At 33.8% G+C, this 121,896-nt stretch overlaps 5 protein-coding genes across 13 annotated transcripts; all 5 read right to left on the bottom strand.

Moving 5' to 3' along the window:
- Positions 1-430: 430 nt before the first annotated feature.
- LOC129913215 (putative uncharacterized protein DDB_G0286901) lies at positions 431-58,301 on the bottom strand. 2 transcript variants are annotated; one of them, XM_055991778.1, is made up of 14 exons: positions 57,941-58,301; positions 42,310-42,463; positions 41,832-42,197; positions 20,401-20,473; positions 20,017-20,342; positions 19,889-19,964; positions 19,683-19,827; positions 15,316-15,798; positions 15,075-15,244; positions 10,267-10,456; positions 10,085-10,203; positions 1,134-1,208; positions 878-1,083; positions 431-814 (listed from the first exon to the last, which is right to left on the bottom strand). In XM_055991778.1, exons 1-14 carry the CDS (start codon positions 58,079-58,081, stop codon positions 609-611), a joined length of 2,730 nt encoding a protein of 909 aa, XP_055847753.1. In that variant the 5' UTR covers positions 58,082-58,301; the 3' UTR covers positions 431-608. The 2 variants fall into 2 exon arrangements, with proteins under 2 accessions (XP_055847753.1, XP_055847759.1); XM_055991784.1 differs by having other exon boundaries at positions 878-1,065.
- A 363-nt stretch (positions 58,302-58,664) lies between these two features.
- Positions 58,665-60,792, bottom strand: LOC129913229 (uncharacterized). Of its 6 annotated transcripts, none has more exons than XM_055991808.1 (2): positions 60,583-60,792; positions 58,665-59,056 (listed from the first exon to the last, which is right to left on the bottom strand). In XM_055991808.1, the coding sequence occupies exon 2, from the start codon at positions 58,933-58,935 to the stop codon at positions 58,774-58,776; it is 162 nt and encodes a 53-aa protein (XP_055847783.1). In that variant the 5' UTR covers positions 58,936-59,056; positions 60,583-60,792; the 3' UTR covers positions 58,665-58,773. The 6 variants fall into 6 exon arrangements, with proteins under 6 accessions (XP_055847783.1, XP_055847799.1, XP_055847774.1 ...); XM_055991824.1 differs by having other exon boundaries at positions 60,602-60,792; XM_055991799.1 differs by lacking the exon at positions 60,583-60,792 and adding an exon at positions 59,683-60,557.
- A 30,250-nt stretch (positions 60,793-91,042) lies between these two features.
- LOC129906754 (phenoloxidase 2-like) lies at positions 91,043-93,612 on the bottom strand. Its single transcript, XM_055982651.1, has 7 exons — positions 93,372-93,612; positions 93,139-93,311; positions 92,886-93,069; positions 92,380-92,823; positions 92,029-92,322; positions 91,640-91,973; positions 91,043-91,583 (listed from the first exon to the last, which is right to left on the bottom strand). The coding sequence occupies exons 1-7, from the start codon at positions 93,561-93,563 to the stop codon at positions 91,090-91,092; spliced, it is 2,115 nt and encodes a 704-aa protein (XP_055838626.1). The 5' UTR covers positions 93,564-93,612; the 3' UTR covers positions 91,043-91,089.
- Positions 93,613-96,909: 3,297 nt separating this feature from the next.
- Positions 96,910-100,991, bottom strand: LOC129907066 (probable inactive tRNA-specific adenosine deaminase-like protein 3). Of its 3 annotated transcripts, none has more exons than XM_055983108.1 (2): positions 100,759-100,991; positions 96,910-98,063 (listed from the first exon to the last, which is right to left on the bottom strand). In XM_055983108.1, the coding sequence occupies exon 2, from the start codon at positions 98,050-98,052 to the stop codon at positions 96,937-96,939; it is 1,116 nt and encodes a 371-aa protein (XP_055839083.1). In that variant the 5' UTR covers positions 98,053-98,063; positions 100,759-100,991; the 3' UTR covers positions 96,910-96,936. The 3 variants fall into 3 exon arrangements, with proteins under 3 accessions (XP_055839083.1, XP_055839085.1, XP_055839084.1); XM_055983110.1 differs by lacking the exon at positions 100,759-100,991 and adding an exon at positions 98,187-98,205; XM_055983109.1 differs by lacking the exon at positions 100,759-100,991 and adding an exon at positions 98,124-98,142.
- A 2,407-nt stretch (positions 100,992-103,398) lies between these two features.
- Positions 103,399-104,573, bottom strand: LOC129921285 (E3 ubiquitin-protein ligase RNF113A). Its single transcript, XM_056003038.1, has 3 exons — positions 104,445-104,573; positions 103,676-104,384; positions 103,399-103,615 (listed from the first exon to the last, which is right to left on the bottom strand). The coding sequence occupies exons 1-3, from the start codon at positions 104,533-104,535 to the stop codon at positions 103,447-103,449; spliced, it is 969 nt and encodes a 322-aa protein (XP_055859013.1). The 5' UTR covers positions 104,536-104,573; the 3' UTR covers positions 103,399-103,446.
- Between the last annotated feature and the right edge of the window lie 17,323 nt (positions 104,574-121,896).

Here is a 121,896-nt window from a genome sequence, read left to right as displayed (position 1 = left end):
AATAAAATATTTAATGCAATTATACTTGTACATTTGGTCTGCCTCATTTTTTATTTCTAATCAATTAATTATAATAATATATTTTTTTATGTTAATATAGAAATATAGTAATTCATTGAATTTAATAATTATTTGTAATAATATTTAGATAATATATGTAATTTATTTATAATATTTTATTTAGAAAAGATTTTTTTTTTAATTTGTAAATATGCGCTTGTATAAAAAAAAATTTGCACTAAAACAATAAATTCTCCTTCACCTTGATTTTTTTGCTTTTGCTTTATTTTAGTTTACAAATTGTTCCGTATATAATATTTTTAGCTAAAATGCAAATCTGAAAAAAATAATAAGTTTAATTTAATTTATATGAAATATGTATTCGAATTTTTTTGAACTCTTTTCCATACAATTTTTTAAACTTTTAATCTTTCTTTTTTTTAGTGTACAGCGAATTGTAGTAATTTGTAGGCATATATTTTTTTTATGGTCCATTGGTTGAATATGCATATCATCATCTTAAACATAATTTTTTATATAATTTTTTTTTGGTTAACTTAGAAATAATTTATTTTTTTTTTCTTTTTTTTTTGTTTTATTTTTTATATTTAATTATCATTTTTATTAACGGCCTTCATAAGTACTTTTCCATTTTGTACTTCAAGTGCAAAAAGACTTCCATCTTTGATTTCGTTGTTTAGAACCTCATCGGTTATGGTGACATGAACGCCGGAAGGTCCAGTTATATAAACTGGAGTTTTAGATGCATCATTAAATATATTTGAACCACTCCCTGAGTATTTTGATTGCATACCTTTTTTTTAACAAATAAACATTTAATGAAAATTGGAAATAAAGAAAATTGTATTCAACTTACCCCAACCTGGATAAACACCCCCATCAACTCCACCATTCATATTTGAGCTGTTGGCACTCAACTCATAAAAACCAGGCAATTTGAATATTTTTTGAGAGAGTTCCTTGGATAAATTTGATGTTAGATAAATGGCATTATAGCTGTTGCCATCTAAGCTAATGTAAATGGTAAGACGTGGGGCTATAGCTCTGAAATGTTTCGGAAGTCTAAAATAAGATTACAAATGATAAAAAAAATACACCACAGCGATCCTTACTTGGCATGAAGAATGTTAAACATACGAATACCGTCGGCAAGACCGCATATTTGGATTAAATCCTCTTTGGACATTCTGAAAATAAAAAGATTGATAGTTTAAATGATAATTTCAAAGCTTTTATAGACATGGCCAATTGAAGTAACAAATGTTAAAAATGTATTAGTACTTCTTAAATTTTTTTGCAATAGAAATACATATTTAAATTAGCCAAATGGTCAATAACACCTATTACGTAAGTGGTTTGTACTAAAACAACAATTTGTGTTAAATTAGAAATCTAACTTCGCAGTTCCCTTCGAACTTCACCCCTCTTCCATGTGACACGGTAATTGCTTTACTCAAGCCTCAATTTTGGCGTTGGAGCGATTCGTTTTTTTTTTGTTTCGTGTACCTACAAACGATTTACGTAATAGGGCTAAATATTTACCTACTTTTATTTTGTTTTCAAAAACGTAATAGAACTTTTTTTAGAATTTTACTTTATTTCGATTAAGGGACTGAAATAATGCCTTTTTTGGCACAAGATAAACTAATTACACGTTTCTGTAAACTTGGAAAATCTAAAAAAATACTGTTACAATTTACCGATTTGTCAAAATGCATTGAAACAGATATTATAGACTTAAAGTCCAAATTCTTGGAAATGCGCATGGGTGACTCATATTGAGTCACGATATGAATCCTATTGTAATTTTTACGGTTGCTTTTATTTTTTAATAAAATTTGATTTATTTTGCTTAAAAAATAAAAAAAATGTAATGTAACTCGAAATTAACCATCACTTCCACACACCATTTTAAAGCGAAATGAACTCATATTAAGATTGCCCTTTTCTCACAACTTTAAAAAAAAAAAAACAAAAACTGTTCTATAGCAAGTACCGTTACAATGATTTTCGAAAAAATTCATTAATTTCAACCAGTTATGTGTTTGTTGAGATATGTCACTACTTTTTGCAAGGAATTGCCGTCAAATTTTGAATCTATTGATTTTTGGATATTTCCTAGCATTTTAAAGAAGTTGTGAGATTGTATTATGTACCTCAAAGTAAAGTAGGTACTAACATTGATTTGAAATGTACCGATACCCTCCCTCTATAACCTCCCGCTAGGTCGCTGTCTTATTCAAAACGTTAACTGCTATCGTTGGCCCGCGCAACCAAAATATACGATATATGTACTATTATTGGAATTGGTTCAAAATTGACTTCCAAGATTTAATTATTTTGCTAGTTAGTTTGTTAGTAAGTTTGTATGTTACAAGTTACAAACTTGCTTACTTTTTTACATAAGTGCTCAAATACGTTAGAAAATGGACAGGAACTTGACTGTATCTTTACGGACTATTCTAAGGCTTTTGACCAACTCTCCCATGATATAATCAAATTTAAATGAAAAACTCTAGGATTTCTTCTTATCTTGAAAATAGATCTTATCAAGTGAAGTTCAGAGACGCTCTCTCAAAATCATTCATCGCAAAATCAGGTGTTCCACAAGGAAGTCATTTAGGACCTCTTCTTTTTATTCTAGCTATAAATGATGCCCCATTATGTATTCACCATAGCGAAATTCTCATTTTTGCAGATAACATGAAAATTTATAAAAGTATCAAATCGGTTAATGATCGGAGGCTTCTGCAAGAGGACATTAATCACACTGTGCAAGTTTTTTGAAAAAAATTTTTGAGACAGGCGCGCGATTAACTGTTTCGCCCTATTTCGGACCCGAGAAATCCATTGGCATCATTAGTTTTTCGAACAAATTTTTTTTTGAAAGTTTTTTCAATTATTTTGAGATTTTTCCACTGTTTTTAGTCATTTTTCAATCAAAAACAATGTTTATATTGCTAATAATTCTGCTCAAACGTTATTTGCTACATTGTAAACAATTTTGAACAATTTATTTGAAAGTTTAGTGATTTTTTTTGAATTTATTTTAAAAAAATCGAAATTTTTTACATTGTTACCGTTTTTTCGCTGTTTTTGTTCTCTTTTGCACAAATACATAGCATGTTTTCCATTAAAAATTAATTTAACTGTTAATTTAGTGTTGGTTAAACTTTGACATACTATCGATAGCATCGATAACAAAAAAATATCGAGTATATCGATACTTCACAAAACTATCGATAGTTTCAATACTTCCAAATTATTTTACCACAAGGCTACCGATATTATCGATAGCTTTGAAATTAATTAAACACAATTTGAACTACAAGTTAAGTTTTCGTTTGACATTGGATGTAAACAACGAATTAACATAGTGTTTGGTAGATATCGATAGTTTCCATTGCCGATTGTATCGATAGTTTAAAGAAAAAACTATCGATAGTATCGGTAGCCTTGTGGTATAATAATTTGGAAGTATTGAAACTATCGATAGTTTTGTGAAGTATCGATATACTCGATATTTTTTTGTTATCGATGCTATCGATAGTATGTCAAAGTTTAACCAACACTAAATTAACAGTTAAATTAATTTTTAATGGAAAACATGCTATGTATTTGTGCAAAAGAGAACAAAAACAGCGAAAAAACGATAACAATGTAAAAAATTTCGATTTTTTTTAAATTTTTTCAAAAAAAAATCACTAAACTTTCAATAAAAATTGTTCAAAATTGTTTACAATGTCTTTCTACTGGTAGCAAAAAACGTTTGAGCAGAATTATTAGCAATATAAACAATGTTTTTGATTGAAAAATGACTAAAAACAGTGGAAAATTCTCAAAATAATTGAAAAAACTTTCAAAAAAAATTTTGTTCGAAGTCGTACCGATAAATCGAAAAACTAATGATGCCAATGGATTTCTCGGGTCCGAAATATGGCGAAACAGTTATTCGCGCGCCTGTCAAGAATTTCGACTTGCACAGTGTCATTAATCATTTTTCTATATGGTGTAGTAAGAATAGCTTAGTTTTGAATCCAAAAAAATATCAGACAATGACTTTTTCTAAAAAACGTGCTCCTAGTTTGTATGAGTATAGCTTTAAACACCTAGGGACTAATTTTAGTTATAATCTTGATTTTTCCGAACATATCAACGTCATCGTGAATAAGGCCTTCTCTATGCTAGGTTTTGTGAAGCGTTGGTCAAAAGAATTTCAAGATCCTTATGTGACTCTTTCCCTCTACAATTGTTTAGTACGCCCCCACCTTGAGTACGCATCGCAAGTCTGGACTCCTTTTTACGAGACCCATAATGTAAGACTGGAATCAGTACAACGTAATTTCATTCGTTTCGCCTTAAAAGGACTGCCATGGTCTGATCCTTATAATCTTCCTCCTTATGAACATCGGATTAATCTCCTTCAGATTCAAACTTTGGCTCAAAGGAGGTTTAAAAATGACATAATCTTCATTCACCAGTTAATCACAGGCGTAATTGATGCACCAAATTTACTTAATTCTGTTGGTTTTAACTATCGAGGGGGTGCTTATCATTGTATATATATTTCTATAGTACTATCATGAAGTCGAATTTAGTATTAGTTCAAGTCACCACTATTTTGAGGTGGCGCTCAATGTATTTATTTCATACAAATTCTGCTTTTTTAAGTTACCAGCAGAGTTCCTGAGATCGTTTCACTTCATGATAGTACTATGTAAATATATATACAATGGTGCTTATAGCCTCCGATGCTTGGATTTAATGAATATTCCACCACACCGAACAAATTATGGCTTGCATGAACCTTTAACACGCATGTGTAAACTTCTAAATTTAAATTCAAACCTTTTTGGTTTAAACTTTAATAAAAATAGATTAAAAACTGTATTAAAAACCAGTGTACCACGCTCATAAATGTTTGTGTTTATTTTTATGTCTTTTTTGTTGCTCAAGTAATTATTTTGTTTGTATTTTAGCTCAGGGCAATTAGTCAAAATATGGGCATGAAATCGCATTTTTCGCGGGACAAAATTTTTTTCATGGAATGTGTTCGGGTGGTTGTCCTTATCATAAAAGTCAATTTGTTGGGAAAATTGGAGGTTGGGAACAGCCGCCATCTTGGAAAAGAGATTGGTAGCGTTTTTATTGAATAGCTCCATTGTTATTCATTTTAACAGAAAATGACAAAGGTAGGACTTATTAACAATAAAATTATCTAAACAATGATATACAAAACAATTCCGTGAGTTGATTAAATAAAATTTTATAGTTGGTCAAAGTGCGGGTTTGTATCGCAAGGTTGGGACAAAATGACATTTTTTCATATATCTGACGAACTTTTGATTTGTTTGGATAATTCTTCAAGAATGAATTATAGTACTTATAATTACCTATAAAATGAGCCCACAATCGTTATTGTCACCATCGTATTGTAGAAGTAATCTAACTCCGAAACTCTCCATGTACTAGTCAAAAGTGAGAAAAAAGCTAGTTTTTTGCTAGTAGGCCGAGAAAATTTTGGGAGTAGAGGTATAACCAAAATATAAGTACGCAGTTTTGCTGCCATACTCGTGTTAATGTCGATTTCAAAGGTCTGACAACTCTAATTTTGGGCTTTATACGGGTTTTGGGGGGTTAAATAACGTAAGTTTTCCAGTTAACGTGAATGGGCTAAATTTATACTATTTGAAATTATAAATATACAAGCTGATTCCCTATTATTTTTCCTAAATCTAGACACCCCAATCTTGAGGATGTGACCAATAGAACTCAAGATATAAGCCGTTTATACGATTATGTTTTAGAGGCTTTTTTGTTTCGATTTTTGTTTGTTTATTTGAATTGAAAAGCCTGATATGGTTAGTTAAAAAAGCTTATATCGTGAGTTCTATTAACCCCATAGCCGAGATTAAGGTGTCCAGATTTAGGAAAAATAATAGAGCATCAGCTTTTATATTTATAATTTCAAATAGTATAAATTTAGCCCATTCACGTTAGCTGGAAAACTTACGTTATTTAACCCCCCAAAAACCGTATAAAGCCCAAAATTAGAGTTGTCAGACCTTTGAAATCGACATTAACACGAGTATGGCAGCAAAACTGCGTACTTATATTTTGGTTATACCTCTACTCCCAAAATTTTCTCGGCCTACTAGCAAAAAACTAGCTTTTTTCTCACTTTTGACTAGTACATGGAGAGTTTCGGAGTTAGATTACTTCTACAATACGATGGTTACAATAACAATTGTGGGCTCATTTTATAGGTAATTATAAGTACTATAATTCATTCTTGAAGAATTATCCAAACAAATCAAAAGTTCGTCAGATATATGAAAAAATGTCATTTTGTCCCAACCTTGCGATACAAACCCGCACTTTGACCAACTATAAAATTTTATTTAATCAACTCACGGAATTGTTTTGTATATCATTGTTTAGATAATTTTATTGTTAATAAGTCCTACCTTTGTCATTTTCTGTTAAAATGAATAACAATGGAGCTATTCAATAAAAACGCTACCAATCTCTTTTCCAAGATGGCGGCTGTTCCCAACCTCCAATTTTCCCAACAAATTGACTTTTATGATAAGGACAACCACCCGAACACATTCCATGAAAAAAATTTTGTCCCGCGAAAAATGCGATTTAAATTACTAATTTCCCTGGGCTATTTCTTTAATGTTTGTTTTATCTAATATTGAATTCAATGTTTTTTTCTTAGTGTACGTTTTTTGTAGTTATTATTTGCTTACTAACTACTAACACTGCACTAAGTGATGAGCCGGATAACACAGTTTTGTGTTGGCAAATGGTCGCAAGACGGTGCTTGCTATAAGCGCTCTTCGGCTATGAACTGATAGTGTATTAGAAGCTAATAAAAGCATATTAAAACCAGCATAAATAAAGCGATTTAAATTTTGACACTTTAAGACGGCATATTTCTTCGGAATCATCCGCCTTCACCTCCAAGAACATTACAAGCCTCCGTACCTTTGGACATTTGGGTAATATTTTCGAATTGATCGTCATTTTTCTAAACACCCTTTTTGTTTTTAATAAAGTGGATATAACTCCAGTCTCTTAATAGTGAACTGTTCAATATTTAACTATTTTGTATGTCCCCTTATGCACTCTCTTTGTGAGCAAAATCATTCAATTTCAATGTCCCGTCAGATTAATTTTGCAATTTTTTTGCGAAACGACTGTGAAAAAAGTGCTCCTATTTTTGTTCACTTGAATAGGACACCCCCTTTTTAATTTTTTTTCGTGTGCAAATCAAAGAAGGTGGAAATGCAAAAATGTTTTCCAATGTCTTTTAGTAATTTTTAGCTAATTTCAATTTAAATGGGTCACGCGAAATTATTGGCAGAGGAAGAAATAGCGAAAATCTAGAGTGTCACTCGATTTTTCACCAAAAAGGTAAAAAAACGCATCAAAGCCGAAATTTTTTTTCATTTTTTTTACGGAACGTGTCCAACTGTGGAAAAAATATAAAAGGCTTAACAATGAGTGCCGTTACTACAGCTGACAGAAGAGCGATTCAACGACTCGCGTAAAATTTACATGACTTTGCCGCCGAAAAAAACAAAAAAAGTGGTTAAGAAGCAAGTGCATCCGTAGTGAAGCGAGTGATTTCAAAAGCTAAGGACTTGAGGTGATTACACCTTAAGAAAAAACCATAGGTTAACACCTGCGGAAAGGGCAACGCCTTAGTTTCTGTCTGTTTTATGACATGAAATAAAGCATGTTTTCTCCAATGAAAAAAAAAAAATAATTTAGAGGGCCCCATTGACCTCAAGTATTATTTTTATGGAAAAATGGTTAGTCCTTTCTTCGCAAACTATGAAATAAAAAATTAAAGCCAACGGAACCCTCTAAATTATTTTTTTTCTCATTGGAGAAAACATGCTTTATTTTATGTCATAAAACAGACAGAAACTAAGGCGTTGCTCTTTGCCGCAGGTGTTAACCTATGGTTTTTTGATGCGTTTTTTTACCTTTTTGGTGAAAAATCGGGTGACACTCTAGATTTTCGCTATTTCTTCCTCTGCCAATAATTTCGCGTGACCCATTTAAATTGAAATTAGCTAAAAATTACTAAAAGACATTGGAAAACATTTTTGCATTTCCACCTTCTTTGATTTGCACACGAAAAAAAATTAAAAAGGGGGTGTCCTATTCAAGTGAACAAAAATAGGAGCACTTTTTTCACAGTCGTTTCGCAAAAAAATTGCAAAATTAATCTGACGGGACATTGAAATTTAATGATTTTGCTCACAGAGAGAGTGCATAAGGGGACATACAAAATAGTAAAATATTGAACAGTTCACTATTAAGAGACTGGAGTTATATCCACTTTATTAAAAACAAAAAGGGTGTCCTATTCAAGTGGCGAGGAGTGTATGTTTTGGAAAAGTAAGCTTTTAATTCTTTTAAAAAACTGACTTTTTTAAAGTGTAAATAATTCAAGTTAATACGATAGTTATACTGCGTATTCGGATTTTTACAATACACAAAAACTCATTCTAAAATTTGGTGTCGGTCCTTAATGTGAATTTCTCCCAAAGGAAATTTATTTTTACCGACTTCCAAATTCTATATTTTTTTTTTTAATTTTTTTTGTGTTTGTGACATCATAACTTTGGACTGAGTGAACCAATTTTGATGATTCTTTTTGTATTGGAAAGCTGGTGGCTGCAACGTGTCGTTTCAATTCGTTCGCTCAGTTTTAGTCATGGGAACTATTGTTTTTTTTGATAAAAATGATTATTTTAATCAAATTTTCGAAAACGAGACTGACACTGGTCAACAAAATTAAACTTTTTTTTTTGTAACAGAAACCAAGGTATACTTTTCTTAAGGTTTTTTGTGTACTGAGCTTGAATCAAAAAAATTCTATCACATCACGTTTTTGAGATATTCCTGTTAGAAAATCGAAAATGCCGCTTTTTACCAGTTTTCGAGGTTATTTCTTAGCGTTTGGTTATTTGTTTTAAATAAATTTGCAACGGTTTCTAAAAAAAACTAAATTTTGTATTTCTAAATCCTTTTGTTTTTAATCTTTTAAATCTTAATCTTAAGTTGAAATCAACGTGTTTGGTATATCTCATGATTATTTGCTTTTAATAGCAAATCTCGAAAAGTTCTTAGATCCTTAGCCTTAAATTTACGAAGGCTTGGTTTTGGAATGTGTTCGAAGGGTTATTCAATTTGAGATGTTTCAACCACCAGAAGCCACTTCCTCTTAGACTTTCTCACTATCGTCGATACGTACGAGTACATCTGAATCAGATCTAAAGTCATTCTTAAGAAGTTGGCCGACTTCGATCACACAGTCACAGTTCGTCTGTTTTCGGATAAATTGAAATAAAAACTTTAAAACTAGGTACTTTAAAAGAGCATTTAAAACTACTTTAAAATTATTTGTAAGAATAACAAAATGTTTTTTTTTTTATGTTATAGGTAAACCAAAAACATCTGACTTTCTGTCTGTGTAGTTCATTGAAAATCATACCACCGAGTGTTAAAATTGGTATCAATCATTCATTTTCAGAAGGCCTTAAGAGTAAAGGAAGTACATACATAAAAGGTTTTCCCGTTTCCATTTCAATCTTTCGGACATATTTTACAAATTAAACTGATATAATTCGAGTTACATAAAATTAAGATTTTTTTTAGAAATATTGCAAAGGCACTTAGTAAACTCACAAGAACAAATTTGTTAATGCATTATTATTACTGACCACACGTATATCACTGTATATTGTCAAGAGCCTGTTTGTTTTTTTTTTTTTAACCCGACCAGCCACACCTCATACAAATAATCATGTGGTCACTGGTCAGTATTCTACTAACGTTTTTTTCCATCTTAATTACAAATTAATTAAAACAAACCACAATCTCTATAGAACTAGTTTCTAAAAATAACTTCATCTGATTCCCGTAACAAGACTCAATAAATATTACATTGGCAGTGAAATCGCACTATACAAAGTCTCGACATATTCATAACAAACAACAACAAAAATAGAAATAAATAAAAGGAAAAAAAAAAACTTACCGCAAAATATCTGAACCGGAAAAGTGTGCAAAAGTGGAAACATACGTTGTTAATCGATGGTAGGTTAGCCATTGAGTAACCTGAGCTGGTGTTGATTCAGCCATGATATTTGGTGATTGCTAAAAATGTAATTAAAACATTATAACAATAATTATAAATAAAAAAAATATTTATTTTTTTACATAATCATCCATTTCCACTTGTTGTGGTGAGACCATATTTGCGTCCATTAGCTTCAAATTATTGGTATTCGTTGATGTTACACTATTTATTGCTATCGGGCTAGAATTGGCTGTTGGCGAAACATTGGCATATGGTATAATTCCATCGTATTTTGGTATATGTACGGGAGAATTTGGCCAAAGTTTCATACTGAAAGTAAAATTTTTTAAAAATAAAAATCGATAAAAATAAGAAAAATAAATAACAAAAAATGTAATTAAACTAACAACTTTTTATCACCGGCTACTCTGATTCCCCATTGTAAACTGCATCATGATAAATTTCAAGTTAAATTTTGTTTCCACTCAAAGCCACAACCAGACACAAATATTCTGATGTACCTACTTTTTTATCTTTTCTCTTCTTTCTTCGTTATGTTAAAGACGAGTTTTGTGTAGGTACACCTCTTGCCCCGTTTTTAAAAACTTTGTCTGGATGCACGTTGCGTGCAAAAAATTGTAATGTATACAAAAAACTTCCTTCCATGCTTATTAAAAACGCAATTTAGTTACTACATTTCGGTGCAATTGATTAGATACACTCAAAAGCACTTATTTTTTGACAGACTTATTTTAAATTATTTTTAGATATTTTGTTTCACACAATAAAACAAGATTTTTTAAATGCACCCAATCAAGTGATTTGCAGTGTACCTTTAGCGGGGTTACAAATAAGGTTTTTCTTGTTTCTTTTGCACACAGGTTATTACCCCAACTTTGTTTGGTTTTATTTCATTAGTTTGGGATAGCCGGCCAACCAGTTTGCAGAATTTTCTCTTGCGATAAATTTTTTTTTTTTAATTTTGCTGACCCAAATAAAAGTGCAAAAACTGCGAGTAAGGCTTGTGTATGCATGTTGTAGGCAAACTGCAGCATTAAAGTTTAGTTTTTTTTTTTTGTATAGGTTGGTTATTTTTTGTATTCAGAGTAAGAGAGTTATTTTTAGCACGCACGTTGTGGTAACATGATGTTCTTCGAACATATTCAAAAGAGGATTTTGTTTTAAGTCGTGTTTTGCTCCAAAAGGAGAAACTGGATTTAAGAGTAGAAATAAAGCCGGTGAATTGAAAGTAAGGTATCGATGTGGATGGAAAAATTTATTTTATTTACTCTGGCTTACAAATCTGATGCAAAAGTTGAATGACCTATGTCATATTAAACAATCAGATTTACTAATAGATCCAGAGCCCACAGCAAATTTTAAAAGTGAAGGTATACCTAACCAGAATGTGATTGCAGTTTTAAGTGCATTTAAATAACGAACTAAAAAGTCTGGCAGCTTTAAATAGTGGCTTTATATGGTTTTTGGGAAACATCGTGAGTTTTTCAATTAATGTGAGCAGTCTAAACATTTTTTTTTGGGTAGGTATACCACATTCTTAGCCATTCGAAAAACATATGGCTTTTTTTTTGAGATTTTTGAATGCATACTTACATTCTGGTTATACATAATTCCACTCCCAAAATTTTACAGTCGGCTTTAAATTTAAAACTTAAATAGAAGGCCTTTTATGAAAAGCTCTTGCCTTAAAAAATGTTTATATCGAGATTTAGCTACTTTGGCGCAAAATCGATTAAGATATTTCAGCGAAATGAGTAAATTATGATATCTAATGAACCAATGAAGATGTAATGGTTTGATATTTTTTAAAATTTAAATTTCACTAAAATAAAGTTTGAACATCAGCTCTTTTGTTTTAAGTTATTCGAAAGAAATTTTACTAATGGGTTTTTCAATAAATGAATATTTTTTACAGTGTTGTAATAGTTTTTGCTGGCTTTTAAATTTAAGTTTAATATCTAAATATTTTTTCATTAGAAAAAAGACTACTGGAAGTAATCGATTACTGCCAAAACTGTAAAAGTTTCGATGCGTGTAGTATTTTTGTATATCATTAATCTGCATTTTGTTATAAATAAAAGTTATCATTCTAAGAAAAACGTCAATGCATAGTTTTTAAAAGACTCAACTACTAGTTTTTAGAAGAAACAACTTCTTAAATGAAGTTTGGTTCAAAAAAAGTATGCAACTTGATTTCTTTTATTTATGAATTTAAAATAAATTGAAAGTCATTTAAAAAAAACTCATAGATATTTTTACTTGCTCTATAGGGCAAGTATTGGTTTCGTGTAGAAAAAAAAATTCGAGGTTTTAATCAAAACCAACATTACGATGATGGAGAAGATAAAAAAAGTGGTTTTCGTCATGCCGTCCGTCGGTCTGTGCGTCCATCTGTACATCGAGCTAGAACCTAAACGGATGGATGGATTTACTTGAAACTTGGTACAGATGATTTTTGCGTAATACTCTAGGTCAGTTTTTTTTAGTTTTTCAATATCTCCATTTTAACGCATATCTCCCATATAACGTTTTCGAGGTATTGCAATTTTCTCGAAAACGGCTCTAAAGATTTCGATTAAATTTGGTGTACGTAATACTCTTATTGATTCTTGTGTTTTTAGTTTTTCTAAAAAAATGCGGAGAACGGAAATATGGCGTTGCCGTTTTTCAAAAATTGACATATTTTTAAAGTTCATATATTTCTTCAAAGCAAAAGTCAATTTTATTCAAAATTTATAGACATCATTTTGAACTGTCGAATGTAAAAAAAATTTAAAAAGAAGTTTTTGAAAAAAATTTTTTAAAAGGTTTTTGAAAAAAAAAATTAAATGTAATTTTTTTTTTTTACTTTCAATTTTTTTTTTAGTATTTTTTCTCACATTTAACAAAATCTTAAATTTCCAATAGATATTTAAGATAACGATACTTTGAACTACAAGAGCAAGTACGTGCGACCCAGTCGTGCATTTTATTTGGATTTAAAATCAAAAGAGAAAAAAAATTGAAAGCTAAAATTAAAAAAAAAATCGATGTCCCGTTTTCAAACAACTCAACTGATTTTATAAATAAATGTTTCAGATCCAAAAGTAAATTTTTTAAAAAATTTGAATTTTATAGATTAAATGATCCTGAAAATGTCCCTCCATTAAAAAACAAAACAATTTTTTATAATTAATAAGCAACTATGTATATATTAATCAGCATCTAAAATCAAAAATTTTGAAAAATCGATTCTTCAAAAAAAAATTTAATCCAAAATCTAGTTTTTTCAAAATTGTTTCTTTGGCTTAGGTATATTATATTGTATTTTTGGCTTGTATTATATTATAAATGCTTTTGTATAAAAAATTTCATTGAAATCAAACAAGTTTGGGACAAAATCTGATAAAAAAAACGTTAATGATTTTCGAACATCATAAGAATATTTTTTAAATTGATCATGACAAGAAGCTTCTGTGAATGATAATGAATGACAAATATCTTATTAAAAAATTTCTAACTTTTTAGAAATACAAGCTTCCATAGTTTGCTCTCAAACCAAGTTGAAGTTTATTAAAAAGCGTAATAACTTCTCTGTATAACGATTTTTGAACTTATAACTGTACTAAAAAAATCAAATTAAATTATGTAGGTGTGACTTAATTTTTTTTAATTTAAAAAAAAGATTTTTATCGAATTGTATCTTTTTAACTGGATTTATTCTTTTTTTTTTATCAAAAGCTTTTATGTAAAAAATTTTGAAAGATTTTAAATTTTAGTTGGTGTTTTAATATTGAATGCGTTGAATTCACATTACTTGAAGCTCGACACAATCATTCTCATTTTCTTTATAGAGCGAAAAAAAGCTTGTTGCAGACAACCAACCACTTCAAAAAGGAGTGGTGTACGATATTTTAACAAGATTGTATGAGGGCAGAGGCCAAAAATCTTCAGAAAAAAAAAACTTATGAAATTGGAAACTCGTGAATTTTTTTTTATATACATACTTGAACCAAGAAATTTCAAACATAAAAAAAAAACTTAACAAATAAATTAAAAACTCCATACATTTTCTCCAACACAAAAAAAAAGAGAAAAACAGCCCAACCTTTATTCTTGCCCTCGGTGGCCGACATACATCTTAACGTAGTGCTCTTTTTACAAAGCTTATAGTTTAAATTACAAAAAATGCGACAACAGCGTCGATTTTATATCGGTAAAAATTTAATTATTTTTCATTTTGTCAATACCAAAATAAAAAAAATCATAACATTATCCAATAGCTACATGCTTTCATTGCCTATATCTCATTGCCTAGTGGCTCAACAGTTTTTGTATACGTTCTTATTTTATTGAATGTAATTAGTTTATTTAAATCAGCGTGTTATTATTATTAGGTATATAAAAGCAAGATTTTTCTCTACATCTTAGTTGTAGGTATTTAATAATACACTGATTGGTACAAACTGTAAACTGATCTTATGTACTTTAATATTATACGTATTTCTCAAATTTATGATTTGGCTAGTTTCATCAATTCTTTTGAATTGCCATGCAAGCCAAAGGAGAAATATTTAATTATTTCAGAACTACATGGGTTTAAAACATGTCTGTAAGTCATATTTTCAATTTATATACTTTTTAAAACTAGTTTTGGGTTGAAACTTGTTTTTGCGCCATAAAGTTAATTTATTATTGTTGATCATTGTTTGTTTCAATTTGCTTATAAGTTCATAAGTCATAACAAAATGAATTTGCACGTGATCGCCCACGCCCAACATCGTCAGTTTCATTCAACATATACGAGTACATATGTTAGCAATTACTACATCTACTATGAATGTGCTTAATTAATTCAAATTGATAAAAATTGTTTCTTCCACCAATAAAACCCCATCAAATACAAAATCGAAATAAAAATGAAATTCAAACAAACAAAATTACTTACTATTCAGGGCTGTAGCAACCAGCCGAGGAAGGTAAAGTGTCCAATGGTATATCATTCATTATGGTGCACTCATAGCTCGGTTGAAACTTCTCCTGCTCAGACACAGGTCTTCGTTGTATCTTCTCACGATCCTGTTTGTGCTTACGATCGGCTCCTTTCAATTTAAAAACCTGAATCAAGAATTAAAATCTTTGCGTTAGTTTTATTTTTTTAATCGAATCTCAACCATTTCACTTCTCACCTTTATCTGACAAGCTGCCGCGTGTATGGCTTGTTTTCCAATTAAACCACCACTTCCCCCTGCACTTCCACCACCAACTCCACTTGTACCTACTCCTCCTCCTCCTCCTCCTCCTACTACTAAATTATTACAATTCGTTGTACTATCGCCACCTACTGGCGAATTATTTGCATTTTCTATATACGTTTCAATTTGTATCCTGAATGGGACACCCTTTTCGCCACCATGCTTCTTTGGTGTAAACTCTGTCGAAATACAATTGACCTTTATGTAGACACCCACCTCCTTCAGAGGATCCCAAAACACTTCGACGGTATTGAGGAAATTTTGATTCAACGGTTGTGACACGTGGCACAGGCCGTAGGACAATGGGACATCGACTTCAATGATCCTTTCACCTGGACGCGAGGCTTGCCATTGTTGCATTTGCTCACGTTCCATGTACTGAAGACGACGCTCATGAAAACAGATCTTGATGACGCTCTGTTAACAAAAAAAAAAAAAAAAAACGACAAAAAAAAAAGGAATTGTATAAGCCTGACAAATTAATACACAAAAAAAAATTTAATTAACTCTAATTTAAATAAGAAAGATGGAATCATGGTGCATGTTGCATGTGAAGCATGTGTTACATGTGTTGCATGTAATGCATTTATCGTGTGTCTTATAACTTAACCAAAGACAAAACACCAAGAGTTTCTCGAGGTCAGATGGTTGGTTGGTTGGTTGTTTGGCTGATTGGTGTATGTGTTGCGATGGGGATTTTCTATTTCCTTGGATATTGGACATTCTCTTGAATGATTTAATTGGAATCAATTGAACTTAATTGAATGGTATGAGGCATGCAAATTACTTTAGATTGGACAAAATATACTCGCATGCTGGGCTAATTTGTCTGGGAGTATTGCGTTGTTGCTGTCGTTGTCGTTCATAATATTTATCTATACTCAACAAAAAAAAAATGTTGCAATGGAAATGTTTCAGTTTTTGTCTTAAATGAATAGATCCAGTTTGACAAGATTTCATTAATCATATACGAGATGGGAAGTTCATTTAAATGATATCAAGCTTATTTTTTTTACGTCTTTCAATTTGATGAAATTTTCTTGGAATGCTCTTCAATTTCATCTTTTGCATGCGTAAATTACATGCAGTGTCTACTGGATGTATCTTGTTGAATTCACTTAATTTCGTAGTAGCAAAAAAAATAAAATGTAAGACTGGGTCGCACGTACTTGCTCTTATTAATGTTTTACTACCATATTATTGACAAATTTCAAAACAAGTTTTATAGCAAAATATTTATTGTGACTGTTTAAATTTGAAATATCTCGAACAATTGGCAATTAAACTAAAATAGTATTAAAGATTTTGTCTTCTAGATGTCAAATCTCTCGATAATAGTATCAAGTTTTTGGAAATTTGCAACTTCTAACATTCAATAAACATGTTTTGAGATAAAACTTGTTTTGAAATTAGTGACCTATGACCGTAAGCTTTTCAAATAAAAATTTGCAAGTTAATGACATAAGAAAATGTAAAAGAAACATGAATTTCGTTCGTTTAAACAAAATTTAACTACTTTTTACAAATAGGTACATGTTTATTTTTTATCTATTAAACGATTTTTAGACCAGTGCCGATGCCTTCAAAAACATTAAAAAGTACAAAAAAATCATATTAGGATGAAACCCATTGGAAAAGGAGGTGAATATGATAAAAAGTAAAGGAAAAATAAATTACGGGCGAGCCGAGTTCGGGAAATGGGTGGGTTGAGTTTTTAATGGTAAAAAATGGTATATCTCGATTTCCGGCAAAACTACAAGTCCTATAGAAAAAAGTTGTATGACAAAGTTGTAGGTAATAAAAAGATCTACAACTTTTGCATCAACAATTTTTTCACATAACCTCAAAATTTATGTGAAAAATTCAAAAAACCGAGTTTTTGGTTTTTTATTTTTATCTTTTTCAAAAACAAAAATTTTTCTACGAAATTTGGTGAAAACTTACCTTATTATGTCCCAAATACACTTTAATTTATTTGATTTAAAATATTAATTTGTTCACCTTATTTTGACTTAATACCAAAAAAACACCCTAATTTTCAATCGAAAATTCACGTGTCAAAATATCAGCTTTTTTCAAAAAATCGGTGGGCATTTCGTTTGTTAAAATGTCTGTTTTCTGATGGTGTAAAAAAAACATTTACATTAGTTACTATAGAACATGTTCTAGCAAAATGCAAAAAATGAAAAAAGCTGGAATTCGAAAATTTTTTTTATCATTGTTTACAATTTTGGCCTATTTATTCAAATTTACACTTTAATTACTCAAAAAATGTAGGATTTCATGTAATATTGATTAATGTTACAGTTTTTGAGTAATTTAAGTGTAAATTTTAATAAATAGTCTAAAATTTTAAATAATGATAAAAAAATTTTCGAATTCAAGCTTTTTGCTTTTTTTTTTTGAAAAATCAAATTTCCGAAAACGGATAGTCATTTTTTTTGAGATTTTGGTTTTAGGTGTTGAGTAATAATTATAAAAACTAGAGATGCCTCGAACATTGGTTTGGCCGAATACCGAATACCGAATATTCGGCCACGCTCCTCGGCCGAATACCGAATATTCGGCCGCCGAATATTCGGCCAAGGACTCTCAGAAAAAAACGTTGGTAATATCAAAAACTGTAGGCATACTTTGTATAAGAAAATATGTGGCTTAAGAAATTCCCAAAAACATCGTATTGTAACGATGAATAACTAAACTACTTTTAAGATAACTTTCTGAACACACTACCTACTACTGCAAAGGTAGAAGAAGACAACGTATGATCATTAGGCCGTGTGTGAATTGCGTTAAATAGTTAACACCGTGTAAAATTTTTGACACTATTGAGGTGAACAAACAAATTTCAGCTGTATGGCTTATTGTTTAGTATTTTTCTCTGCCTCTTTTTTGCCATGAAACTCCTTTTTACTAAAAAAAAAATCAAAACAAAACCATCTGAAAAAAAATTTAACCTAATTTAACCAGGTCCCAGAGCATTAAATTTTTAACACGTAAACATTTTTTATTCACCTCAATAAAATTTAACACGGTGTTAACTATTTAACGCAATTCACACACGGCCTAAGAGTCGCCATTTTACAAAATAGAGTAATAAATTTTTGATTTTTAATTTGGCAAAGTCAGCAACAACAATTTCCAAGACAAATTTGTTTACAATAACAATTTCAATGGGCAGCTGTCAAAAACTTAAGTAACCATTTTTAAGTTTTGACAGTTCTCGATACAGAGTTTTTTCTAATGATCATACCTTCTCTTTTTATACCATGGACCCATACAAGTGGTGGTCAACACATACTACAAAATTTCCAATTTTGACAACATTTGCTAAAGTCTACCTTTCGTCTCCTGGGACAAGAGTTTACAGTAAAAGACAATTTTCCGAAGGAGGAATAGTCTACGAAGATAAACGTAATCGTTTACTACCAACAAATGCGGAACAAATAGTTTTCATTCACCACAACTGCCTTAGTAGATTATAAGTACTAAAATTACAATTTTTTAATAAAACACACATTTTGGTATAATAAATTTATGTCTTTTTTCTTCTCTATTTGGTATTCGGTATTCGGCCAAATAGTTAAACTATTCGGCCGAATACCAGAAAAATAGGCCGCATAGGCCGAATACCGAATAGTGACCGAATGTTCGCGGCATCTCTAATAAAAACTAATTAATGTCAACCAATTTTATTTATTTTTTTTTTTTTTCAAAAAAAATATTTAAAAAAACTGCTCCAACAATTAGAAACTTTTTTTTCTTAAAATGCATCCATCTTTAAAAGCGAAATCAAACTGCATATTTTTTTAATGAGCCAAAATTCGTTTAAGATATTGTTACTTTTGGCCTTTCACAGCTTAAAATCTCTTAAATTTTCTTATAACTGGAGTCTAAAGTCATCTTTGTGGGAATAATGGTTTCCAAGATATTGGTTTTCAAATTTTATCAGTTTGGTCAGAAATTGTGTCTATACTGTTTTAAGTACAAGCAGTCGAGAGTCGAGTCAAGGGTAAATTTTACCCTTCCAGAAGTAATTCCGTTTCAATTTTTAAACATGTTGTTTTGATCATTTTAAATCAAAAATACACAATACACTAGAACATTTTAAAAACAATGCTATAAGAGCAAAATTGCGTTGGCCAATAATGGTAGGTATATTAAAATTTGGATCTTAAAATAGCAGAAATATTAGCTTACTTGTAGAACCTTGTGTTATTATGCACCATGAATATAATTTTTAAATTTAATGATAAAATTAAGTGTAGAAAATGTTGGTAGGTTACACCAATTTGACATACCTTCAATATCTTATCCCTATAAAAGGATAAATCACCAGTTTTCTTCAATTTAATCTCATAGCTCTGACCCTGATTCAAGTAAGTAAGGGTCTCTTCGTTATTCTTTGTTGCAATCGATGTAGCCGCAGCCAAAATGTACTGGAATCTATAAATTGCAAGAAGAAAGTTCAAAATTTTCGTAAACCGCATAGCGGCAAGGAACTTACTTGTAATCATCCGCCAACGATGAGCTATTTTCACTTTTTGAAGAATCTGCTATTGGTTGGATTGGACTTTTGCGAGCTATTTAAATAAGAATTCAATGTGAAGCTGAGTGCAAAAACAAAATACTTACCATTGATCAATGATTTATCGGTTTGCTGTTGTTGTTGTTGTTGATTGTTTACCGAGAATCCATTGATTGTTATTGGCTTGGAATTATCATAACCGGATTTGGCAGCAACTACTTGATGGGATGATGGAGATCCACATGAAGCATTCGATTCATTTAAATCAGGTGTTGTGCCATTTACTTGATGTTGTTCGGTATCATGATTATCTGAACTTAGAGAATTCTCTTGATTAAGAGGACTTTTGCTACCTTTCAATTGATCAGCTTGTGGCGAATGGATTTCCTGTTTGAGAACCGTCAGTGCCGGAGAAAATGATAGAAATGGTTCACTGGAATAATAGAATTTGTTATTCAAATATTTAAATGGAATTTGGGTGTTATATGTACTTGTTCAAATATCCGGTACTATTGAAATCTCCATTTAAATCAAAATCAATGTCATCAGCCCAACTTCCGCGACCTAGAATGAAAACAAAAATGATTGTATTAATAAATTTAGGTACTATAATAAATTTAATCTCTCCAAAATTTAGTTTAAACGTAGCCCTAATTTTATCGCATTTGGGCCACGTCTTTCGAACAGTAACTTCTTCAAACTCAGAATACTCGCTTGATTTCTAACGCAAACTATTCTGTTATACTTAAAGATTGAATAGAATCCTTCCGACAGAATTTGAGGTCTACGTGGCATTCTTTTTGAAAAGCATAATACGTTTGAAAAGACAGCCGAAAAATGTTTCTTTTATTAAAAAGCTTTTTTCGAGACATATAATGATTCTATATATCAATACCCATCCTACAAAAATTTACCAAACGACATTTTAAAATGTCCTTTGAAAGTAAATTTTTTATTTCAATTAAAATATTTTTTATTAAAAAAATATTTATTGCAAATAAAATTTTTTTCTGGGATTGAAAAAAAAAATCAATGCAAGTATTTTTATTTTATTTTAATATCGTCGAATTTCTTACAATTTTGGACATTTATAGATTAAATACTATGTATAGATAAAATAGCTTATAAGTTATTTTAGCTATAATATTGAACCTAAATTAAGGCCAAATACATAGTCAAAATTGTAATAAATTCGACGAATATTAAAAAAAAAAAAACAAAATACTCAATGCACACATTTTACATTGATTTTTTTTTTTTTCAATGCAGAAATTTTTTATTTGCAATAATTTTTTTTTAATGCAAAATATTTTTATATGCAACAAAAATTTTATTTTCAATGCAAATATTTTTATTTATTTGCAATAACAGTTTTTTAATGCAAAATATTTTTAGTTGCAGCAAATATTTTTTTTTAATGCAAATATTTTCTATTTGCAATAAAAATTTTTAAATTTCAAATGCATTTTTTTAATTGATATTTTTACAACCCTGTTCTGAACACGTCGCACAGTGGGGCAGAATAGGTCGATTTGTGAACTTTTTTTCATTAAAATTTTTATTTTTCTCCAGGAAATTAAGTAAGGGGACAAAATATTAATACATTTGAAAAAACCCATAATTTTGAATTTGAACTTTGTTTTAAGAAATAGTTCTTCAGTTTAACCTAAGAAAAAAATTGTGTGGGAAGGGGGCTGTATCACCCCTCGTTCCGGTGGGAGGGGAAATTTTCTGAAAATTTGACCTTAAATAAAAAAAAATACATAAAATCAAGAAAAAAGACATAGAATACTGTGCAATAGCTTTTTTTAAAGCTTATTTTCCATTCTTTCATATGCTTTTTGATTAAAGTATTTTTCACGAATACTTTTTGTGAAATATAATTTCAAAGTCAAAACTTTGAAAAAAATTGTCAAATTTAATGTTCAAGTTATTTTTTTTTTTCAAATTTGCTTTGTAAGGTGGGACTTTTTTTTTAAAAACCTTATAGCCGCATCAATTTTAATTGCAAAAAAATTAATAATAAATTAAATTAAAAAATATTTCAATAAAAAAAAAAATAAACAACAAAAGCACTAACTTTTTATATCAAATCACCCTGTTTCACGAAACTTCTTATAATAAAATAAAAAAAAACAACTTTTAAAAAGAAAAAAAACATTGTTTATAAGTAATCAGTGTATGATTGTCAAAAAAAAAATGATTTTGTAATTTATTTTAATAAAAACAAAAAAGCACTTTCTTTAAAACAACCGTTTTTTGAAGTTCAAAATTTCATTAAAAATATTTTAGGCAAATATTTAGCAAAAGTGTGTATATGGGCTTATAGAGAAATTGCTTATCATGCTTTCTCCATTTTTAGACTTGCTAAATATTTGCCTAAACAGAAGATTTTGAGAAAAAACTTTAAGATGCGTTTCAAAAAATTCATTATTTTCTCATTCAGTTTTTAAATATATATTTTTTTAAATTTTTTTTGCAGAAGAATAGTAATTTACATACTTTTATCTATGCGAAAAATTTGTATTTTATTTTTTTCTCAAATAATATTGAGTTTAACAAAAAAAACAAAAGAATACCTTTTTTATTACTTATGTATTAAAAACTGAATTTTTGCTCTAAAACTCTCAACTTCAACCGCATGAATAAACATAAATCAAAGACTTTGAACAAAACAAATATGCTCATTTTATCAATTTTACTGTTAAGTTTAGAACTCGTGATCTTTTTTTCGCATAGCTTTAATTTAAAAAATAACCTTTATATAACCACACTATATGGGGCTGCCCCACTGTGCGTCGTGTGTTGGTGACCTGTGAGCAAAATTTCTGAAACAGAGAATCTAGAAGTTGTTTTGAAGTGCACAAATTTCAAATGGACTTGACGAATTATTATGAATGTCACGTAAAGAATTAAAGAAAGAAACGTAAGAGAATTATTTTCGTTACAGTGTAGTCCTACTTTTCTTTTTTTTTCTGTTACATTACATATTTTAGATTTTAAATCATTTAAGCTAAAAATCTACAAAAAAAAATATAAACAAATGTGCCTATCATTTTGCAGCGCAATTTGTCTAATACTTTATAGAAGACAACTTTTGTCTATTATAAAAAATATAAAAAACAAAAGCTGACCGATTTATATTTTCTTAACTAGCCGACCTGCCCGTTGCATAGCGCTTCGCTGCTATGGTTATGAGTGCAATCAAATAGTGTTTTATGTATAGTGTTTAATGTATATAGTTTGTTTTTGATTGTTTGTTTGATTATTTGTTTGATTGTGTTTGATTGTATGTTTGATTGTTTAGTTTGTTTGATTGATTGTTTGTTTGATTGTTTGTTTGATTGTTTGATTGTTTGTTTGATTGTTTGTTTGATTGTTTGTTTGATTGTTTGTTTGATTGTTTGTTTGATTGTTCGTTTGTTGTAAGTGTTTTGTTGTTTGGTTGTATAATGATTTGATTGTTTGGTGGACATTTTGGCCTATAGGAACTTTTATTTTTATTTTTGACTTGTTGACTAACAGTAAGCTATAATGTTTATCGAATAGTCATCTTCATTAACACTTTTATAAGACTCAACAGTCTGCCTTTCCCCTTCATGACATTTAAAGTTAATGAAAGCTTGATATGCAAATTGCATGAAAGAGAAAAAAAAAAATATATATTTTTTCACACTTTACTACCCTCCAATCGAATACTCTTCTCATCATGAATAAACATTTATACAAATATTGAATATTTTCTACTGGCAATAAAACTAATTCACGCTCCAAACACGTGATGACAATAAACGATTATAATTAATCAAAACAAACAATAATAAAGATGAGGGTAAAGAAAAAAAGTTTTATTGTTGGCTAAATTAAACTGACATCGAATTCAATATGGGTCAAATGTGTTGCCCATTGAATGTATCGAAGTTAGCCAATGAATTTCTTGATAAATTTTATTTGTATCACCAATTTTTATTGAAAATCTTAATAAAATAGTTTTTTTTTATGTACCGAATAGCTAAATTGAAAAGTGTTTTTGTTGTTGCGCAACACACTAGGTACATGAAAATATCTTGTAAACATTTTTATTTATAATGTCTGTTAAAAAGTTTTCTCCAAAATGTTTATTATTTTTTATTGGCTTGGTGTTTTCTTTTTTTTAACACACATATCGTGACAGTTTTATTGGGATTGTAATTGCGGTGATTGTGGAGTTGCGCGCTTTATTGACAATACAAACTTCACTTAATGCCCTGTTACTTGGATTGATCAAGGTTGTTTATGGGTGAAATTAATTTGTATTCCAATGGTGTGTAAAAGCGTTGAGTATGACCAATTTAATGTAAATTGATCATCAAAATAAGGCACATCCAATAGTGACAAGTGTTTACGATTTTTGATGTATTTTCTCCAAAAAATTACAGAATGTGGGTTATTTGATAATAAATTTGAATAAGTAAAAAATTACTTTTTTTTTTTTTTTTTTTTTTTTTTTTTTTTTTTTGGAAACTATATGAGTCTTTAAATTAAATAAAGGATAAAGAATTTTCTTATACTCATATATTATATGTTGTTTATTTAACAAACGTTTTCGGGAATTCTTCCCATCTTCAGGTTCAAGCAAATAATAAATATTTTAAATATTTTAAATTTAAATTTACATAAAAATCAATTTCTCAAATCTCTTAAATTTAAAAAATTAAAGTAATTTTTAAAAAATATCAAATAAGAATGTATGAATTTTAATTTGGTTTTAATATAAAATAAGATAAATGAATAAATGCGTTTTAGAATTTTGTCTCAAATATGTCTTTAGTTGTAAAGGGTTTCAAAAATGCATGTAAGGAAGATCGTTCAAATAATTTGTTTTTATTCATATTATTTGTACGATGAATATATATTTCTTCGTATGCATTTAATAATTTTGGGTTATTTATTTGTTTTAATAACCGAAAACCTGCTAGGTTATGATTAAAATTCATACATTCTTATTTGATATTTTTTAAAAATTACTTTAATTTTTTAAATTTAAGAGATTTGAGAAATTGATTTTTATGTAAATTTAAATTTAAAATATTTAAAATATTTATTATTTGCTTGAACCTGAAGATGGGAAGAATTCCCGAAAACGTTTGTTAAATAAACAACATATAATATATGAGTATAAGAAAATTCTTTATCCTTTATTTAATTATTTGATAATATTTATCATACATATTATAGATTTTTAGGTTGAAACATGAATTGCGAGAAGCTCTACAAACTCGGGAGGATAGGGTAAAGGCACTATAGTGCTAGTATCCGGACAGTTAAGGTACGTTTAAACTTTCTCGTCGAATAGTTTTATTGCTGTTCAAGCTATAGCAAATATTTTGGTAGTTTGTTAAAGTTTGTCATTTTTGTAATAATGTTACATTCACATAATTTTTAAATAAAACATTTTATTATTTAAAAATAAAAATAATAAAAAAGTTCGATTTGCACTAGCGTCCGGACGCAAAATCTAGTTTCCGGACAAATTTATTTCAGTATCCGGACACGATAATTTTGTATGAATTTATGATTCTTTTTCCGCTTTTATGAAATAAAACATCTTTTGTTTCTGAAAAAAATATGAAAAAAAAAAACTGTTTGGTAGGTACTATTAAAGGTTTAAAATTGTTTTTAATAAAAGTTATCACTAAGCAATCAACAAAAATTACACACTAACAGCTTATATTTGTTAAAAGAATTAATAATATTTCATTTCAGTTTAAAAAAATCCTATAAGTGCTTTTGTATTGGGTACCTACAAAACAAACGAAAATTAGTTCTTATAATAAGGGTAACAGTCCAATTTTCTTAGTAAACTTTTCGTTAAACTATTATAAATAAGGACTTAGGTACGTTTATGTTAAAACGAGATTCTTGGGATGAAATTGAAACTTCGTTCGGAATCGAAGGAATTGTCAAAATTGGTAGGCTTGGAGATAGATTGAAGCACGGAACGAATATTTCCAGAATTCATAATTACTGAAGGTGACAAAAAAATTTAGGGTTCCTCATTCCTCAATAACATCACATTGTTAACACCATATCCATATTTTTCATTATTGCTTCATTTAAAAGTGGTGAAAAATTTTGTTTGGAAGTGTTTGGCCTACATTTTTTGCATCCTTATCATGAACTGTTATGTCCCAATCAGATTAGGGGGATTTAAAGACACTAACGACAGCCGACAGCATGATGTGGGTTGTCTTCAGTGGCAATGCGTACAAAATTACTAGATTTTTGGAACAAAATTCACTCAACTTTAGTGTTAAATGTGTCCATCACAGGATGTTCCACTTTGTCATGAAGCAAGCGTTTGTGTCCGCAGTTTGCAACATAATCAAAAAAGGTTTCGCTCCTCATCTAGTAGTAGTCTGATAAATATTTATGTAGCCTAAGGAGGCTACACAGAGAAAATAACGAAGGGATGACTTTACTTCTGGTATATTTAACTTTATTTCTGGTGTATTTAACTTTATTTCTGTTACATTTAACTAATTTCTAATATATTTAACTATATTATGATTAAATTTACCAGAAGTTAAGCCTAAAAAAGCGATTTTTCCTTTTCCCTCATATTTTCAGTATCCGGACACTGTGTCCGGGAACTAAAAAAAGTCTTAAATTTTAGTTTTAGTATCCGGACACTAAAAAATATAATAAAAAAAAAAACTTTTTGACTATTTTATTAATAAATTATCAAAATGTATCATATTTACTCAAAACTAACAATTTCCTTTTATAATAAAATTAATAAACAGGTCTCAATTTTCTTAGTTTTTGCAAATGTTTCCACTATTTTTTTCTTACACAAAATCATTTTCACAACCTCACCCCTGATGTCGGACACTTAACTGAAGTATATCTCTTAAACCAGTCAGGTTATCTGCTTGAAACTTTGCATTTATATGTGAAATACATCAGAGAAAGTATATTTGTGGTTATATTCGAATTTATTAGGATGATTTACCTATTGATTGCAAAAATATCACAAAGTGTCCGGATACTAACACTGTCCGGATACTGGTGCCTTTACCCTACGTTGGATTATTATAATAGTGTTACAGAGGGTTTTTCTTTAATTTTTGTAAGGAATCTAGAACGAGGTCCAACACTCATCGTGATTTGAAAAGTGAAAATGTAGTTTTTTTTCGAACAAAAAATTGGAACTATCTAACATTTCTCTCGGTTGAAGGTTAAGTGCGTACATATTCTCTCTATTAACTTCTGAAAAGTGTGGCTATCAATACAGAGAGTCCTAAAGGGATACATGAAACAGTCATTACAAGTTATACTGAATTTGTTCTTGTACTTGAATTATTACAATATGAATTTAACAAAATAGGGGTTTTCAAACCAAAAAAAAACAAACAAAAATAAACACATTTTTTAGAAATGTTGTTTGTTTATTTTAATCCAGTTAAATAAGGGTTTAACCTCGGAATGAATGTTAGTAGAAATTTTTTTTGCTCAATATCTTCCTTTTGCCATTCTATAACATATCTCAAAAGTCTAGAAAAATCTCATGTCCGCTTGTCGCGATTTCAAGGTCATATCGCGAAATGGAGATTTTCAAAATTAGCAAAAATAGGCTATGGTAGTATATACACATATGATACATGATTTCAAGGTATTTTTTAATGCTGATTCCAAAAAATCTAAAATCAAGACAATCTGACGTCTCTGGAAAAAGTTATACCTATTTTTCATCTGTCAACTCATATTATTATAACAGTTGCAAACTTACTGCCGAAAAACCCTTAAAAATTATGGTAGATGAACCAAATTTTGCATGAAGATTTTAGAATCCATCATTATTAGAAATCAAAACAATCCATTACAAAAAATATATATACCTACGAAATAATGGTATTTTTTGATGGAGGAGCAAATTTTAGGATATGCACTAAAGAAGATTCTTGTTCATCTTAGGAATAAGTGCAAATAGGCTAATTTTTTCATTTTAATCTTTGTTTGGATATTCTTTAACTACCCTCAAAAATCTAAAAATATCTCATGTCCGCAAGTCCTAATTTTCTTGGTTTGAAAATAAGGTGCAGATTTTAAAAAATTAATAAGAAAAGTTTAAATTTTTATATGTATACCAACATAAGCGACATGATTTAAAGGTATTTTTTAACACTAATTCCAACAAAACTCACAAACAAGTCAACCTGACCATCCCTGAAAAGTAATGCACCTTATTCATGTTGATCTGACACAAATATCTGAAGTGTAGTTTTCCAATTTTTTAAAATCTGCACCTTATTTTCAAACCAAGAAAATTAGGACTTGCGGACATGAGATTTTTTTAGATTTTTGAGGGTAGTTAAAGAATATCCAAACAAAGATTAAAATGAAAAAATTAGCCTATTTGCACTTATTCCTAAGATGAACAAGAATCTTCTTTAGTGCATATCCTAAAATTTGCCCCTCCATCAAAAAATACCATTATTTCGTAGGTATATATATTTTTTGTAATGGATTGTTTTGATTTTTAATAATGATGGATTCTAAAATCTTCATGCAAAATTTGGTTCATCTACCATAATTTTTAAGGGTTTTTCGGCAGTAAGTTTGCAACTGTTATAATAATATGAGTTGACAGATGAAAGACAAGTATAACTTTTTCCAGAGACGTCAGATTGTCTTGATTTTAGATTTTTTGGAATCAGCATTAAAAAATACCTTGAAATCATGTATCATATGTGTATATACTACCATAGCCTATTTTTGCTAATTTTGAAAATCTCCATTTCGCGATATGACCTTGAAATCGCGACAAGCGGACATGAGATTTTTCTAGACTTTTGAGATATGTTATAGAATGGCAAAAGGAAGATATTGAGCAAAAAAAATTTCTACTAACATTCATTCCGAGATTTACCCCTTTTTTCTCCTTATTTTACTGTATTATTTCTCTTTGAAGAAAAGCCTTTATTTTTGTTTGTTTTTTTTTTTTGCCCTGAAAAACTATGTTTTGTTGAATGCAAATTGTAATATTTTTCGATCTAACTTCAACTTTGAAACTTTTATACTTATTTGAAAACTGCAATATTATTTTTCAAATAATAAACCAGACTCACGCCATACAAATTTTTTTCGGCGTGTTGCTTTGAAATAAAAGTAAGAAATGTAGTTTTCGTAAAACTTGAAACTGTTAATTAATTTTCAGCTAAATGGCGTAAGAAAAACAAAATATTTTGATCAGTTAATTGTTTTTTACTATTTGGCAATATTTTAGTGAAAAAATAGTAAAAAAAAAAAACCAAAATGAATTATGGGCGGAGGAAGCAAAATACTGTTGCAAAGTAGAGATTTTTCGAAACTTCACAAAAACTGCATTGGATTCGGGATGGACAAGTTACTAAATTTTGAGAGCCCTTAATTTGGCCTATCAGTATATTTCATTTGATCCATTACTTTTGGGACACCCTGTATAGTTAACTCGAAGAAAAATTCAGATGGATATTCTACAAACTTTAAATTTTAAAAATGCTCATTAGAGGAAAGAAATTATGTTTTCAAAATTTTCCGTAGCTCCTTTATTGATGCGCCTTTTGACATTGATGAAGACTTCTTCAAAAAACTTTATACCTACTTATTCATAACATGATCTGCAGTCTCCACGCATCAACATGGCCATAAATGCATAAATGGGTCCCGGAAATCCGTCTGTCTGTCTGTCTGTCTGTCTGTATAAGGAGCTACAGCCTAAACGGATGGACCGATTGATGTCAAACTTGGTATGTAGCGTCATTTGGTGACTCTCCAGAGGAATTTTTGGAATTGATTTTTTTGGACCAAAAATAACGGTACTTGTCATATACCGATTTTAGTAAAATTGAAATATCTCAAAAACTGCTCAAACGATTTTGTTTAAAAATTTCAAGTAGTAGTTTTAAGCTAAGGTCTATCTTTTAATGAAAAAATTTTTGTTTGAAAATCATTATTAACGGTACCTGCCATAGAACCGTTTTTTTTTTTTCAAATCCGATTATCTCCGAAACTGCTTATTTGATTTCAACGAAACTTTTTGTGAAGAAGCATTTATATAATTTAAATATGAACCAAGAATAAAATTTCCAAAAAAATAAATTTTTTTTTTTTAAATCAAATTTTCGAAAAAGGGACATTGAATTTTTTTGAAATTTTGTTGTAAGATGTTGATTAGTAATTTCTACAAAATGGCATACCAATTTTATTTTAAAACTCTTTTTCCAAAAAATTACACTGTGTTCGAAAATGGAACTTTTTTTTTTCCGACAGAGGGCTCTCATATCTACTAAAGATAATTCGAGTATGCTGAACACGATGGCGTTCTTAGTTTTTCTGGATTAGGTCAAATAAGAAAGATTTTTGCGTTTGAAATTTTGTTTGCACATGCCAAAACTGAGGGTATAAAACACCATATATTTTCCAATTTTTGATTTTTTATCGATGAAAAATGATGGAAAATCTATTTTTTCGCAAGTATTATTCGTAAAAGAAGTTATTTGAAAAAAAAATCTGCCGAATGACATTTTAAATCATTATTTTATGGCAAAAAAACGTTGATTTTTCTTCAATTTTTCTAATATTTTTCGTATTACTTAAATTTAAATGCAGCACTCGGTGGCAACGATTTGATGTTGTATTTCAGGATAGAATATGGCTTTGTTTACAAATACGAATAGGCAGTTCCTACCTATCTACAATATTGGTTAAGCTTAAGAGTGAAAAAGTAGCAGTAAAACACTGTTTTCTTTTTTTAAAATTTTTAAGTTTATAAAATAAAAAAATTACAAAAAGTTTAAATGCAATACCTACATATGAAGGGGAAGTGGGGGCAAAACGCCCATGGGCTCAAGTAGCATAAAAACCCGCTTAAGAGAAACCCTCTTTAGAGAAAAAACCGCTTATCTGAAACACGTTTCTGATCTTTAAATATTTTCTTCAGTTAAAGTGGGACTGTGACAAATATATTATGTGTTGTGTATGTAAGCTCATATAATGCAGATGGAAGTAATAGTAAATATGTTTTAATTTTAAAACAAATTGAAAGAAAAATGATTTTTTGAACTTAAACAAAAATTAAATAAAAATATTGATACCATGCCTGATTTTTTAATTAAATATCTACATCTACATAATGTATAATATTCCAGAGTACTAACACATACAAGGTGTGTACAAAAAAATGTTGAGTTTTCGCATACATTTGTACCTTTATAGTTAAAAAATGTAAGAAAAATTGAAGAAAAATCGCCGTTTTTTTGCCAAAAAATAATGATTTAAATAGTTATTCGACAGATTTTTTTTCAAATAACTTTTTTTACGAATAATACTTCAAATAGAATAGATTTTCCATCATTTTTTTATCGATAAAAATCAAAAATTGGAAAATATATGGTGTTTTATACCCTCAGTTTTGGCATGTGCAAACAAAATTTCAAACGCAAAAATCTTTCTTATTTGACCTAATCCAGAAAAACTAAGAACGCCATCGTGTTCTGCATACTCGAATTATCTTTAGTAGACATAAGAGCCCTCTGTCGGTTTTTTTAGCTATCACAGTGTTATTTATAAAAAATTAGTTTTTTAAAAAACGGCTCTAACGATTTTGAAATTTTTTTTTCTAAAAATGAATCTTAATATATCAATCAAAACTGCATACTTACTTTATAGGGCAATTTGATTTCAGATTTTATTTTTTTTTAAACAATAAACCCATATTTTTTTTCCAAATTTCTATATAAAAAGTCTTAAAAATTTAAGAAACTTTAACTCTAAGAGCAAGTTCGTGCGACCCAGTCGTGCATTTTATTTTTAAAGCATTTGGACAATTAAGTCACAAAATTATTATTTTTAAACTAAGTCCTTTGGTTTTCCTTCATTAATTATTGAATGCATTCAGTAGCACCGATCATATCAGTAACAATTCAGAAATTTTCTTTTATTTTGAACCCATTCATTGATCATTCAGGTGAACCACAGTGAAGGCATTTGGAATTATTTTAATTCAATATTGCCATAAATCAAAATTGCACTTGAAAAATAAAATCCAAGTGCTTTTGACTATTGCATTTCGCAATAAAAGCTCTGTCATGTTTTAACAAAAAGGACTTGGGTTGTTTTTTTGTTCTAATCTAGAATTCAGTTTAAAAACGACTTATTTTTTTCCCGTCAACTCATCAATGGCCAAATTTATGCTCCAGATTTGTTATCCTGTATCGGCATAAATTAAATTAGCTAAAATAAATTTTGTTGCACGACGTTTTTGGTTTTCCACAAGCAAACAAAATAAAAATACAGTCAATGTTTAGATCAGTAAATTCTGATTACAAGACATTTTCTCTTGGATATTTGAAAATGAATAGAAAATATTAAGAAAATCAATAATTTTGATACTTAATTTTATAAAAAAAGAAGCATAAAATAATTAAAAGAAGCATTTTGATCATTTACTTAATTTATCTTTCTGCCTTCAATTATAAATAAACAATTCAACACATTTTAAAATCAATAAAAATAAAACAAAACACAGAAAAAAAAAAACACAAAATGGGAAAAATAAACAGAGTTTTTGCAACACATACCAACAATATTCTGATATCGGCTAGAACGTCGACTACTATCATTTTGATTTGAAAAGTTTTGCATTTCATATGGCTCACCCACATATACACATAAAAATTAATCAAACATTAATACACACGTGTGGATACTTTTCGCGCTCCAAGCAAATATTTAAAAAAAAATTAAAAACTCACACACAGATGCTCTTAACGTTTGTATCGTATTTTTTGATAAGAGACCTTATCAAACTTGTTCGCGTTTTACTATTTTCGACAGTAAATTGATTACAATTTAACTAAAATGCTTAAGTAAACTAAAAAAAAAAACGAATTATTTTTTGTTTTGTTTTTTGTTTAAACTGCAACACTCTTGCAGTTTTAATACAATTTTTCCTTATTTGTTTATTTTTGTTAGAATTTTTTAAACACTTTAAGTCGTCTACTGTAGATTTTATTTGCTTATATTCCGAGTGTTAGATAATAAGTTGATTGTTGATACACCACCCACAGACAGTATTATTATATGAAAAATAGGTAAACAGAACAACTAAAACGTCACAAATTAGTACATTTAGTTCAATAATTTTCAAAAATTGCCTTCAGACAAAAATTATTCATTTAAGAAATTTCCGAAAATAAAATAAATGCAAACAAACCGGCCGACGACGGGGGTTGTAATAAATTTTCAGAAAAACCTTCGATGAAAAACCAAAATGGATCGGTCTGAAGTTTTTAACCTTCATTCGGAAGTACAAATACTCTCAAATAAAGTTTAGATTAGTATGTGCCACATGAATATGAAGCAATACATTATCTCTATTTTTGTTTTGTATTGACCCTTATAGGTATATTTTCGTATTGAGCATTTTATTATCAGTATCAAGAGAGGATTAAAATTGTGATGTCTCTCGAAAGAGATGATTATATTATACACTCATAATAATGTATGGCTCTTTTTGATTTTTGAAATTTTTTTGGTTATTCGCTGGGAGAGATTTGTTTTGAATTATATTGATTAAAATTATGTGATTTAAAAATTGATGAAGCTAAATGAGTTGGAATAATCGTGTTTTCCGCATAGACGAATTTTATTTAATTTTTAATCCAAGCAATTTTTATAAATTTTAGTTGAAAGTGATAAGTTAAAACCAAAATGATATTAAGAAAAAAAAAATTACGTATACGCCACAGTGTCTGCATTTGAGCGTGATTCAATCACTTACATGACATTGTTGTTTTATATTAATGTTTTTTTTTTTTTGTACATCGAAATAATAAAAGTTATTCATTTTTCAGATAGTTGATCTTCTTCGAGATAGTCTTCTCTGCATGTCTGTGTGTCTGGTAGCTTAGCGATTTTTATTAATGCAGTTCGTAATAAGGTTAACTGTTTTAAAAAAATATTTATTTTAATTTTTAAATAAATTCGTTTGAAGAATAATTCAAAAATATTTAATAATTTAAATAAAAACAAATTGGGCATAATTGGCCGTGTTTCAAAAGTGAGTGAAAAAGTTCATTTATTTAATATGCGTTATTAGAAAATATTTTAAAATTGGAGATTTTGAAACTATGACATGATATTTTTTATTCTTATTTAAGTGTAAAATGAATTATCAAATCTTAAGTTATGTTACGCTAGAGTTTTTTTGATTCTGCTCAAAAGTTTGACATTTTGAAAACAAATGAATAGCTTATAAGATCGATTTGAAACTTTGCAGGATGTTTGTATGTGTATTTAGTTAAAAATGCAAATGCAAGTGGTCATTTAGCGAACTGTGGCAATTCAACCGTTATTTGTTTAAAAGTAAATAATTTTACTATTTTTCGATGTTCTGATAAGATCCAGAGATGATAAAAATACGTGTACATTAGGGTGGTCCAATTTTTTGGTTTTTACATTTGAGTTGTTCCCCACTCAAAAATTGGTTGCATATGTGTTTTGTATTACACACGTGAAATTTCAGCTTTTTAGGTGAAGTGTAAGTGGGCGCTCAACAAGCTCAAAGTTTTTGCTCACATGCTGTTATAACTGGGTCCTCATGCCTAGTAATTAACTCTTGTTTGGATTTATCAAGTGGATTAAGTTATGATGTGGTAAAGTTTTTCATAAAAAACCAATAGTTAAGTGATATTTTCACAGATAATAATTTTTGTTCATTTAAATTCGTCTGTAAGTATTTTTTGCTTAAAGTTAACAAAACAGAATTAATCAATGAAATACGAGCTAGTGACTCAAAACCAAAGAAACATGAAAATCATTTACATGGTTGTCGGGAACATGCGTGCTTCTGCTTATCATGTTTAAGCCAAATTCCAACCTCAAGCCAAGTCCTAATACAATATAATCAGATATTAAGGGTAAGGTAAGGGTAACAAAGTCTAATATTCCAAAGCTAATGAGCGCCCTCTTCCTTTTACTTTTGAGGGCTAAAACTTTCAGCATGTGTTGGTATTGATGTCTGAAGCAAAATAATGCGTGGGGAACTAATGAATTATATGGTTTATTTTTTTGCCTTATAACGTGGACCACACTAGTGTACATGTACTTTAAGGTCACGTTAGTTTAATAGGAAATTTGTTGACAGACAGAAAAAATTCACAGTCAGGTGCACCACCAGTACATTCATAAAACAATTAAAAGTGTCGTCACCAACTTTTGGAAAAACCGACAAAGTTATAAAAACCAGAGTTATGCGCGATAGATTTATTCGCGTCAAAGATGTGAAAAACAGATTCTATGAAAAACCAGATCTATTAATACCAAAGCTATAAAACGTGGTTTTTGGGTTGGCAACAATTGAGAGAACGATATACAGGGTGATTCAGGAGCAATGTGCCAAAAATCTAGAGCTTGTAGGTTGGGTAGAGACAAAAAAAATCGTATGGGCTAGGCTTTTCCCCCCGTTTGAGGGATAGTTGTCGAAAAAATGGGCTTAATTTCGCCACAAAAATTATTAAAAATCAACCGTTACACAAACAATGACGTGCTGTACCTTTTTGTAAAACCAAATTTTGTGTCTTTTATCTTGTTTTTAAATATTATTATCTTTTCTCTCAATTGTTGCCAGTCCAAAAACCAAGTTTATAAGCTGTGGCATCCATAGCTCTGGTTTTTCATAGCTTCGTTTTTTTCATATCTTTACTTTTTCCAACTTTTGAATGTTAGAAAAAGCAACAATTAATTTTATTCCAAAAAGAATTATGCTATTCAAAATTTTGCAAATATTTTTTTAATTACATTTTATTTTAAATAAACATATTCTTCAATTTCTATTTTCTGGCCTAGTTTGCGAGTGTATTATTTTGAGAGTGAGAGCCTTAGTGTCTGACTGATTTTTGAATGCTAGAATTTATTGTTACGAAAACATTTCATTTCGTCAACAGTTTGTTGCATAAATGACATAGGGCAAGAGGGGGCAGTTTTGAACACGGGGCACATTTGAACACTGCATATGAAATTTTAATATATCAATCTTTTTTAGAAGTATTTCGATATTTGAACCCGTCAACACGATATCCATAAATGTCAATGACTTTCCATCGTTATCTCGGCTGACTTTCAGATTTATAGGTGGAAGGTGATTTTTATAGTGGTTTTGCATTATTTCAGTTTTTTAGTTGTAAGAGTTTAAAAAAAAATTGGTACGTGATTTCAAAACGCAATACAATTTTTGTTAATGGTTAATGAATTTTAAAGTAATTGACGGTGAATTTTTGAATGAATATATTAATGTTAAATATTTATTCAACATTTTATGTCGTTGACACAGTTGGGGCAGTTTTGAACAAGTATGGTGGGGCACTTTTGAACATGTTCAAAACCGCCCCGAGCAGTTTGTATCAGACATTTTAAGGACACTTGAATGTGTTTTATTTAATAAATCGTAATGTTCTTATAAAAAATAATAATGAAACTAGCATTTGTGGGCAAAATTAAAGAAAAAATGGGAATATGTACAACATAATTGAAGATTAAAAAAAATGCCTGAATTCTTCAAGTTCTGCTAGACTCTTCTCGATGAGAACTCGATTATATACCGCTAAAGCGTTATAGAAATTAAAGTCAAGCTACCTACACCAATAAATGCTCCTAGTACATGAAGAACATCCGCTTTGTTAACATTTGGATTTAATGTCTAGAAATATATCTATATATATTAAAAATAAATCTATATTACTCTGAGAAGCATAAATGGTATGATTACCATTTTTCTAAGATATATTTTAAATGAATTTTTCTTGGTTTTTGTTTTTCTTTTGAACTTATAAATGTGATGAACTGATAACTATAGTTTAAATTTTAATGTTATTTCTTTTGAGTTTTTATTATTTTTTGGTTAATTGAATATGACATAATAATCAATTTGGAGTTTTTCTATGTTCTTATTAAAAAACTATTAAAAAATTAAGTATTATTTATTCATTACAACGAAACTAATACTGCTGTTCAAAAGTGCCCCTTCAATGTTCAAAACTGCCCCATACATGGGGCACTTTTGAACATAAGAGCCTTTATTTTTAAAACAAAAAAATTCAATATAAATAATTTGTTTAACTAACCAAATGTTCTTTGAAATCAAAGTTCAATGTTACTGTTCAATGTTAGTACACTTTACAGATCAAGAAAACGAACATATTTCGTTCAAGCAGTGGCGAAAGCAAAAAGTGTTCAAAACTGCCCCACTCTCCCCTATCAATAGAAATAATCTTTTCAAAAAAGGCCTAATTATGTCAGTGTTAATAACACTAGTTTACAAAAAAATATAAAAATTTTGGACACCAAGTGCCGTTATACTTTTCGTATAGATGAGCCCTGAAACTCGAAAATCTTATCTAAAAAAATATTTATGCATAGGTTTTCGAGATATGATTTTTCAAAGTTTTTTGTCGTTGTTTTTTCCAGCCTACTTAGTATTCGGGCTATATCTTGAGTAATAAACGAATAATCTGAACAGAAAAACCGGCGCCTGGAAGCTGAGTAAATAGGCAACAAACACTAGAACAGCTTTTGTGGGTAACTCCAGATGTTTAAGTGCAATGTATTAAAACATTTTACAAAAATCGAGTTTTTAAAGAAAATTTCTGAAAAAAAAATTTTTGGAATCCTCATAGTTTTAAATTTATTTAAATCCTCATAGTTTTATATTTATAAATTTTAAAATGATAATTTTCTCTCTATGACCATTTTGGTAACGATCAATATTTTCGACTTTTTCTGTTACTTTTTGAGTTTTTTTCTATAACTTGAAAAGAAAGCCGAATTTGAAAATTTTTATTAAGTAATTTTTTGTAGATAATTAAATTTAGTGTTTAGCAGTGGTTTTATTGCATGCATTTTGTATTTAAAATTACTTTTTATCATTAATTTAAACCATAAAACCACTAAATGCAAGAAATATTTTCAAACTTAGAAAATAGTAAATCTATTTTCGTTTGAAACATTTTATAAAATAAAAAAATAGTTTCGGGATTTAGGATGAACGATATCATAATGAGAATAGTTTTTAGAAAATAGAGGTAAATAAATTGATAAAACAAAAAAAAAATACAAAACTCCAAATTACAACTTCTAAAATGTGTTGAATAATCAAAATATCATGAAAAATACCACTAATCTTTTTGAATCTTGTATTTAAGCAGTGTAAAACTGTGTTTTATTACTGTCAAATATAATCCCTTCATGTGAAGCACTGGGTTTTCATCATCAAAAGGCCTAATTATGTCAGTGTTAATAATTGTTTTTATTTTAAAAATTAAATGTGCCATACAGCCGGGCCGCTATATAGGTATTTCTATGTTCTTATTATTATTATCTTCTTGGATATTCTTCATTCAAATTGAATAAAAAAAAAAATTGAAAACAAAATTATTTGTTCCTCCAAAAGTTAAAACTTTAAATGGTTAGCTCACTTTAAGGTACTTTGAACTAAAAAATCTAGTACGTACAACTCTTTCATGCATTTTATTTATATTATACTTCTGTGAATTAGACAAATATTTGTAAGACAGTTATAAATATGCATTTTCATTTCAATAAAATCTTCTATGGATCTCTATTTCTTCTTGCGAAACCAATACATGTCTTTTGTCTGTAAACAAAATTATGCCTACTCAAAATGAATGTCAAATTTTATCACCGGTTTCTTGATTATTTTGGTTTAGAAAGACTTTCTAAACTAGTTTACATTTAATTTTTTCATTTCATTTCCATGTCATGGTATTCTGATTAAAATTTTATATGCACATACGCACTTCTGATTACTATTGACGTGATCTGATTATCATTAAAGCAACGGCATTAACTCTTCAGCAAAGAATCGTATCCAAGTTGACTACAAACTTATGAATTACTTGAATTTTTTTTTAAATATTCTTGATTTTATCAAATGAAAAACATGTTTGCTTTAACTTGAATTATTAAAAATATTTTCGATAAAGGTATTTTTAGCAAAAGTATCAGAAAAGTATGTAAGATAAAAGTCCTTACAAGTGTCTGACTAAAAAAAAACTAATTTATTTGTAAAAAAATAGTTTTAATTTCACTGCCTGTCGGTCTACCTGACATTGCAATGTTGATAGTGATTTGACGTCGTTGATGAGTACATACTTCATTTGAATTATAACAAATTGATAAATTTTAATTTAAGTTTTAAAAACTTTCAAGTACGACGGTAGCACTTTTATTAAATATTGAATTAGCTATGATAAAAATTAATTATATTAAATTGTAAATTAATGAAGGCTAGATTGAAAAAAAATACACATTCATGTATGTCTCATAAAAATTCTTTCTTCAAAACCTTATAGTTAAATGTGTTAATGAATATTTAGGACTGTTGATATTTATGGCTTTCGAAAAAAAAAAACAATACTTGTGTGTACATCCATTGGTGCATTTAATTAGAAGAAAACCAAAAAAAGACAAATATAAAGGTGTTAATTGTACTTGATGAAAAAGTTTCAATAATTTAAACGCTGGCGATTAATTAACATGGTGATTTTGGGAATGCACTTTATAAAATACCAGACTTTTTGAAAGTCAGCACCACAAACAAAAAAAAAAACAGAAATCCTAAGATGAAGAACTTATAATGCATTTCTACTCGCAATATTTATGTAGGTAATATAGGGCAAGTTTAGGATTCGAAAAAAAAATTCAATCTCGCCATATCAGACACGACATTACGATGATGCACCGAAAAATAAATTTGATAATAACAGCTATCAAATTAACATTTTTCAGTGACAAAAGTCGTCCAACAATTAAAATATCAATTTTGATATTTTATCATATCATTTTGACATTTTTTAATTTCAATTGGAATAGTGAAAATTTCTCTTTGACAATTAAAATATCATTTTGACATTTTTTTAAGTTTAAGTGGATAGTGAAAATTTCACTTTGACAATTAAAATATCAATGTTGACTAGATTTTACGTTTTAATTTATTATAATGAAACCTATTTCTTTCCTTTTCATTTTTATTATTTTTATTATTTTAAGAATTTTCTTTCTTTTTTTCAAAACATTACTGAAAGGGAATATTCTTTACAAAATAATGGTGATATTATTTTTTCTATTATAGGTGATATAATTGTTTTGTTATTTTCTCCCAAACTATGTGAAGTAAAATCTTAGTGCCGATCAAATTTTCTCAGTAAATCATACATTTTACTTCGAAAAAACACAAAGCGCCTTTAAATTAGTACACATTAAGAATTTTTTATTTAATATTTTTCAATAATTTGGAATGAGAAATTGATATGAAAAAATGATAATAAAATATCAAAAAAAAATTTCCAAAATGTGACATTTAAATATCATCCTGATAATAAAAATGTTGTTTTGACATTTTAAATATCATAAAACACATTTTATAGAGCATTTTTGGCTGATATTTAAAAAATGTTAATTTGATATTTAAAAAATGTTAAATTGATATTGGTTTTTTTTTTCGGTGTGGAAAATGCCAAAAAAGTGGGTTCCTCAATTCTGTATGTCTGTCCATCTCTATGTACCTCCAGGCAAAGCCTAAACTACTTATGAGCTATTTATTTTTACCTTGAATTTACCAGTTGTGGTTGATTAGAGGAGAAAAAAAATTTTAGATTTTTAAATAAATATTTCAATTTTATTTTTTTTTTTTTGTTTTGAAATATCAATTTTTTGAAAACGGTTTGATATATTTTATCGAAATTTCGTTTTTATAAATAAAATTTTCTTAAAAATGAAATAGGTACCAATTTTTTTTTGAAAAATATTAGAAAATTTTTATACATAAATAAATAATATTAAAAAAAAAAACAACTCTAACGATTTTCAGTTTTTTCTAAAAATTCGCATATTGTATAAAAGATCATAATTATAAAAACAGATTTTATTTTTTTAAATAGGAAGGTACTATGTATAATGAAATTCCCTAAAAAATCGAATTATAATTTTCCCTAATTTTGTTAGGTATATAAAAAGCTTTAACATTTGAGTAACTTTTATCATAAGAGTAAGTACGTGCTATCCAGCCATGCATTTTATTTTTTTCGCTTCCTTTTTGAGTTTAAGTTAAAAGAGTTTTTATGATTTTGGAATGCTACAAATGAATGCTACGATTTTTTTTTAAGTAATATTGGGTTGAAAGGTTTAATTTTTGCCTATGTAAATACTAAATACATGAGAAAATTATAAAGAAAAAAAGTCCACGGGGGTGAAAGAAGGACCAAACACTGGAGAAAAGTCCTTAATAGTTCCATCACATAAATAGTTTGTGTATAAATTTTGAAGACCTTCCAATTGACTTCACTTAATTGAATGCAAGGCTAACTTTTATTTTAACAGAGAGGCAAGAATAGGCTTATATTTTGTGGGGTGATTTTTTTAAAACGCGGAAATCATTTTTATCCTAATCAAAAACTTAGCTTGTTTCAGATGATTTATCGTTTAAACTCACCACCTTTTTCTTAAAGCAAATACCATCAAAAGAAAACAAAACCATCATTTATATAAAAAGCTTTAACTTATTTGCATATTATAAAATCAAAAAGAAAATAACACTCCAAAGCCCTAATGTAGTTGATCCATTCGAAGGGTCAATTAACTTTCCAATTTATTGCGTCTCATAAACTTGTGTCCAAATTATGAAAGAAAAAAATTTAAGATCCATAATTTTATGTTTTTAATGCATCAAGGGTTTTCTTTTATCTAGACTTTCTGACTTTTTTTAATAGAGTTTTGATTAGCTTTGAAAGAAGGTTTTGTAATATGGTCTTTTCCTCATTAAATGCAAATAAAATTCTTATAAGGTTTGGTGTGTTAGATATAATATCACAAATAAGCTACTCACCACTACCATTTCCATTTGAGATCTTTTTCTTTTCTTTTTCTTTATTGATGGTGTTGTTAGTGGTATTGTTGTTGTTATTGTTATTGTTGGCGTTGCCGTTTGTCAAATTTGGAATCTTAGCTGCAGTTGATTGTGAATCGGTTCCACTGTTACCATTTTGATTGATTTCAAGGGGATTCCAGTCCATTCGCCTTTTACGCTGTGCAACTGCTGCTGCAGCTTGTTGTTGTTGTTGTTGCTGCTGCTGTTGTTGTCCAAAAATAGTTTGAACATCAATTATTCTTGGTCCTGCAGTTGGAATTTTGCCGTTTTGTTGCTGCTGTTGTTGTTGTTGTTGCTGTGTTTGTTGTTGTTGATGTTGTTCATCTTAAAAAATATAATACAAAATCTTTAGTTAGATTTTTCTGATTGATCAATTGTTTAATATTTTCTAAAAAATCAATATATAATATTTCATTGTATAAAATCTTTCTTATACCTGTCCACGATTCTTCAGAATTTGGTGGGGAATCAACAAAATTGATCACCTGATCATAATCATTATTAAATGCATTTTGTGTTTGATTTGCTGCGAAATTGTTGTAGTTGCGATTGTTGTTGCTATTGTTATTATTGTTGCTATGTGTTAAATGCTGCAAATAGATTAAAATGAAATATACATTAAAAGTTGTTAAAGGAAGAACTTAATGCAAAAAGATCTTTTGTAAATAACTATATTTTTTTTAAATTGATAGAGAAATAAACAATTATTTTAATGCATCAATATTTAAAAAAGCTGTTGAATTATATTCTGTTCAGTACAAAGTTCTCTTAGGTACAAATGAACCTGACGAATAAAAGTCCAACGAAAATTCGGTGATATGAAACGTAAATATATTAGTTGAATGGTGGAGTCAAATTGACTTTATACCTCGGAATCCAGGGAAAGTCGATGAATTTGCAAAACGAGTATAGGACTGTATTATTAAAGGGTCAAATAAGAAAGTTAAAAAACAAAATTTCACCGCTCTCGATTACAACAGTTTTATGGACCGTTTACTGTCATTCGAAATTGCTGTCTCATTTTAGATTTTGCTCAAACTTTGTAGGGATGTTCTCCAGGACTGTAAGGAAGCAAATCCATGACGATTTAATTTTAAGTTGCGTGGTTTCCCCGCTATCAGCATTTGAACTTTTGCAAAACGTCATTTTCATGTTACTATAGTTTGGTGTCTATTGAAGATATCGTGTTAATTTTAGATTTATTTTGTTGAAAAACATCTATATTTAATATTAGGTAAGTATAAGCCTCCTATATATAATAGCCAAGGTTCTGGAGCCAGTCAAAAACCATGAAAAACCAGTAAAATTACCAGTTTTTCAAAAATTGTTTTTAATTCAGGGATAATTATTACGTAATTTTTTAAAATTTATTAAAAAATTAATTTTCTTAAGCTTTGAAATGCCATTTCAAACAAAAAGATATATTCAATAGACGCAACACGCAAAACTATAGTAACATGAAACTGACGTTTTCCAAAAGTTTGAAAGCGGGTAGCGGGGAAACCACGCAACATAAAATTTAATCATCATGGATTTGCTTCCTTACAGTCCTAGAGAACATCCCTACAAAGTTTAAGCAAAATCTAAAATGAGACAGCAATTCCGATCGAACGCTTTCATACGGAATGACAGTAAACGGTACATAAAAACAGTTCTAATCGAGAGCGGTGAAATTTTTTTTTAACTTTCTGATTTGAACCTTTAATAATTCAGCCCTATACTAGTTTTACATATTCATCGACTTTCCCTGGATCAGATTTTGACACACTTTAATAAAAAAAATTTTCAATTTTGTTGTCGACTTATTCTTCTACTTACTCTTTCTACTTGTCGACTTATTATCTTAGTTTTTATATGACTATGTAAACAGTCCAGACCAGGAAAAATAAAATCTAAGTTCAAAAAATAGTCCGGTCAAAATAGACATTCAACCCAGAAATAATTCGCATAGAGCTGAAAATTGGTACAGAGCATATAAATGTCGATTTAAGTAAAATGTCAAAAGTCTCAAAAAGTCCCATGTGTGCATAAAAAGTTATTCAAGTTTTTATGTCGAAAATGTAGGTTTTTATTTTCTAACTTTGAAACGGGAGAAGCTATCTAAAAAAAAGTATATGGATGTCTTGTAGGTTTTGTTTTTTTCTACGACATATTGCTTGGAAGATATCGTGGTCTTAAAATGTGTCAAATGTCGAAAATATCGATTTTTTGCCTATTACTCTTAAACGATGAGCCCTATCGAAAAGTTGTCTTTGAAAAACTGGTAGATAATGTGCTTCTTTGTCTCTCAAAAAGAAAATTTTTTTTTTTTTTTGATTTGGTCAAAATTCAAAAATTGCGAATTTTTGTACCTAGTTTCTAAAACATGAGTTTTTTTTACATATTATATTTTAACTTACATATATCATACACTAAAAAGTTTTCCACAAAATAGCTGAGGGAATGCTTTAGTAACACTTATCGTTTTAAAGAAAGTGCGCTCGAAAGAGTGGTATATATAGAAAATATCGTTTTTTTTTTCTATTTTCGTCAAAAGGTCAGTATTATATAAACAAATTTTCATAGCATGTGTGTGTATATTATATGTGTTTTTTACATATCGCTATTCAGTTTTCATTTTTCAGAGCTATAATTAAAAAAAAGAATTTTATTTTTATAAAATCAAAAGTAACAGTTTTTTATTCTTAACTCTTCAAGAATGCAGTTTTGAAATATATTTTAAACTAATTTTATAGCCCATGATGTTTTTCATAAAAAAATATTAGGATGTGCTTTTTCATTATTGAGTGTTTCAAGATCATGAAAGTAAGTGCACATTATTGTAATAATAAATCAATAATCCTTTTATTCTTAGCTGCATAGGAAAGAAACAATGAAGAGACGTGCTATTAACTAAGGCCAAATAAAATAAGACCAACGTTCAAATAATCATTAATTTGTTGTTCGAAGATCCTTTTTATGAAACTAAGCAAAAATCTTTATACTAAAAGCGGAGAGACAATTTTACCCCATTTTCAATCTATCAAAGTGAAATAAAACCAAGTGCTAAAAATTGGTTATATTTCTCTTTTCAAAAGCGAAATAAGGTCCATTTTTGAGAAATTTGCTGCAGAAATTTTGAAAACTTTAAAACTACTTGTCAACTTGAATGTTTTTTTCTGAAGCCTGGTACGCTGCTCGCGCTAAATTTTAGCTCCCATACAAATTATCGAAAATTTTTAGCCGAGATAAAATGGATCCCATACAAGTTATCGATAACTTGTATGGGAATTTTATCTCAGCTAAAATTTAGCGCGAGCAGCGTACCAGGCTTGAACAACTGATATTTAAAGGCCCTTCGCATGAATGTTAACCCTCTGTAGGCACACCACTTTTTTGCGAATTTGGTGTATACTTTTTCATGTCGCTAGAACTTTTTTCTGTCTCACTATTTTATAGAGAATCATATATAAAATTGATGTAGAATTTTCCGAGGAATTCGAATATTGTATTCACAATTTCAAAGAAAGGTATTTTCACTCTTAAAAAGACACTTTTTTGTGAACACCTTTCATTTTTGTCCTGCCAAATTCGCACCCGTGTGCCGACAGAGGGTTAAATATAAAATTTAAGTAATTTTTATTTCGAATTAAAATTATTGACAACTTTAATAAAAAAAAGTACATATTCCATAATTATGTAAACATTTATAGTTGTTTTAGAAACTGTGCACACGTGTAGTTAAAAAGGTCATTCAGTTCCCCTTGAAAAATTAAAAACAAAAACAAAACAGTAACTAATTTAATCCACGTGGGTTTAAGTTCATCTGGTTTTCCAAGTGTCGATTTCCAACTCAGTATAGTATGTTAGTTATATTACTAAGCTACGTCATCAATAGTACCTACCTACGCCTCCAATATCTTCTCATAAGCTCCATTGAAAGCTTTCAAATCTTAACTTTTTTTGCTTGTATTTTCCCTTTGAGCAAAACGAGTTTATTATTTCATAAATAAATGAAAACAAAGAAAAGCAAGAAAAAAACTTATCACTTGATTGATTACAAAAGCAGTGAGACCGACCTCTAGACAGATCGCATCAGCCAGCATCCCGCTCTCATCTGTCATCTTAGATAAGTATTTGTAAATATTTTTGATTTGTTATTTTGTTTACAAGTGTGAAAATGTTCTTTCTGAGAATTCCATATAGTATTTTTAATGTTACGCGCAATTTCAATTGCATTTAAGAAAAAATGGTGTTGCATTCTTAGCTCTAGGTGCTAAATGAATTTTTTTTTTATGATTTTTTCCAACTCTTTTGTTGGTTAAATTAAACAAGTTTTTGTGGTTTGATTTGATAATTCGAGTCACAAATCTATCCAATTTATCAATTAGTAAATGTCTATTTTTCACATAGAACTTCTTAAGCACTGGCTTACATGTGCAACGTGTGACATGCTGTAATTTGTCTTGAAATTTGATAGAAATTGAAATCAAAACTTGACAGAACAGCCTTGATGTGTGGTTGAAAGGTATTATTGTGGGCTGTATAATTTTTTTTTCTTTATTTTAATACAAAAAACAATCATTACGTACACGGAAACAGAAGTATTCCAACATCAGTAAATATTGGTAAAACAAACATTTAATATAGAGTAAACAAAATAAGTCAAATCAAAAAGGTGAAGGTTAACAAGATAAAAAAAAAACCATTTCACTGCCATACAAACAATATAAGTTTAATAACAACTAACAGGTGTTTTTATTGCAGAACCTAAAAAGATCGAATTCTACATACAAGTTTAAAACTTGTCAGTTTTTTCGATACTCCCCCAGAAAGAATTTGGATTTTTGTATGCTGATTCCGAATCCAAAGTCAGAATTGATCTAGCACGTCACGTTTTTTAGATATTCCCGTTAGAAAATCTCAAAAACCCATTTTTTTTGCTGTTTTCGAAGAAATATTTTGGCATAATGTAATATTTTTCAATTAAAATTGTTACGGTTTATAAAAGAACTTATTTTTTTCTTTCAAATTCAGTTTCAATCTTCTCAATATCTCTTTTCTTCTCCGAGATATCTTAATTTAAGTAAGTTTAGTAGGTTTGGCATATCTTATCATAAAAAAAATGATCTCTAAAAATTAATATATCTTTCTCCCTAGAACAAAAATATACTTTTCTAATGGACTTTAGTGTGCTGATTTTGAATCCAAACTCAAAAAAATTCGGTCGGCTCTGGTTTGTGAGATATAGTAGTTTTTATTGAGATTTTCTAAGAAAAAACTTGATTTTGTGATACTTTAATGCGAATATCTTAAAATCCTCACGTGATAGAATTTTTTTGACCTCGGATTCTAACTCAGCACATAAAAAACTATAAGAAAAGTATACTTTTGTTTCTAGTAGAAACAAATCTGAAGCTTTACAAGGCAGTTTATCGAATGGTTTATTACAAATAAGATATTTCTAAATAGATAAATAGTATATAAAATTACAAAACACGTAAAAATTTTGTTTAATGTATTTTATTATGGTTTTCTTTACATATTTGACTTTTTAAATATAATGAGCGTTGATATTTTAAATTTTCCTTAATTAAGGTGTTTTTGTTCCTGTAGGATTTACTAAAAAGTAAAGGATTTCGATATTTTAAAATATGAGAAAACATTAATGTAAAAGGACATATTTGGTGTCATATTTTATTCAATAGGCCATATTACGAGGAATAAGTCCTCCAAATTTGAGCTCAATGCTACAAATAGTTTTAATTTTGCACGAGTTCAAATAAATAAAAGGTTGATTTTTTAGAAAATACCCACATTTTTCAAAAATCATTTTTACAAAAATGGTACCTGATAGAATTTTTCTGAAACCAGATTTAGATTCAGGAAAGTCTAATCTTTCATAATATCAAAAAAATATTTGAAGGAGAAAAGAAAAGTTAAAATTTGCAGACCAGTGAATTAGAAGAAGTCTTGGATTGTGCATGTGTTTCAAGTACATTTTTAGCAATTTTTATTAGTCTGTCATGAATATGCAAACCCAGTTTCAGGTTTTGCCATAACACAGTCAATTTGTTGCCAAATATTGTATCATTTTTCAAGTTTGTTCTTAAACGCGGTCACTGTGGCGTATGAGTAACATTTTTGTTTACACATTGTTGATTAAAGTCTATAGTTCTATGCGAAAAAAAAATTCAAAGCATATATTCGTATACTTTGTGCAACATATATATCTGTTTTTCGAAGCAAATATTTTCAGCAAACTATAAAAACACGTTAGTTATATTTTTCCCTATTAAAACTGAAAGTTAAATTATTACTGCCTCAAAAGATAATAGGTACTGCCCAACACACTAAAATTTTCCAGACCGTTGTTTATCATTTCTTACTAAGTTTAGGGTGCTGATTCCAAAAATGACATTAGTTTTTTTCTAGCAGTTCAAGTTTTTAAATTATTCATACATGAAAATTCATAGAAATTCATACAATTTTGTTTTGTTAAATTTTTTTTATGAAAAAAAATTTTTTTTTGTATATTTATTTTACTTACTGAACCGAAATACATTACATTCGAAACAAATTTTTCCAACAAAACTTTTGAAACGCTTGTAATAATGAAATCTAAAAAAATAGTATGAAATTACCCCAAAAATGTGAAAATTAAAATATCTAAAAAAAAAAATAGAGCTCCTAGTAAGCAACCAGTGTGATTTTTAGGCTTAGTGATGGGGTTCACTTAGAAAATTTCTAGAAAATGTTAACAAACAGTTAAAATAAGCGTAACTTTAAAATAAGTACGAAATTACCCCCAAAATATGGAAAACACTAAAAAAAAAATAGAGCTCCTAGAAAAAAATGAATGTGATTTTTAGTTTTACTGACCCCAAATACATTGAGTTTAATATAATTTTTTTCTGGAAACTTTAATAAACCCTCAAAATAAGAAAAACTTAAAAATTAGTATGAATATTTTTTCCCCAAATGTGAAAAATTAAATATTTCAAAAACTAGAGCTGCTAGAAAAAAACCAATATTATTTTTGAGCTTACTGAACTGAAAATCTATAAAATTTGATATAAATCTCTCTGGAAAATTTTAAAAAGTTGAAAATTGTTGGCCAGTGACAACAGAATTCTTTGACGTCATGAGTTTTGCCTACCATTCATAATTGAAATGTACGTGAAGGTATAAACCGAACGACTATGATTTCTACGATATTTGCTAACAAGAACCAATTCTAATAATTCAATAAGATCGATTAATTCTTTTCCAAGGAATAGATACACTAGAAATAGATACAAAAGAAAAGTGTCAATAGATGTGTTTTTATAGAACTTTTCTTAATGTGCTTCACTCGTTTTCAAGAAAAAAACCTTAAAATTCCATAAAAAAAAAAACGATATAATCGTAGACTCTAGAGATGTTTTAGAAAAGTAGGCGATTTTTGTTTTCTTTTCAAAAAAAGACCATCTTCGGTTGGAAGAGCTAAAATTATATAATTATATATTTGTGTTTTGTCATACAGATCCCCTCGATTCTTCTACCATAAACGACCCTTTTTGATTGAAATGCGCTTCCGCCATTTTACATTTTTTTGTTTTTGTCAAAAAAAAGTTTCTATTTATTACCCAATACAAGACCTTTTTTTATAACCATTGCTAAAGAGGTTTTGGCTACTCTGAATGTATCTTTAATTCATAGTTTATTTCATGAAAATTATTTTAAGGTTTTAAGTGTTTCGTTTTATCTTAATTACCTACGTTTGAAAAAAAAATCATCAAAATCTAAGCTGTTCGGCCGGGTTCCCTAATAATTTGCTTTAGTTACTCTACTACATATCTCTAAAAGAAACAAGTTGTAGATGTATCATTTGATGGAAGATACAAAAGTATGATATCTTTAATTTCGTGATTTGTAATTTTCCTTTAAAATTTATAATAACGTAAACGTAATATTCTTACGGAAAGGAATTTTACAACCGAATGCATTTTAGCAATAATTACTAAAAAAAGGTTACATCATTAATTTATAATTTTTGTTCAGAGATGACATTAGCTTTGGCACTCGTCGTATATTATAAAGTTAATTAATGAATAATTTGGTTATTGAATAATTACATATAAATTATCATTACTCATCAGATTATTTTACTGGTTGTGTTATTAGGAAAGTCAAGAACATTCTGAATCAAAAACAAAAAAAATCTCATTGAATTAATTCTACCATTGCATGTGTGTGATGATTTATTTCAATAAAGATATTCTAATAGATAAGATAACTCTTATTCTCATTGTAAAGTAAATTTTTGAATTAAATTGAGTTAGCTTTTTATGATGGAATTTTACAAATTGATTTGGTAATTTAAATGGACCTTACGTTAATGCTGCATAAGTTTTGAAAACATTCTCAACAAGATTTGTATCCTTTATTATATCAATTTGACATCAATTTAAGCAATTGAAATATTGTTTGCTTTGCTTGATTATTTGCATTGTAAAAAAAAGACATACATTGCATTTTTACTAGCTTAATTCAGAATAAGTTAGGACTGATAAAGTATTTGATTTTTGCAGTAAACACAAAAAACGTGATATCAAACATTTGAAGCATTCTTTAGGTTGAAGCTTAACGTAACCCGGAAAAATAAAAATCCAATAATTGAGCACATTCTTTATCAAGACAGGCCAAACGGGATTTGTTGGGAAGTTTAAGACAGGATTAAGACAATTTTCCTCAATGCAAATATGTACTTCAAAATTGCATTAAACTAATAGATTTTTTTATATTCTGAATAAAATGTAAAACCCTATTGAAAAAGTTCTTGAGTATAAATTTATATTTCATTCTTTGAGTTAAGAAAAGAATTTTTGTGGACCAGTTGACAAATAACCACCATAAAAAAAAATTAATAATGAATCCCTTGAATTGTTCAAATAAATTATTTATTTCCGCTTTTGACTCTGTCCATAATAAGAGTTCCCTCTACCTTCATACACGTACTCATACTCAAACATGGCAATAAATACATATTTTTGCACTATATCTGCAAGTTTTGCATTCAGAACAGAACAAATTTATTATACTAACTCATACATAGAGGTTAAGTAAATATATCCGTTTTGAAGAAGAATGAGTGATGACGTCAGTTAATTTAGCATCACTGCTTGAGTTAATAAATTTCAATTAACATATCAAAATCTATAAAGGAATCAGCTGAAACTAACATGCAAACACTTTAAGCTCATTTTATTTAATAAAATTATTTTTTTTTTATGATAAGTCAGAAAGTATTCCCTTTGCCAATAATACCAACAAAAAAAACTGACTTTATAATTTTATTAAATTATTATTAAAAAGATACATTCAGGAATATTTCAGTAGTTCTTAAATACCAAACGCTAAGAACAAAATTGCTGAAAGTTATTTATTCCATCAGAGCAGAAATAATATTTTAAAAAAGAAATCGAAAATGCTTGTAACATAATTATTTATTAATAAGAATAATTTGCATTTTTCAAAGTAATGAAAAGAATCTACTTATGGGTTTTTTTTTGTGCGTATTTTACCGAAGCACTTTGTAGTCAATTTAGCATTCTAAATTACAATGAGAAAACGTGGAAGTAATACAAATATTATATTGAAAGAAAATTGAGTGTAGGTTAAAAAGACATTGCACACCGTTCGAATCCATTTTAGGGGATCGTCTAGGTGAAAAATATGGACTTAATATTGTTGTTTATTTTTTTTTTATTTTTTAAATTTAAACATACCTACAAAAAATGCCAACTGTTGAAAATTAATACTGAGTAATTCCAAATTCACCAGTAACACGTAAGGAGTTTGCATGATTAACGATTTAGTAATGATACCTGCGTAAATGTAAAACTTAATCACATTTAACACATTTTTGGCATATTGATTCTGGGGGATTTAAATTATTAACTGACTTCCAAAAAGGAGGAGGTTATCAATTCGGCTGAATTTTTTTTAATGTTTGTTACCTCATAACTTTGGACCAGGTGAACCAATTTTGATATTTCTCTTCATCAATCAATCATAATTTACAAGAAAAAGCTTAAAAAAATACCTTTTTTTATTTTCTCATTATATTAATTTTTTTATTTTAAAAGCTTACAAAAAAAATTATGCAATTTAAAAGCCAAGTATTTCTTCTTAACCCTTTCGAACCCAAGCTATGAAAATCAATATTAAAAAATGTTCAAAAACATCACAACTAAGAAATATGAATAGCAAAAAGTTATTTTCCAAAATAATAAATAGCAAAACTAATGTGTTTTTCTCACGTTACATACATGTAAGTAACATGCACTGCCTATGACCACCAAAAAAAGTCGGAGAACTGAGAAAATAACTTTTTATGAGACAATAATGTATGCTACTTCTTCTAAGCAAAAAAACAAAACACTTTCTGCATTAACATTTTTTATATCTTTTTTTTCAAAATTATGATCATATATACAAAAAAAAATTTTTGAAAAAAAAAAAATGTGAATTTCAGTCCCTTTCTCGATAAAAAAAAAAACTAAAGGTATGATATTTGACTAACTTTTTGTAATAATCCAGTAACTAGGCATTATTATCTTTCAATTAAGCCATCGTAACCTAAAAAATTGTTTAATTTAATATTTTTTACAAATTTTTTAAAAAATGTTACATGAGAGTAACGCTGGGTCCAAAAGGGTTAAGAATAAAACCATTTCTAAAAAAATAATTTATTGAAAACAATCATTTTCATCAAAAAAGCAAAAAAAAATGAATTTTTATCTTCTCACGTCATTAATTCCATTTTTTTCCCTAACAACCTATACAAAAATTTTTACCATCTGAAAGCTTATTGTCTAAGCTCAAAATATATATATCGATCAGGTCTATGAGACATCTACAAAAAGAGCTAGAATTTTGTGAACTCGATCAAATTTCATTAAAAAAAAGCAAAAAAAAACATTTATTTTTATGTTCTCACGCTATGGAATCAATTTTTTTGTTTGACAACCTATAAAAAAATTTTATACCATGTGAAAGCTTATTATTTCACCTTTCATATGACGTATGAAGTGAAGTTAGAATTTTTTAAAGTCAACCATGTCGAATTTCCAGAATAATATTACGGTACTTCCCACACTGGCTGTTCGGGGGGCAACAGATCTCCACTGGTGTTTTGAGGTTTTTCGCAAGTTTCTTGATTTAACATTGTGTAGCTTGTAGTTAGTCTACCGTTATGTGTGATATACCAAATAAAAGGTAATTGTTTCAGGATGCTCATAAAAGTTTAATAAAATTTCTATCTGCTCTTGGTCAAAAGTTTTAACCTGTTGAATTCTAAAATTGTATTTTACCGTTATCTCAAAATTGTGTTCACGAAAATGATTGAAACTTCGCACACATTTAGTCATGGTCATGGTCTATCATTATTCACTATACTTTATTCCTGTATCTATTCAAGAAAAAAAGATAAAGATAAAAAACGATGAAAATCAGTCAAAAACGGTCAAAAAACGTGTTTAAAAAAAAAAACTTGTTTCTTCCGTTATTCAGTCAAAACTCACTGAACGATATGCATAAGTCCAAAACCAACATGTCCTATAAGTTTGAGATTTTTTGAATGCTCCAAAAAAAGCTAAAAATCAAAAACTACACAAAAATACCCCTAAAAAACAAGGTGTTTTTCAAAAATTCTTATTTCAAAACGCAGAGTGTTGAAAAAAAAACCTGTATTAGGCGCCTAATTTTTTTCCCTCATCTTTCACCTATCTATAGCAAAAAAAATCAACTCTCTACAACTTTGCGTTTAGATTTTCGCCCAAATTTCATCTTTCCGTTTTACCCCTGTTTACCCTATTAAATGACGGAATTTTTGAATAGTATTAAATAAGCCATTATAATCTCAAGAAAAATAAACTCACGCTCAGAGGACTGAAAAGACCCTACATATTTTATAATGGTTAACTCAACAAAATTCTGTCACAATGACAGGTGCAAAATTAATAAAACAGTTGTTTCTGCTGTCCTTAATTTGATAAAGGTGAAATCTTTTGGAATTGTTGATTAGTCGAAGATTATGTATAGGTAGAGACAGTTTCCCGCATTGATTCAGTTTTAAATAAATTTTGCCAAATAATTTATTCACGTAATTCTTTGAGTATTAAGATTATTGAGTTTCTTTTATTCAAACGGTATTTATAGTACAAGATTAGAAAGGAGCTGAAAAATGTATGTTGATGCAATCTGACACATTATTTCAAGGTTATTTTTGAAGCTAAATTGAATGAAACCAAAGGTAGGTATCCCGATACAACAAACGTAAACAGTCCTTTGTAACTACAGTAAAACCCGTATAAGTACCTCACCTTAAATGCCCCATTTTGATAGGCACTAAAGCGGGTAAGGTACTTACAAGAACCCGCTTAAGTGCTCATAGGCACTTATGTCTATATCTCTTTAATAATAAAAAAAAACATGTTTGATTACTAAACACATACCTAATCTTCACAAAACAATATTACTCTGAAAGTTTAAAATAGCTAACTAGTTCATTTCTACCTTTAGTAAAATTTTTGAATTTTAGAGCGGTTTAGGAAACGAAGTTTTTCTTACAGTTCAAACTTGTTTCAAATGTGTACTTAAAAGAATATTTTGCAAGTAAATTCAATTATAAGTATTTGAAAAGACAGGCAATTAAGCGGGGAAGGCAGTTAAGCGAAAGGTACTTAAAAGATGAATTGTATATGAAAAAAAAAATCATGTGTGCAATTCACACGTGGTAGAAGTGAAACCTTAAAAAAATCATTTTTCTTGCAAAAAATAAATAGAAAAAATCTACCTATTTTTTTTTTTATCACCTTCAAATCCATGTTTTTTATATGACAACCCTATATAAATTTTATATTATCTTATTGTCTAAGCTCAAAATATATATATCGATCAGGTCTATGAGATATCTACAAAAAGAGCTAGAATTTTTTGAACTCGATCAATTTCCATAAAAAAAAGCGAAAAAAACACGTATTTTTATCTTCTCACGCTATTAAATCCATTTTCTTCCCTAACAACCTATAACAACCTACACCATCTGAAAGCTTATTGTCTTAGCTCAAAATATATATATCGATCAAGTCTATGAGACATCTACAAAAAGAGCTAGAATTTTTTAAACTCGATGAAATTTCATCCAAAAAGCAAAAAAAAACATTTATTTTTATGTTCTCATGCTATTAAATCAATTTTTTTGTTTGACAACCTATAAAAAATTTTATACCATGTGAAAGCTTATTATTTCATATGATGTATCAATCTCATTTCAAAGATGTCTACAAGAGAAGTTAAAATTTTTTAAAGTCAACCATGTCGAATTTCCAGACTAAGATTACTGGTAGCTGGTCATCGCCAACAGATCTCCACAGGTGTTTTGAGGTATTTTTAAATTTTTTTCAATTTAAGATTGTGTAACTTGTAGAGCACGTAACGTTATGTGTGATATATCAAAAAAAAGGTTATGTTATCAACATGCGTATTAAAGTTAAATCAAATTTGTATATGCACTAGATCACAAGATATAACGTGTGTTTTAAAATAACATCTTTTTACCGTTATCTCCGAATTTTGAATATGAAGTTAATTGAAATTTTGTACAATTATAATTTATTTAATTACAGTACAAATTTCATTCATCTATCTATTCAAACAAAAAAGTTATAACAAGTTGAAGTCGTGTCGCGTTTTCGTTTCATCTTGTTTCAAATCACTACGATACTAAAGAAGTTTTCACTTCAAAAATCCTTAAAATTTTGGTTCTAAAAAAACAAAGGTACTTATGCGTATTCTACATAGCTTAAGCGAATTTAAAGACCTAAGTTTAAAAAGCCTGAATCTTAGTGATAAAAATGGATGTTTTTGAAAAATTCTCCATAAAAATACACTTAAACCTAGAACAACATAATTCCTTCAATCTAAAATAAAATTATTTAAGTTATTAAATCTTTTCTCTCGAAACAAAACACCTTTTCAACTTTAACATTTGAAAAAAAAAACTCTCTTGGTAATTGGGTTAATTTTTAAAAGTAGTTTTGTTAGGACATCGTTAGTCTCATTAGATTCAGCATTAAAAAATAACTTCCTTCCCTGGTCTTGCACTTTAAATATGGTTAAAAGAAAACTCAATAGGAGGATTTTAGGGGACTGCATCATGAATTTTATATTATTATATTTTTGGTAAATTCTAAATTTTTTTTAAGCGAATTATATTTATACAATGTTCATTTTTTCATAACTCACGAAAAAATTTGCAGAAAAACAAAAAAAAAACTATACTTTATTTTTTTTTTAATTTATGTATTTAGTTTTGTATGTTCTTAAGATTTGTATGGTACGGATTAGAGTTTTTTTTTTTTAGTTTGAAATTTGTTGTCTTCCAGATTAATGTTATTAAAAGTTTTTTACTTCAATTACCTAAGTTCTATGTTAAAATTATTTTTTTATTTAATTTTTTTTTCTTTAATATTTTTCATTCATTCTAGGTCAAAAATTATTATTTTGATTTAAGGTGTATTTAAACCAAATAAAAAATTGTATTATGTTAAATAAAACAGTTAAAGCATGACATTTTAAGTGCTGCCCTTGTGCTTTAATGCTTAGAAAATAAATCCATTTCCAAACAAACGGGAGATAATAGACTTCTTTTTGAAAACAATTGTTTTCGTTTATTGACCGAAGACAACTTTTAGAATGGCGATATTTTTACATTTTTATTTAAAATACGATACGTTGAGTACCTATGTGTTATATTATTATAATTCAAATTCCATAAGAACTTTTAAAATCAAAATATACATAATGTACGATTTTTTAACAAATAAAAGCTATACTTTGTTACATATATGAATATCAACACATACATTATATAGGCTTTCAAAAAATAAATCAATTATTACATATTAATATTTTTTTAGGTGACAACTTTGATCGATGTTATGATTAACATTAATCAATTTTTGTTAGCAAAAAATAAAAATCGCACTATAAATTTGCGAATTTATCAAATTAGCAAACCTTTTCAAATTAATATTTAAGCTTTTATTTATTTATTTAAAAACCTGTCAAAAATTATAGATAAAAATAAATATTATGGTTTATAAAAAAAACCTAATCCAAATAGAACTGTTTGATTCACAATTTTATGGGAAAATCTGAGAATAGAAAAAAATAATGGATTTCTTTCAAAATTGAATCTTTTTTTAGAAAGGGACTTACAAAATTCAAAGTCTACTTATGACAGGAACTAATATTAGGCGTGTTTTTTTGTATTACTCAGTTGCTACTCATTTTTGATTTTATTCGCAAAACAATAATAAAAATTACACAAGTAATGGCGTTTTCGATTGTCTCTCCGGAAGCGTCTGGAATCATTCCGAAGCCTTCTGAAAGTGTTTTATTCGCCCGAGTTTGACAGGCAGAACGCTTCTCAGAATAAAAATTCTCTTCTTGATTTCAAAACAGAATTCAAATCAGAATTCACTCAAATGTCAAAATAAAAACACTCAATCTGTGTTTTTGGTTTTTCATTCAACTTATTGTTTTTTTGAAATTTAAATTAATTACAAATCAAAAATGGATACATTAATGGATAAATTAACATTTTCTTCGAATAATAATTCATAATTTTCCAACTCTAACACCAGAACTTTGGTTTTCAAGAAAAAAAAATTATGCAAATATTTGACAATTGAAATTGCAGAAAAATAAAAAAGATAGAATTGAGTGGAAGCGATTTGACCTGTTCCATTCGATTTCAGAATGAGTCAATTCTTGAGTGAAACCAATCGAAAACGACATAAGTATTTTTTATTTTTTTTATTGTTTTTCGAATAAAATAAAAAAATGAGTAGCTACTGAGTTGTAGAAAAAATACGCCTATTATAAACTCGATATCTACTGATTTGAAAAAGAAAGTGCCAAGCTTTAACTATCAAAGAGAAAAAAATTGCAATGCATATTATCTTCTTTTCGATTTATTGATTTAAAATCTAAGAGATCAATAAACTTATTGCAAACATTTATATAAATTTACTTACTTGATTTATTGCTGTACTATTATTGTTATGGTATTCCATTTGATCGTTATTTATTGTTGAAAAATCGAAAGAAGAACGTATTGGATCTAGAAATGTTTGTAAATCCGTGAAATTTGGATGCGAAAGACACGATAGAGCCATTCGTGTCCCCGATGTTTTTTTTACACCGCCAAAAACTTATAAATTGTTGTTTTTAATTGAAGTTTTTGACTTAATTCAAAAAGTGTGGTTTTACTTGAATTATTATTATATTCTGTTTGAGTTTTTCTCTTAATAATTATTTTTTTTAGCTTGGTGGCGAAAAGTTTATGATGTCCCACTCGTTATTATTTTTTTTTTTTGTGAAGGTTTAAATTTATATGTTTTATTGAAGATTATAGTGCAATTTTTTTTTTTTATTATATTTTTTGTATATAATCACATTTCATATTTTATTTTGAGAGTAAAATAATATATTTAAATATTTAAATTGTGATATATTTAACACTTAGAATAGTAGAACTAATAAGGCACTGTGTTTAGAATTACATTTGTGTGTGTGTTTTTTTTAGATATTGTTTAACATTTATTTTTAGTGGTTTTTATTATATATTATTTATTTTGTTTAATTTTATATCACTAAAGAAATATATGATTTTTATATATTTCTCTAAGTACGAGTATAGATAGAATCTTTAATTTTGACACTTTTTGTTTTGTTTTTTGAAGAAGAGGGATTTCAAACTTTTATTTTTTATTTTATCGCCAAAAATTAAGAATTTTTTTTTATATTTTTGATTTTTTTAAAAGTTTTATATTTATAATAACTGTTTTTTCTTTTTGTCTCCGATTAATTAAAATAATACAAAGAACGAATTATACAGCTTTTTAATTCCAGTTGTTTCACGTTGTCGATGGCTCCGTAATAATGTATTTTCTACCTTAAGCAGCATTTTGTTAATCATACACATAAAACTTTGGTTGCATTCATTTGAAAAATAACGACTTGTCTCCATTTATTGTTGTGGTATAAGTTTTTAAATAAAGTCACTGTTATTCGAAGATGGTCTTCATAAATTTAATTATTTGTTCCCTTTGGGGTAGAATGGTGATGATGATTAAGTCGATCGATTTTCTCTGTAAAATTCAGAAAATAAAAATAAAATCTATCTTTTTTTCTTCTGTTTTTCCTTGATGTTAATTTTTTTTTATATAGTATAAAATCAAAAAAACACTACTTGAGAGAGATGATGATAATAATTTTATTATGATTTGATTAAACTTTCAGACAAAGTGTAATATTTTTTTTTTGTTGTATTTTCTTTAACTGATAAGAGAAGAGAGATAATAATGGACTTAGCGACGACGAGCGTAAAAACGATGACAGAGTTTTGAACTTCACGAGAGCGCAAACACTTCTAATCGAAAAGATTGATACAAAAAACCAATCAAGTAAATAATATTTAATTAATTTTATTAAATATAAAAAGAAAAAAAAATCTCACAAATTTTTTTAACACAGTTGTATTATGTACAACAGTTTTTTTTAACACTTTGTTTTTATTATTTTTTTTTATTTTATCGTCGATTTCGAAGTTTTGTTTGTTTTATTTATTTTTAAGGAATTTTGTTTGTTTTAATTTTTTTTTTGTTTTGTATTTTTTTATTTTTTTATAAGATCACTAATTAGAAAGAAACAAAACAGAAAGAAAGAAGAAAAAAAATATGTTGATGAACTAATATATGATAGTGATAATATCTACCGTTATTAAAAAAAATTATTGATTATTGGAAGAGGAAATAAATCTTTTTGTATTTTTTTTTTTTTTTTTTATTATCATTCACATCAGAGGAGCAATTTTAGAACGAAGCAATGCTTCGCATAGCGATACGAAGACAGCATTTTTAGTGAGTTGGTTAAAAACAAAGCCTAGGCTGTAGCAACCGCTTTCGAGGTTAAAATAACAATGAATTTGAAATGAATTTTTTCGCCCTGATATCGATCAAGAATTTATTTAATATTTTTTTTTAACATCAATTTTTTTTTAAATTTTTAAAGAAAAAAATTCAAAGAAACATTAAAAAAAAACAACGACATGAATCGCACAGAACCGCCACCAAGATATACGAGCGCACTATAAGACGAAAGGAGTACCTACTATTCAAATCGAAACTAAACGACACACCAAGAAGTATCTTTTCTGCCCCCAGGGAAAAGATACATATATTTTATAGTGTAGTTATTATAGTGTAGATGCAGAGACCCTATAAGATTTCGCGAAAACCCAACGAAGATGACAATCAAACGACAATAATGTTTATGTAGATACAAACGAACAAACGAATAATATAGTGCCCCAAGGAACACAAACGATACAAACGCTTAAACGATCAAGTGAGCAGCAACACGATCAGTAGAACAATTATTAACAATCAGCGCGGCGCGGTGATCAATGGCCGTCGTCGTCAACGTTGTTGTTGTTGTTGTCGCGTCGTTGCTGTGGTCGTGTTTGTGGTGGTTATACCAGCGAAGCGCCGCGTTGCTACCACCCGCGAAAAGCTCAGATAGATCTGAAGTTGAAATATAAAGATAGAAGTAAACTTAGATTGTAGAACGAAAAAAAATTCAAAAAAATCCCTTTTAGAGAATTGGTGAGCTTTACTTTGATCAAGTTTAGGTACTTTTTGTTTTTGTTTTGTAACAAAATTATTGTAATTTTGAATAACAAAGATAGGGGATTTTTTTTTTTTGTAATATTGGATTGGATTCAATAAATTCTTAGCGAATATGTTTTGAATTATAGAAAAAAAAAACAACGTTGTGATATCGTCACAGGCTAACAAGTAACTGATTGCTAGTATAGTTGGTGACCAAACTACGTTTTTTACTCTTAAAAATAAAGCCACAGCATTATTACTGCAGCCAAATACCATACGCGTAGATGTTTTTTTTTGTATGGATGTATTTTCAGTTGCGTTGTTGTGGGTTGGATTGGATGGGACGGGGACCTGTTAAAAACTACACTGTCTTCACTGTGACTGACTTTTCTCTCTCTTCTGTGTGGTATCAGGTTTTTTTTTTTTGTTGAGATAAGTTCTTATGGGTTTACTGGTTTGGTATTGGTTGTTAAATTGATCACATCAGTGCTGTCGAATTTTAAACTCTAACTAAGATTATTACTTGTGATATCAATAATAATAATTCCGTGGCATTAAATGAGATCACTGACCACTAATCAATTACTGACTAGTTAAGTTCAACTATATTCATTATTTGTTTAGCAATAGAAAATGTGTAAAAAAAAAAAAATGTTACACATACACCACAGTGACCCCCTTTGAAATTAAATATTGTTACTTCTGTAAAAAAAAAAATTATTATTTGTTGTTTGAAATGATAAAACAAGGTATTCATGTGTCATGGAAAACTGTCAAACCAATGACTAGAATTTAAAATGTATACTTCATTGAGAAGCTACAAGTAAAAGATGGAATTTCGATTGTCGATGTCGATGGCTACCGAGTATTACATTGATACACTATCAGAAGAAAATACTATGGGCTGGGGTCGAAATTTTGTATGTGTCAAAATTTGGATTCCAAAATTCTGTATTTTAAAATTCTGTAAATTCAAAATTCTTATTTTTAAAATTCTGTACTCTAAAATTCGGAAATACAAAATTCTGGATTTCGAAATTCTGTATTCCAAAAAAAAATTGTTTTGATAAACAAATAGCCGTAATATTTATTTGTTTTTTCTCTTTTTTGTAAGGGGTTTTAGGTCATTTGCTGCAACGAAACTTAAATATTTATGTAGAACATAAACTCTTATCCAGTATTTTTTTCTCTACGTGAACTGCCACATAGGGTTTTATGTACGACATAAATCCTTAAGTTTCGTTTTACCAAACGGCTCATAAACACTGTTATACTTAATTTATTGATTGAATACAAATTGTTCAACAGGCAAAATAAAAATGTATAGGTTTGGAATATACAGAATTCCAAAAAAAAAAAAAAAAAAACAGAAAAATAGATATGCAGAATTTTGAAAAACAGAATAATAATATTCAAAATAATGATATAGGTACAGAATAATTATGTTCATACAGAATTTTTTATTCAGATACAGAATACGACCCGTTCCCAAATATTATATTTAACTATTTAAATTAATTCTTCTTTCAACTCTATAAAAGGTTTGCAATGCAATTAGTATGATATAATCAAGATTTAAAAGAGTTTATTTAAATAGCGTTGGGGAATTCTGTATGGTCCAAAATTTCCAAAATTCTGTATCCCATATCTAAGTATTTTAAAATTCTGTAAATTCAAAACTCTGCAAACCCAATTCTGGATTTCGGGCATGAAGCTTGAAAAATAACGACTCGTTCCCAAAATAACAAAATGCACGAGCTTGCTTAAGAATTCAAGTTGCTTAATTAAAAAAATACAAACTTACTAAAAAAATCCAAATCGTTAGAACCGTTTTTTTTTTAAACTAATTTTTATAAATTAAAAGTTAAATAAATTTGGTATGAAATGTTGCATCAGTCAGGTATTGATCTAATGTTGGCTTACAATCTGTGAAAAGTCCTGAAATAATTTGAGTTAAAGTTTTTGTATAAGTTTTCTTGTAGCACTCCGCGTTAAGAAAAAACAATATTTCAAATTGTCCCATTAGCTCAGTTGCAGGTTTGTGGAAAATATTTTTCTGTCCAAAAGTTCCTTGTTTAAAGATATACATTTTTCTGACCTATACCTTCTATAACGACCCTTACTGACAAAACATACATCAGGACTTTTCACAAATTGTAATGCACTTTACTATCTACCTGCATACCAAAAATCAGCCTGTTACAAAAAGGAGGTATTCAATTCGTCTGTATTTTTTTTTTTTTTTTCAATGATTGCTACCGCATAACTTTGGACTAAATGAAGTGAAGTGCCTGCAGTGTGGTTCCATTTCAATTTCTTCCAGTTATTTTTATAGAAACTATGAGAAAAAAAAAAACAAAAAAATATAGTTTTGATCCATGGAAGTCAGTTTTGTTTTTTTGATAAAAATTATTATTACTGGTCTGGTTTTCGTTATACCGTCCATTTGTTTCAAACGTTCATTTCTTTTAATATCTCGCTGTACAATTTTTTCGAGTTGGTGCTACTTTGTCAAAAAAGGCTCATCATTATCATTTTTATCAGAGGCTTATCAATATTTCATTCATTATTTTTTTTTTATTGTTTTTAGAAAAAAAAGTCAATGAAAAAAATCGACTACACAACTTTTTCACATACAATTTTTTTTTTCAAATTTTAAGAAACAAGGTAATTCTTTAAAAAATTAATATATACTACTATTTAACTAGTACTTTTCGGCAGCACTGATCTGACACTCCTATTATATTCATTAAAAGTGCAGTCCAGAATTCAATTAAGAGCACTATCTATGAATGGGTTATTTGACTGCATTTGTATTTGAACATGGCTTTTCTATATCATTTTTGCATCGTAATACGCTCCTACATATACATTCAAAACATTCGCTAGTCTAGGATTGGTAAAATTAAAATTAATGATTAACTTTATTTAAAATTGTTTACTTTTGAGAGAGAGATAGAGAGACAAGAAAATGTTGTATATAAGCTAAGCCTCTGTATGAAAAATTCGGAGAGTAAATCTCTCAATTTATATTATATTTTTTTTTTCTTCTGTCACTTAACTAAAACAGGTAGATTTAATAATAAATATTTAAATAAGAAACACCAAGTACCTGTTGGAGGTGTTGTATATCTTTAAGATGAAAAGAAGCAGAGAAAAAAAAATAATACAAAAACACATTATCGTTTAAGTTCCTGTTTTGTTTGATTTTCTTTGGATTCCGATAGAACGATAATACTACTTTTTGTTGTTGTTGTGTTACTTCGGTTTATCTTGATAGTTCCATTGACTAACGAATATTTTTTTTCTACTGTAGTTTGTTTAAATGGAATGTGTTATGAATTAGTAGGGGATTTTGTTTATAAGTTTGTTGTGTAAATAAAGTACAATTGATTACGTGGTTTGGTAGTAGGTTGAGGTTCTAATGGGGTTTTAGCACAAAACACACTTGGATCTTTTAAGAAAGCTTATTATTATTAATAATATTATTACAGAAAAAAATTTGTTTTTGTTTATTTAATTCACAAGTTAGACAGACAGGCTGAATGAGTATATTGTACGTTTATAATCAAATGAAGTGTCAATTAGGCTATGATTTTCTTATTAGCTAAATTTAAATTTGCGCCTCAATAAATCTGAGCCATTTTAAAATCGCACATTAAGACTTAAATTAAAAATCAATACCGAAGATTTGATCAACTATCAATAAAAATATTTTAAGTGAAATTGGAAATGGCGCCCAACGTTCAGGCCGTATTTACATACTGAAGAACAAAATAGCAAATGAACTTGGAATACGTCACAAAAAAGATGAAAGTAACTAATTTTTTTATAAAAATGCATTGTGTAGTCTTGGTACTAATACCTATTAAAATTATAAACAGACAAAATCCTAAATAAAAACTATATCAACCTGTGTTATCGGCACTTTCTTACCTCTTTTTGTGTAAGTCTAGTTGTCAATTTTCACTAATACTTTAAAACGCTCTTCTGAAAATCCTCGAATTTCGGCTTTTGCCACGCGACGATATTTTAATATTTCAACTGTGGGTGTGTGCTTTGTCATTGTAATTATGATATAAAATAAAACGTTAAAAAGCTAATGACCCAATATCAATTTGTTCAAACATTATATTTTCATAATTATATTTTAAATTTGACATAAGATATACTAAAAAATAATATAATACCACAGTACACATAAAAAGGTAATACCAAGCTGACTTTGGTCGCCAAATTGTCAAAACATGACAATTTAGCGACCAATGTCAGCTACTGTAATTCTTAATTGTTTTAAAACCGAAAAACCACTCACACCACTAATTTTTTAACAATATTCGACCAAATTTGTTATTTTTCAATTAATTATTTTTTCAAATGACATTTTATAAATTAACACAAAAACAAATTTCCTGTTTACTGCGATTGAAATATAAAAATAGTGGGCGACCTGACAGATTGGTGCCCATTCTTGACAATCAAATTTTGACAACGTTCGGAAGATATTACCTTATTATGTGTACTGTGATATAATACAATGGAAAATGGAAAAGAATTCTTCTCAATCTGTACCTTGCTGATTGCCAAGTAGAACTGAATCAGATATTTTGGAAATGGTTTTGACGTTTAGCCAAAAAAGTTTGCTGAGTAGAAGTTTACTTCTTAGTTGTTTTCTGAAACAATAACTCATTCAGTCTTCAGTAGTGTTTCTGTCGCTCTCGGTGGAAGGAAAGTTCGGCCTAAGAATCGAAAATCGAGAAGAGAATTGGCATAACCTTTAAAAAAATGAAAACAAACGTCTAAAACTTTCATAATAATAATAATAATTAATTTAAGATGGAAGTGAATGTAAAAGAGCATGACTGTATTATTTATGCTGAACTGAATTAGTTTCAGTATAATGCTTCGAATTTTTAACTCGATCTAGGTGGTTTTAAATTTTAATATTTACTTTTAGTTAAGTTTAAAAATTAGTTAGTTTAAAAATTAAACAAATGTAGACTTTAAAATAGAAAGCAGTATTAGATTTCATTTCTTCTTTTTTCCTAACACGACTTTGTCATTGATTGTGTGTTGTGTCCACAGCATTGTAATGTGATTTTTAAAGAATTTTATAAATATCTTTTTAATGGTTTTGATCACCAAACGAAGTATACCAATCTTGTATAAAAAAAATCTGAATATCTTGAGAACTATTAAAAAACATTATATTCAAGTTTGCAAACACTTAAAACCGAAATTCAAAAAATGTATCCACTTTTTTAAAAAAAATATAGTTTCAAAAGAAAAAATGTTTTGTTTTTAATACAAAGCTTTATTTGTTTAAAAAAAAAATATTTTACGAATGCTTCCATGCTTTTGTACACTATAGATTGAAGTGATCTTAGTCATTTACGAAAAAGTGGAATATCAAAAAATTGAAACGGATACAGTTAAAATGGGCTAAAAAAATGTTTTTTTTTATTTTAAAGGAACGACTTTTCTTTTTTGGTAACTCGTATATGGCAGGTGCCGTTAGTTTTGGTTCGAAATAAAATTTCACTTTCCACACTAGAGGAACACCAAAACTGTGTTCTACTAAGTTTGAAAAAAAAACACTCTTGCGGTAAAGGCTTTAGCTCGAGATTTTTGCAGACAGATAGAATCGCATTCTCTATCATAGTAATGTCATGTCTGCGTGTCATCTCGAGTTTGATTTTTTTACGAATCCTTAACCTGCTTTATAGTACTTCTACCTACATATTATGATGTATATGTATATTGCAAGTAAAAATGAAATTACGTGGTTTTAGTCGATAAAGGTTTCATTGGGCCAAAAATCATGATGGTTCTCTCTCACCGCCTGCGGTCCAGCTGATTACCTTGGCTTTGAGTAACCATTTATATTAAAGATATCTTATGTGTTGCTCAGGTTTAGGCAGACAGCAGTACCACTTGCAAAATTGCTGACGCTTAATGTAGTTCTATCTATCCAGAGAGCAGGGTTCTTTGGCGTTTCTGAAGAAGTCATCATTATTAAAAACTTCTAAATTCTCAATGCCAAGTAAAAACAATTTGACTTTTTTGACATATCAACGATGATTTATACAGTGACACATTACCAATGTCAAGCTATCGAAGGCGTAGCTTTTATCAAACAAATTTTGCTATAGTAAACAGTTTAATTGAAAATATCACACCATCAAATGCTTTTTGTTTGTACAGTCTTGAATTCATAATAATTTACAGCAAAAAAAAAAACAACAATTTACAATGTACGAGTATATCAACATTTTGTGGCAAAGTACTAGCAATTCAGTTAAATAAATTTGTCAATTGCTTCTGATAGCTGGATCTTCTTTTGATTAATCAGAAGCCTTAACCTCTGGTATCTCAAGTCAAACATAAACATCATCAAAGTTTAAAAACACACACCCTCTACGTCATTATTAGTGAGTCGATTTTATTAGAAACAATATATGAGACTATTTGTTTAAACTTTTCTGGTCATTAATCTCAATAGCTACTTGTAGCTAATTAAAAGGCCCGTTAGAAATATAAATATGTCACTATCATCTCTTGAAAAAAAAAATAAAGTTTCATTGAAATTATTGTACTTCGCTGAAATTTCCGCTCAAGCGCCAGTGAGTAGCGGCAATAGTGCTAAAAAACTTTGCAAAAAAAAAAGTGTTAACGAAGTTGATTAGCATCATGTTTTCTTATATTTAAGCTCATATATGCCTTCTTTATTCTGACTGTTTTTTCCTTTTTTTTTGAATTTTTTTTTTTATCTTTTTTTGATTGGGACAATTACAGAAGTAAATTGCTTTCAATTTACTTGAGTCTATTGGACTGGCCAGGGTCAAGCAAAGTGTCAAAATGTGTTCGAAATAAAGTCGCCATACTACTACACTGTATACAAAGTAGGAAGAAGCTTCATGTCCACGTTCGCATTCCGTGCGAAAGTTTCTCGGTCAACATTTTATTTATCAAACAATGTTGGACCGACAATTTATACATATTTTCGCACAACTTTTATGAGTATATCTTTTGAAAGAAGTGGTGGCAAACATTTATTTTAAATATTAACGAAGAAACATTTGCTTTGTTCGAAAAAAAAAAAAATATTCGATTTCGAAAAAGTTAAACAATTTTGAAAAGCGATTTCTTGAAAACCATTAAACCTTGGAAACAGTGTTAAGGCTCAAATTATAGAATATTTTGGTTTGATAACCTGTTTCGAGGTAAATAAGGTAATTTCTACCTCATTTGCACGAAATGAGCTTCAATGTTTTTTTGCGACCTTAATCGAGTTTTTTACGCATACAAAATGTCTGCCATCACTGTAATAGAACATCATAATATTATCAATAAACGAGCCAATTAAGCTTTGAGTTGTTTATGGCCGTGCGACAAGCAAAATTGTATATCTTCTATCAACGGTCGAGAGCAATAATAAATGATAAAAATCTATATACTATATGTGTGCACAAGTGGAGAAAGAATTTAAATGAAATCTGCAATTGAAGATTTTTTTTTTTTTCTGTATACAATTTTCCATCACCCTTTACTAAGGCCTCCAGTGTCACAGTTTGTAAGACTATTTTATCATTTTGATTGCATAACTGCAGTTGTTGTGATACTACGTCAATTGTCTCGTCTAGATACCTATCTTTGTATGTTTATCAACAATTTTTGTTCTGAAAGGAAGTATTTAACATTATTCTAGTAATTTTTTTGAATAGTCTAATTGAAACAATGTAAGACGAATTCAAGATTTTTTTTCGAAAAATCTTAAATTTCTTAACTTCTAATTTCAATGAGTATAGCGTTTCTGATAAAGTTGCTGCACTGTTTCAAAAAATATTTTAGGTTAATACATAAAGATACTTAGGGTGAAATAGTTGACATTCGAGTCCAAATTCTTCTCAAGCACATGCCTAAGAAGCTAAAACGCTTCTTTCTTCGCGTTTTTTCCTCATATTGTCAATACAAATAAATGCGTTTTTTCAATCATAATTCAAACTATCTTGCTAAAGAAAGCATACATAACTTCTCAACTCAGAATAACCTAGGCTTTTAAATGAAAAATATAGAAGCAATATTTCAATTTATCTATCGTCTAGCCACTTTTTGAATTAACAACGAATGCGTTCTTGATAATCATTTTCTGACCTTAGGAAAAATTTAAATAAACAAGAATAGAATTCAGAGTTGCAAATTAGAAGATTCTCTGTATGCTTAGCAAATGAAATTACGAGCACATTAGACAAAATGAAATTGCTGTCGGGAAAAATTGGGACATAGCGACATGGTGACATAGCGACATCCCAACAAACAATATCCCTTCTATAAAGTCTTACAGGAGTTACATTATCACCTATAAAGCTTTATAGAAGTAAATTTGTTAGTCGGGATGACGACATGATTACATAGCGGCATGGCGACACATAGCGACATGGCGAATTTGAAAATTACGTTAAAGATTTTTTAAAAACTATTTAAACAAACAATTCATAGCCAATTTAACATTCAGTAGTTTTCCTGCCTGAGAAACACTTTTCCGTGTTAATCTAAAATCTTGACAAAAATTACTATGACATGCACTTGGAAATTTCAATAAATAATTAAACCCCATATTGTCGCATTAGGTAACTTCTGTTTAGTTAGACTATTAAGGTTGATGACTTTTGATATTTCTTAAAAACAATCTCAATTTATTCTGACGATTTTTTTTTTTAATAATTAACATTTTAAATAATTTTATCTTCACATCATTACTTTATAGTTACGAGTACCTACAGTTTTATTCAATTAAACTTTATCAGTCGCCATTTAGACAGAAAGTACTTCCACGTGTCATTGTAAAAACGTTATTATCGTGTGAATCAAGAATGTTTCTGTTATTTCATTACAAAATAATTATGAACGTAACAGATAAAGTGATTTATGATTAATTTTTCCCCCATTTAAAAATCAATTTGAAGATGCATGCAAAGATTTGATGCAAAATTTTAATAAATGCTTACTAATATTTTCTTGCATGATTTTTGTTTTTTTTTTTGTTCAGTTGTCAGAAGTGAAATATGTATACTATATCTCTGGTATTTGGATTAAACATAATTATTTAAATTTAATTTTATATGCCAACATTGTTTTTAATATTGAACCAAATTGTGACATTGGTTAAAATGTTGAAAACTTATTGGTAGTCTAAAAGTATCGTAAATGAAAGTAATGTGACGAAAATAAATTAAATTAAAATCTCCAAAAAGCAATAATTCAGTTAAACATATAAAAAAAAAGAATTCCAGTTCCAGATGATCAATTTAATATTTTTTTTTATTTTTAAACTCTACCCAAAGTCAGATGACCTTACAGCAAACATTTCGATGTATTCTTTTAGCCCCAACACCTGTTCGATAATACAGTTTTAAAAGAAGGCTCGATCTCGAACCATATAGTAGGAGAGCCAGTGGCACATTTGACTAAGGTAGATCTTTTAAGGCTAAAAATTCTTACAGTGGTTATTTTTAGCACGCTAAGTAAAAAAATCTTGGTCTGGCAGGCCACAGCGGTGCACATCATGTATATATATGACCTTGAAAGTGTAAAAAAAATTAAAAAAAAAAAGTTGCTCTTTTAAGGCTGAAATTTTTATAGAATTTAGTTTATCCATCGAGAAGATACAAAAAAAAAATTGCCAGACTTTTTTGAGGTGCACAAGTCCCTGCCAGACCAACTTAAAGGTGCGCATTTTACATGCATTATACGAAACTTTATTCTGTAAAGTCGAAATTTATATATGTGTTTGTCTAAGCGATTTCAAGAGGAACTGTGCAGTTACAGCCGGTTCTGGCCAATATAAGCCCTAGTTAGGTGAGTGGAAAGATGCAACTTTCTAAAAAATGACTTAAAATCAAAAAAAAAATATTTAAAAACAACGGCTACACTTACAGGTATGAGAGATACTTTTTTTAAAAGCTTAAGTTGTACACTTAATTCTAAATTTTAAATCAAAGTATTTAAATCAATCGTTTTTTAAATAACCAATTTTAAAGTCGAATTTAGGGAAAAAAAAACTTAAAAAAAAAAACATTGAATAATAAAATTGTCAAGACTGTGAATTAAGACCAACATTAAGTGATACAGAACATTGCTCTAATGAATTTCCTATCAAACACTGAAAACTATATGTCTCTACGACTTCTAGTTTTTGAGAAAATTGAAAAATAAGAAAATATGAAAAAAATATTAAAAATATAAATAAAAATCTGATACAAAAATGGTTTTCTTATTTTTCAATTATCTCAAAAACTAGAAGTCGTAGAGACATATAGTTTTCAGTGTTTGATAGGAAATTCATTAGAGCAATGTTCTGTATCACTCAATGTTGGTCTTAATTCACAGTCTTGACAATTTTATTATTCAATGTTTTTTTTAAGTTTTTTTTTTCCCTAAATTCGACTTTAAAATTGGTTATTTAAAAAACGATTGATTTAAATACTTTGATTTAAAATTTAGAATTAAGTGTACAACTTAAGCTTTTAAAAAAAGTATCTCTCATACCTGTAAGTGTAGCCGTTGTTTTTAAATATTTTTTTTTTGATTTTAAGTCATTTTTTAGAAAGTTGCATCTTTCCACTCACCTAACTAGGACTTATATTGGCCAGAACCGGCTGTAATTGCACAGTTCCTCTTGAAATCGCTTAGACAAACACATATATAAATTTCGACTTTACAGAATAAAGTTTCGTATAATGCATGTAAAATGCGCACCTTTAAGTTGGTCTGGCAGGCACTTGTGCACCTCAAAAAAGTCTGGCAATTTTTTTTTTATCTTCTCGATGGGTAAACTAAATTCTATAAAAATTTCAGCCTTAAAAGAGCAACTTTTTTTTTTTAATTTTTTTTACACTTTCAAGGTCATATATATACATGATGTGCACCGCTGTGGCCTGCCAGACCAAGATTTTTTTACTTAGCGTGCTAAAAATAACCACTGTAAGAATTTTTAGCCTTAAAAGAGCTACCTTAGTCAAATGTGCCACTAGCTCTTGGACTAATAATGTGCAAGTCTTTAATGAAAAAAAAAAAAACAGTTGGAAAGGAAGGTATACCAGAAAGATGCAATTGGGAGCAATGACCTTATTCTTCTTTAGAATAAGAAAAAAAAAAGAAATAAGATTTGACAAATGAGCCCAATCATTTGCCTTCTTTGAGAAAATAATAACAGCATTTTTTTTTTTAAGATTCACATTAACAAATGCAAAAAGGAGAAAAGGGATAAAACCTGTTGTTAAAGCAAACAAGTTGTTTAAAACATATTTTGTGTTTCTTCGAAAAGGATTTCATTTACATAATAAAAATTATAATAATCCTCAGAAAGACAGTTTTGCATTTGTTACAAATGGAAGTAGGTACATTTTTGGAAGAACTTTATTTTGTTTAAGTATATTTTTTAAAAAATACTAATACAATCAAATTAGGTTTCGAAATCTCAAAAATTAACAGCATTTTTTTATTTTATTTATTTTATTTATCCTTGAAGTCAGTTACAAAATCGACTTAATTTTCCAAATCGATTAATTTCAATTCCTATATACACTGCCGTTCAATAGATTAGGTTCACATGATAAACGACAAAGAAGAGCTTTTTTCTCTTAGAAAAATCTTTACAAAAATTTCTTATTAAATGAAATGAAGTTCAATTTGATTTTAACACAAATATGTAATTCCATTTATTTTTATAAGGAATCCTATTATTTTTAGAAGAGTGACTTGTTATCTGTATACTTTAATTATCTACATAATATGTATCTTATCTGCATATCTACATATTATGTAGATAAATTTTATTAACTCAGAAAAAGTTAAATATGAAGATTGTAACCATCAAAACATCTTCAAACAATGACTATCAAGGCAGTAGGGGAGAGTGGGGCAGTTTTGAACACTTTTTGCTTTCGCCACTGCTTGAACGAAATATGTTCGTTTTCTTGATCTGTAAAGTGTACTAACATTGAACAGTAACATTGAACTTTGATTTCAAAGAACATTTGGTTAGTTAAACAAATTATTTATATTGAATTTTGATGTTTTAAAAATATAGGCTCTTATGTTCAAAAGTGCCCCATGTATGGGGCAGTTTTGAACATGATGGAAGGGGCACTTTTGAACAGCAGTATTAGTTTCGTTGTAATGAATAAATAATACTTAGCTTTTCATTAGTTTTTTAATAAGAACATACAAAAACTCCAAATTGATTATTATATCATATTCAATAAACCAACAAATAATAAAAACTCAGAAAAAATAACATTAAAATTTAAACTATAGTTATCAGTTTATCACATTTATAAGTTCAAAAGAAAAACAAAAACCAAGAAAAATTCATTTAAAATATATCTTAGAAAAACGGTATTCATACCATTTATGCTTCTCAGAGTAAAATAGATTTATTTTCAATATATATAGATATATTTTTAGACATTAAATCCAAATGTTAACAAAGTGGATGTTCTTCATGTACCAGGAGCATTGATTAGTGTAGGTAGCTTAACTTTAATTTCTATAACGCTTAAGCGGTATATAATCGAGTTCTCATCGAGAACAGTCTAGCAGAACTTGAAGAATGCAGGCATTTTTTTAAATCTTCAATTATGTTGTATATATTCCCATTTTTTCTTTCATTTTGCCCACAAGTGCTAGTTTCATTAGTTTTTTTATAAGAACATTACGATTTATTAAATAAAACACATTCAAGTGTCCTTAAAATGTCTGATACAAACTGCTCGGGGCGGTTTTGAACATGTTCAAAAGTGCCCCACCATACTTGTTCAAAACTGCCCCAACTGTGTCTACGACATAAAATGTTGAATAAATATTTAACATTAATGTATTCATTCAAAAATTCACCGTCAATTAGTTTAAAATTCATTAACCATTAACAAAAATTGTATTGCGTTTTGAAATCATGTACCAATTTTTTGAAGTTATACTTCTTATGGGAGGGTGGGTATGAAAATTTACTTTTTGACAAGAATGTCAAAGGGATTATGACGCGATCACCCTGGGTAGCAGGGCTGTCGTTTCACCTTTAGAGTACGCAGTACTTTAGTATTTAAAAATGCAGTACGCCACAGTACGGCAAACATAAAACACACAACACGTAGCAAGTTACATGTTTCATGTGGCAAGTTGCATGTGGCAAGTTGTATGTGGCAAGTTGCATGTGGCAAGTTGCATGTGGCAAGTTGTATGTGGCAAGTTGCGTGTGGCAAGTTGCATGTGGCAAATTGCGTGTGGCAAGTTGCATGTGGCAAGTTGCATGTGGCAAGTTACATGTGGCAAGTTGCCAGGGTTGCAAAAAGCTAATATTTCAGCTCAGCTCACAGCTCAGCTCAAATTTGAGCTAGGTACCATAGCTTAGCTCATTTGAGCTGAGCTGAAAGTGAGCGCCCCAACCATAAACAAAAAATACCAAGACTGGAAAATTTCGTACGTCTTTCCCCCCAAAACCCTTTTGTGTACAGTGCTGTCTGTGAATATATGTGAAAGCCACCACGTTGGTAAATGACGTTAACACGCACAGATTATATAATAATATAATATAATCTATAATTCACGACATTCACCACACAGCGGACACGAACACAACGATAGGTTCACGACATTCACCATGCCTCGCAGCTTGTTGGCAAACGTCAGTTGACCACCGAGTTTCCAGTCTTGGTATTTTTTGTTTATGGCCCCAACTTCCAACGCCTATATCTCGGAATTTTGAAAAAAATTAAAAAAATTTTGTTGATGCCAAAAGGTAGCGGGGACTCTAACCTACATTTGGGTACAACTTCCATCCCTGTAGGTACACGCGTTCTCAAACCAGGAGAACTTAAAGGTAAAAAAAAAGTTAAGCCCGATTCTGAAAAAAAAGGCATGATGTGGCGGTTTAACATGGAAGGCGATTTTTTAAAAATCTGACAATGTGCAAAGCGTAGGCCCATGACACAAGCTATCATTTAGCATCACTCCCAAAAATTGCTCTCAAGCGGCTTAGCTTCCAGGAGCGTTCAAAGATTCGGGGATTTTTCGAAAAAAAAAATTTACCCCAACTTTCAAACACGATTTTCTCGGAATTTTGAAAAAAATCAAAAAACCGGATTATACCACTTTCGGGTAGCTGAGAATATAAGCTTTCATATGGCACCACTCCCCTGTCTCTAGATCAAAGCCTTGCAACGCCTATATCTCGGAATTTTGAAAAAATGAAAAAAATTTTTTGTTGCCAAAAGGTAGCGGGGACTCTAACCTACATTTGGGTACAACTTCCATCCCTGTAGGTACACGCGTTCTCAAACCAGGAGAACTTAAAGGTAAAAAAAAAGTTAAGCCCGATTCTGAAAAAAAAGGCATGATGTGGCGGTTTAACATGGAAGGCGATTTTTTAAAAATCTGACAATGTGCAAAGCGTAGGCCCATGACACAAGCTATCATTTGGCATCACTCCCAAAAATTGCTCTCAAGCGGCTTAGCTTGAAAAATTTTTTGAAAAAAAAAATTTACCCCAACTTTCAAACGCGATTTTCTCGGAATTTTGAAAAAAGTCGTAAAACCGGATTGTACCTGATTTTTTTATGATTAAAAAAGAAATATTTTACTAAAAAAATAGAAATATATTTACTATTAACCCTAGAAAGATAATCTACGTCTGTAAGACGTATGGCGTGTAAAGAACTTTTTTTTTCTAATTCAATTCAAATTTCTGGGTTTTTGTTAAATTGATTTGATTTATTATATCACTTCTTTAAATTAATCTAAGTAATGAGTTAAATAAATATGACAAAAAGTGTTAACATAAGACCAAAAATCTTTTTTAGAATCATACGTCTCTGAGACGTATATTATGATTATCTTTCTATGGTTAAAAAAACCAAGAGAAAGATCACGAAAAATTATCTGTTTTATTTATAAAAATATCCATGTGTTAAAATAATTCCATTAATAACTAGAACCAAACATCTTGAGCTATGGTGTTTTATAAAAGTTTAAAATATCTTCATATTTCATTATACCTACATACAAAATGTACATGTTAAAGTATAAATATGAATATAATAAATAACAAATTATACCTATACCTACCTAAATAATTAAAAAGTGATGCATAAATTTGCGAAATTAATGTTAAATTAAACAATATCATTTTAATAAAACAAAAAAGTTAGTAGGCAGTTAGTAAATCTACGTATTTCCTGTAACATAGGACAAAACTGCAACACAATAGTTAACATTAAAAAAATATTAGCTAGCTTAATGTTTAAATGATTGTAAATTTTGTATTATTGGTTTGAACAAGTGTGTTGGAGGAATTTCGAACATGTTCAAAACCGCCCCCGAGCATAGCAGTTTGAATCAGATATTTTAAGTAGGTAAACTTGAATGTTCTTATAAAAAGGATAATGAAACTAGCATTTGTGGAAAAATTAAAGAAAATAAAATGGAAATGTAGGTATAACATTATTGAAGATTAAACAAAAAATGCCTGAATCCTTCAAGTTCTACTAGACTGATTTCGATGAGAACTCGATTACGTGGTATAAAAATTAAAGTCAAGCTGCCAGAGGCGTACGTTGAGTTGATATAGAAAAAGAACAAATTATAGCTCTGTTCACTGACGCTGTGCTGGACTGTTCTAGGCAGAAAAGTACAGCTTTTTGCTGTTCATTGAGGTTTTTTCTGTGCTGAACTGTTCTAATTACCTGTTCATTGACAAATCTAGAGCAGTTTAGAACAGGATTTTCTGTTCTTGCTTTTGAGTCAGATCAGGTTAGAACAGATTCGTGAGAAGTGTCAAAATCAAAGCTGTCATTTTTTGTTTTTGTTTTGATTTAATTGTGCGAATATTTCTCGGGTGCTCGTGGTTTTTATAACTAATAAATAATTTTTAATTATATTTTTCACAGTAAAATTACAAAAAAATAGAAAAAATAAACGAGAAACGATAAACAAAAAATTCAAATTTACAATTTGTTTTTTTTTTTTTTTTTTTTCATTTTGACAAGTGACGTTTAAATGACTGTTCTAACTTGTTCTGACGTTTCTCACGAAACTGTGCTGTCCTGTCCTGTTCTGATCTAGAAAAATCCTCGTTGAACATACTTTATATAGAAAATAAGAACAAATAAAAAAGTACGTAGGTATACAGCCTACTTTTTTTTATGGGACCCCTGATGTATCATTTGTTGGTCGCTAAGATTATTTACGCAACACTTTTTGTGGCAAATAATATATAGGTAATTTTTTTTCAAAAAACTGATTTATTTTTTTGCGATCCCTGAGGTATGTGACTGGCTACCAATATAATTTGTCTCTCTTGTATCCGAAGTAATTCATGTCAAATAACTTATCTTTAAGTTGCCAACTCTGCATTGTTTCCAGTCGAGGCCCTGGCATGGCACCGCCCCGCTTGCCCCAAAGGTGTGTACGCCCCTGCAAGCTGCCTACACCAATTAACGCTCCTGGTATATGAAGAACATCCGCTTTGTTAACATTTGCATTTAATGTCTAGAAAAATAGGTTGATCACAAAATAAATCTATTTTACTCTTGGAAGCATAAAAGGTATGAATATGAATATCATTTTTCGAAGTTATGTTTTAAATTAATTTTTCTTGTTTTTCTTTTCAACTAATAAATGTGAAATAACTATATTTTAAATTTTAAGGTTATTTTTTTCTGAGTTTTTATTATTTTTTGGTTTCTTGAATATGATATAATAATCAATTTTGAGTATGTGTATGTTCTTAGTAAAAAATTAATAAAAAGCTATGTTTTATCTATTCATTACAACGAAAGTAATACTTCTGTGCAAAAGTGCACCTTCCATGTTCAAACCTGCCCCACTTTTGAACATAAGAGTTATATTGGTTAAACATCAAAATTTAACATATATCAATATTTCTTCTAACTATCCAAATGTTATTTGAAATCGAAGTTCAATGTTAATGTTTATTGTTAGTAATCTTTATAGATCAAGAAAACGAACATATGTATTTCGTTCAAGAAGTTGCGAAAGCAAAAATTCTTCAAATGTGTCCCACTCTCCCCTATCATTCTAAGTCGGCTAAAATTGATTTGGCAAGTTTTGACCCTCCAATGCCCCTCCCCAGGGTCCGGACAACTAAAATATTGTGTAGTCATCTGCGATACATATGTGCCCATGATTATGAAAGTGGACTAAGTCACTTTTTGCATTGTTTAAAGAAAAACTTAAAAAACAATTTTCTTATAACGATTTAATTATATTTCTTTTATGAAATCACTAGAGGAGAAATAAAGAAATTTATTAACTGCAATTTCGCTTTCAAATAAACTTTACCCCTTAAATTAGAATTATTTTAAGGCTAGATTTGAGGGCATTTTTAGGAGTGACTTAGTCCACTTTTAAATTAAGGGCACATATATGCACAAATTTTCATTTCGATACGATAATTGGAAGTAGGCTAAAATTGATTTGGGTCTTTCGACCCCTCAATGCACCTCCCCAGGGTCCGGACCAATAAAATATTGTGTAGTCATCTGAGATACATATAAGTACAAAGTTTCATTTCGATACTGTGACTAGAAGTAGGCTAAAATTGATTTGGCGTCTTTCGACCCTTCAATGCACCTCCCCAGGGTCCGGACCAATAAAATATTGTGTAGTCATCTGCGATACATATAAGTACAAAGTTTCATTTCGATACTGTAACTAGAAGTAGGCTAAAATTGATTTGGCGTCTTTCGACCCTTAAATGCACCTCCCCAGAGTCCGGACAGCTAAAATATTGTGTAGTCATCTGCGATACATATATGTACAAATTTTCATTTCGATACGATAATTAGAAGTAGGCTAAAATTGATTTGGGTCTTTCGACCCCTCAATGCACCTCCCCAGGCTCCGGACAGCTAAAATATTGTGTAGTCACCTGCGATACATATAAGTACAAAATTTCTTTTCGATACTGTAACTAGAAGTAGGCTAAAATTGATCTGGGTCTTTCGACCCCTCAATGCACCTCCCCAGGGTCCGGACCAATAAAAATTTGTAGTCATCTGCGATACATATAAGTACAAAGTTTCATTTCGATACTGTAACTAGAAGTAGGCAAAAATTGATTTGGGTCTTTCGACCCCTCAATGCACCTCCCCTGGGTCCGGACCAATAAAATATTGTGTAGTCATCTGCGATACATATAAGTACAAAGTTTCATTTCGATACTGTAACTAGAAGTAGGCTAAAATTGATTTGGCGTCTTTCGACCCTTCAATGCACCTCCCCAGGGTCCGGACAGCTAAAATATTGTGAAGTCATCTGAGCTACATATTTGAACAAATTTTCATTTCGATACGATAATTGGAAGTAGGCTAAAATTCATTTTTTGAGCAAATGACGCGGGCGTCATTTTATGATAAATTGACGCGAGCGTCATTTTATGAGAAAATGACGCGGGCGTCATTTTTTGAGCAAATGACGCAGGCGTCATTTTATGATAAATTGACGCGGGCGTCATTTTATAAGAAAATGACGCGGGCGTCATTTTTTGAGCAAATGACGCAGGCGTCATTTTTTGAGCAAATGACGCGGGCGTCATTTTTTGAGCAAATGACGCAGGCGTCATTTTTTGAGCAAATGAAGCGGGCGTCATTTTTTGAGCAAATGACGCGGGCGTCATTTAATGAGAAAATGACGCGGGCGTCTTTTTATAAGAAAATGACGCAGGCGTCATTTTTTGAGCGTCATTTTATAAGAAAATGACGCGGGCGTCATTTTTTGAGCAAATGACGCGGGCGTCATTTTTTGAGCAAATGACGCGGGCGTCATTTTTTGAGCAAATGACGCGGGCGTCATTTTTTGAGCAAATGACGCGGGCGTCATTTTTTGAGAAAATGACGCGGAAGTCTTTTTATAAGAAAATGACGCAGGCGTCATTTTTTGAGCAAATGACGCAGGCGTCATTTTTTGAGCAAATGACGCAGGCGTCATTTTTTGAGCAAATGACGCGGGCGTCATTTTTTGAGCAAATGACGCAGGCGTCATTTTTTGAGCAAATGACGCGGGCGTCTTTTTATAAGAAAATGACGCAGGCGTCATTTTTTGAGCAAATGACGCAGGCGTCATTTTTTGAGCAAATGACGCAGGCGTCATTTTTTGAGCAAATGACGCGGGCGTCATTTTATGAGAAAATGACGCAGGCGTCATTTTTTGAGCAAATGACGCGGGCGTCATTTTATGAGAAAATGACGCAGGCGTCATTTTATGAGAAAATGACGCGGGCGTCATTTTTTGAGCAAATGACGCGGGCGTCATTTTTTGAGCAAATGACGCGGGCGTCATTTTTTGAGCAAATGACGCGGGCGTCATTTTATAAGAAAATGACGCGGGCGTCATTTTATAAGAAAATGACGCTCAAAAAATGACGCCTGCGTCATTTTCTCATAAAATGACGCCTGCGTCATTTTCTTATAAAAAGACGCCCGCGTCATTTTCTCATAAAATGACGCCCGCGTCATTTGCTCAAAAAATGACGCCCGCGTCATTTGCTCAAAAAATGACGCCTACGTCATTTTCTCATAAAATGACGCCCGCGTCATTTGCTCAAAAAATGACGCCCGCGTCATTTGCTCAAAAAATGACGCCTGCGTCATTTTCTTATAAAATGACGCCCGCGTCATTTTCTCATAACATGACGCCCGCGTCAATTTATCACAAAATGACGCCTGCGTCATTTTCTCAAAAAATGACGCCCGCGTCATTTTCTCATAAAATGACGTTCGCGTCATTTGCTCAAAAAATGACGCCTCGAAATAGAAAATGACGCGGGCGTCTTTTTATAAGAAAATGACGCAGGCGTCATTTTTTGAGCAAATGACGCGGGCGTCATTTTATGAGAAAATGACGCAGGCGTCATTTTTTGAGCAAATGACGCGGGCGTCATTTTATGAGAAAATGACGCAGGCGTCATTTTATGAGAAAATGACGCGGGCGTCATTTTTTGAGCAAATGACGCGGGCGTCATTTTTTGAGCAAATGACGCGGGCGTCATTTTTTGAGCAAATGACGCGGGCGTCATTTTATAAGAAAATGACGCGGGCGTCATTTAATAAGAAAATGACGCGGGCGTCATTTTATAAGAAAATGACGCTCAAAAAATGACGCCTGCGTCATTTTCTCATAAAATGACGCCTGCGTCATTTTCTTATAAAAAGACGCCCGCGTCATTTTCTCATAAAATGACGCCCGCGTCATTTGCTCAAAAAATGACGCCCGCGTCATTTGCTCAAAAAATGACGCCCGCGTCATTTGCTCAAAAAATGACGCCCGCGTCATTTGCTCAAAAAATGACGCCTACGTCATTTTCTCATAAAATGACGCCCGCGTCATTTGCTCAAAAAATGACGCCCGCGTCATTTGCTCAAAAAATGACGCCTGCGTCATTTTCTTATAAAATGACGCCCGCGTCATTTTCTCATAACATGACGCCCGCGTCAATTTATCACAAAATGACGCCTGCGTCATTTTCTCAAAAAATGACGCACGCGTCATTTTCTCATAAAATGACGTTCGCGTCATTTGCTCAAAAAATGACGCCTCGAAATAGAAAATGACGCGGGCGTCTTTTTATAAGAAAATGACGCAGGCGTCATTTTATGAGAAAATGACGCAGGCGTCATTTTTTGAGCAAATGACGCAGGCGTCATTTTTTGAGCAAATGACGCGGGCGTCATTTTTTGAGCAAATGACGCGAGCGTCATTTTATAAGAAAATGAAGCGGGCGTCATTTTTTGAGGAGCAAATGATGCAGGCGTCATTTTTTGAGCAAATGACGCGGGCGTCATTTTATAAGAAAATGACGCTCAAAAAATGACGCCTGCGTCATTTTCTCATAAAATGACGCCTGCGTCATTTTCTTATAAAAAGACGCCCGCGTCATTTTCTCATAAAATGACGTTCGCGTCATTTGCTTAAAAATTGACGCCTGCGTCATTTTCTTATAAAAAGACGCCCGCGTCATTTTCTCATAAAATGACGCCCGCGTCATTTGCTCAAAAAATGACGCCCGCGTCATTTGCTCAAAAAATGACGCCCGCGTCATTTTCTCATAAAATGACGCCCGCGTCATTTTCTCATTAAGTGACGCCTGCGTCATTTTCTCATAAAATGACGCCCGCGTCATTTTCTCATAAAATGACGCCCGCGTCATTTTCTCATAAAATGACGCCCGCGTCATTTTCTCATAAAATGACGCCCGCGTCAATTTATCACAAAATGACGCCTGCGTCATTTTCTCATAAAATGACGCCCGCGTCATGTGCTCAAAAAATGACGCCTGCGTCATTTTCTTATAAATTGAGGCCCGCGTCATTTTCTCATAAAATGACGTTCGCGTCATTTGCTCAAAAAATGACGCCTGCGTCATTTTCTTATAAAATGACGCCTGCGTCATTTTCTCATAAAATGACGCCCGCGTCATTTGCTCAAAAAATGACGCCCGCGTCAATTTCTCAAAAAGTGACGCCCGTCAGTTTTTGAAAAAGTGACGCGCGTCAGTTTTTTGAAAAGCGATGTGCGTCACTCTTTGCAAAAGTGACGTGAATTTTAGCCTACTTCCAATTATCGTATCGAAATGAAACTTTGTACATAAATCCAGCTCAGATGACTATACCATATTTTATTGCTCCGGACCCTGGGGAGGTGCATAGAGGGGTCAAAACACCCCAAATCAATCTTAGCCTTCTTCCAATTATCGTATCGAAATGAAAATTTGTTCAAATATGTAGCTCAGATGACTTCACAATATTTTAGCTGTCCGGACCCTGGGGAGGTGCATTGAAGGGTCGAAAGACGCCAAATCAATTTTAGCCTACTTCTAGTTACAGTATCGAAATGAAACTTTGTACTTATATGTATCGCAGATGACTACACAATATTTTATTTGTCTGGACCCTGGGGAGGTGCATTGAGGGGTCGAAAGACCCAGATCAATTTTAGCCTACTTCTAGTTACAGTATCGAAAAGAAATTTTGTACTTATATGTATCGCAGGTGACTACACAATATTTTATTGGTCCGGAGCCTGGGGAGGTGCATTGAGGGATCGAAAGACCCAAATCAATTTTAGCCTACTTCCAATTATCGTATCGAAATGAAAATTTGTACATATATGTATCGCAGATGACTACACAATATTTTAATGGTCAGGACCCTGGGGAGGTGCATTGAGGGGTTGAAAGACCCAAATCAATTTTAGTCTACTTCCAATTATCGTATTGAAACGAAAATTTGTACATATATGTATCGCAGATGACTACACAATATTTTATTGGTCCGGACCCTGGGGAGGTGCATCGAGGGGTCGAAAGACTCCAAATCAATTTTAGCCTACTTCCAATTATCGTATCGAAATGAAAATTTGTACATATATGTATCGCAGATGGCTACACAATATTTTATTGGTCAGGACCCTGGGGAGGTGCATTGAGGGGTCGAAAGACCTAAATCAATTTTAGCCTACTTCCAATTATCGTATCGAAATGAAAATTTGTACATATATGTATCGCAGATGACTACACAATATTTTACTGGTCCGGACCCTGGGGAGGTGCATTGAGGGGTCGAAAGACTCCAAATCAATTCTAGCCTACTTCCAATTATCGTATCGAAATGAAAATTTGTACATATATGTATCGCAGATGACTACACAATATTTTATTGGTCCGGACCCTGGGGAGGTGCATTGAGGGGTCGAAAGACTATAAATCAATTTTAGCCTACTTCCAATTATCGTATCGAAATGAAACTTTGTACATATATGTATCGCAGATGACTACACAATATTTTATTGGTCCGGACCCTGGGGAGGTGCATTGAGGGGTCGAAAGACTCCAAATCAATTTTATCCTACTTCCAATTATCGTATCGAAATGAAAATTTGTACATATATGTATCGCAGATGACTACACAATATTTTATTGGTCCGGACCCTGGGGAGGTGCATTGATAGACCGAGAGCCAGCGACCTAAAGTTTGCAGGTAATTGCTTAGTATTCACCCCTATGAAATATGTTTAAGGACATCCCCAGGCATGTTACTGCAAAAAAAAAAGTCTCGTGAGACGTGGCAAAAACGGTCTGCCAAGCACTTGAATGTGAAAAAAATTTTAAATTAAGAACTCGACCTTAAATCAAAAAAAAAAATATTTAAAGAGAACGGCAACACTTACAAAACTAAACGATACCTTTTTTTAAAGGTAAAAAGTTATACTACTTTTTGGTTTGTATATAAATGTTTTTTGATGAATAGTTTTTGAAACAAAAAATTTCAAACACAAAATTTTGAAAAAAAATTCAAAAAAAGTTCAAACAGTTTTTTTTTTTCATAAAATTTACCCAATCAAGTATTATTTTTTTTTTGTTTTAATTTCTCTTATATATTTTGAGTCAAACACCGAAAACTAAAAGTCAAAATCTCTTTTACTTTTCGAGAAAACTGAAAATTACCAAACCTTCTATTTTTTCACCAACGCCAAAATTACGGCTATTAATTATGTCTTTCAGAAAGGAAGTAAGATGTTCACGGGTTTTATTGCAGGAATCGTTCAATGGGTTATAAAAAAGATAAAACCGCGGAGTGCTATTAAATGAGAGGGTGGGAACTGGAGATAGGGGTGCAAAAGCCCCCATTTTGGTTTTTTCAATATATCTCGTAAACAAAGCATAATTTTGAGATATTGTTCTTAATAAGTTTTGTAGAGAATAAAATTTCCTATAATAATAATGTTTTTTAAAAATTTATAAAAAAAATTTTCTTAACAAAACAGTCAAAACAAACAAAAAAAAAATCAAACAAAATCAATTTTTTTCTTTTTTTTTACTTTTTTGGTTGTGTCTCTTATTTGGGCTGAGATAGACATTAACATTGCTCTAATAAAACATAGAAGATTAAATTTTCTTTGAAATGCTGGTCTCATCAAATTTTTTCATTGAAAATTAACCAAAATATGGCCATTTGAACCTATCTTTTTTTCGCAGATTCAGTTTTTCTCAAGTAAAAAAGAAAAATTTGAGGGGAAAGTACTATAACTTAGCAACCAAGAATTGATAGCGGTTTTTTGTAGAAGGGTTAAATACAATCATTTTTTACTATGGGAGGGGGTGTCTATCTTCCCCCGTTTAGGCGGAAGGGGTTATTAAAAAAAAGAAAAATACTTAAAATCAAAAAAATTAATTAAAAAACAACGGTAACACTTACAGTTATGAACGATACTTTTTTCAAAAGCTAACATTATACACTAAATTTAAATTTTTAAGTTAAGTTATTTAAACCGACTATTTCGAAATAAACGATTTCAAAGTCAAAATTTTAGAAAAAAAAGTTTAAAAAACACGTTGATTACTATTTTAAGAATGACTTTGGGTTTCAATACGAAGTTTATCCATAAAGTAAACAACCTCAATTGATTTCTTATCAAAAACTGAAAATCATTATGTTCCTATGCCTTCTTGTTTTCCTTAAAAAATTAAAAAATGCAAAAACTACTTTCTTTACCAGGCTCATTCATTTATTTTGAAAACAACTGATTTAAATAACTTAACTTAAAAATTTAAATTAAGTGTATAATTTTAGCTTTTGAAAAAAGTATCGTTCATAACTGTAAGTGTTACCGTTGTTTTTTAATAAATTTTTTTGATTTTAAGTATTTTTCTTTTTTTTAATAACCCCTTCCGCCTAAACGGGGGAAGATAGACACCCCCTCCCATAGTAAAAAATGATTGTATTTAACCCTTCTACAAAAAACCGCTATCAATTCTTGGTTGCTAAGTTATAGTACTTTCCCCTCAAATTTTTCTTTTTTACTTGAGAAAAACTAAATCTGCGAAAAAAAAGATATGTTCAAATGGCCATATTTTGGTTAATTTTCAATGAAAAAATTTGATGAGACCAGCATTTCAAAGAAAATTTAATCTTCTATGTTTTATTAGAGCAATGTTAATGTCTATCTCAGCCCAAATAAGAGACACAACCAAAAAAGTAAAAAAAAGAAAAAAATTGATTTTGTTTGATTTTTTTTTTGTTTGTTTTGACTGTTTTGTTAAGAAAATTTTTTTTATAAATTTTTAAAAAACATTATTATTATAGGAAATTTTATTCTCTACAAAACTTATTAAGAACAATATCTCAAAATTATGCTTTGTTTACGAGATATATTGAAAAAACCAAAATGGGGGCTTTTGCACCCCTATCTCCAGTTCCCACCCTCTCATTTAATAGCACTCCGCGGTTTTATCTTTTTTATAACCCATTGAACGATTCCTGCAATAAAACCCGTGAACATCTTACTTCCTTTCTGAAAGACATAATTAATAGCCGTAATTTTGGCGTTGGTGAAAAAATAGAAGGTTTGGTAATTTTCAGTTTTCTCGAAAAGTAAAAGAGATTTTGACTTTTAGTTTTCGGTGTTTGACTCAAAATATATAAGAGAAATTAAAACAAAAAAAAAATAATACTTGATTGGGTAAATTTTATGAAAAAAAAAAACTGTTTGAACTTTTTTTGAATTTTTTTTCAAAATTTTGTGTTTGAAATTTTTTGTTTCAAAAACTATTCATCAAAAAACATTTATATAAAAACCAAAAAGTAGTATAACTTTTTACCTTTAAAAAAAGGTATCGTTTAGTTTTGTAAGTGTTGCCGTTCTCTTTAAATATTTTTTTTTTGTTTTAAGGTCGAGTTCTTAATTTAATATTTTTTTCACATTCAAGTGCTTGGCAGACCGTTTTTGCCACGTCTCACGAGACTTTTTTTTTTGCAGTAACATGCCTGGGGATGTCCTTAAACATATTTCATAGGGGTGAATACTAAGCAATTACCTGCAAACTTTAGGTCGCTGGCTCTTAGACTATGAGGGGTCGAAAGACTATAAATCAATTTTAGCCTACTTCCAATTATCGTATCGAAATGAAACTTTGTACATATATGTATCGCAGATGACTACACAATATTTTATTGGTCCGGACCCTGGGGAGGTGCATTGAGGGGTCGAAAGACTCCAAATCAATTTTAGCCTACTTCCAATTATCGTATCGAAATGAAAATTTGTGCATATATGTGCCCTTAATTTAAAAGTGGACTAAGTCACTCCTAAAAATGCCCTCAAATCTAGCCTTAAAATAATTCTAATTTAAGGGGTAAAGTTTATTTGAAAGCGAAATTGCAGTTAATAAATTTCTTTATTTCTCCTCTAGTGATTTCATAAAAGAAATATAATTAAATCGTTATAAGAAAATTGTTTTTTAAGTTTTTCTTTAAACAATGCAAAAAGTGACTTAGTCCACTTTCATAATCATGGGCACATATGTATCGCAGATGACTACACAATATTTTAGTTGTCCGGACCCTGGGGAGGGGCATTGGAGGGTCAAAACTTGCCAAATCAATTTTAGCCGACTTAGAATGATAGGGGAGAGTGGGACACATTTGAAGAATTTTTGCTTTCGCAACTTCTTGAACGAAATACATATGTTCGTTTTCTTGATCTATAAAGATTACTAACAATAAACATTAACATTGAACTTCGATTTCAAATAACATTTGGATAGTTAGAAGAAATATTGATATATGTTAAATTTTGATGTTTAACCAATATAACTCTTATGTTCAAAAGTGGGGCAGGTTTGAACATGGAAGGTGCACTTTTGCACAGAAGTATTACTTTCGTTGTAATGAATAGATAAAACATAGCTTTTTATTAATTTTTTACTAAGAACATACACATACTCAAAATTGATTATTATATCATATTCAAGAAACCAAAAAATAATAAAAACTCAGAAAAAAATAACCTTAAAATTTAAAATATAGTTATTTCACATTTATTAGTTGAAAAGAAAAACAAGAAAAATTAATTTAAAACATAACTTCGAAAAATGATATTCATATTCATACCTTTTATGCTTCCAAGAGTAAAATAGATTTATTTTGTGATCAACCTATTTTTCTAGACATTAAATGCAAATGTTAACAAAGCGGATGTTCTTCATATACCAGGAGCGTTAATTGGTGTAGGCAGCTTGCAGGGGCGTACACACCTTTGGGGCAAGCGGGGCGGTGCCATGCCAGGGCCTCGACTGGAAACAATGCAGAGTTGGCAACTTAAAGATAAGTTATTTGACATGAATTACTTCGGATACAAGAGAGACAAATTATATTGGTAGCCAGTCACATACCTCAGGGATCGCAAAAAAATAAATCAGTTTTTTGAAAAAAAATTACCTATATATTATTTGCCACAAAAAGTGTTGCGTAAATAATCTTAGCGACCAACAAATGATACATCAGGGGTCCCATAAAAAAAAGTAGGCTGTATACCTACGTACTTTTTTATTTGTTCTTATTTTCTATATAATTTGTTCTTTTTCTATATCAACTCAACGTACGCCTCTGGCAGCTTGACTTTAATTTTTATACCACGTAATCGAGTTCTCATCGAAATCAGTCTAGTAGAACTTGAAGGATTCAGGCATTTTTTGTTTAATCTTCAATAATGTTATACCTAGGTACTTTCCAAATAAAAATCAATGTATCCTCTCACCCATCACAGCTCAGCTCAGCTCACTTTACTTTAGCTCACCCAACAGCTCAGCTCAACCATCAGCTCAGCTGACTTTCAACTCAGCTCAAATGAGCTGAGCTATGGTACATAGCTCAAAAGTCAGCTAGCTCAAAATTTGAGCTGAGCTGTGAGCTGAGCTCAGCTCACTTTTGAGCTTTGTAGCAACTCTGCAAGTTCCATATTGCTACTACTAGTGCTGAAGCACAAACAATTCTCATAAAATAACCATATCGCACATTTTATGCTCAATTCATTTAGTTTCGTTAAGCGTATACCGTACGTTCTGAACCGCACAACATGTGTAAATTTCACAGAATAAATTGAAAACTACATGGACGCAAGGAGGATGAAAGAATTAATTTATTGCTCACTTGATAAAAATGTAAAAAAACGATGTGTGGATTAATTAATTTAATAATAGAAATTAAAAATATCAAATGAAATTCATTTACATATACTGAATGAGAAGTATAACTTCAGTCGCGTGTACATGTGTACATGTACACACACTCTTTTTTTTTTAAGCTCTTATAACTAAAAAACTGAAATAATGCAAAACCACTATAAAAATCACCTTCCACCTATAAATCTGAAAGTCAGCCTAGATAACGATGGAAAGTCATTGACATTTATGGATATCGTGTTGACGGGTTCAAATATCGAAATACTTCTAAAAAAGATTGATATACTAAAATTTTATATGCAGTGTTCAAATGTGCCCCGTGTTCAAAACTGCCCCACTCTCCCCTATAATTGGCGCCCAACGTGGAACCCGACTTATATAAATAATTTAGGTTTATATTAAAATAACACACCATGACCATACACTTTATTGATTTTGTTAATAATATAAACATCTCGCTCTGTTAAAAATAAAATTAGATTTTTCTTCTAAAAACAAATTCTTTTAAATAAAATAAATTCTTTCTTCAAGTTAGCATAACTTACACAATAATTCTTTATTAACTTTGGTGGTAAGTACTTACTATCACAATAAACAATGAATTGATTAAAAGTCTCCGCTCTTCATTATATTTACAAACAACTAATTGACTCATAAAAAAAAACACGTGCATTATAGTAGGTAGCAAGTACAGAAGGACCTTCAAATAAATATACATATGTAACTGAAAAAAAAACTGCAATATATCTTTGCATACTGAATGTCAACTACAATTGAACTTAAATTGCAACAAAATGTTGTCGAATGAAGAGGAAAAATACACACAATCAACGTTTTTTATATTGTTGATCTTGTTCTGAGGTTTTTGACGAGTCTGACAATAATTATTTTTTCAACTGTTCGTTGATTTTCTTTCAACATTATTCAGAAAAGAAATATTTAAATTTGCACATTAAATTGAAGCTGTATTATGTTTGATATCATAGTTCAATTAGATGTTAACTTGACAATAAATCAGTTATAAGCTCAATAAGTCGGCATTGCTTTGAATTTATTAACCACTAAGGCCCAATTTATTCACTCTCCATTATTTTTAAAGGCTCCATTAAAAATTATAAAACTGTCAAATCGCATACAAATTTTAAAATTTCCCTTTTTTAATGGCGACTTTAAATTTAATGGAGTGTGAATAAATTGGACCTAAGATCAACTTATTTATTCGACAGATGAATGATATATTGCTATCTGTAATAACAAAGAATGTAAATAAAGTGAATCTTCTTCGTTGGCTATAGCCAACGAAGAAGATTCACTTTATTTAAAAAGAAAGGTCACGGAATAAGGAAGTATTTATTCAAAGAATGTAAATCTCTGAAGAAATGTAGGTTTTATTAAGAAAATTTTAATAGGTTTAGCCATTTCAGGTGCTGGAAAAAGGTGCGTTTTTAGGATTTTTTTTATTGTAAGAAGGTGTTAGCATAAAAGCAGTTTTAAATGTTTTCACTTAAAATTCTGTACAAACCTTGAAAACATTACTGAGCGGATTTTTTGAATTAATTAACTAGAGCACAATTTATAAGTTAGTTTTCTAGTTTTGAATAGGTTAAAGAGACTAATAACTTCACAATAAAGACTCCATTTTATAGTTTTTTTTTTATGAAAATATTTGTAACTACTAATACCTGCCTAACTTAAGAATTTTTTTGCTAGCATCTTTCTTTCAATTAAAATCTTAATTTAATAGCAGTTATAGCTTGATAGATAGAGAAGAAACTTACTTTTTACTTTGTACAGGGTGTCTCATAGTCAACGCCACACATGAGAACAAAATTATAGGCAATTTTCTAGCGGTTTTTATGTTTTTTGGGTAATACTTTTTTGAATGTGTCTATCTTAACCAAAGTACAACCGATTCTATTTTTTTTTTTTTTACGTTCTAACTGGATCTATAATTTTTTCCCTTCTTCTACGACTTTTCCGGATTTTTACCATTTTCTTTTTTGTACTTGTTTATATTTTCCAATCTTACATCATTTTATTTTAAACAAAATGTATGATTGGGTCGCACATTACATGCACTTAATATATTGAACCTTTTAGTGCTGAAATTCATGAAACAATTTTTAATTTCTTCTTCTTCTTCTTTTTAACTATTTTTCGTATCTCGTACAACAAAGAACTTTAAGAAATTTGTTTGAAAATCTTTCAGTTAAGCCGTTTACAAAAACTAATAATAAAAAAAAAATTATTGAATTTTTGCGGAGCCCACTTTTTTGCATTCTTTATCATCGTGATGCCATGTCTGATTGCAATCTCGAGTTCAACGCGAATTCAAATCTTTCTCTTTAGTACCTATGTATATCGCAAGTAAAAAATGTGAATTTTTTCATTTGTTTTAAAATATTTTTTTCACGCAAAACTTTCTTTTACCAAACAAACAAAAAAACTTATATGTATCTATTATGCATAAAACAAAATTTTATTCATTTACTTGATCGCGAAAAACAATATTCAAATCGCAAGTTTTCATGTTCTTAAAATTTTCCAAAAGTCCTTCCAAATATAGACCTGGTAATCTCCTATCAAATGGGAATCCCATGCTTCGTTCATCCGGATATTTTTGATCTTTAAGACCGCAGAACGAAAAAGAATTGTTATTATTTTTTTCTGGTAACTTCCTTTCACCCTTAAATTGTGCATTTAAGTCTAGAAAAGTTGGCATAGCATTCACATTACCAAGCGAAAGAGTATCTTCTGAAATCATTACGAATAATTTAAACAATTTTCCTTCGTAAGTACCCTTTGGTAGCAGCATATGATTAGGCCAACCACAGCTACAATAATTTTTCAAACAAACTTCAACAGGATCTTTAATTTCTCCAGGAAGTTTATTCGCTTTGAAAGTTTGATTAAATGGTATTGTTACACTGGAATCAGTTGAAGATCTTCGTATTATATTTTGACCCGGTTTTACTAAGAAATATTTTTTGAATTATTTTGGAAGATCAGCAGATTACACTGATACTTACAAGTTGTTGAAAAACGATCCATTTCCACAGCCATAAGACGTTGTTCGTCAAGTGTTAGTTTTTCCTGACGCTCATCTTCTATGGGAAGTAGAAAAATCCTACAGGTTGCCTCTAAAGGAGCTCCCCCATTAATAACAGATACACGATAGTCAAATGGTTCGTGAGCAAGATGCGTAAATCTAAATGTTGCTGAAGACTCTTTTTCCAATCCATCAAGATTAATACCAATATCAATATCGCTCTTTTGAAAAAACGTTTTCATAACATTTGGTTGGGAACCCTTTGACTTACAGACCGTTATGAAGTCTTCGATAATAATTTGTTCACTACCCAACTAAGTTTAAAAGGTTAAAATAAGTGTTTTAAGTATCTGTTAAGATATTACTTACTTCCTGAGGATGATAAGGTGGCAGAAAAGCCTTATGTCTCATACCAAAAAGCTCGATAAACATATGCCAACGATAGAAAATTGGATCTCTCATCGAAGTAATGGTATCTCCCATAACACCATATTCCTTGGTATATCTCGCGTTTGGATCATGAATGTGGGAGATAATCAAATGACCTCTATTGTGAAGATCACCATAGAATTGTCGGTTAATCGATAACGGAGATGATTCTATTAAATTCCCAAGGAGATCAATTCCATTTTTTTCATCCAGTGGAATATCTCTTCCTGTAGGCTATAAAATTGTACCCCACTTAATTGAAATCAATGTTTGTAACTCTCTTTTACTCACATCAAAAACAGCTCCTCGATCTATAGACCCAATTATCCTGTTTGTCCAAAGTTCTAGATTAGCCAAAGTTGTTACCAAATCAGGACGATTCATGTCTTGTAACTTTTGCATTGGCATTCGGGGTGGATATGTTCTACTTGATACCGATTCTAACAACTTTGGATAGTATCCCTCAGGAATTGGTTCTCGTAAATTTGTCAGTGGAACAACTCTCCCAAGATTATTACAAAATCGATCGAGATTGTAGCGTGCAAGGATCTGATTATGCATATACATAAAAAGCTCCCCACGACGATCCTTACGCACAACCTCAATTGGACCATGATTTGGAAATACAAGATGCCAATGCCAGTGATGCATATTGATACCGATATCTTCACGGAAATAATTCATTCGTTGTTCTTCATCGCGTTGGGAAGAGTTTAGTGGAACTTCAAAAATGTTCTTTTGGAAGAAAAGTTGAATTAAAATTAGAAAATTTCTTGATTTAATGAAGAAACGGAAACCTTATCGGTATTGTCCAAAGGAATAATACTTGTTTCTTCTTTAGCATCTCGAAGAATTGTAGGATCAATAAAATTGCCTGGAAATTGAGTAACTACTGAAGGCATTTCAATACCTTTTGTGGCTTGCATGTGTTGCAAGGCTACTGAGTAAGCATATTGAAAGAGGAAAGGATTCACGCGATCTCTGTGAAAATGAAACAAAGTTTTAATCGATAACTTACCCCAAGATTAAGTTCCCTTAGTCAAGCCCTACCTTATATATGCTGCCATTGAAATCAAACTCTTTGGATCCTTTTGCGCCATTAACAACGAAATCAATTGAGAACTTACATTTCTGTCATTCGGATTGAACAATGTAAATGGATCTCTTCTTCCATTTCGGGCAGCAAAATCTAAATTTGGTTCTTCTATATCCAAAACGCTTATCTTTCAAAAGATATTCACAATTGTACTTAAATTCATCAAAATTGAAAACACCAGACATACCCTCTTTAACCAAGGATTACCCTCATATTTATCAATAATTTTGTCAGCTTTATCAGCAAGACGTGGTGGGAAGAAACTTTTTGGCACATCCAATGCAACTGGACCTCTTGGAATGAAAACAAAGTCTTGAGGACGTTGTGAAAGTAACCATAATGCTTGAGTTGTTTGTAAAGGTAATATTCCTTGAGCCATTATGTACACTTAATAGTTTTTTCTATCCCACACGTTAAAGTTGAACAAATAAAATTCAAACTAAGTCATGCAATAAATTGCACCAGTATTTATATCAAAATTTTCTTTGTTATCATAAAATTAAGATAAAAGAAATATTGTGTGAATTTTAAAACTCCACAAGAATATAGAAACATTTTTGGTTTTTGGTATCCAAAGATACACCGATATCAATGCATTTAGATTAAATAGTGGTGGATTGTATTTACACCACAATTTATCATAATTTTGCACATGCAAGGCTTAAAAATGCACAACTTTTATACAGACAAATGCATAAGCAGAATGGTTTCACAATTGGTTTCATGGTTTATTATATTTTTTATTTTTTTTGCTTAGCTTATTTTACTTTTCTTGATTTGAGTATTTAGGGGTTGTTTCCATGGATTTAATAAGAAAAATGTTTGTGACACTTTGCCAATTAGACCTACACAAAAACTTCAGGTTCCCCAAACAATGTTTGAAAATTATGCACTAAGTAAAACATACTCCCTTTTTGAAGAATTTACGCATCCAGTTTAATAAATTTGACCATACAAAAATGTACCTATTTTTTACAAAAATGTTGCACATACGCCACAGTGACCGCGTAGATTGAAACTTAAAAAACCGGTAAAAATATTTCTATGGCTTACCGAACCAAAATACAAATGTTTCTTTGCTGTCCAAGTTTTGACCTTAAAAAAGAAGAATAAATTCCACGTCTGAGTCGCACTTGCTCTTGTTGTAAAAGTTTTCTTAGAATGTTAAGGCTTTCCTTTGCATTCATAGCAGAATTATTTTAGTTTAATTTTATCATTAATTTTATAAGAAATGAACAGGGCTCTATGCATTCAGGTACAAAACCTGCGAATTTATTTTTTTTTTTTGAAATTAATTCATAGTGAATTTAGGTGCAAAATTTACAAATGTACTTTTTTTTCGAAATTTCGAAAAAAAATCCAAGGGGTATTGTATATACCTCTAGCTAAAAAAAAAATACATTTCAGAAAATTTCTTCCAAATCAATCGAGTGAGACATCAAAAGAAACGTATTTTTAAGCTCTATTTGTGAATGAAACCCAAAAAGTTCTTTGCGGTCGGGTTGCTGAATTATTTCTGTGCAAGTTTTTTGAAAAAAAATTTTGAGACAAGTGCGCTGTTGACCGTTCCCCCTATTTCGGACCTGAGAAATCGATTGGCATCATTAGTTTTCGATTTATTTAAGTTTTTTTCAATATTTTAAGCATTTTGCTATTGCTAAAACGTTATTTACTACCAGCATAAAGACAAATAAACAATTTTATGCAATTTATTTAACAATTTAGCAAGTTTTTTTTTGAAAAAATTCAAGAAATTTTGATTTTTTGCATTGTTATCGTATTATTATGTTTTAGTGGAGTAACTAAAACAAATTACAGATCCAATTTTGATAATTTCTGTTCTTAAATGTGCGTCGGTAATAAAAAAAAAAACAACTTTAAAATCTAGGTGTTAAAAATTGCCGGTGTTGCCGTTTTGTTTTTTAAACTAATAGTAAATTTATTTTCAAAACTATTTTTTTTTTTAATTTCATAAATAAAATGATGTATTAAGATTATTTAGATTATTTACAGAAAAAAATTATATGGGAGTAAATGATAAGATTAAATCGTTTAGGCGGTAGAAGCAATTTTCTCACAAATCGGCTTCAAATGTAAAAAAAAAAGGATTACAACACAACGGCAACACATTCATTACTAAGATATACATTTTTACAAAGCCAGTAGCAGAATAAATAGCAATATAAACAAGAAAAATGACTTTAAACCGGGCAAAATGCTTAAAATTATTGAAAAAAATTCCGAAAAAAATTTTGTTCAAAGTCGTACCGACAAATAGAAAAACTAATGATGCCAATCGATGTCTGAAATAGGGGGAAACAGTCAACAGCGCACAAGTCAAAGATTTTGACTTGCACAGTATTGTTAACTCGAGTTTGATTTTTTGTACGATTTCAAAATTTGCCCCATAGTTCTTATGCCCGAATATGCACACGTAGGTACCTACATACATACAGCTTGCTATGGTGAACCATGAAAAGCTCCTTTGTTTCAGGCAGGAAGCCTCCAAGGCTCCAAGAGTCAGTAAACTAAATAAGTTTAAGCGGGTTTCAATATCTTTTGACTAGGAGTTTTTGAACCAATTAAGTTTTTTCTTTCATTTTTTGTTTTTTTAATTATTATACAATTATGATTGTTGTAGAGAGAACTTTAGCTTTGTAATTGAGTAAGTTCGTACGACCCAGGCACTATAAATTTTAACCATTTTAAGCATAAACATATGTACGTAAGCGAGTATATTATCCTCAGAGTTGATTGGAATTGTATTGGACACGGACCAGACATAATTTAAGTTCTTTGCGTTTGTTACTTTAAATTCATAAGAAATGTGCTGCTGCAGAGTCATCATCATTTATGCGAAATTGGTGTTTTAATTAATATATAGCTTTATGAAAAAAAAAATAATAATAAAATAAAAAAGAACAATTTAATAAATGAAAGCACGTGATGAAGCTGAATCATTCAAACTGATGATCTCATATATAACATTATTCCGAAATACAACGACTTTGTATGTACTTTTTAAAATGGCAGTTATTTTAAATAAAACAGCATTAACAAAATGCGAATGATAAAAACTGTAGGTATACATATAAATTTAAAAATTTAAAATTTTAGATAAAATTATCTGTTTCGTCAAAAAGTTTTAGAATCACATAAAACCTTAAAAAATAAAACAAAAATTCAATATTTTCTAGCTTTCAATTGAACTAGAAATAACCTGCAATTTATTCAAATAAAACCTTGCAACAATTTTAATCTTACTTTTCAGAAAACTCAAAATTGAAATTTATATTACTTAGGCTCAATTTATTCACTCTCCATTATTTTTAAAGACTTGAAAGCTGTCAAATTGGGTACTAATTTTAAAATGTCCTTTTTTTATGGCGACATTAAATTTAATGGAGTTTGAATAAATTGGGCCATAGTAGAAATTCGTTTTTAACGCAATGATATTTAAACTGCTTTCCAATTACTTTAAAGCCAACATTTTAAATTTTGTTTGCAATTGAGTTAAGTTTAGCTTACCAACAAAATTGCTTGTTAGTCCCTAAATTTTCTGAATCTGTCCAATGTAATATAAGCTAGTAATAAGCTTGCAATTGATATGAAACTTACTTGCAATCGATTTTAAACTATTTTTTCCTAAGCTAAGTTCAGCTAATTAAACTCAATACAGGGTTATGCATTCAATGTTTATCAGCGATTTTTAAAAATTTCATTAGTCTTTTTCATAAAAAATTGCAATTTATTTAAAAACATTTATTATTAAAAATTATTTCATTTTCACTTAAAAATTTAAAAACTTCAAAATGATGGTTCACTTCCTTGATTGTGTGCAATTTTAATTTAGTTTGAAGAGCTCCATTCTCTGATGGCTGCAAGTAGAATATCCTTCTAACACGACTGTGAAGCAATGCCATTGAACACATCAAACATGGTTCAACCATTAAATAAACATCATATCCTGTACAAAGATATGGACCGTATTTTTCTAAATTATTCGAAGTCAGCATTTCTTCTGTTACTTTTATTCGTCCTTCACGAAGATTAACATTTTCAGCACCAAAACGAATGTCCTCCTTTAAGTCTTCTGTTAGAGTATAATGGAAGTGCTCAGGTATTCCCCTGAAATTCAGTTTTGCATCATCAGACTCATGGAATACTTCATCATTATGCTGCCATGCTCCTTCATTTTGACTGCGAGCTACAAAATCTACTAAAACCATTGAACAATGCATCACTGGATTTTCTTCCGATTTCCTTGTGGCTATGGCAACAACTGAATTTGTTCTTGGATCGACACAAATTCCACATGGCTTTCCTTCTTTCTCCAAAAATTTTATTAAAATCCTTGCCATTTTAAAATGGAATATCGTTTCTTCATTTGAAAAATTAGTTCCCTCATACAACGACTCAAGATATCTATTTGGATGAAATTTACAAGGCCATAGTTTATTCATCGCATCATATTGCCAACGAAGTTTCGTTGGTATTGATGGAACTTCAACGAGTGAAGCATTCTCACAAAGAGATGTTGCCATTTCTGTGGAAACACCTTGAGCAATAATGAAATCCTTAATGTTGTCTTTTAAGTTTTCAGGCATTTTCGAAGTTTCAACATCCGAAGCAAGGCAGAGTATTATCTCATTTTGACGAACTCTTTTGAGATGCTGTAAACTTGGTAGTGGCATTGAACGACTAAGCTCAAGAACAACAGATGATATTGTTTTTTTGTTTTCAATTTTGCTGATAACCACAGTTACTAGTGGAATAGGATTTTGCAAGTCATCGGACAAAACAGCCTTCATTTTGAAAGGATAATTCAATGGATCCATTTTTTGCTTTTTGGTTAAGGGTTCTTCCATTATTCAAGTATCTGAAATTATTTAAAACATAATAGGGTAATTAAAATTGCAGTAGGTACCATATCTCGGACCAATCCAAACAAGTCCAATTTTGATGATTTTTTCATTTAATCGAAAACAATTTTTCAAATTACAGTTTTTCGAACACAACCCAACTAACAATTTTGCTTCTATAAAGCTTTATAGAAGCAAAAGAAGCATGTATAAAGCTTTACAGAAGCAAAATTGTTAGTCGGGAATTGATCGAAGAAATAGTTAATTTTCTAACAACAATTTATCGAATAACATTTTTTCTACTGACAATTCGAAAATAATTTACAAATAAAAAATCTTCGATTGACTATTCTTCGATAAGCAATTCTTCAAATGAAAATGTGGTGTTGAGCGCTCTCTCACCCGAATTCACGGTGATTATTTTCGATTTCGAAGAATTGTTTCTTTGATAAAATGTTTTCGATTAATTGCCATTAAAAGAATTTTTGATGAAGAATTGCTATTCGAAAAACTTTCATTCAAAGAATTGTTCTATGAATTGTTTTCGACGAATCTTGTGGTGATGAAAAGTCATTTAAAATCTGTGCTGTTTGGAACGGTTTAAGAAAAATTCAATTTTACATTAACAGGACTTAGCTACTTTCAAATTTTGTTAAAGAATGGTTTCCATGTACATTAGGGTGTCCGTTATTTCCCAAAGTGATGTTTTCGGGGGAGACACCCCCCAGATCGAATGTTTAGGGCCTAAATAAGAGGAAATTACCAAAAAAAAATTTTTTGGAGGTCATTAACCCGTGCCTCTAGGGTCATACTTTCCCCATACAAATTTGTATGGGAAATTTTTAACTCATACATAAAATTTCCCGTTAAAAAATGTTTTTATATTTTATTTCTTTTTTTGAAAAATTTCAAAAAAAATTTTTAAAAATTAAAATTTTTGATTTATACACAAATTTTTGAATGCAATATTTGAAAAGAATTAAAAACCAATAAAACTGCATTTAAAATTATGTGATAGGTGAAAGCAAAAACTACGAAAACAGCTAATAATTTCAAAAACCGAAATAAAATATAAAAACATTTTTTAACGGGAAATTTTGAATGTAATCTTTTAAAGAAACTATTTTCCAACCAGGATCAATAAACATTTTAAAAATAGATGATTTAACTCGAGAGAAAAAAAATTTTATGTATGCATTAAAAATTTCTCATACAAATTTGTATGGGGAAAGTATGACCCTAGAGGCACGGGTTAATGACCTCCAAAAAATTTGTTTTTGCTAAATTCCCTGTATTTAGGCCCAAAACTTTCGATCTGGGGGGTGTCACCTCCGAAAACATCACTTTGGGAAATAACGGACACCCTAATGTACATATAAATACCTCATTTAGACCACGTAAAAAAAATCCTAGATCGAATAAGAACTTATCAAGTTTACAAACTTTTTAATAAAAACTAGCCGACCCCGCACTCAAAATTCGAGTGCCAATTGTAACTTTTATTTATGCTCAAATAAGCACACTATATAAATCACTTTATTTACTACTAAGAATATGCAACACTTAATTTTATTCGAAATTCGAGAATGTCTTCGAAGGTTCTCGTCTTTGCTTTTAGAAGTTTCCACTTCCAGAAGGGAGAGGGCGTGGTTCAGCACATTTGTTTTTTTCCTCAATTTTAATTTATTGTTTTTATCTATTTCGGTAAAAAAAATAAACAAAGTATACATTCTGCACATCTAGATACAATTTCCTATCGTTCGGTATATAATTTATGCACCTTCGGTTTTTGTGGGCCGCGTATTTTGTACCACAAAATAAGTGTTTGCCGTTTTATTATATGATTGTTTTTATCTATTTCGGTAAAAAAAATAAACAAAGTATACATTCTGCACATCTAGATACAATTTCCTATCGTTCGGTATATAATTTATGCACCTTCGGTTTTTGTGGGCCGCGTATTTTGTACCACAAAATAAGTGTTTGCCGTTTTATTATATGATGAAAGAAACGTAGATACGATGATTAAAAAAAATTGTTCAAGATTTATTTCTGGCATTAAATTTTCCAAGAAGAATTTGTGTCTTTTTTTAATTTTTATATTCGATGCTGTTAACGATGTGTGCTTTCAAAACGAGTTACTCGAAATTAACAAAATCCAAAGGTTGCTAACTGGGGCCTGTTTCACTAAATACAAAACTGTATTTCCAAGGACTTTTTGCTAAATTTTTGAGGAAAAAATCGATAAATTTAGTTTCACTTCTGTTTTGTCATTGCAAATCGTGGTGAAAACTGTAATTTTACAAACTTTTTATTTTCAAAACATTTACATTTATGTGAAACAATTATTTGTACATTGTGAAATTGAGTTCTATCCTACTAATTTTCAATTTTAAATTATAGTGTACTGTGGATAAAAAAAGCAAAATTTTGGCTGTTAAAATTTTAAACTAGCACATATTTTAAAATGTGCTAGTTTAATTTTAAGTATTGCTAGAAAGAAAAATAACCTGGCACCACTTTTTTTAATTCAACCATTGAAAACGTCAGAATATTTGATGCTCAAATTGAAGGTACATAAATTCTTTTTTATTTGGAACTTCACAAACAAACAAAATTATTTAAATGCAATAATAATTTTAAAAGACAATCAAGTCTTAAAATATATCAATTAAATAGATAAATTTGTTTAGTTTAATATTATTCACTCACTTCTTTACTAAAAAATTGCGCTCAACTGAACTTGATGGTAAATATAAACAAACGAAATGTCATTTTGTCACGAGCACAACTACTAGTAAAATGACGTTTTAGCTTCATCTTTATTTTCTAAAGGTCACCGCATACGTTAATTACACTTGTCGGCAAAAAACAAAAAAAAAAGTCGGGAGCAAAAACCCATCACTACTTTCGCTATAAAGTCTGGAAACTTATTTTGAATGAAATGCTTTTTGATGTTTGATCGAAAATACCTATTTATTTTTTCTAATATTTTGCTTACTACTTAAAGCTGCTTTGAACTACTTTTTCAATATAGCAAAAGTAGTTCAAAGTGGTTTTAAGTACTAAGCATTAGATAAATATTCCCATTTCCCAAAGGAACGCAGCTAATATAAACGAACAAACAATCTATGTGGGATATCGGTATTCTTTACTATTTTCGATTAGAAAAGCTATGAAAATAATATTTTTGATCAATGCCAACATTTTCCTACTCATATTTCTCTTTAGTCATTTTGTCAAATGAACGGTGGGCTCATAAAGTAAGGGAAAGACAAAAGAAGTTGCTCACATTAATTTAAGTCCTCAAAGATCAGGCAAGAAAAAAAAAAAAACGCTTTTAACGATTTAACGATATTTTTATTGAACAGTTATTATATATACAATTTGCTTAAAGCTAGTAATCTAAAAATGTACATTGATTATATTAGTAATATGTTGGCACAAAAGGGGCCTAACGTTTTTACATTGTTTTTTTTTTTAAGCTAAATTTACAGTTAATTGTCATTGTGTTTGTTTTAAATATTAATTCTGTTGGCAGCTTCTTAACTCGGGTTGTTCAGGTCCGGTTGTCATTGTAAAGGTTGGATTAGGGAGAGGTGAGGCTTTCAGCCACGATAGTGAGCTGATCCAGGATCAGCGTAGAAGGGGATGTTCTCTTCGTCGTTGGTTGATATAAGATCCTCATCCAAAAGTTCCTTAGCTTCTAGGTACCGCTGGTTAGGATGTCTTGGCTGGTTTATTACTCTTCCTATTATTGGGTTTGGATGATTGCTCAGGTTCTGTAGGCATCTTCTGCTTGATTGGATAAGATATTTGTCGAGTTTTATAATTTTGGCTTCTTCATACAGTCTCTTGTTGCTGACGTGTTTCTTGCGTATCCTGTCGTAGTGCATGCCTGTACAGATCCTTAAGATCTTCCTCTCCAGTATTGCTAACTTGTTTAGATGGGATTTTGTCACCGTGAACCAGATAGGAAAACAGTAGGTGATGATAGGCCTGATGAGCTGCTTGTACAGGAGAAGCTTTGTCTTTTGGCTGAGTCCGCTTTCGGCATCGTATTTTGTCGTCCATCATAGTTGGTTTGGGAGGTCCTTAAAACAACAAAAATAAAAAAAACGCTTAAACAAATTCTAGTCGACTTAATTCTCTTTGATAAATAATGAAACGTTTTTTGGGCTTATAATTAAAACTTGATATGTTGAGCATTTGTTTCCCACATAATATCTGCTTCGTACAAGTGATCTGCTGTGAGATCGCTGATTTGACCTCAGAAACCGATCCTCTCGGGTTTGAAATGTTCCATGTGAGTTCTGGAAGCACAACCGCAGTGTATAGTCTTCTTTTCAGAGACTCATTTATCCACCCTACGCTTACGCGTAGCTTCATTTTTTATCATAGACCCCAGATATTTAAACTTTTCACAGTTTGAAAGCGCTACTCCTTTAAATAAAAGTCAGGAATATGCATTTGTGGATCAGAAAATGGGCATCATAAATATGTGCCCATGATTATGAAAGTGGACTAAGTCACTTTTTGCATTGTTTAAAGAAAAACTAACATAATAATTTTCTTATAACGATTTAATTATACATATTTCTTTTATGAAATCACTAGAGTAGCAATAAAGAATTTTATTTACTGCAATTTCGCTTTCAAATAAACTTTACCCCTTAAATAATAATTAATTGGGAGTGACTTAGTCCATTTTCATAATTAAGGGCACATAATATCGTCGGCGTAAAACAAAATTGTTCTAAGTCCACTTTTTACCGAAAATGAGATAATGATGCAGTTTTACTAATTTGAGGGTGCTCTTGCCGAATTTGAAAAGGGTTTTTGTTTAAAAAATTTCTTTTCAGCAGATAATATAATTTAATGGGACATAGAACAATAAAAACAGGTAAGTAGCCTTTTGAAAATGATACCCGAGTATTCTTGATTGTTCTAAGTCCAATTTTTATTCAGGGAAAGTGTGTACTTGTATACGAATTGTTCTATGTACAATTTTGGGTTTTTAGTTTTAAAAAATATTTAAAAATAGTATGCACCTACTAATGAGGTAAACTTGTATGTTTTATTCAAGAGAAAAGAACAAACTTTATAAAAAAACATAACTTGAATTGCGAACGAGCAGAAAAATGTAGCTTAAATCAATTTGAAACTTAAAAATCGTCCCCTGTAAAATCAGCTTTTTGTGACTTAGAACAATTTTGCTCTACGTCGACGATATGTATTGTCTTTTTATCGCTTATTCGGTACCCACTCTTCCAAAACCTTATTGCAAGGATATCGTAAGCAAAGAATAACTGATGCCCATTTCTTCAAGCGTGCATAGAAAAACAACATAACTAAAATTTGTTCTAGGTAATTTATTACAAACATTTAAGAAAGTAGATATCAGTTACTATCTGAATCAGCAACATCATTGTCAGGACGATTCTTTAATCGCGTAATTAATTCCTTTGCAGGATTGAAAATTCCATTTGTTTGAAGGGAACACACGTAGCAACGAGATGACTTCTTGAAATTCTCCAAAGCACATTTCTCACAAAAATAGTGCTTACATCTGAAACAATAAAAAAAAGCCTCAAACTCTATTCAACCAAATATATTTCCAACCACTTACTTAGTCATCACGGGATTAGTGAAACTATCCCTACAAATAATACACTTAAATGGCAGTGCCTCGTCATCGGAATGGATTTCGTACTTTGTGTCATCTCCATCAGACTCACATTCCCCACGCTGTTCTGTCGCATGATCCAATTCCAATTGCCAACCAGCTTTGTAATCACTTCGATCATGCAAAAACTTACAACTATCACCAAACCCACAAAACCCTGTCTCTTTGTAATCCTTGCATACATCTGGCTGATAATCCCATCGAACTGTCGCTCGCAAATGAGCTGGCGCTCTCATCGGTCCCTTGCGAACCATTCCAGAGCTGGCATTGCCCATGGCTGTGTCCTTTTTCTTGTAATATTGTGCGTAGTTATTGATACCACGATAAATCTTGTCATCTTCCTTGCCCTCTAATTCAGCATTTATCTGAATTGCTTTGGCATGAATTGCTTGAGCATCGCGATCCAATTCAGTTTCGAATTCATTAATAGCAGTGGCACCTTGATCGGACGGACCGATTGGCAATGCACTTTTGTTGGACTTGTAACTGACGCCAACATTGCTTTCTTCTTCGTCTTCATCTGTAGATGAGTGAGCTGCTAGTTTTTCACGTTTCGTTCCGAGTAATTTGGTGCTCTGGAAATTAGGATTTGTTCTTTTGCGACGGTTTTCCGTGCGAACTACAGCTGATTTTTCTTCATCACTGTTACTACCTAGAGTGGTGAATGGAAGCATTTGAAATTATTGAAATTTAAGTGAATTAATACAATTACCTGATTCAGTTGAAGATTCTTGCTTTTTACGAGTTTGTTGTTTTTTTATTACTCGTTTTTTAAACGTAAATGAACTTCCAGTGGCCGACATTTTAGCTTTTTTTGTTTTCGTTTATTGTTTTTTTTTTTTTTTTTTTTTTAATTCTGCATGACGTTTGTTGTCAAAATGACAGCTGAGAGTGTTAATAGACTAAATGAAAAAAAAATCCGTTTAAATGAGATTTTTTTTTCTGTTGTGTATTTTTTTATAAAAACTTTTCTTAGGCCGTGTGTGAGTTGCGTTAAATAGTTAACCCCGTGTAAAATTTTTAACACTATTGAGGTTAATGAAAAAAAATTTCAACTGTATGGATTATTGTTTAAAATTTTTTCTGCCATGATACTTGTTTTTAATAAAAAAAAAAAAACAAAACAAAACCATCTGCAACAAAAATTTAACTCAAATTTAACCCCGGAGCCCAATACATTTTTAACAGCTGAAAATTTTTTATTCACCTCAATAGTGTCAAAAATTTTACACGGTGTCAACTATTTAACGCAATTCACACACGGCCTTAGAAAAAAACGTAATAGATATTCAACGATTTCGAATTTCTGTGCATCCCACACCTGCGTTTGGGTATATACCTGCCAGCACCGTTTGGGTATAAATCCGGTATAGACCCGGTACAAACCCGTTTAAAATTTATAATTTATATCCGATTGAAATATACCCCAGGCAAATAAGTAACCACAAACAAAGAGTAAAATTAAAACACCAACAAAATAACATTTATTTTGTTGGTGTTTATATATTTTTGTGGGAGGATTTTGCTATAAATAGAGCCACATCAAACCATTATTATTCAGTTCTTATGTGATCGTCGACTTGTTAACATCGGAGCTCCGGGAATCGCATCGTGTTGTGTAGCGTTATGTCGCGGGACATGTTCGGGAGATGCTCGGGATATCTTCGGGACATGCTCGGGACATCTCCGGGACAAGCTCGGGACATCTTCGGGATATGCTCGGGACATCTTCGGGACATGCTCGGGAAATCTTCAGGACATGCTCGGGACATCTTCGGGACATGCTCGGGACATGCTCGGGACATCTTCGGGACATGCTCGGGACATCTTCGGGACATGCTCGGGAAATGCTCGGGACATGCTCGGGACATCTTCGGGACATGCTCGGGACATGCTCGGGACATCTTCGGGACATGCTCGGGACATGCTCGGGACATGCTCGGGACATGCTCGGGACATCTTCGGGACATGATCGGGACATGCTCGGGACATGCTCGGGACATCTTCGGGACATCTTCGGGACATGCTCGGGACATCTTCGGGACATCTTCGGGACATGCTCGGGACATGCTCGGGACATCTTCGGGACATGCTCGGGACATGCTCGGGACATCTTCGGGACATGCTCGGGACATGCTCGGGACATGCTCGGGACATCTTCGGGACATGCTCGGGACATCTTCGGGACATGATCGGGACATGCTCGGGACATGCTCGGGACATCTTCGGGACATCTTCGGGACATGCTCGGGACATCTTCGGGACATCTTCGGGACATCTTCGGGACATGCTCGGGACATGCTCGGGACATCTTCGGGACATGCTCGGGACATGCTCGGGACATGCTCGGGACATGCTCGGGACATCTTCGGGACATGCTCGGGACATGCTCGGGACATGCTCGGGACATCTTCGGGACATGCTCGAGACATACTCGGGACATCTTCGGGACATGCTCGGGACATCTTCGGGACATCTTCGAGACATCTTCGGGACATGCTCGGGACATCTTCGGGACATGCTCGGGACATCTTCGGGACATGCTCGGGACATGCTCGGGACATCTTCGGGACATGCTCGGGACATCTTCGGGACATGCTGGGGACATCTTCGGGACATGCTCGGGACATGCTAAGGACATCTTCGGGACATGCTCGGGACATGCTCGGGACATCTTCGGGACATGCTCGGGACATATTCGGGACATGCTCGGGACATGCTCTTGACATCTTCGGAACATGCTCGGGACATCTTCGGGACATGCTCGGGACATATTCGGGACATGCTCGGGACATCTTCGGGACATATTCGGGACATGCTCGGGACATGCTCGGGACATCTTCGGGACATGCTCGGGACATCTTCGGGATATGCTCGGGACATATTCGGGACATGCTCGGGACATGCTCGGGACATCTTCGGGACATGCTCGGGACATCTTCGGGACATGCTCGGGACATCTTCGGGACATGCTCGGGACATATTCGGGACATGCTCGGGACATCTTCGGGACATGCTCGGGACATATTCGGGACATGCTCGGGACATGCTCGGGACATCTTCGGGACATGCTCGGGACATGCTCGGGACATCTTCGGGACATGCTCGGGACATATTCGGGACATGCTCGGGACATGCTCGGGACATCTTCGGGACATGCTCGGGACATGCTCGGGACATGCTCGGGACATCTTCGGGACATGCTCGGGACATGCTCGGGACATCTTCGGGACATGCTCGGGACATATTCGGGACATGCTCGGGACATGCTCGGGACATCTTCGGGACATGCTCGGGACATGCTCGGGACATGCTCGGGACATCTTCGGGATATGCTCGGGACATCTTCGGGACATGCTCGGGACATATTCGGGACATGCTCGGGACATGCTCGGGACATCTTCGGGACATGCTCGGGACATGCTCGGGACATGCTCGGGACATATTCGGGACATGCTCGGGACATGCTCGGGACATCTTCGGGACATGCTCCGGACATCTTCGGGACATGCTCGGGACATGCTCGGGACATGCTCGGAACATACTCGGGACATGCTCGGGACATCTTCGGGACATGCTCGGGACATGCTCGGGACATGCTCGCTACATCTTCGGGACATGCTCGGGACATCTTCGGGACATGCTCGGGACATCTTCGGGACATGCTCGGGACATGCTCGGGACATGCTCGGGACATGCTCGGGACATCTTCGGGACATGCTCGGGACATCTTCGGGACATGCTCGGGACATGCTCGGGACATGCTCGGGACATGCTCGGGACATCTTCGGGACATACTCGGGACATCTTCGGGACATGCTCGGGACATCTTCGGGACATGCTCGGGACATGCTCGGGACATCTTCGGGACATGCTCGGGACATCTTCGGGACATGCTCGGGACATATTCGGGACATGCTCGGGACATGCTCGGGACATCTTCGGGACATCTTCGGGACATGCTCGGGACATCTTCGGGACATGCTCGGGACATATTCGGGACATGCTCGGACATGCTCGGGACATCTTCGGGACATGCTCGGGACATCTTCGGGACATGCTCGGGACATATTCGGGACATGCTCGGGACATCTTCGGGACATGCTCGGGACATCTTCGGGACATGCTCGGGACATATTCGGGACATGCTCGGGACATGCTCGGGACATCTTCGGGACATGCTCGGGACATCTTCGGGACATGCTCGGGACATCTTCGGGACATCTTCGGGACATGCTCGGGACATGCTCGGGACATGCTCGGGACATCTTCGGGACATGCTCGGGACATCTTCGGGACATGCTCGGGACATCTTCGGGACATGCTCGGGACATCTTCGGGACATGCTCGGGACATGCTCGGGACATCTTCGGGACATCTTCGGGACATCTTCGGGACATGCTCGGGACATCTTCGGGACATCTTCGGGACATCTTCGGGACATGCTCGGGACATGCTCGGGACATCTTCGGGACATGCTCGGGACATCTTCGGGACATGCTCGGGACATCTTCGGGACATACTCGGGACATCTTCGGGACATGCTCGGGACATCTTCGGGACATGCTCGGGACATCTTCGTTACATATTCGGGACATGCTCGGGACATCTTCGGGACATGCTCGGGACATCTTCGGGACATGCTCGGGACATATTCGGGACATGCTCGGGACATCTTCGGGACATGCTCGGGACATATTCGAGACATGCTCGGGACATGCTCGGGAGATCTTCGGGACATGCTCGGGACATCTTCGGGACATGCTCGGGACATATTCGGGACATGCTCGGGACATGCTCGGGACATCTTCGGGACATGCTCGGGACATGCTCGGGACATCTTCGGGACATGCTCGGGACATGCTCGGGACATCTTCGGGACATGCTCGGGACATCTTCGGGACATGCTCGGGACATGCTCGGGACATCTTCGGGACATGCTCGGGACATCTTCGGGACATGCTCATGACATTTTCGGGACATGCTCGTAACATCTTCGGGACATGCTCGGGACATACTCGGGACATGCTCGGGACATCTTCGGGACATGCTCGGGACATGCTCGGGACATCTTCGGGACATGCTCGGGACATCTTCGGGACATATTCGGGACATGCTTGGGACATCTTCGGGACATCTTCGGGACATGCTCGGGACATATTCGGGACATGCTCGGGACATGCTCGGGACATCTTCGGGACTGCTCGGGACATGCTCGGGACATCTTCGGGACATGCTCGGGACATGCTCGGGACATGCTCGGGATATCTTCGGGACATGTTCGGGACATGCTCGGGACATCTTCGGGACATGCTCGGGACATCTTCGGGACATCTTCGGGACATGCTCGGGACATCTTCGGGACATGCTCGGGACATGCTCGGAACATCTTCGGGACATGCTCGGGACATATTCGGGACATGCTCGGGACATGCTCGGGACATATTCGGGACATGCTCGGGACATGCTCGGGACATGCTCAATACATCTTCGGGACATGCTCAATACATCTTCGGGACATGCTCGGGACATCTTCGGGACATGCTCGGGACATATTCGGGACATGCTCGGGACATGCTCGGGACATGCTCGGGACATCTTCGGGACATCCTCGGGACATCTTCGGGACATGCTCGGGACATCTTCGTGACATCTTCGGGACATGCTCGGGACATGCTCGGGACATCTTCGGGACATCTTCGGAACATCTTCGGGACATCTTCGGGACATGCTCGGGACATGCTCGGGACATGCTCGGGACATCTTCGGGACATGCTCGGGACATGCTCGGGACATGCTCGGGACATCTTCGGGACATGCTCGGGACATGCTCGATACATCTTCGGGACATGCTCGGGACATACTCGGGACATCTTCGGGACATCTTCGGGACATGCTCGGGACATCTTCGGGACATCTTCGAGACATCTTCGGGACATGCTCGGGACATCTTCGGGACATGCTCGGGACATCTTCGGGACATCTTCGTCACATGCTCGGGACATCTTCGGGACATATTCGGGACATACTCGGGACATGCTCGGGACATCTTCGGGAGATGCTCGGGACATGCTCGGGACATGCTCGGGACATGCTCGGGACATGCTCGGGACATGCTCGGGACATGCTCGGGACATCTTCGGGACATGCTCGGGACATATTCGGGACATGCTCGGGACATCTTCGGGACATGCTCGGGACATCTTCGGGACATGCTCGGGACATATTCGGGACATGCTCGGGACATGCTCGGGACATCTTCGGGACATGCTCGGGACATGCTCGGGACATCTTCGGGACATGCTCGGGACATCTTCGGGACATGCTCGGGACATATTCGGGACATGCTCGGGACATCTTCGGGACATCTTCGGGACATGCTCGGGACATCTTCGGGACATGCTCGGGACATATCCGGGACATCTTCGGGACATGCTCGGGACATCTTCGGGACATGCTCGGGACATCTTCGGGACATATTCGGGACATGCTCGGGACATCTTCGGGACATCTTCGGGACATGCTCGGGACATATTCGGGACATGCTCGGGATATGCTCTTGACATCTTCGGGACTGCTCGGGACATGCTCGGGACATCTTCGGGACATGCTCGGGACATGCTCGGGACATGCTCGGGATATCTTCGGGACATGCTCGGGACATGCTCGGGACATGCTCGGGACATCTTCGGGACATGCTCGGGACATCTTCGGGACATGCTCGGGACATCTTCGGGACATGCTCGGGACATCTTCGGGACATGCTCGGGACATCTTCGGGACATGCTCGGGACATGCTCGGGACATCTTCGGGACATCTTCGGGACATCTTCGGGACATGCTCGGGACATCTTCGGGACATCTTCGGGACATCTTCGGGACATGCTCGGGACATGCTCGGGACATCTTCGGGACATGCTCGGGACATCTTCGGGACATGCTCGGGACATCTTCGGGACATACTCGGGACATCTTCGGGACATGCTCGGGACATGCTCGGGACATGCTCGGGACATGCTCGGGACATCTTCGGAACAAGCTCGGGACATGCTCGGGACATCTTCGGGACATGCTCGGGACATGCTCGGGACATGCTCGGGACATGCTCGGGACATCTTCGGGACATGCTCGGGACATCTTCGGGACATGCTCGGGACATGCTCGGGACATGCTCGGGACATGCTCGGGACATCTTCGGAACAAGCTCGGGACATGCTCGGGACATCTTCGGGACATGCTCGGGACATGCTCGGGACATGCTCGGGACATGCTCGGGAATTGCTCGGGTCATGCTCAGGACATGCTCAGGACATCTTCGGGACATGCTCGGGACATGCTCGGGACATGCTCGGGACATCTTCGGGACATGCTCATGACATCTTCGGGACATGCTCGTAACATCTTCGGGACATGCTCGGGACATTCTCGGGACATGCTCGGGACATGCTCGGGACATCTTCGGGACATGCTCGGGACATCTTCGGGACATGCTTGGGACATGCTCGGGACATGCTCGGGACATGCTCGGGACATGCTCGGGACATGCTCGGGACATGCTCGGGACATGCTCGGGAAATGCTCGGAACATGCTCGGGACATCTTCGGGACATGCTCGGGACATCTTCGGGACATGCTCGGGACATGCTCGGGACATCTGCGGGACATGCTCGGAACATCTTCGGGACATGCTCGGGACATGCTCGGGACATCTTCGGGACATCTTCGGGATATGCTCGTTACATGCTCGGGACATCTTCGGGACATGCTCGGGACATCTTCGGGACATGCTCGGAACATCTTCGGGACATGCTCGGGACATGCTCGGAACATCTTCGGGACATCTTCAGGACATGCTCGGGACATGCTCGGGACATCTTCGGGACATGCTCGGAACATGCTCGTGACATGCTCGGGACATCTTCGGGACATGCTCGGGACATGCTCGGGACATGCTCGGGACATCTTCGGAACAAGCTCGGGACATGCTCGGGACATCTTCGGGACATGCTCGGGACATGCTCGGGACATGCTCGGGACATGCTCGGGACATGCTCGGGACATGCTCGGGACATGCTCGGGTCATGCTCGGGACATGCTCAGGACATCTTCGGGACATGCTCGGGACATGCTCGGGACATGCTCGGGACATCTTCGGGACATGCTCATGACATCTTCGGGACATGCTCGTAACATCTTCGGGACATGCTCGGGACATACTCGGGACATGCTCGGGACATCTTCGGGACATGCTCGGGACATCTTCGGGACATGCTTGGGACATGCTCGGGACATGCTCGGGACATGCTCGGGACATGCTCGGGACATGCTCGGGACATGCTCGGGACATGCTCGGGAAATGCTCGGAACATGCTCGGGACATCTTCGGGACATGCTCGGGACATCTTCGGGACATGCTCGGGACATGCTCGGGACATCTTCGGGACATGCTCGGAACATCTTCGGGACATGCTCGGGACATGCTCGGGACATCTTCGGGACATCTTCGGGATATGCTCGTTACATGCTCGGGACATCTTCGGGACATGCTCGGGACATCTTCGGGACATGCTCGGGACATGCTCGGGACATGCTCGGGACATGCTCGGGACATGCTCGGGACATCTTCGGGACATGCTCGGGACATGCTCGGGACATCTTCGGGACATGCTCGGGACATCTTCGGGACATGCTCGGGACATGCTCGGGACATCTTCGGGACATGCTCGGAACATCTTCGGGACATGCTCGGGACATGCTCGGGACATCTTCGGGATATGCTCGTTACATGCTCGGGACATCTTCGGGACATGCTCGGGACATCTTCGGGACATGCTCGGGACATGCTCGGGACATGCTCGGGACATGCTCGGGACATCTTCGGGACATGCTCGGGACATCTTCGGGACATGCTCGGGACATCTTCGGGACATGCTCGGGACATCTTCGGGACATGCTCGGGACATGCTCGGGACATCTTCGGGACATGCTCGGGACATCTTCGGGACATTCTCGGGACATGCTCGGGACATCTTCGGGACATGCTCGGGACATCTTCGGGACATGCTCGGGACATCTTCGGGACATGCTCGGGACATATTCGGGACATGCTCGGGACATGCTCGGGACATCTTCGGGACATCTTCGGGACATGCTCGGGACATCTTCGGGACATGCTCGGGACATATTCGGGACATGCTCGGACATGCTCGGGACATCTTCGGGACATGCTCGGGACATCTTCGGGACATGCTCGGGACATATTCGGGACATGCTCGGGACATCTTCGGGACATGCTCGGGACATCTTCGGGACATGCTCGGGACATATTCGGGACATGCTCGGGACATGCTCGGGACATCTTCGGGACATGCTCGGGACATCTTCGGGACATGCTCGGGACATCTTCGGGACATGCTCGGGACATATTCGGGACATGCTCGGGACATGCTCGGGACATCTTCGGGACATCTTCGGGACATGCTCGGGACATCTTCGGGACATGCTCGGGACATATTCGGGACATGCTCGGGACATGCTCGGGACATCTTCGGGACATGCTCGGGACATCTTCGGGACATGCTCGGGACATATTCGGGACATGCTCGGGACATCTTCGGGACATGCTCGGGACATATTCGGGACATGCTCGGGACATGCTCGGGACATCTTCGGGACATGCTCGGGACATCTTCGGGACATGCTCGGGACATATTCGGGACATGCTCGGGACATATTCGGGACATGCTCGGGACATCTTCGGGACATGCTCGGGACATCTTCGGGACATGCTCGGGACATCTTCGGGACATGCTCGGGACATATTCGGGACATGCTCGGGACATGCTCGGGACATCTTCGGGACATGCTCGGGACATCTTCGGGACATGCTCGGGACATCTTCGGGACATCTTCGGGACATGCTCGGGCGGGACATGCTCGGGACATCTTCGGGACATGCTCGCGACATCTTCGCGACATCTTCGGGACATGCTCGGGCGGGACATGCTCGGGACATCTTCGGGACATACTCGGGACATCTTCGGGACATGCTCGGGACATCTTCGGGACATGCTCGGGACATGCTCGGGACATCTTCGGGACATGCTCGGGACATCTTCGGGACATGCTCGGGACATATTCGGGACATGCTCGGGACATCTTCGGGACATCTTCGGGACATGCTCGGGACATCTTCGGGATATGCTCGTTACATGCTCGGGACATCTTCGGGACATGCTCGGGACATCTTCGGGACATGCTCGGGACATGCTCGGGACATGCTCGGGACATCTTCGGGACATGCTCGGGACATCTTCGGGACATGCTCGGGACATCTTCGGGACATCTTCGGGACATGCTCGGGACATATTCGGGACATCTTCGGGACATCTTCGGGACATCTTCGGGACATGCTCGGGACATGCTCGGGACATCTTCGGGACATGCTCGGGACATCTTCGGGACATGCTCGGGACATGCTCGGGACATCTTCGGGACATACTCGGGACATCTTCGGGACATGCTCGGGACATCTTCGGGACATGCTCGGGACATCTTCGGGACATATTCGGGACATGCTCGGGACATCTTCGGGACATGCCTTGGACATCTTCGGGACATGCTCGGGACATATTCGGGACATGCTCGGGACATGCTCGGGACATCTTCGGGACATGCTCGGGACATGCTCGGGACATCTTCGGGACATGCTCGGGACATCTTCGGGACATGCTCGGGACATCTTCGGGACATGCTCGGGACATCTTCGGGACATGCTCGGGACATCTTCGGGACATCTTCGGGACATGCTCGGGCGGGACATGCTCGGGACATCTTCGGGACATGCTCGCGACATCTTCGCGACATCTTCGGGACATGCTCGGGCGGGACATGCTCGGGACATCTTCGGGACATACTCGGGACATCTTCGGGACATGCTCGGGACATCTTCGGGACATGCTCGGGACATGCTCGGGACATCTTCGGGACATGCTCGGGACATCTTCGGGACATGCTCGGGACATATTCGGGACATGCTCGGGACATCTTCGGGACATCTTCGGGACATGCTCGGGACATCTTCGGGATATGCTCGTTACATGCTCGGGACATCTTCGGGACATGCTCGGGACATCTTCGGGACATGCTCGGGACATGCTCGGGACATGCTCGGGACATCTTCGGGACATGCTCGGGACATCTTCGGGACATGCTCGGGACATCTTCGGGACATCTTCGGGACATGCTCGGGACATATTCGGGACATCTTCGGGACATCTTCGGGACATCTTCGGGACATGCTCGGGACATGCTCGGGACATCTTCGGGACATGCTCGGGACATCTTCGGGACATGCTCGGGACATGCTCGGGACATCTTCGGGACATACTCGGGACATCTTCGGGACATGCTCGGGACATCTTCGGGACATGCTCGGGACATCTTCGGGACATATTCGGGACATGCTCGGGACATCTTCGGGACATGCCTTGGACATCTTCGGGACATGCTCGGGACATATTCGGGACATGCTCGGGACATGCTCGGGACATCTTCGGGACATGCTCGGGACATGCTCGGGACATCTTCGGGACATGCTCAGGACATCTTCGGGACATGCTCGGGACATATTCGAGACATGCTCGGGACATGCTCGGGACATCTTCGGGACATGCTCGGGACATCTTCGGGACATGCTCGGGACATATTCGGGACATGCTCGGGACATGCTCGGGACATCTTCGGGACATGCTCGGGACATGCTCGGGACATCTTCGGGACATGCTCGGGACATGCTCGTTACATCTTCGGGACATGCTCGGGACATCTTCGGGACATGCTCGGGACATGCTCGGGACATCTTCGGGACATGCTCGGGACATCTTCGGGACATGCTCATGACATCTTCGGGACATGCTCGTTACATCTTCGGGACATACTCGGGACATGCTCGGGACATGCTCCGGACATCTTCGGGACATGCTCGGGACATCTTCGGGACATGCTCGGGACATGCTCGGGACATCTTCGCGATATGCTCGGGACATCTTCGGGACATCTTCGGGACATGCTCGGGACATCTTCGGGACATGCTCGGGACATGCTCGGGACATCTTCGGGATATGCTCGTTACATGCTCGGGACATCTTCGGGACATGCTCGGGACATCTTCGGGACATGCTCGGGACATGCTCGGGACATGCTCGGGAAATCTTCGGGACATGCTCTGGACATGCTCGGGACATGCTCGGGACATCTTCGGGACATGCTCGGGACATCTTCGGGACATGCTCGGGACATCTTCGGGACATCTTCGGGACATGCTCGGGACATATTCGGGACATCTTCGGGACATCTTCGGGACATCTTCGGGACATGCTCGGGACATGCTCGGGACATCTTCGGGACATGCTCGGGACATCTTCGGGACATGCTCGGGACATGCTAGGGACATCTTCGGGACATACTCGGGACATCTTCGGGACATGCTCGGGACATCTTCGGGACATGCTCGGGACATCTTCGGGACATATTCGGGACATGCTCGGGACATCTTCGGGACATGCCTTGGACATCTTCGGGACATGCTCGGGACATATTCGGGACATGCTCGGGACATGCTCGGGACATCTTCGGGACATGCTCGGGACATGCTCGGGACATCTTCGGGACATGCTCAGGACATCTTCGGGAATTGCTCGGGACATATTCGAGACATGCTCGGGACATGCTCGGGACATCTTCGGGACATGCTCGGGACATCTTCGGGACATGCTCGGGACATGCTCGGGACATCTTCGGGACATGCTCGGGACATCTTCGGGACATGCTCGGGACATGCTCGGGACATGCTCGGGAAATCTTCGGGACATGCTCGGGACATCTTCGGGACATCTTCGGGACATGCTCGGGACATGCTCGGGACATCTTCGGGACATGCTCGGGACATCTTCGGGACATGCTCGGGACATATTCGGGACATGCTCGGGACATGCTCGGGACATCTTCGGGACATCTTCGGGACATGCTCGGGACATCTTCGGGACATGCTCGGGACATATTCGGGACATGCTCGGGACATGCTCGGGACATCTTCGGGACATGCTCGGGACATCTTCGGGACATGCTCGGGACATATTCGGGACATGCTCGGGACATCTTCGGGACATGCTCGGGACATCTTCGGGACATGCTCGGGACATGCTCGGGACATGCTCGGGACATCTTCGGGACATCTTCGGGACATGCTCGGGACATCTTCGGGACATGCTCGGGACATATTCGGGACATGCTCGGGACATGCTCGGGACATCTTCGGGACATGCTCGGGACATCTTCGGGACATGCTCGGGACATATTCGGGACATGCTCGGGACATCTTCGGGACATGCTCGGGACATCTTCGGGACATGCTCGGGACATGCTCGGGACATGCTCGGGACATCTTCGGGACATGCTCGGGACATCTTCGGGACATGCTCGGGACATATTCGGGACATGCTCGGGACATCTTCGGGACATGCTCGGGACATATTCGGGACATGCTCGGGACATGCTCGGGACATCTTCGGGACATGCTCGGGACATCTTCGGGACATGCTCGGGACATATTCGGGACATGCTCGGGACATATTCGGGACATGCTCGGGACATCTTCGGGACATGCTCGGGACATCTTCGGGACATGCTCGGGACATCTTCGGGACATGCTCGGGACATATTCGGGACATGCTCGGGACATGCTCGGGACATCTTCGGGACATGCTCGGGACATCTTCGGGACATGCTCGGGACATATTCGGGACATGCTCGGGACATCTTCGGGACATGCTCGGGACATCTTCGGGACATGCTCGGGACATATTCGGGACATGCTCGGGACATGCTCGGGACATCTTCGGGACATGCTCGGGACATCTTCGGGACATGCTCGGGACATATTCGGGACATGCTCGGGACATCTTCGGGACATGCTCGGGACATCTTCGGGACATGCTCGGGACATCTTCGGGACATCTTCGGGACATGCTCGGGACATGCTCGGGACATCTTCGGGACATGCTCGGGACATCTTCGGGACATGCTCGGGACATATTCGGGACATGCTCGGGACATGCTCGGGACATCTTCGGGACATCTTCGGGACATGCTCGGGACATCTTCGGGACATGCTCGGAACATATTCGGGACATGCTCGGGACATGCTCGGGACATCTTCGGGACATGCTCGGGACATCTTCGGGACATGCTCGGGACATATTCGGGACATGCTCGGGACATCTTCGGGACATGCTCGGGACATCTTCGGGACATGCTCGGGACATGCTCGGGACATGCTCGGGACATCTTCGGGACATGCTCGGGACATCTTCGGGACATGCTCGGGACATCTTCGGGACATCTTCGCGACATGCTCGGGACATGCTCGGTACATCTTCGGGACATGCTCGGGACATGCTAGGGACATGCTCGGGACATCTTCGGGACATGCTCGGGACATACTCGGGACATGCTCGGGACATGCTCGTAACATCTTCGGGACATGCTCGGGACATACTCGGGACATGCTCGGGACATGCTCGGGACATCTTCGGGACATGTTCGGGACATGCTCGGGACATCTTCGGGACATGCTCGGGACATGCTCGGGACATGCTCGGGACATGCTCGGGACATGCTCGGGACATGCTCGGGACATGCTCGGGACATGCTCGGGACATGCTCGGGAAATGCTCGGAACATGCTCGGGACATCTTCGGGATATGCTCGGGACATCTTCGGGACATCTTCGGGACATGCTCGGGACATCTTCGGGATATGCTCGTTACATGCTCGGGACATCTTCGGGACATGCTCGGGACATCTTCGGGACATGCTCGGGACATGCTCGGGACATGCTCGGGACATCTTCGGGACATGCTCGGGACATCTTCGGGACATGCTCGGGACATCTTCGGGACATCTTCGGGACATGCTCGGGACATCTTCGGGACATCTTCGGGACATCTTCGGGACATGCTCGGGACATGCTCGGGACATCTTCGGGACATGCTCGGGACATCTTCGGGACATGCTCGGGACATGCTCTTGACATCTTCGGGACATACTCGGGACATCTTCGGGACATGCTCGGGACATCTTCGGGACATGCTCGGGACATCTTCGGGACATATTCGGGACATGCTCGGGACATCTTCGGGACATGCCTTGGACATCTTCGGGACATGCTCGGGACATATTCGGGACATGCTCGGGACATGCTCGGGACATCTTCGGGACATGCTCGGGACATGCTCGGGACATCTTCGGGACATGCTCAGGACATCTTCGGGACATGCTCGGGACATATTCGAGACATGCTCGGGACATGCTCGGGACATCTTCGGGACATGCTCGGGACATCTTCGGGACATGCTCGGGACATATTCGGGACATGCTCGGGACATGCTCGGGACATCTTCGATACATGCTCGGGACATGCTCGGGACATCTTCGGGACATGCTCGGGACATGCTCGGGACATCTTCGGGACATGCTCGGGACATCTTCGGGACATGCTCGGAACATCTTCGGGACATGCTCGGGACATGCTCGGGACATCTTCGGGACATCTTCGGGATATGCTCGTTACATGCTCGGGACATCTTCGGGACATGCTCGCGACATCTTCGGGACATGCTCGGGCGGGACATGCTCGGGACATCTTCGGGACATGCTCGCGACATCTTCGCGACATCTTCGGGACATGCTCGGGCGGGACATGCTCGGGACATCTTCGGGACATACTCGGGACATCTTCGGGACATGCTCGGGACATCTTCGGGACATGCTCGGGACATGCTCGGGACATCTTCGGGACATGCTCGGGACATCTTCGGGACATGCTCGGGACATATTCGGGACATGCTCGGGACATCTTCGGGACATCTTCGGGACATGCTCGGGACATCTTCGGGATATGCTCGTTACATGCTCGGGACATCTTCGGGACATGCTCGGGACATCTTCGGGACATGCTCGGGACATGCTCGGGACATGCTCGGGACATCTTCGGGACATGCTCGGGACATCTTCGGGACATGCTCGGGACATCTTCGGGACATCTTCGGGACATGCTCGGGACATATTCGGGACATCTTCGGGACATCTTCGGGACATCTTCGGGACATGCTCGGGACATGCTCGGGACATCTTCGGGACATGCTCGGGACATCTTCGGGACATGCTCGGGACATGCTCGGGACATCTTCGGGACATACTCGGGACATCTTCGGGACATGCTCGGGACATCTTCGGGACATGCTCGGGACATCTTCGGGACATGCCTTGGACATCTTCGGGACATGCTCGGGACATATTCGGGACATGCTCGGGACATGCTCGGGACATCTTCGGGACATGCTCGGGACATGCTCGGGACATCTTCGGGACATGCTCAGGACATCTTCGGGACATGCTCGGGACATATTCGAGACATGCTCGGGACATGCTCGGGACATCTTCGGGACATGCTCGGGACATCTTCGGGACATGCTCGGGACATATTCGGGACATGCTCGGGACATGCTCGGGACATCTTCGGGACATGCTCGGGACATGCTCGGGACATCTTCGGGATATGCTCGGGACATGCTCGGGACATCTTCGGGACATGCTCGGGACATCTTCGGGACATGCTCGGGACATGCTCGGGACATCTTCGGGACATGCTCGGGACATCTTCGGGACATGCTCATGACATCTTCGGGACATGCTCGTTACATCTTCGGGACATGCTCGGGACATACTCGGGACATGCTCGGGACATGCTCCGGACATCTTCGGGACATGCTCGGGACATCTTCGGGACATGCTCGGGACATGCTCGGGACATCTTCGCGATATGCTCGGGACATCTTCGGGACATCTTCGGGACATCTTCGGGACATGCTCGGGACATCTTCGGGACATGCTCGGGACATGCTCGGGACATCTTCGGGATATGCTCGTTACATGCTCGGGACATCTTCGGGACATGCTCGGGACATCTTCGGGACATGCTCGGGACATGCTCGGGACATGCTCGGGAAATCTTCGGGACATGCTCTGGACATGCTCGGGACATGCTCGGGACATCTTCGGGACATGCTCGGGACATCTTCGGGACATGCTCGGGACATCTTCGGGACATCTTCGGGACATGCTCGGGACATATTCGGGACATCTTCGGGACATCTTCGGGACATCTTCGGGACATGCTCGGGACATGCTCGGGACATCTTCGGGACATGCTCGGGACATCTTCGGGACATGCTCGGGACATGCTCGGGACATCTTCGGGACATACTCGGGACATCTTCGGGACATGCTCGGGACATCTTCGGGACATGCCTTGGACATCTTCGGGACATGCTCGGGACATATTCGGGACATGCTCGGGACATGCTCGGGACATCTTCGGGACATGCTCGGGACATGCTCGGGACATCTTCGGGACATGCTCAGGACATCTTCGGGAATTGCTCGGGACATATTCGAGACATGCTCGGGACATGCTCGGGACATCTTCGGGACATGCTCGGGACATCTTCGGGACATGCTCGGGACATGCTCGGGACATCTTCGGGACATGCTCGGGACATCTTCGGGACATGCTCGGGACATGCTCGGGACATGCTCGGGAAATCTTCGGGACATGCTCGGGACATCTTCGGGACATGCTCGGGACATGCTCGGGACATCTTCGGGACATGCTCAGGACATCTTCGGGACATGCTCGGGACATCTTCGGGACATGCTCGGGACATATTCGAGACATGCTCGGGACATGCTCGGGACAAGCTCGGGACATCTTCGGGACATGCTCGGGACATGCTCGGGACATCTTCGGGACATACTCGGACATCTTCGGGACATGCTCGGGACATCTTCGGGACATGCTCGGGACATACTCGGGACATATTCGGGACATGCTCGGGACATCTTCGGGACATGCCTTGGACATCTTCGGGACATGCTCGGGACATATTCGGGACATGCTCGGGACATGCTCGGGACATCTTCGGGACATGCTCGGGACATGCTCGGGACATCTTCGGGACATGCTCAGGACATCTTCGGGACATGCTCGGGACATATTCGAGACATGCTCGAGACATGCTCCGGACATCTTCGGGACATGCTCG

Source organism: Episyrphus balteatus, chromosome 1, assembly GCF_945859705.1.
Source record: "Episyrphus balteatus chromosome 1, idEpiBalt1.1, whole genome shotgun sequence".
In the NCBI taxonomy this organism is placed as follows: Eukaryota; Metazoa; Arthropoda; class Insecta; order Diptera; family Syrphidae; genus Episyrphus; species Episyrphus balteatus.
The sequence above is the reverse complement of the archived record's forward strand: the minus strand, read 5'-3'. Positions and strand labels throughout refer to the sequence as shown.

Excerpts from the sequence above, each read along its gene's own strand:
- LOC129921285 (XM_056003038.1), bottom strand. The coding sequence starts at position 104,535 with ATGTCGGCCACTGGAAGTTCATTTACGTTTAAAAAACGAGTAATAAAA. Across the intron at positions 104,385-104,444 it reads AGAATCTTCAACTGAATCAG|GTAGTAACAGTGATGAAGAA; the intron begins GTAATTGTATTA and ends TCACCACTCTAG. Across the intron at positions 103,616-103,675 it reads ACTAATCCCGTGATGACTAA|ATGTAAGCACTATTTTTGTG; the intron begins GTAAGTGGTTGG and ends TTATTGTTTCAG.
- LOC129913229 (XM_055991808.1), bottom strand. The coding sequence starts at position 58,935 with ATGGAGACAAGTCGTTATTTTTCAAATGAATGCAACCAAAGTTTTATG.
- LOC129907066 (XM_055983108.1), bottom strand. The coding sequence starts at position 98,052 with ATGGAAGAACCCTTAACCAAAAAGCAAAAAATGGATCCATTGAATTAT.
- LOC129913215 (XM_055991778.1), bottom strand. The coding sequence starts at position 58,081 with ATGGCTCTATCGTGTCTTTCGCATCCAAATTTCACGGATTTACAAACA. Across the intron at positions 10,457-15,074 it reads GGTTGCTACAGCCCTGAATA|TATGAAACTTTGGCCAAATT; the intron begins GTAAGTAATTTT and ends TTTTACTTTCAG. Across the intron at positions 1,084-1,133 it reads TTTAACATTCTTCATGCCAA|ACTTCCGAAACATTTCAGAG; the intron begins GTAAGGATCGCT and ends ATCTTATTTTAG.
- LOC129906754 (XM_055982651.1), bottom strand. The coding sequence starts at position 93,563 with ATGGCTCAAGGAATATTACCTTTACAAACAACTCAAGCATTATGGTTA. Across the intron at positions 91,974-92,028 it reads CACCTTATCATCCTCAGGAA|TTGGGTAGTGAACAAATTAT; the intron begins GTAAGTAATATC and ends TTTTAAACTTAG. Across the intron at positions 91,584-91,639 it reads GGATCGTTTTTCAACAACTT|TAAAACCGGGTCAAAATATA; the intron begins GTAAGTATCAGT and ends AATATTTCTTAG.